The sequence below is a fragment of the Chrysemys picta genome, chromosome 12 (genome assembly GCF_011386835.1).
Source record: "Chrysemys picta bellii isolate R12L10 chromosome 12, ASM1138683v2, whole genome shotgun sequence".
Classification (NCBI taxonomy): Eukaryota; Metazoa; Chordata; order Testudines; family Emydidae; genus Chrysemys; species Chrysemys picta.
In genome coordinates this window covers 25,610,328-25,743,551 of record NC_088802.1, presented here as the reverse complement: position 1 = coordinate 25,743,551, position 133,224 = coordinate 25,610,328, and the positions used below count along the sequence as shown (strand labels likewise).

General features: G+C 51.5%; 7 protein-coding genes across 32 annotated transcripts; 3 read left to right on the top strand and 4 right to left on the bottom strand.

The window, feature by feature from the left end:
- Window positions 1-16,644: 16,644 nt before the first annotated feature.
- On the bottom strand, window positions 16,645-29,888 carry LOC103306863 (zinc finger protein 239-like). Of its 3 annotated transcripts, none has more exons than XM_065562554.1 (5): window positions 27,865-29,888; window positions 24,579-24,667; window positions 21,483-21,609; window positions 19,149-19,247; window positions 16,645-18,860 (listed from the first exon to the last, which is right to left on the bottom strand). In XM_065562554.1, exons 2-5 carry the CDS (start codon window positions 24,648-24,650, stop codon window positions 18,004-18,006), a joined length of 1,155 nt encoding a protein of 384 aa, XP_065418626.1. In that variant the 5' UTR covers window positions 24,651-24,667; window positions 27,865-29,888; the 3' UTR covers window positions 16,645-18,003. The 3 variants fall into 3 exon arrangements, with proteins under 3 accessions (XP_065418626.1, XP_065418624.1, XP_042702768.1); XM_065562552.1 differs by lacking the exon at window positions 27,865-29,888 and adding an exon at window positions 26,321-26,457; XM_042846834.2 differs by lacking the exon at window positions 27,865-29,888 and adding an exon at window positions 26,321-26,457 and having other exon boundaries at window positions 16,645-18,857.
- A 3,045-nt stretch (window positions 29,889-32,933) lies between these two features.
- LOC135972059 (zinc finger protein 239-like) lies at window positions 32,934-41,126 on the bottom strand. Of its 8 annotated transcripts, none has more exons than XM_042846815.1 (3): window positions 40,896-41,126; window positions 35,683-35,809; window positions 32,934-35,222 (listed from the first exon to the last, which is right to left on the bottom strand). In XM_042846815.1, exons 2-3 carry the CDS (start codon window positions 35,714-35,716, stop codon window positions 34,114-34,116), a joined length of 1,143 nt encoding a protein of 380 aa, XP_042702749.1. In that variant the 5' UTR covers window positions 35,717-35,809; window positions 40,896-41,126; the 3' UTR covers window positions 32,934-34,113. The 8 variants fall into 8 exon arrangements, with proteins under 8 accessions (XP_042702749.1, XP_042702751.1, XP_042702759.1 ...); XM_042846817.1 differs by having other exon boundaries at window positions 32,934-35,219; XM_042846825.1 differs by lacking the exon at window positions 35,683-35,809 and adding an exon at window positions 35,558-35,607.
- Window positions 41,127-41,142: 16 nt separating this feature from the next.
- On the top strand, window positions 41,143-63,017 carry LOC101951209 (zinc finger protein 664-like). 7 transcript variants are annotated; one of them, XM_042846829.2, is made up of 5 exons: window positions 41,143-41,543; window positions 41,743-41,831; window positions 43,966-44,122; window positions 44,735-44,848; window positions 61,616-63,017. In XM_042846829.2, exons 2-5 carry the CDS (start codon window positions 41,808-41,810, stop codon window positions 61,642-61,644), a joined length of 324 nt encoding a protein of 107 aa, XP_042702763.1. In that variant the 5' UTR covers window positions 41,143-41,543; window positions 41,743-41,807; the 3' UTR covers window positions 61,645-63,017. The 7 variants fall into 7 exon arrangements, with proteins under 7 accessions (XP_042702763.1, XP_065418566.1, XP_065418569.1 ...); XM_065562494.1 differs by lacking the exon at window positions 61,616-63,017 and adding an exon at window positions 45,141-47,987 and having other exon boundaries at window positions 41,143-41,277; window positions 43,996-44,122; XM_065562497.1 differs by having other exon boundaries at window positions 41,154-41,543; window positions 43,996-44,122.
- On the bottom strand, window positions 54,501-81,157 carry LOC101953686 (zinc finger protein 271-like). Its single transcript, XM_065562661.1, is given in 8 exon segments — window positions 54,501-58,360; window positions 77,103-77,484; window positions 77,572-78,158; window positions 78,160-78,350; window positions 78,712-78,825; window positions 79,142-79,247; window positions 80,236-80,324; window positions 81,011-81,157. Coding segments are annotated over 7 exon segments (1,947 nt in total). The 5' UTR covers window positions 80,260-80,324; window positions 81,011-81,157; the 3' UTR covers window positions 54,501-57,817.
- Window positions 81,158-81,178: 21 nt separating this feature from the next.
- LOC112060821 (zinc finger protein 551-like) lies at window positions 81,179-89,203 on the top strand. Of its 7 annotated transcripts, none has more exons than XM_024112812.3 (4): window positions 81,179-81,383; window positions 82,752-82,827; window positions 86,543-86,701; window positions 87,049-89,203. In XM_024112812.3, the coding sequence occupies exon 4, from the start codon at window positions 87,055-87,057 to the stop codon at window positions 88,288-88,290; it is 1,236 nt and encodes a 411-aa protein (XP_023968580.2). In that variant the 5' UTR covers window positions 81,179-81,383; window positions 82,752-82,827; window positions 86,543-86,701; window positions 87,049-87,054; the 3' UTR covers window positions 88,291-89,203. The 7 variants fall into 7 exon arrangements, with proteins under 7 accessions (XP_023968580.2, XP_065418605.1, XP_042702766.2 ...); XM_065562533.1 differs by having other exon boundaries at window positions 82,752-82,876; XM_042846832.2 differs by having other exon boundaries at window positions 86,543-86,664; window positions 87,049-89,202.
- Window positions 89,204-99,252: 10,049 nt separating this feature from the next.
- On the top strand, window positions 99,253-108,655 carry LOC101950752 (zinc finger protein CKR1-like). The gene is given in 5 exon segments (XM_065562390.1): window positions 99,253-99,500; window positions 102,619-102,741; window positions 105,737-105,844; window positions 106,688-107,742; window positions 107,744-108,655. Coding segments are annotated over 4 exon segments (1,686 nt in total). The 5' UTR covers window positions 99,253-99,500; window positions 102,619-102,653; the 3' UTR covers window positions 108,179-108,655.
- Window positions 108,656-116,947: 8,292 nt separating this feature from the next.
- On the bottom strand, window positions 116,948-128,819 carry LOC103306864 (zinc finger protein 883-like). Of its 5 annotated transcripts, none has more exons than XM_065562321.1 (5): window positions 128,510-128,819; window positions 125,832-125,987; window positions 123,922-124,043; window positions 122,588-122,683; window positions 116,948-121,706 (listed from the first exon to the last, which is right to left on the bottom strand). In XM_065562321.1, exons 3-5 carry the CDS (start codon window positions 124,007-124,009, stop codon window positions 119,788-119,790), a joined length of 2,103 nt encoding a protein of 700 aa, XP_065418393.1. In that variant the 5' UTR covers window positions 124,010-124,043; window positions 125,832-125,987; window positions 128,510-128,819; the 3' UTR covers window positions 116,948-119,787. The 5 variants fall into 5 exon arrangements, with proteins under 5 accessions (XP_065418393.1, XP_065418395.1, XP_065418394.1 ...); XM_065562323.1 differs by having other exon boundaries at window positions 125,832-125,907; XM_065562322.1 differs by lacking the exon at window positions 128,510-128,819 and adding an exon at window positions 128,033-128,503.
- Between the last annotated feature and the right edge of the window lie 4,405 nt (window positions 128,820-133,224).

The following is a 133,224-nucleotide window of genomic DNA, read 5'->3' as shown; positions in this document are numbered from 1 at the left end:
GCTTCTAATTTTTTGGTGCTTTCTGTGATACTAACTCCGTGGTGTCGCAACTGTCTCTATTGGGGAAAAGGGGATTTATCTCCTAGGCACTCTGCTATCCTGTTCTCTGTCCCAGATGCCAGCTCCATTGATCTATAAATTGAGCCATCAAACCCCAGGCTTGATTTCACCCCCTGCCGTGGACCTGCTTTGGAGGGGAATGAACAACTGCAGCCACCAAACAAAACATCCACTGTTTTGTTATTTTTTTTGTTCTACATTTGTACAATGCCTTGCACAATGGGGTTCTGGATCATGGCTAGGGCTCCTTGGTAATACAATAATAGAACAATAACATAAGGTTCCTAAAAAATCCCCTACCACAATTGGATCTGCTGCAGCCATTTCCATTCACCAACCCCTAGGAGGACGGAACAAGGTGAAGCAGGCTGTGGTAGTTATTTTGGCCATAGATTTTTCCTTCTGTCCTTTTGATTCCCTTATCAATTTTCTATCATTTCAAGAAGGGCAATTGGGGAGGGTTCAGGAGCTTTAGTGCATTTCACAGCCAAGTTCCTGAGTCTTGTTTCCATTCCACTCCCTCCCTCTTGCTGTCACACTAGAGACTCTGAATCCCTCTACAATGAGAAAAACTTGTAGTTTCAAAAGCCAGTTACAGTTGCTAGGCACCAATCATTTCCTGACCTCTCCCACTGTCATAACTATAAAGGGAAGGGTAACAGCTGTCCTGTGTACAGTACTATAAAATCCCTCCTGGCCAGAGACTCCAAAATCCTTTTCCCTGTAAAGGGTTAAGAAGCTCAGGTAACCTGGCTGGCATCTGACCTAAAGGACCAATAAGGGGACAAGATACTTTCAAATCTTGGGAGGGGGAAGGCTTTTGTTTGTGTTCTTTGTTTGGGAGTGTGTTCGTTCTCGGGACTGAGAGGGACCAAACATCAATCCAGGTTCTCCACATCTTTCTAAACAAGTCTCTCCTATTTCAAACTTGTAAGTAAATAGCCAGGCAAGGCGTGTTAGCTTTTCTTTGTTTTCTCAACTTGTAAATGTACCTTTTTCTAGAGTGTTTATCTTTGTTTGCTGTACTTTGAACCTGAGACTAGAGGGGAGTCCTCTGAGCTCTTTAAGTTTGATTACCCTGTAAGGTTAATTTCCATACTGATTTTACAGAGATGATTTTTACCTTTTTCTTTAATTAAAAACCTTTTTAAGAACCTGATTGATTTTTCCTTGTTTAAGATCTAAGGGGTTTGGATCTTGATTCACCAGGAGTTGGTGGGAGGAAGGAGGGGAATGGTTAATTTCTCCTTGTTTTAGATCCAAGGGGTTTGGATCTGTATTCACCAGGAGTTGGTGAAAGGAAGGAGGGGGAAAGGTTAATTTCTCCTTGTTTTAGATCCAAGGGGATTGGATCTGTGTTCACCAGGAGTTGGTGGGAGGAAGGAGGGGAATGGTTAATTTCCCCCTGTTTTAAGATCCAAGGGGTTTGGATCTGTATTCACCAGGGAATTGGTGAAGGTTTTTCAAGGCTTCCCAGGGAGGGAAAATTGAAATGGTGGCAGCAGAACCAGAGCTAAGCTGGTAGTTAAGCTTAGAAGTTTTCATGCAGGCCCCTACATTTGTACCCTAAAGTTCAAAGTGGGGATCCAGCCTTGACACCCACCATTTACACATTCCAGTCCTGAAGAGCAAGGACAGGGGAAGCTGAGGCCTTCTAGATCCTGAATTGTGCCCTTAATAAAAACTCCTCAGCAGAGTTTTCGATTTGTATTGATGTGAACAAACAGATCAAAGCAGATTACCTAGTAAATAAACAAAACCACAAACTGAGTTTAATATACTAGAGAAGTAGGATATGAATTACCAAATTCTCACACGGAGTGATAAACTGGCTGGCAGATTCTTAAGGCATAAGCTGCCATTGCTTTGCAGCTTGAGTTTCCCAGGTTTTCATACGCAGCCTAGAAATCCCTTTAGCCTGGGATCACTTCCCCCAGTTCAGTCTTTGTTTTCAGGTGTGTTGTGGTAGGGAGAGTGAGGTACAATCATGTCATTTCCCCCTTTTATAGCTTCTTCCCACTTGCTGGAAAGCTCTTTTGCTGTGACCTGGGTCAAACAGTTCCCATTGTGTAGTGCTATCTCTGAGAGGGTTCTAGTCTACACAGTTCCTGGGGTAATCCTTGTGCTTGTGTGCATTTCCTCAATAAGCCATTGACATTGTTTGGCCTTTTTACAGTTGTGCCTGAGAGGCTGCTTGTGGGTGTTTTCACCCTAACAACGTGTTTCAGTAACACATACATAGCCCAACTTCATAACTTCACATACAATGATAGTACATACAATCTAATGAGATATTATAGTCTAGCAAATCAAAACTTTTAGAATGATAGCTCACAAGGCATACTTTGTCCAAAACATATCCTAATTATATGACAGTGGTGAATATGGGGGTGTCGGTGTCACACACCCATCCTCTCCCTTGGATGAGGATGGATTAACATCACACTGTCTCTGAATTGCCTCTTCTCTGGGAGGAGTGTAGAGGGGATAGGCTTTCTCTCAATGGTCTGGGGACTCTTGGGATGATCCCCCTGAAATATAGGAGACCAGGAAAGGATCCTGGGTAGAAGTGATTTAGGTACTTCAGAGATACCCCTACTTCTAATACCCAAGGCACTAGAGTTCCTTACCCAGCGAGGTCACGTTTTGATAATTCTCCTGTATGACGTTTCTGTAGAGGGTCCACCAGAGCTCCCTGCCCCTGGTTGAAATACACAGCCACCTCCTCAAAGGTCACCGGCCCCTGAAACTGCCAGAGTCCCCCACTCAGAAACTGCTGTCCCAGTCAGAATCCCACCACCTGAGACACAGGAAGGGCTGCAAAATTTCTCTGCTTTCTCTAGGGAAGAATGGAAAAAATGTTCAAAGCTTTCATTAAAAACCTCCACTGTTTCTGTGGAAAAACTATGATGCCCAGAGCTGCTAACTCCAGTTATTCCATTATAGATCTCACAATATTTGTAACATTTCTCCATGCTCTCCCGATTCCTAGCAGAGAACTTGCACAGTCCCTTGTTTGACATGACTACCATGTCCCATTTCTTTCAGGGGGTCTGGAATCAAGATGCCCGTATTCAAGATGGCCACCATTTCCCTCCAGTTTTGGCATGTGGAAGTGAGGCTGCCTTTAATAAAGATGGCTACCAACTCCCATTGTTTTCCATGAACCGGAAGCCATCTTCTCAGGGAATATGGCTGCAGCTCCATGGTTAGGAGACTGGACAGGAAACTGAAGAGTAAAGGGAATGCAGGGAGCTAGAGACAGAGTGGGGGGCGGGTGAAGAGGAATGATTGGTGCACACATAAAGCAGACGGGGTGAAGGGAAAGTGGGGGCATGAGGCAGACTGTGGGCAGGTGCAATGTATTGTGGGGAGTGGGGTGAGGCAGATACAGGGTAAGTTGGGAGCTCGTGGGAGTCTGAGCGTGGTGCAGGGTGATTTGTGGAGGGCAGATTGACCCTGAAGGGTTTAGGAAGATGTGTCGGCTTGGCAGGGAAGATGTAATGGAAGGAAATTGGGGTGCAGGGAGGAGGTTTATGAGGCTTCAGGGGAAGGTGTGTAGGAAGGACAGTGAAGAGGTGCAGGAAGGAGTGTGAGGACTAAGGGTGGGCAGGGGCATGTAGGGATATAGCAGAGGTGAGAGGTAAGAGACTGAAGGGAAAGAGAGGTGAACATGGGGGTGGGGCAAGCATGCAGGAGACTAGCTGAGATGGAGAGAAGACAGGGTGCTGGTAAGCAAGCAGAGGGGAGAAGGGCAGTTCCCCCTTCCTGGGGGTTGTGAGTAGTGTGGACCTTCAGTTTTGCATGTGTGGTGTTGCAGGTGAAGATTCCCCCTGTAGTGACACAAACACACACACACACACACACACACACACTCTTCCCTCTCCCCCCTCAGGGGGAATGAAATCCACCCTACAAACTCTGACACTGGAAGGGAAATATAACTGCCCCCAAATTTCCTGTCAGAGGGAAGCGGGGCCTGATGCGCCACTCAAAGGGATTTCTCCCTGTGTCTGTGATGTGATATCTGTTGGACACTGCAGCTGACCCATTCCAAAATCCCAGGGAATGTTCTAGGGATCCACTGGCAGCATCCTGCTGATTGGGTGAAAATGAAAACCAGAAAAGCCTGATTCAGAGACTAAATCCAGCCCGCAGGGTGCCCACTGGGCGCTGCAGGCACAGGAATCCCTCCGGTGCTCCCTGCTGCTGTGTGCACATCACAGGCAGTGGCTGAGCTGGCTGCATGGCGAGATCAGACAGCCTGGACTGTACCAGACATAACACAGCCTTAGAGGACAGCTTTTGGGGGGTCCTGGAGGGGAAGAAGTCGGGTTTGGGGGGAAGCAGCAGGGACTATAGGGGTAGAAGGGTGGTGGAGGGGAGCCAGTGAGAGTGGGGGGAAGGAGTGACCCTGGGGGGGGGAAGAGTGAAAGTGGAGGGGAGTTGGGGAGAGTGTGGGGAAGGAGAGAGGAGGAGAAATGGGGATGTGGAGGGGACACCGGGGTGAGGAGTGTGGTGGGGGGAGCGGAGGGAATAGAACAGGGACTGTTTATACTCCTGAGTGCAGGTCTGGGGGTGTCTGTGACTCCCATGACCCCCAAATATGCCCCCCTGCTCCCCACTCCCCTCCCCCACTCCCTACACATCCCCTCCCCACCCACCACATTGCAGCATAATCTGCCATCACCTGCTGTTCTCTATAAGATCATATTTCACAGGCAGAAACTTCACAAGCTGCTCTCTCTCATGGGGTGCACAGCTCAGCCAGCATGAGCGAGGCACTGCACCGCCCTGCAGTGATTGGTTAACCCCCTGTGAGATGCAAGCCCAGCCCCTGCCTTTCCAGGAGGTTGATGGCTGGGGCGCACTCTGCACTGGCAATAGGCCTCTGATATCAGCACATCCAGGGCTTTGTTTCCTCACAGTGAGGAATTTCCACCACCCCCTGCTGGGCATGTCACAGAACTACTAACTGTGATATGTAACCTGTCACTCAAATCAGCTTCTGTACCAGATGACTGGCCGATAGCTAATGTGATGCCAATTTTTAAAAAGGCTCCAGAGGTGATCCTGGCAATTACCGGCCGGTAAACCTAACTTCAGTACCAGGCAAACTGGTTGAAACCTTAGTAAAGAACAGAATTATCGGACACATAGATGAACATGATTTGTTGGGGAAGCGTCTACGTGGTTTTTGTAAAGGGAAATCATGCCTCACCAATCTTCTAGAATTCTTTGAGAGGGTCAACAATTATGTGGACAAGGGTGATCCAGTGGATATAGTGAACTTGGACTTTCAGAAAGCCTATGACAAGGTCCCTCACTGAAGGCTCTTATGCAACACAAGCAGTCATGGGAGAAGAGGGAAGGTCCTCTCATGGATCAGTAACTGGTTAAAAACAGGAAACAGAGGGTAGGAACTGGGACTGTTCAGCTTGGAAAAGAGACAACTAAAGGGGGATATGATAGAGGTCTATGAAATCATGAATGGTGTGGAGAAAGTAAGGAAGTGTTATTTACTCCTTCACATAACACAAAAACCAGGCGTCACCCAATAGGTATCAAATTTAAAAGAAACAAAAGGAACTACTTCTTCACACAATGCATAGTCAACCTGTGGGACTCATTGCCAAGGGATGTTGTGAAGGCCAAAAAATAATCAGTTATGATCATGGAGGATAGGTCCATCAATGGCTATTAGTCAAGATGATCAGGGATGCAAAACCATGCTCTGGGTGTCCCTAGCCTCTGGCTGCCTGGAGTTTGGAGTAGATGACGGGATGAATCACTCAATGATTGCCTGGTCTGTTCATTCCCTCTGAAGCACCTGGCACTGGCAACTGTTGGAAGACAGGATACTGAGGTAGATGGACCATTAGTTTGACTAAGTATGGCCATTCTTATGTAATTCAAGGCCCACATTTAAAGAATCCAGCAGAGATTTCATGTTCTGTTCTCCTCCCCTGTTCCTTCCCTCCCCCCATTAATTTCTGACCAAACTTCCAGCAGCTGCTGGACAATCTACTACCTGAGCATGTTCCATTTCCCTGCCCTGTCCCCTGGGAGAATGGGATGATCTGGATCGAAACACGGACGTTATTCTACAGCCTGTCAGGGTGAGAAGGGTGATGGGGGAGGTTTCAGAAGGGGCTTTAGTTCATTTCACACCCCAATACCCCCACCCCAGGCTCTTTCCCTGCAGACAGAGGATTTAGACTCTGCCAGTCTGGGAAAACATTTGCTCTCTTTATTACTCACGTGAGCCAGCATCAGCCTTTGAATTTACACCCACAGTTATTTCCAGCCATTCCTTTCCCCTTCCTCTACTGAGTGTGCAAAGGGCATCGTGTGCACAGCTACAGCTCTGTGCCCGCTGCACTGCCCTGGCTGGGGGCACATTCAGAGGCTAATTCACAGGCATGTGTCACTGTTTTGCCCCTTTCAGTTCTGGGTTTGGGCAGTGCCCGTTTTCTGTGGGAAACCAACTAACCCATCACCCCAACACAGCCCTGCCCTTCTCTAGGGCTTTTGGGCTTGACCCCCATTCACACACACCCAGCCTCCCACCCCTGGGCAGAGGGTCTGGCTCAGGGCCAGACCCAGAGACCTGCCCGAGGTGAACAGACAGCGGGGACCCAGCTCCCTGTGCCCCTGGCTGGAGCTTTTCCCCAGAGATCTCCTAGCGCTGTGCAGAAGGGCCCAGTCTCCCCTCCCAGCCCCAGCGTGGTCCCCCCAGGTCTCTGCATCCCCTGCAGGCTCCAGCTTGGGAGCTGGGGCGGCAGAGCCCAGAGCTGCCCCAGGGGCCAGTCCCAGTTGGGCTGGGCACAGAGCGAGATTAATGCAGGTCTCCCCCCAGCATAGATCCCGCTTCAGCCACAGCTTGGTCCCGCTCCCAGCTCCCAGACAATGGAGGCGGCGGCAGCAGCGTCTGACCCAGGATGCTCCAACCCTGAGCAGAGTGAGAGGCAGCAATCGCAGCCTCCCGTCCCCGAGCAGCCCCCAGCGGCCCCTGATGGCCTTGGCTAATGAAACCCGCTGCCTGTGGGCTGGAAACGTGGCACATGTCTGGATCCAGCCTGACTCTTTCTCCCAGCCTGGGAACATGTCCCACAGAGCAGCGCCCCCTGCTGCGGGTCCCACCCCCTGGTACTTCCACTGCCAGGGACAGTTCACCCTCAGGGTTGGGGGAATAAACATCCCTGAGAGTCAGGCCTGTCCTGGATCATCAGGTCCCAGCTACATGGGAGTGATTTGCGGGTGGTGAGAAGCTGGTGGAGAAGCGAGGCCAGGGCAGGTTCAGAGGCAGGAGTATGATGATGCACAGAGCCCAGGTAGGGGACTGAGAAGGCTCTGAGTGCTAGAGGGTGGACCAATATGGGATGGGGTGGGTCTGAGAGCCCCGCAGGGCGATGAGGTGGCCCAGAGAACATGGGGCAGCTGAGAGATCCCTGGGGTTGTGGGGCTCAGAGATTATGTGACTGAGAGACAGAGAGTGAGAGGGGGTGAAAGAGGTGAGAATATAACAAGAGGAGGAAAGTAGATGAGAAGGGAGGGGATCAGGAGGTGAAAGTGACAGAGAGCTAGAAGGAAAGGAAGAAATAGTAACAAGTGAGGCACAAATGGGAGGTGAGGGGGGAAATGGTTATTTAGCTCAGCTATCCCTGCTGCTCCAGCCTTACCCTCTGTCCCCCAGCCCCTGCTGCAGGTGTCCCTGTCAATCTGGTTTCCTTTATAAGTTGTCTGGTGAGCCAGGGTTCCTCTACATTCGCTTCCCCCTCCTAGCACTGCTAGCTCGGTAGGAATCAGGAGCCTGAAGAGATTGTGAGGTGACCAGGGACCCATGGATCCAGAGAGATCCCCAGTCAAAAGGATCCCATGAGGTGAGACACAGCCCTGAGGAGCAGCAGGGGATGCTGCTCTGTGGGACACATTTCCAGGCAGATTCTGGCCGGATCCCTCCTGAGCTCAGTTTCCATCCCCAGAGGGCGAGCATAGTGAGGGGGTTTCATTAGCTGTTGCCATCAGAGGGCTCTTGTTCTTACTAAGGAGGGAAGGCTGTGCTGTCTTCTTCTTTCTCTGCTCAGGTATCAGTGTTGATCTCCCTGACTCAGAGGGTTACTCAGAGACAGGTGGTTGTAGATGTGCTGGGTGGGTGGCTGCCCTTCTACAATCCCAACAGAAGGGAAAATGTTCCTGGAGACTCTCTGGAGATGTCAGCTGGTTCCTGGGAGACGTGCGGTTTCCCTTGCAGGAGATTGAGGGATCTCCACACACATAGGAATTTTATGACTCTGGCACAGCACAGTTGTGCAAACTTTTACCCCTTTGCAACTCTGCTGAGACCAGAGCCCTTTCCAGACACACAGCCAGTGCTGGTGAGGGAGATTCAACATCTTTCTGTGTACCATCATGCAACCATGTTTAAAAATGTTCATAAACGAGCTGGAGAAAGGTGGCAAAGTTTACAGATGATACTAAACTGCTCAAGATAGTTAAGACCAAAGCAGACTGTGAAGAACTTCAAAAAGATCTCACAAAACTAAGTGATTGGGCAACAAAATGGCAAATGAAATTTAATGTGGATAAATGTAAAGTAATGCACATTGGAAAAAATAACCCCAACTATACATACAATATGATGGGGGCTAATTTAGCTATAACAAATCAGGAAAAAGATCTTGGAGTCATCATGGATAGTTCTCTGAAGATGTCCACGCAGTGTGTAGAGGCGGTCAAAAAAGCAAACAGGATGTTAGGAATCATTAAAAAGGGGATAGAGAATAAGACGGAGAATATATTATTGCCCTTATATAAATCCATGGTACGCCCACATTTTGAATACTGAGTACAGATGTGGTCTCCACATCTCAAAAAAAGCTATACTGGCATTAGAAAAGGTTCAGAGAAGGGCAACTAAAATGATTAGGGGTTTGGAACGGGTCCCATATGAGGAGAGATTAAAGAGAGTAGGACTTTTCAGCTTGGAAAGGAGACTAAGGGGGGATATGATAGAGGTATATAAAATCATGAGTGATGTGGAGAAAGTGAATAAGGAAAAGTTATTTACTTGTTCCCATAATATAAGAACTAGGGGCCACCAAATGAAATTAATCGGTAGCAGGTTTAAAACAAATAAAAGGAAGTTGTTCTTCACACAGCACACAGTCAACTTGTGGAACTCCTTGCCTGAGGAGGTTGTGAAGGCTAGGACTATAACAGGGTTTAAAAGAGAACGGGATAAATTCATGTAGGGATATTAAAGAAGGTACTAACAGTGATTCCCCCAAGTGACAGTGCCCCCCCATAATTTGTCCCCCACACTTTAAAATCCAACAGTTTCACCAAGTACAAAAATGTCTTGGGTCTTCTGTTAAAACTTGTAAGCTACTGTCTGTAGAAACCATTGATTGTATCTGTCCTGTGAAAGATACTTTATTACTATGTAAAACTTACAAACAAGTTAATTGACTTTGTTCTTGAAGTGAGCACTATGTTACCACCCCTGCTGTGAGCCTTAAGCCGTTAAGTGACTTTCACTTAATTGTAACAGCAACGGCTCCTAGGAACAGACCCCCACCCTCTCTGATTAAAGGGCCAGGAGTCTCAAATGAATTAGCACACACCCTGAACGTGGTGGAGACAGTAAATTAAAATATGGTTAAGATATGGAATGTATGTTGATGAATGCTTGATGTACATGAATGCTTAGGGAGGTGCCAGCCTAGAAAGGGAGTATCCATCAGCCAAAGAATGTGCCAAGTGGATTACCAGACAATCCCCGGAGGGTAAACTGGGATCCACCCCATCACCTGGAAGGATGAGAAACACAAACTTTGGACAGTGTGGAGTCACCAGGAATGTGCCATCTGCTGATTGAGTCAGCAACAGCAGGATGAAACAGCTTCCATAGACTAATATAGGAATTAATTCCTATAAGAATGGACTCTAAAGACTGAGGACTTTGAGTCTCTGGTTCTGCTGCCAACCTCCAGGAGCATCAGGTGCACCTGACACAGACTCGGCTCCATCCTCATGACCAAGATACCTGGCCAGTAACTTGGCATGAGCATCTTCTAGGCTGGTAACTATAACACCTATACAGAACTTGAATGAATGATTGTGTGAATGAATATATATATATATATATGTGTGTGTGTGTGTGTATAAGGAATAAGTAGTGATAGAAATAAGTGGTCAAACAACGTTGTTTACTTTTATCTTTTGCTTTATTATTATATTTATAATAAATGTGGCATCTTTGCCTTATCCCTCTTAATAAGATCCTGCTGGTTTTTATTCTATTGGTATAACATTCATGGAGGTTAAGTCCATTAATGGCTATTAGCCAAGATGGGTAAGGAATGGTGTCCCTAGCCCCTGTTTGTCAGAGGGTGGTGATGGACGGAAGAAGAGAGATCACTTGATCATTACCCTGTTAGGTTCACTCCCTCTGGGGCACCTGGCATTGGCCACTGTCGGTAGACAGGATACTGGGCTGGATGGACCTTTGGTCTGACCCAGTACGGCCATTCTTATGTTCTTGGGGGGGGGGGGAAACACAGATGTGATGGGATCCCCAGGTACAACCTGGAACTGGGGTACCACTGTGCCCCCTTAACTCTCTAGCCTGGGCTGTCTCTTACAATGCTCTGCCAGTGACAAGCAGCAAACCCCTCCAGGTGCTGTGATCACTCAGCCATCAGTGTGTGGAGACCCACACCCACCTACGTTGCATGAAGGCTCTCTCAGCCAGTCATGAATTATACAGAGAGAGGCACCAGAAAATCACTCCAACCCCCAACCTTGCACCCCATCTTACACTGCTCAAGACTCCCTTGGACTGTGCAAGCTCATTTATTAGTCCGCCACTCCAACCAATTGCAGTGGACATGCAACAGCCCTTATTAACCTGAGCTGAGATTCCCCAAGCACTTCAACCAAAAACACAGTTTTCAATAAAACAAAGCAGGATTATTAACTATATAATGGTAGGTTTTAAGTGATTATAAGTAGCAGCCCCAGAGATCAAAAGTTGGTTACGTAAGAAATGAAAAATAGAATTGCAGTCTAAATTCTACAGACTAAGCAAGATTTGAATCAAGCAGTTTCTCACCCCGCTGGATGTTCCAGGTAGTTTACAGTTCTTAATATACAGACTGAATTCCCTCTCAGCCTGGGACCAATCTCCCAGTTCAAAGTCTTTGTCTTCCACACAATCTTCCAGGTGCTAAGATGGGGGAGGAGAGAGGCCCAGCAGTGATGTCATCGTTCCTCACTTATACTTCCTCTACAGGTGCCAGAAGGATCCTTGCTATGATGTGGGGGTTAGGCAGCCCCCGTTGCATATGTGCTCCCTCTGAGAAGTCTTAGACAGTGGATTCTTCTTGCTGGGCCATAAACGTCTGCCTGGTCTGTGACAGTTGCTCCTTTGTTGCCACTGAAAGGCCAGCTGTGGGCGTTTCCAAATTACCACACATTTCAGGAACAAATCTATAGCAATACTTTATAACTTCACATACAGTGACAGTACATACAATTCAACAGGATATTAATCAGATACCTCACAAGGCTTGCATTGTACAAACATATAATCCAATCACAGTGGTGAATATGAGGGTTCCAGTGTGCTATTTTGAGGGTCAGAGGCCTTGGCTACACTTGAGAGTTACAGCGCTGTAAAGGCTCCCCCAGCGCTGTAACTCACTCCCCGTCCACACTGGCAAGGCATTTGCAGCGCTGTATCTCTGTGGTTGCAGCGCTGCATGTACTCCACCTCTCCGAGAGGAATAGCCAGTATTGCGCTGCCGCTGCAGCGCTGCGGCGCCAGTGTGGAGGCCCAATGCGCTGTGAATAGCCTCCAAAATTATTCGGCAGTATCCCACAATGCCTGTTCTAGCCACTCTGGTCATCAGTTCGAACTCTACTGCCCTGGCCTCAGGTAACCAACCATGTGACTCACCCTTTACATTCCCCGGGAATTTTAAAAATCCCCTTCCTGTTTGCTCAGCCCAGCAGGCGTGGAGTGCTATCAGTGACCATGCCTCCACGCGCCAAGCGAGCCCCAGCATGGAGCAATGGCAAGTTGCTGGACCTCATCAGTGTTTGGTGGGAGGAAGCTGTACAGTCCCAGCTGCGCTCCAGCCGTAGGAATTACGATACCTTCGGGAAGGTATCAAAGGACATGAATGAAAGGGGCCATGACCGGGACGCCCTGCAGTGCAGGATTAAAGTGAAGGAGCTGCAGAGTGCATACCGCAAAGCCCGCGACGCAAACGGCTACTCAGGTGCTCCCCCCGTGACCTGCCGATTCTACAAAGAGCTGGATGTGATACTTGGGGTTAACCCCACCTCCACTCCGAGCACCACCATGGACACTTCAGAGCTGGTGTGGGGGGGGGGGGAGGAGGAAGAGGAAAACGGGAGTGATGGTGGTGGGCCGGATGGAGACACCCTGGAATCCCTGGAGCCATGCAGCCAGGAGCTCTTCTTGAGCCAGGAGGAAGGTAGACAGTCGCAGCGGCCGGTACTTGGTGGAGGACAAACAGAAGAGCAGGTTCCTGGTAAGCGGGGTTTTTTTTTTTTCGGGAAGGAATTTTTTCGGTGCGGGCTCTTTGGGAGAGGAGGGTTAGGCATGCATGCCTAGATGTGAAATAGTGCATTGATGTGGTTTATCACATCGCGGTAATCGGACTCGGTAATCTCCTCGAATGTCTCATCCAGAACGTGTGCAATGAGCTTGTGCAGGTTTATCGGGAGAGCCACCGTGGTCCTTGTCCCAGCCAGGCTAACGTGTCCACGTCCCTGTATCGCGAGGGGTGGGGGGACCATTGCTGCACACAGGCAAGCTGCATATGGGCCAGGGCGGAAGCCGCATTGCAGTAGAAAACCCTCCCTTGCTTCCCAGGTCACCCTCAGCAGTGAGATATCATCCAGGACGAACTCCTGTGGAAAATGTCGGGATAGTGGTCAGTGTAGGTGCCCCCTGAAGCTGTTGACTCTCCCCAAGGCACAGAAACCCAGAGGACAGTGCAGCCCTGAAACAATCAGTCCCCCTTACTCACCATTTTGAGGCTCCTGTGGGATATGTGTGCTCTGTTTCGGACGGGAAAATTATGCTATTGTGTAGACCCTGTGTGTTTTCTACTCCTTAAGTGTGGGGGAATCATTACTCTGTCTGGTATAAACAATGCTGCCTCTGTTAAATGCTGCATTTTGCCTATACTGCTGCATCAACCTTGAGACCTCAGCCGTCCCTCTTATCGCCTGCTCAGAGACTGCAAAGACTCAGGAAGAGACCGCTAAAAAGCAAAGAAGACATGCTGCAAGAAGTGATGCGACAATCTATTAAAGAGAATGAGAAAGCACAGAACTGGAGGGAGAGAGAAAGTAGGATCCTCCAGGAAAACGCAGCGCACCTGCGGCAAAGCACCGCGCACCGGCAGCAAAGCACTGATAGGCTCATAAGCATCCTGGAGCGCCAAGCAGACGCTATCCAGGAGCTGGTAGACATGCAGAAAGAGGAGCAGTACCGCAAACGCCACCCCCCCCCCCGCAGCCCTTGTCCCAAAACTCTTTCCGTTGTGCCCCACTGTCACCTCCAACCCACTTTCCCCAACTTCCGTGTTCTTCACACCACCCGCTGCCTCCAACACCAGTATCTTCACCACCCAGCCCTGAAAACCATGACCCTTACCCTCTGCACTCAACCCCCAACACCATGCAGTATAGCTGTCCTGAAGTGCAGCACTCACTGCACAGCACACCAGACAGGACATACGCGAATCTGTGATTGTACTGTTCCCCACTCCACCCCCTTGTTTCTTTTCAATAAATGGATTCTTTGGCTTTGAAAACATTCTTTATTATTGCATAAAATAAAAGACTCCTTAGCCCAGGAAATAAACAGGCACTGCAAGTCTGCTTGTCTGCTTAGCAAACACTGATTCCTAAAGATTGGAACTACTGCACTTCACTCCCGTGCAGGGCACCAGATATCACTGGTGGTTTTCAGCCTTAAATTGCTCCCTCAAGACATCCCTAATCCTTGCAGCCCCGCGCTGGGCCCCTGTAATAGCCCTGCTCTCTGGCTGTGCAAATTCAGCCTCCAGGTGTTGAACCTCGGAGATCCATGCCTGAGTGAAGTTTCACCCTTCCCTTCACAAATATTATGGAGGGCACAGCACGCGGATATAACCGCGGGGATGCTGTTTTCGGTCAAGTCCAGCTTCCAATACAGAGATCGCCAGTGGCCCTTTAAACGGCCAAAGGCACACTCCACAGTCTTTCGGCACCGGCTGAGCCTGTAGTTGAACCATTCCTTGCTGCTGTCAAGGCTCCCTGTGCAGGGTTTCATGAGCCATGGCATTAATGGGTAAGCGGGATCTCCAAGGATCACAATGGGCATTTCAACTTCCCCTACCGTGATCTTCCGCTCTGGGGAAAAAGTCCCGGCCTGCATCTTCCTGAACAGCCAAGTGTTCCGAAAGATGCGTGCGTCATGCACCTTTCCGGGCCAGCCTGTGTTAATGCCAATGAAATGCCCACGGTGATCCACAAGCGCCTGGAGAACCATAGAGAAATATCCTTTCCGCTTAACGTACTCGGATGCTAGGTGGGGTGGTGCCAGAATAGGAATGTGCGTCCCATCTATCGCCCCTCCACAGTTAGAGAACCCCATTTTTTTTTATTTTTTTTTTTAATGGAGATATCCTATCTCCTAGAACTGGAAGGGACCTTGAAAGGTCATCAAGTCCAGCCCCCTGCCTTCACTAGCAGGACCTAGTATTGATTTTGCCCCAGATCCCTAAGTGGCCTCCTCAAGGATTGAACTCACAACCCTGGGTTTAGCAGGCCAATGCTCAAACCACTGAGCTATCCCTCCCCCAAAGAGGGCTCGTCCGGGATTTGAACCCGGGACCTCTCGCACCCAAAGCGAGAATCATACCATTTGTGCAAAGCCATCCACTATTTCCTGCACGTTACCCAGAGTCACGGTTTTTCTGAGTAGGATGCGATTAATGGCCTTGCAAACTTGCAGCAACACGATTCCAGCGGTCGACTTTCCCACTCCAAATTGGTTATCAACCAACCGGTAGCTGTCTGGAGTTGCCAGCTTCCAGATTGCAATAGCCACCCGCTTCTCCACTGGCAGGGCAGCTCTCAATCTCGTGTCCTTGCGCCGCAGGGTGGAGGCAAGCTCCTCACACAGTCCCATAAAAGTGGCTTTTCTCATCTGAAAGTTCTGCAGCCACTGCTCATCATCCCAGACTTGCATGACAATGTGATCCCACCACTCACTGCTTGTTTCCCGAGCCCAAAAGCGGTGTTCCACGGTGCTGAGCATGTCCGTGAATGCCACAAGCAATTTCGTGTCATATGCGTTATGCGGCTCGATAGCATCGTCAGACTCCTCACCCTCACTCTCACTGTCACTTTGGATCTTAAGGAATAGTTCGACAGCCAAACGCGACGTGCTGGCGAGACTCGTCAGCATACGCCTCAGCCGTTCGGACTCCATTTCCCGCAGACAGATCGCGCTGCACAGAAACCTTTGAAAGATGGTGCCAAAGATGGATGGAAACAAAGGGATTTCTGGGATGCGAAGCGATGCATCACGGGGCATTGGGACAGGACCCAGAATCCCCCGCACCCACGCCCCCTTCCCAGAACCCACGGCGCCAGAATGGGAAAAGGTGCTTTGTGGGATAGCTGCCCATAATGCACCGCTCCCAATAGCGCTGCAATTGCCGCAAATGTGGCCATGACAGTGTGCTGGGCAGCTGTCAGTGTGGACAGACTGCAGCGCTCTCCCTACTCAGCTGCATGAAGTCAGGTTTAACTCACAGCGCTGTACATCTGCAAGTGTAGCCAAGGCCAGAGTGTCACAACAGGAGATACCACTCATCCTCTTCCTTGGAAGCTCTGGGAAGGGGTAAATTTGTAGGCCTGGTTATCACAACAGTTACCACTGAAGGAGCGAGAGCATCAGAGAAACCATAAGGAAACTGGGAGCAGGAGCAGGCATCCAATAGGAAATGAAGGCCTGGGATGGAGTCTGACCAGGATGGCTGAGAGCCTGCAGCTCTTCTGCATTCATGGGGAAATGTAACAATTCTGCCTGGGAGTCACGGGACTCCTCACTGAGCTAGGCACGGAGACACTGGAGATGCTGCTGGGGAAAAGGAGATGGGCTGCTCCCTATCCAGGAGCATCTGGCTATCTAGCCTGGCAGAGACCAGATGCTTCAGTTCTGAGCGACCTCTGGGGCTCAGCCCAAGCCACAGATCCTGAACTCTACCTCTAAGGCTGTTTAACCCCTGCACTGATTAAACCTGCTGGACAGGGGAAGGGAAGAGACAGAGACTGAACCCAGAGGCACGAGAGCAAAGATGTGGAGGAGCCCAGATCCCCTTTTAAAACCAGATGGACAGAAACATCAGCAAAAGGGCTGGATATGGGGAATGAGCGATTCCTGCTGAGGGGCAGTGAATAAGGGAGGAACTGACCTGGTTTGAGGCAGTTTGCCCACCACCCCTCAAGAAGAAACTTGTGGGACGCCCACGGTGATGAGAGACTCATTCAAACATTTTATTATTTATTTGGAAAGCCAGAGACCAAGAGAAGCACAAATGTAAACAAGAAAAAGACTCTCCCAAAATTCCAGAAACACGAGACCCTCTCTCCTCCCTGACCATCGACAATAAGATATAAAATCCTCCCATGGCCATTACAGTCAACCACACATGTCATTTGGAACCAGAAGTATGCAATTAGTCAGCAGCAGAGACCAAAAACAAACAAACAAAAAAGCAAATACAGTACAGTACTGTGTTAAACGTAAACTAAGAAAAAAATAAACAGAAAGTTTAAAAAAAAGATTTAACAAGGTAAGGAAACCATTTCTGTGCTTATTTCATTTAAATTAAGATGGTTAAAAACAGCATATTTATTCTACATAGTATAGTTTCAAAGGTGAATTAAGTTAATGTTCAGTTGTAAACTTTTGAAAGAACAACCATACCATTTTGTTCAGGGTTACGAACAACCTGCATTCCCGATTTGTTCATAACTTGGAGGTTCTCCTGTATTTCAGGAATAATCCCAATGTGTAACAACATGAGCAGAGCCTGTCCCTGCAAACAGGGTCAAAGGAAACCAGATGAACTTTCCCTTTGGCTCACTAAAAGTTTCCTAGCAGGAAGATTCAGGGGAAGGGCCACTCGTATAAGGTCACAAATGTAAATATTAGTAGAGCTGGGAACGGAACCTGGGAGTCCTGATTCATAGTTGTCTCTCCTGTTCTAGCCCATTAGACCCTACTCCTCATGCAGAGTCCAGAAGAGAACCCAGGAGTCCTGATTCCTAGTCTCCCTCCTCTCACTATTACACCATACTGTCCACACAGCAACAGTGCAATACCCCAAAGATCCCACCCCACAGATAACACCCCCACACATTCCCCAATCTGCAGCCCACCTCTCTGTATCCAGAAATATTCCATACCCTGAGCACTGCTTTGAAATCCTGAGACTTCACATCAGCAGCTCTCACTGCCTTATAGCTACAGGCCCCATGGCTGCCTCCCTGAATAATGTCCCTTTATCCCCACCACGAGGGGCCTTCGGAGCTGCAGAGATGGTCAGACACAAACCGCGACTGGGTATTTTTACCTCTTCTCTACATTGGAAAGTGTGTGTGGAATCCACAGAAATGTCTCCCAACTAATCTCTTTGCCTGCTCCCTCCAGACTCTGAAATGACCCATCTCTCTAGTACCCAGCGTTTCCTCCTCTCTGGCCCCCCACCAACCTCCCACCACTGAAACCCCAACCATCAATCCGCCTTCTGACTCTACCCAGACCTTCCTCAAATGCAGCACATTTACACTTTGCTGCAGGAGGGCACAGACCCATTTACCCACAGGGAGAGCTCCCAACACCTTCTATCTTGTGTAGAGTTTCTGGTGAGACATTAACTCCAACTTTGTCTTGTAGCTTTTCTCACAGACAGAACAGCTATAGGGTGACTCTCCTGTGTGGGTTCTCTGATGTTTAGTGAGGACTGAGCTCTGAGTGAAGTTTTTCCCACACTGGGTGCATTTATAGGGTCTTTCTCCAGTGTGGATTCTCTGATGTCTACAGACAGAGGAGCTGTGCTTGAAGCTTTCCCCACACTCAGGGCATTTATAGGGTCTCTCTCCCGAATGGACTCTATGATGTACAATTAAATTTGAGCCACGAGAGAAGTTTTTCCCACACTCAGAGCATTTATAGGGTGTCTCTCCTGTATGAACTCTCAGATGTGCAGTGAGCTTTGAACTACGACTGAAGCTTTTCCCACACTCGGGGCATTTATAGGGTCTTTCTCCACTGTGGATTCTCTGATGTTTAGTAAGGTCTGATTTCACCTTGAACATTTTCCCACAGTTGAGGCATTTAAAGGGTTTCTCTTCCTTGTGGATTCTTTGATGTACAATCAGGTTTGATCTCCGATTGAAGTTTTTCCTGCAATCAGCACATTCATACGGTTTCTCTTTAGTGCAGATTCTTGGCTGGATTGTAGTTTCATTCAGGTTATTCAGATCTCCATCTCGGTGAGTGGATTTACACAATCTCTGCTCTTGGTGGTTCCCCTGCTGCCTCTCTGGTCTGGGCTGACTCTCACAGGCATGTCCCTGCTCCGGACTCTGGGAAACTTCCTCTTCACGTCTTCCCAGTAAGGTCCCCTGCAGTTCCACTTGCTCAGGACCTTCCTGCCCAGGTTTCTTCTCCTCATTCTCACCCACCAACACATCACCTGCTAAGATAGAGAGAGAATCCAGACATGAGTCCTTCCCTGTGCCAGGGAGAAAGGGAAGCTCAGGAAGGGGAACGGAAAAGGGGTGGAACAAACAGGAATAACTCTTGGGGAGATGAAAAGGACAGGAGCCATGAGTGACGTATGTCATGAGGACACAATACCTGCTGGGGACAATCCTGAACTCAGTGAGGTGAGGCAGAAAGCAAGAAGCTCAGGGCCCTTTGTGGGAATCCCAGCTGTTTATGCCAATCATGGATGGTTTGTGAATCCATTTAACCAATTCCTCACCTGTGCAAGTGTTTTTGAAGAGCTCCCTTTCCACATAGCCCCATGGTTCTTCCCCTTGTTCCAGCTGGGAGATCACCTCAGGTCTGGGAATGGGAAATGCTGCTCCAGAGAAAGAAAAGAGGTGAAACCAGGTGTGACGCTATATGAAATATGGGAGACATTTTAAGATATTGTTGATACCAAATTTATAAAATTGTAAGCAATCTGACCAGATATACCATGTAAAGTGTCTGTGAAAATGTTATAATTTGTTAAGTATGATAATTTTGTTTATATGTTTGTATCACCTTTGTATTATGAGTTATAGATGTGTAGGGTACATCTGTATTTCAAAACTTGTGCTGTGTTTCTGTGTGACACCCTCAGACAGATTGGCATCAGCACTGCCTAGCCTGTTCAATGGCCCATCAAGGGTCATCAGCTGTACAATGAACCCACTGAAAGAAGCCAGGGACTACACCTTATGAGCCAGCAAGTCATGTAGGGACATGCTTATGGAAGAGAACTCTAAGGCTTTTCCATGCCATGGGCTAGGCACTAGCGTAGCTAGCGGGGTGCAGGGGAAGCAGCCGCTTCCCCTGCCTTTCCAAAAGCGGCCGGAGGAGCGAGGGGGGGTGCAGGCTGGTGGCCCACAGCGCGGGCTGGCAGCCACGACTGGGCCAGAGGTCGGAGCGAGGGGGGATGCAGGCTGGCGGCCCGGCAGCTGCGGCTGGGCTGAGAGGAGCGATGGGGGGCCCAGGCTGGCGGCCCACAGCGCGGCCCAGCAGCCGCAGCCAGGCTGGAGGAGCGAGAGGGGACGGGGGTCCCAGGCTGGCGGCCCACAGCACGGCCCGGCAGCCGTGGCCAGGCCGGAGGAGCGAGGGGGGATGCAGGCTGGTGGCCCGCAGCCATGGGGGGGCGGCGGGGGCGGCTGGAGGGGGACGGCGCAGCATGGCGGCTGGAGGAGCAAGGGGGGGCCACGGGGGTGGCACGGCAGGGCCGGAGGAGCCATGGAGGGGGAGGGTCGGTGCGGCTGGAGGAGAAGCCAAGGGGGCATGGCCAGAGGAGGAGCTAAGGGGGGGGCGCCTTTTTTATCTTTGCTCCCCCTCCTCTTAAAAGCTAGCTACGCCACTGGTGCTAGGCAGCCTTTTTTTGGAACACAGGAAGTACAAGTCACATGGCAAAAATATATAAAGAGAAGCTGTATCATCTCCATTTTGTCTTCATTCCTGCTTCTTACCTCTGGAGTAACTTTTCTATAAACTGAAGCTCTGAACAAATGACTGAACGACCCATCCAAGCTGTGGATGTGCTCCAGAGGGACTTTCAAGCCAGTAATTCACCAATATTGCTAAGAACCTGATATTTGGACTTTGAAGTCTTATGTGTGTATCTGATTGCTTGACCATTTAACAACTCCCTTCTTGTTCTTTTCTTATCTTATAAACCTTTAGTGTTAGATACTAAAGGATTGGCTGGAAGCATGGTATTTTGGGTAAGATCCAAACTAATATTGATCTGGTAATGTGGCTGGCCCTTGGGGGTCAGAAGAACATTTTGTTTAAATAACTTCTCACTTTACTGGACCTAGGTGGTGAACAGAGAACTGGAATGCAATAAAGGGGGCTGTATGATTTCATTTTTTCAGCTTCTTGATAACTAATGTGGGGGATCAGAAGCACAGTTTGCGACTGGTTGGTGAGTCTAATTTCAGTGTTAACCACCAGTTTTGGAAGTATCTGCTCTCCTTTTTTCAGCCTGCCCTGCCCTTGGCATTTTCAGTGAGGGCTTCCCTAGACACCCTGGGTCACGCCAGGGTCTTACAGTTACTCAGAGACACAGATGTTTCCAGGTGTGCTGGGTGGGAGGGTGCCCTTGTATAAAGCCAACAGATGAGGAAATGTTCCTGGATATCCTTTGGAGAGATTGAATGGTTCCTAGGAGATGTGTACATTCAGGGATCTCCACTCTGAGGGATTTTAAGAATCTGGCATAGCTCTTACCCCTTTGTAACCCTGCTGAGACCAGAGCCCTTTCCAGGCACAGAGCCTGTCCTGGGAAGAGCGGGACACACAAAATCTCCAAATGTGAGAATGAGCCTATGTTTAAAAAGACGAGGAACACACCACCACCGTCTCTCTTGGATGGGGTGGATTAACATCTTCCCCCCGTCTCCAAATTGCCTCTTCTCTGGAAGAGGAATAGAGGTGACAGGCTGTCTCTCAAGAGTTTTGGGGACTACTGGGCTGATCCCCCTGAAATCCAGGGTGCTTTCCTGGTCCCCTAAATACAAGCTGATTTTGGTTCATCAGAGATCCCCCTGCTTCTAATGCCTGAGGGGACAGGATTTCTTACCCAGCAAGGTCACATTCTCATAATTCTCCTGCATCACATCCATGTAGAGGGTTCTCTGACATGAGTCCAGCAGAGCCCACTCCTCCTCCGTGAAATACACAGCCACCTCCTCGAAGGTCACTGGTCCCTGAAATAGCCAGAGTCCCCCACTCAGGACCTGTTCCCCCATCCACAATCCCCCAGCTCAGTCTCAGGCAATGTGATGGGGGTAAGGTTGCCAACTGTCATATCACAGAAGCCCAAACACCCTTGCCCTGCCCCTTCCCTAAGATCCCGCCCCTTTCGTGAGGCCCCGATCCGCTCATTCCATCCCCCCTCCCTCCGATGCTCACTGTCCTCCACCTTCACTCACTTTCACCGGGCTCAGGCAATGGATTGGGGTGTGGGAGGCGATGCAAGCTCTGGGCTGGAGCCGAGGGGTTCAGAATGTGGGAGGGGGCTCCGGGCTGAGCCTGGGGTAGGTGTGCAGGAGGGGGTCTGGGGTGCAAGCTCGGGGGGGGGAGGGGGAGTTGGGTGCTAGACCAGGCTCAGGGCTGGAGGGGACTGGAGTGTGTGTGGGGGTGTGGGGTGCAGGCTCTGAGAGGGGGCTCAGGGCTGGGGCAGGGGATTGGGATGTGGGAGGGTGCAGGGCCAGCCCTAGGTTTTTTGCTGTCCCAAGCTCAGGTGGGGCTGGGGCTCGCAGGCAGCACTGGAAGCAGAGGGAGCGATGTCACCTTCTCCCAGCGCCTGCAGGGGCTTTACCCCCTTCCCCGCCCGGCCACGCAGAGAAGCCCCAATATAAGGGGTGGCACAAGGCAGCGCAGCAGCCAGTGCGCAGATGGGGCGGCGCAGCCCCTGCTCCCCAGCAGGACTCGCCCTCTCCTCCCCAGGTAACGGCTGGGCCCTGGCAGCTCAGCATCCCAGGGCTGGGGCTTCCCCTTCCCATTGCGGCCGGGGCGCGGCACCCTTGCCCCGTCTAAGTGGTGCAGCTCCGAGAGCACAACTGCCCCGAATAAAAAGGATGGCCGGAATGCCGCCCCTGGAAATGTGCTGCCACGAGCACGTGCTTGCTTTGCTGGTGCCTAGAGCCGGTCCTGGGAGGGGGTGACAGATGCAGGCTCTATGAAGGAGTTTGGGTGCAGGACAGGGCTCCTGGCAAGGCAGAGGGGTGGGGTACAGGAGGGGGTGCAGGCATTAGGAGGGAGTTTGGGTGCAGGAGGAGGCTCAGGGCTGGGGCAGGAAGTGGGGATGTGTGGGAGGGGTGAGGGGTCTGGGCTCCAGCCGGAAGGCACTTACCTCAGGCGGCTCCCAGGTGGTGGCGCAGTGGGGATAAGGCAGGCACTCTGCCTGCCCTGGCTCTGTGCCACTCCTGGAAGTGGCCGGCAAGTCCCTGCAGCACCTGGGGGGGCCCAGTGGACTCTGTGCTCTGCCCCTGCCTGCAGGCACTGCCCCCACAGCTCCCACTGGCTGCAGTTCCCAGCCAATGGGAGCTGCAAAGTCGGCACTCGGGGTGCAGGCAATGCACGGAGACCCCTGCCCCCACTCCCCACCCGCCGCAGAGACAGGCTCCCTGCCTTCCCTGGCCACTTCCAGGAGCAGTGCAGAGCCAGGGAAGGCAGGGAGCCTGTCTTAGCCCCGCTGCGCTGCTGGACTTTTAGCCTAAAATCTCCCGGTTGGCTTCAGTAGCCTCCAGGAGACCGATTCTGAGAGACTCCTGGCGAAACCAGGAGGGTTTCCAACCCCAGATGGGGGTTGCTCCCTGCACGGACCCTGCAAGAGCTGAATTGGGCTAGTTGAGCCCAATCAGCTAATTCGGCTGCCAACAGGGGAGCGTTAAGCTAGAGGCAGCTAATTAGAGAGCGGCTCACTGTGCAGGGATAGGCGGGGCCTATATAAACCAGGAAGCTGGCTACAGACAGGGGTAGCAGGCAGGCAGGCTGCAGTCACTCCCTGGGAGGAGGGAGCTTGGCTTGGCAAACCCAGAGAAGGGACAGATCCAGAAAGGGTGGTAAAGCTCAGGGGGAAAGCAGCGAGGTATGGGGTAGACCAGACTTGGGCTGCTGATGAGAGAGCCCTTGAGCCAGGACCCAGAGTAGAGGTGGGGCCCGAGTCCCCCTACCAGCCACTGAAGAAGTGGTACTGGCAGGGCAGTGAACAGGGAGACTGCCTGAGCCCCGGATTGTCAAGAGGGACTTTGGTACACGTAGGGTGATCAGGCCTGAGTCATGAAGTGGGGACTGCAGTTCCAGCAGTGAGAGGGGCCCGCAGGATGATGGGAGAGACACTGACAGAGGAGAAGCTAATCCCCTGAGCTGCCAGGAGGAGATGCCACATGCCATGAGTCAACCCCATTACAGGTAGGGCTGGAAAATCTCCCTGCTTACTCTGGGGAAGAAGGGTAAAGAACCAGTGGGGGGAAGAAGTAACCCTGGGGGAGGATTGAGGAGGGGAAATGGGGATGTGGTGGGGACAGTGGGGATGGGGAGTGTTGGGGGGGGGGGGGGAGATGAGAGGGAGTAGAACAGGGACTGTTTCTAATGAGCCCCAGATTTCATCAGGTCAACCTCTGCAAATGGGGGGGGGATTTCTGGGGTCAGGTGGGAAGGGGAAGGGGAGGGGGCAGAGTAATGAGCAAATGGAGGGCAAAGGGTAAAGCAACTCAGTGCAGGCCTGGGGCATCTGCAACTCCCATGACCCCCATCTCTGTCTCCGCATCCCTCTTACCCTTCCTACACATCCCCACACCACAGTGCAGCCTACAGAGGAATCTCCCTGCTACCCCCCAGCTGCTACCTATACAGACCACAGTCCGGGGGCAGCAGCTTCCCATGCGGCTTACTCCTTGAGAGAGGCAGTTTGAGATTCAAGCCCATCCCCTGACTTTCCAGAGCGCTCGTGGCCGCTGTGCAAGGGCAATGGGCCTCTGATATCCGCACATCCAGGGTTTTGTGTCCTCACACAGGGGAATGTCCCCCCCACCCACGCTGGGAATGTCGCTGGATATCAGGCCCCTCATTCACAGAACCCAGCAGAGAGATTTTATTTCCTCTTCTCCTCCCCTTCTACTTTCCCTGTCCCCCCAGGAATTCACTCCAGATCAAACCCACCATCTCCTACCTGAGCTTGTTCCACTTCAGCCATTTCCCTGCCCTGTCCCCTGGGAGAATAGGACAATCTGGAGCGAGACATGGACGTTATTCTTCAGCCTGTCAGGGTGAGAAGGACAAGGGGGGGGAGGTTTTAGAAGGGGCTTTGGTTCATTTCACACCCCAATACCACCATCCCCATCCCCCCCAGCTCTTTCCCTGCAGACAGAGGATTTAAACTCTGCCAGGCTGGGAAAACACTTGGTCACTTTAGTACCCACTTGAACCAGCATCAGCCTTTGAATTTACACCCACAGTTCTGCACCCACAGTTATTTTCCAGCTATTCCTCTGCCCCCACTGAGTGTGCAAAACGAATCTGTGTGCACAGCTGCAGCTCTGTGCCCATGACACTGCCCTAGGGGAGGACGCATTTGGGGGCTAATTCCCAGGCACATGTCACTGTTTTACCCCTTTCATTGGGTTTGGGGCAGTGCCCCTTTTCTCTGGGAAACCAACTAACCCATCACCCCACTGCAGCCCTGCCCTTCTCTAGGGCTTTCCCTGGAGAGCTCTCAAAGGGCTTCACTTCCCAATCCCTGGGCAGTGGGTCCGGCTCAGGCCCAGCCCAGGGACAGACCCAGAGACCTGCCCAAGGGGGTCAGACAGCAGGGACCCAGCTCCCTGTGCCCCTGGCTGGAGCTTTTCCCCAGAGATCTCCCAGCGCTGTGCAGAGGGGCCCAGCCTCCCCTCCTGGCCCCAGCATGGTCCCCTGGGTCTCTGCATCCCCTGCAGGCTCCAGCTCAGTAGCTGGGGCAGGCAGAGCCCGGGGCTGCCCCAGGAGCCAGTCCCAGTTGGGCTGGGCACAGAGTGGGGTTAATGCAGGTCTCTTCCCAGCACAGACCCCGCTGCAGCCGCTGCTCGGTCCCACTCCCAGACAATGGAGGCGGCAGCAGCAGTCTCTTACCTGGGAAGCTCCGAATCCGAGCAGAGCGAGAGGCAGCAAGTGCAGCCTCCGTAGCCCCCTGGTGGCACCAGCTAATGAAACCCGCTGCCTGCGGGCTGGGAACGTGGCATGTGTCTGGATCCGGGGTGTCCTGACAAACCCTGCTACCAGACAGAATGTGCTGCGTGGCTTGTATGTTTGAATCACTAAAAACATTGTCCAGGGAAACATTTGCATTCTATTGATATGATTAAACGTGTGTTCTGGCAGTACCTTCTCCAAGGATTACTGGGTCATGGGTGGGGTGGGGGGGGGCAGATTTACATATTTAGAGATATTACTAACACCAGAGAGCTATGTCCCTTATATGCAAACGTTTGAGCTATAATTTTGAGGAAAAAATTAACTGTACAGTTGGTAAAGCAGCTTCTTAAAGCGATGGTTTATGAACTCATATGTGTATTGCGCACAGGGACTGAGCATCTGCTGAAGCCGCTGGCCTCGCTCTTGCCTCACTTGGAATTAAAATCTGCTGCCTGCTGTTCACAGAGGGGCAAAGGGAGCACATGGGGGATGGAAGGAATGGGCAGGGTCTGGAAACTGACCATGGGGGGCCAGGGCAGGGAGGGGGCCCACGGGCAAAATCAGGGATGTGGGCAGCGGGGCCATTTCAGGTGTGTGTGGGGGGAGACTTTAACCATTATTCCATTCCAGGGGCTACTTGAGGACTAATGACCCACAACAGTTTGCTAGAAAGTAGCATGTTTATTACACTGATAGCTAAGCTCAAAAAAAGGGTGGGGGGCACACTCACACTTGCATACTCACACTCCCAGGACAGGCACAGCACTGGAGATGTCAGGATCCGTCAAGGTAAGTGTCCCACAGCGCAGTGATGGATGGTGTGATGAAGGTAAGTCTTCCCGAGGCACGATGGAATGCAATGTGGTAAACCACTGGCCAGGTGGTCCGGGCAAAGGGCCTTCATGGGAGGTACAAGCTTGTGAGTGCACTCCTGAGCACATGGCCCTTTCCCCTTTTAAGGACCTGCTCCTCATGGCCTGCGACTAGAGATGACTTGGCTGCGTCTGGTTGGTCACACTCCACCTCGGGCAGTGTCCATGCAGCGTCCATGCATTGGGTGTGTGATCGCTGCCTAATTAGAGTCCCAGACACCTTATCTACCTGGGAGTTCTTCTGATCTTCCAGCTGTTCAACCAGCTCATTCATCCCACAAGCATTCCAGGAGGGAGGGGGAAAGCCACTCCACAGGTATTCAGAGAGGGAGAGGAGACAAAGGGGGGTGGGGGTGTAACAGACCTTTTGAGCATACAGGTTATACAGAGCATAGTCATACAGAGCATACAGATCACTGCTGCTCCTACAACAGTTTTAAGTGTAATTTAAACAATATTTGTGGTGGTGGCAGCTCAGGCTTGTTTCTTCACAGCAGGGAAAGATTACAAGTTCTCTGTTCTGCAGCACGGCTCTTGCACCCTGGCTGTGCTTTATTTTCTGCATTTATCTAAGTGTAGACAATGGAAAAAATCAGTTCTACAACTTAATTCATTTCACTTTCAATGTCCTAGTGAACCAATGTTTAGGTTTCAAACACTGCACAGGAATCTTGGTCTAAGAACTATTTTCACTCAGATATGTCGCCTTTTAAAAAAGGTTTTGGAACCTTTAGTAGTCTATGGTTTTATAACATATTTTTTTAAAAGCTAAGTTATTGGTGCTGGAATGAGGGATACTGGGGGTGCAGCACCCCCTGGCTTGAAGTGGTTTCCTTCACATACAGGGCCAGCACAGCGGCTGCATGATCTCTAGGTTATTCTTGGACATGACATTTTTGGAGATCTTTCTAATTCATCATGAAAGACATTTTCAGATTATGTTTTGTAACTTGGTCTTTCACCACTAACATAAATGAGCTGATGCTAAATTACAGGGGTTAAAATGAACATTTAAAAGTTTGTCAAGGGCGAAAGTAGCATTAGAAAGTATGTGCATTAATTAACAAAGGAAGGGAGGTGAAACTAATGATGGCTCAAAAGTAACTGAGGTACCAGACTTTTAAAAAAAAAAACTCTTAAAAAGTCACCTCACTACATAAATTAAATGATGGATGTTAGCAGCATGGATTTACAAATGTTGGCAGCCAAATCTTACTAATTGTTCAGATTGGCTTGGGTTTATGTGCCCTGAAGGGTTAATACAAATAGTGATGATAAATACAAAGGATTAAGTTGGAAGAATTTGAGAGAGTAAACAACATATCAATGAAATTCACGGGTGGTACTCAAGTTTGTGAGACTCTGCCACCCTCAGAAATATTAAAGAGTAACTAAACAGAAGCTAAGATTACTTACCAGTTGGAAGAGAAGGACATACAGCACAGCAGACACACAGCTATAAAATGGCTGCTTAGGGGCAGCAGTTGCTTGTATCTGCACAAAAGAACCAGTAGCTCCTCAAAAGGGGGAGGGGGGGAGAGATCCTAGAAAAATGCAACCCTGAGGAGATTTGGTAAGATCAAGGCATTCCCAGGGGAATCAGTATTTGTGTGTAACAGCCTATATAGCCCTACCTGGTAACCTGACCCAAAGCCCACTGTAGGCAAAGGAAAACCTCTCAGACAAGTAGGACTAACTGGCAGAATTAATGGCCACACTGGGGTACTGCCATTCCCCAGATTGGAGAATTGGAAAAAATGGGAAAGTTGTAAGTAATATTTGTGGCGTGACATGTCATATTTGTTTCTTGACAGCAGGGAAAGATCCCAGGTGGTCATTCTTCAGCACCACTCTTGCAGCCTGAAACTTGAGCTAGCTGTGGGGATAATTATTCCCCGAATGTGTGTGGGGCAGCAGCCCCCTCCTCCCCTGCCTGAGCAACCCTGTGTCTACTGGTGCCACAAGGGGCTTGCTCCTGCCTTTGTAACATGTGAAGGTGAGGGTCAGTCTATGCAGATCATGATGACATTTGCAGCAGGCATCTTCTGACCTAAGCACAGAGCTTCCTTCCCCTGACCGCTCCCAGTGAGCATGTTTGTTTCAATGAAAAGAATGAATTTGAAAAAAGTGCTGCAGAAGCCCCCAGCCTTGCTATTGGCTCTGCCAGATACACCTCTGCATTCCTATTGGCTGAGCAAAGACTAGCCAGCCCAGGGAGGGGTGTGGGAGAAGAGCGAGTGACTTTCAAGCAGTTTGCTCTGGTTCCTGGCTTGGGGGGGAGGAACAAGCCGCGTAGTTTTCACTGGGGAGGGGCGGGGGAAGAGGAGTAAGCCAGGCAAGCAAAGTGACTGCTGCTGTCTCCTTTGTGTTTTGCATTTGCTGCTGCAGTTCTTGCCAATCGGGAGATGGAACCAGTATCTCAGGAGCTCTGACTCCAGCTGCTCCTGATTTCTTGACAGCCAGGAGCCAAGCAGGAGTTTGCATTGGCTGGGCCTTTTGTTCTGCTTGATGAGTGTGACTGCTGCTCTCACTCAGGCTGGGGAGGGGGGGAGAAGAGCGAAGTGACGCTAGCAGCATGCGGCTGGGGGTGGGTAGCAGGGAGCCAGGGCTAAGCCCAGGGGTGAGGTGCTGCCAGATGGTGGCTGACGGCAAAGCCCTGGGGCACAGGGAGTGGCAGAGGGGGTAACAGCTGGGGAGCTGGAACAATTTGTACAGTGGGGGTGCTGAGAGCCATCGAACCAAGCTGCAAACCCTGTATATCACGGAAACCACTTCAGCATCTATGGGTAACAGTTACCCCAATGGGATGAGCCACCTGCCATGTTTGCAAAAATAGAGTGTAGGGCAGAGGGACTTCTTTATTCCCCCTTGCACAGGACAGTACGTCTCAGCACAGGCTTTCCAGGGCTGGGTTCTTAACGGCACAGGTATCCCAATGCCTAGACATGGCAGCGTCTCTATCGGATATAACGTGCTGAGATGCTGTACGAGACTTGATTCCGTGAACAATTTAACATACACCCCCAAAAAACTGTGTCACACATCTTGAGTATTTAAAAGAATCCCTTATCACTTTATATGGCTGCATAGAGCCTCCTGGCAGTTGACACATTTGTTTTATCTACTGCTGGCATTCCCTGAATTGTGCTCCCTTTCTTGTAATTTATTTTAAATATAGTTTTGCTCCTTCTAATTGTTTACCTTTTACAATGTCGTTACTCTTGGCACTTCATCATTTACCTTTGTCAACACTGTGCAGATGGATGTCATTGTGCTATTTAATTTCTATTTTAATAGCAAATCATTGAAAATATTCAGAAGTAAATAGTGGCTAGTAGTTTTAGCAATGACGTCTGTGTTTCTAGTATAGCATTTCCTAGGCTTTTACTGTGACTTTTAATTTGGAATTTTTAATTCTAAATTTTTATTTTTGTAGCGCAAGTTTATTCTGTTGGATCCTGTGACTTCCAGCCTGACTGATCTCTTGGCCTGGTGTCAAAACATCTTCACTTTCATTTGATCCACCAATGGGGATTGCTTTTCACAACTGTTGCTTTGCCTCTCAATCCAGCCCTTACTGCCTTTTTGCATGTCTCTGCTTGCAACCGTGTAGAACTTGGTTCCCAAATATTCACTAAGGGCAGTATGCAATTTGCTATTAAATCCTCATCAAAGGCAAAAATCTACTATAATTTTTACTGAACATAAAAACGGCCACACTGGGTCAGACCAAAGGTCCATCTAGTCCAGTATCCTGTCTTCTGACAGTGGCCAGTTCCAGGTGCTTCAGAGGAAATGAACAGAATAGGCAATCATCCAGTGATCCGTCCCCTGTCATCTACTCCCAGCTTCTAGCAAACAGAGACTAGAGCAGGGGTAGGCAACCTATGGCACGCGTGCCGAAGACGGCACACGAGCTGATTTTCAGTGGCACTCACACTGCCCGGGTCCTGGCCACCGGTCTGGGGGGCTCTGCATTTTAATTTAATTTTAAATGAAGCTTCTTAAACATTTTAAAAACTTTATTTACTTTACATACAACAATAGTTTAGTTATATATTATAGATTTATAGAAAGAGACCTTCTAAAAACATTAAAATGTATAACTGGCATGCAAAACCTTAAATTAAAAGTGAATAAATGAAGACTCGGTACACCGCTTTTGAAAGGTTGCCGACCCCTGGACTAGAGACATCCAGAGGATGGGGTTGCATCCCTGATCACCTTCGCTAGTAGCCATTGATGGACCTATCCTCCAGGAACATATCTAATTCTTTTTTGAACCCAGTTATAGTTTTACAACATAATGAACACACCTCTACAACCCAAAGACTGCTTGACAACCAGAAGAATTCAAAATTCATGAGTTATATGCCCTCAAGTCATGGAATTTAAAAAAGAAATAAATATTGGGTTTTTTTTAATATGTCTTTTTGTTCCTGACCCTTTGGGGTACAGGAGGCTCAGATCCACAAAAGTAGGAGTCTAATCCCCTGAATGAATGTTGGCCTAGCCTCATAGTTTTGCTGTTACCTCTCCCAAATAATTCATATACCTAAAGCCATATCTACACTACAAACTTCTGTTAACTGAAGTTACACCAGAATATAGTTGCTGCAGTTAATATGTCACTTGTGCACGTGCCTACTTGGCTCCTTGTGTGTGTTGGTGGGAAGCGCACTCACCAGGAGTCCTTGATTCCGAGTGCAGTGCACCATGGGTAGGTATCCCACTATGCAACTTGCCACCGTCCACCGCACTGTATTTTGGAAAATTTTGGCAACGCGCAGTGGGGCCCAAATGGGTCACACGGGGTGACAATTTTATACATATCCCATAATTTTTGCATCTTTTTTCCTATATCCCACAAACCAGCGGGGCCCTCCTCACTGTCTGCCATCTCTGACAGAAGCATGGAGCCTGCACAGCTCTGCACTATTGTTATGAGCGTTGCATGCTCAGGGTGCATGATCCTGCAGTATATGCAAAGCCACAGGAATAGACGTGAGGGAGATGAGGAGTCCATGCAGAACAGATTGCTGTGGGACAGAGCGACAACCAATTCAAGCTTGTTGGTGGCATTCACGGAACAGTCGCAGATGGTGGAGCTCCGGTTCTGGGCCCGAGAAACAAGCACCAACTGGGAAGATCATGATCCCACACCTGCACTAAAATGCGAGCAGTGGCTGTAGAACTTCTGGATGCACAAGGCCACATTCCTGGATTTATGTGCAAAACTCACCCCAGCCCTCCAGCGTAGGAACACCAAAATGAGAGCTGCACTGACAGTGGAGAAGTGAGGGTCAATCTCACTGCGGAAACTTTAAATGCCCAATTGTAACTGGTCAGTCAGAGTCTCTCAACTAAATACAGGGTGGAATAGATTTATGGTAAGTAGTTAACACATATTAGAAGAGACCATTCCATGTCAAGTGGCCTGTTAACACCTCCAGTCAAAGAGCAATTAGTGGGTTACACACTCTTGTCTCTTACAAGACTGGGAAAAGGGAGTTGGAGCGAGGACTTGGATCCTTTCGCTCTCCGATTCCACTGGGGTAGTGCAGAAGCCAGGAAAGTTCCCCTCAATAGTGGAACCGTTCCCCCACTTACACAATTGGTGTCATGAACAAGATCCTATCTGTAGGATTTGCCCCATTGGTTTACTGGTTGAGTTCTGGTAGCACTGTCCAGGTCTGGTTGAGAACCCTACAATGGCTGGAATTGAAGCACTACGGGCCCAGTTTGCAATGGAGCTGGGCTCTAGGACAGAGAACAGGACAGCAGAGTATGGGGGAAAGGGGGGTTGTCTCTTAGAGTCTTACAGTTATGCAGTTACCGCAGCAAGGAGGCAGAGCATCAGCGAAACCTCCAGGAAACTGGGAGTAGGAACCAGGAATCTGATGGGAAGCGAAGGCCTGCAATGGAGGACATCTGAGAGCCCTACAGCTGCTCTGTGCCCCTGGGAAATGTCACAATTCTGCCTGGGAGTCACTGGATTCCTCACAGAGCTGGGCACAGAGCAGGAAGAGGGGACAGACGCTGGAGATGCTGCCAGGGAGGAGATGGGCTGCTCCCCCTCTGGAAGCATCTATGTATCCAGCTTCTCAGGACCAGCCCTGCTCCAACTGTGTGTGACCACTGGAGCTCACGCCCAGCCAGGGCCCCCGGATTCTGCCTCTGAGGCTGTTTATCCTCTGCACCAATTAAACCCCTGGGAGAGAGGAAAAGAAGACATGGAGTCTGAGTCCAGAGACACTCAGAGCCGCAAGAGCAAAGACACAAGGCACCTGAATCAACCCCCCCCCCCTTCTAAAGCCACATGGGCAGAGACATCAGCGAAAGGGCTGGATACAGGGAGTGAGCGATTCCTGCTAAGCGGGAGCAAATAAGGGGAAAACTAACCCAGTCTGGGGCACTCTGCCCAGAGCTGGAGAACAGAGGAAATTCCAGGGATACGCCCGGAGATGAAGGAGAGATGCACAACAAACATTTAACCAGGAATTTATTTGGAAAATCAAAAACCAATTGAGGTAAAAACTTCACTGAGTTTTCATTGAGGTTAACCTGAAACCTGAATGCCCTGAAACACGAGACCCTCTCCCCTCCCCGACCATCCTGAAACAAGGAGAAACTCCCACCCAGGGCAGTTGTTTCAGAAATAATCTGAGTGTGTAACAGCCTGTGCCTGAGAACAAGGACAAGGGAACCTAGCTAAAACCCTTCCCTTCAGCTCTGTAACACAGTCCCCCTGACAGAGACCCGGCAAGGAACAGGAGAATGTCACATCATAAAACAACGCATTACAATAATGGTAATAATGCAACTTTCCTCCCATGGTGCCTCTTTCCTCCTGAGCCACTGAATACACAGTAAGTAGTGACAATCTCATAGCTCCATGGGGTGGTGAGTGACTGCTAGTATGTGCGTTGTAGGGATGAAACAATAGATGCACAGAGAGGAGGGGACGTGGCTGGTACAAGATCACACCAGGAGACACTAGTAGAGTTGGTTATTGAACCCAGGAGTCAGGGCTCCCAGTCCTCCCTGCTCTAACCCATTAGACCTCACTCCCCGCTCAGAGCCGGGGTCCTCTGTCCCAATGCCCCCTGCTCTCCCTATTATACAATACTGCCCTCGTAGGAACAGTGCAAAACCCCACCTCGCTGGGGAATCTCCACCATGAATTCCCAAATTTCCCCCACCCTGTCTGCAGAGGATTCCAATAAACGGTGAATTGCTCTGATATCCTGTCACTGCAGATTGGCAGCAATCTGCTTTATCACTATAGCCCCACAGGGCCCCTCGCTGCTTCCCTAAATAAATCCCCCTGCCCCAAAAGGGCTTAGGAGCTACAGAGACAACTCAGACGCAAAGTGCAATGCAGCATTTTTACTTTTTCTCTACATTGGAAAGTGTATGGGGAACCTGCAGAAATGTCTCCCCACTAATCCCATTGCCTGCTCTCCCCAGACCCTGAAATGACCCATCTCCCACCGTACCCAGTGTTCTCTCCTCCTCTGGCCTCCACCAACCACTCCCCACTGAAACCCAAACCATCTGCCTACCTTCTGCCCCTACCCAGACCATCTGCAAATGCAGCATATTTATACTTTGCTTTGGAAGGGCAGAGACCCGTTGCCTCACAGGGAGAGCTCCTGCCACATGCTATCCTGTGTGGAGTTTCTGGTGGGACATTAGAGAGACCTTCACCTTGTAGCTTTTCCCACAGACAGAACATTTATAGGGTGTCTCTCCCGTGTGGGTTCTCTGGTGTGAAATAAGATGCGATTTCCGAGTGAAACTTTTCCCACAGACAGAACATTGAAAGGGTGTTTCCCCGGTATGGATTCGCCGATGTCTAATAAGGCCTGAGCTGTCACAGAAGCTTTTCCCACATTCAAGGCAGTGATAGGGTCTCTCCCCGGTGTGGATTCTCTGATGTACAAGAAGAATGGAGCTCAGCTTGAAGCTTTTCCCACAGTCGGGGCATTTATAGGGTCTTTCTCCGGTATGGATAATTTGATGTCTATTAAGGTGTGAGCTATAACTGAAGCGTTTCCCACAGTCAGAGCAGCGATAGGGTTCTTCTCCCTTGTGGGCTCTCTGGTGTGAATCAAGGTGTTTAATAAGTTGTGAGCTCCACCTGAAATGTTTCCCACAGTTGGGGCACTTATGGGGTTTTTCTCCTGCGTGGATTGTCTGGTGTTTAACAAGGTTTGAGAAGTGAGTGAACCGTTTCCCGCAGTCAGGGCAGCTATAGGGTCTCTCTCCCGTGTGGACTCTCTGATGTACAGTAAGGTTTGATCTCTGATTGAAGCTTTCTCCACAGGCAGAGCAGACATAGGGTGTCTCTCCGGTGTGGATCCTCTGATGTTTAGTCAGGGCTGAGCCGTCACTGAAGCTTTTCCCACACTTGGGGCAGTTATAGGGTTTCTCTCCTGTGTGGACTCTCTGATGGACAAGAAGGTTTGAACTCCGATTGAAGCTTCTGTCACACTCAGCACACTGATACAGTTTATCTTTGGGGCAGATTCTCGGCTGCATCAAGTCTTTATTAAGGTCTTTCAAACTGCCCCCCTGGTGAGTGGATTTATCCTGACTGTTCCCTGGGTGGGTTCCCTGCTGCATCTCTGCCCTGTGCTGACTCTCATAGGCGTCTCCTTGCTCAGGACTGTGGGACATGTTCTCTGATAATGCTCTGTGCCGTTGCACTTGCTCAGGACCTTCCTGAGGCAGATTCCCCACTTTGTTCTCACTCTGCGTCCCATCACCTGCTGGGACAGAGAGAGAATCCAGACAGGAGTCACTCCCTGCACTGGGGGAATGAAAACCTCAGAAAGCAGAAAGGCAAATGGGGGAAAAATCAAAATAACTGCTGGGGAGATTGAAAAATCAGTAGGGGACTCCCCCCCAAACCCTGTTTCTCCCCGGGAAAGGAGGGGACCAATTCTGACTCCACATCCCATCTGAACACTGTGGGGGACGGGCAGGTGTCAGTCAGGGTGGGTGGGAAGCCATGTGTAACATCCGCCATGAGGATATGACACCTGCTGGGCATAATCCGGACCTGGGTGAGATGACACAGAATTGAACGAGAGCAGGGGTTTACCATGATTCTGATACAGAGTTGTTTTCCAGATGTGCTGGGTCCAGGGAAATCTAAGGGATCAGAGAAGAACCCTGAGCAGAAATGAACCCAGGACATCTAATACCCAAGAGGACAGGAATCCTTACCCAATACAGTCATGTTCTCATAGTTCTCCTGCATGATGTCCCTGTAGAGAGCTCTCTGATGGGGGTCTAGCACAGCCCACTTCTCCTCCGTGAAATACACAACCAGCTCCTCAAAGGTTACCGACCCCTGAAACAGCCAGAGTCCCCCACTCAGAACTTGCTGCTCCCGTCACAGTCCCACCAGTTCAGTCACAGGCAGGGCTGAAAAATCTCCCTTCCCAGAGACGAAAGTGAAGTTTCTCAAAGCTTTCATTAAAAACACACAGTTTCTGTGTGGAAAATGTGATGCCCAGAGATGCCAACTCTGGTAATTTTAGCATGATCTCATGATATTTAGTTCCCATTGTTTTCAATGAGACTGAAGCCCTGCTCCTCAAGGAATATGGCTGCGGCTCTGGGGTTAGGAGAGTGGATGGGAAACTATGGGGAGCTATAGAGAGGCTGAAAAGGCACAGGGGGATGGGTGGGAGCTGGAGAGAGGCTGATGAGGTGCTGGGGATCTGGGCATGCAGGGGCATGCGAGATACCAGCTGTGAGAGGTAGCAGACTGGACAGGGAAAGACAGGGGAATAAGAGGACAGGTGGGGAGAGGAGACTCTGGGGAGCCGTGGGGGGTGGGCTGGCTGGGGAAGAGAGGAAACAAAATAGTGATAAGGGAGGTGGGTGGAGCAGGACTGAAGGACACCTCTCCCGTCCCAGTGGTAGGGGAGAGTCACTGGGCGAGGCAGCATTTTTCCATGTGCACTGTTGCAGGTGGAGTTTTGTCACTGTGATGTGATATGTGTGCATGCACATGTGCGCGCGCACACACACACACACACTCACCTTACACATACATGCTGGGGCCAGGCAGCTCTCCCCCTCCCCCACCACGTCTCAAAAACCAGAAGGTAAATAACAAAACATTTATTTATTTTTTAAAAACTTGTGATTTGCCAATGAACTGGAGAGGCAAACAGGGACATTTTGAAGACAGTTTAGAGAGGAAGCGTGGGAGGCTTTCTTCCCACATACAGTTCTACATTCATTATTGTGATTGCCAGCAATGGCACAGTGGTTCGGGTGTGCCATGTTTTCTGTCCTGGTGGAAGCCAGGAGGGACTTCCTCTGGATGAAGTGCTAGTTGGTGGCTATGCTGGAAGAAAGATTAGTGGTTCAGCAGGACAAGTACAGACACTACAGAGCATCGAATCATCGACTTTAAGGTCAGAAGGGACCATTATGATCATCTAGTCTGACCTCCTGCATAACGCAGGCCACAGAATCTCACCCACCCACTCCTGTATCAAATCCCTGACCAATGTCTGAGCTATTGAAGTCCTCAAATTATGGTTTAAAGACTTCAAGGTGCAGAGAATCCTCCAGCAACCACTGCACTAAGGTCATGTGCAGATGACAGTCAGACGACATCTAAAGAAAATGCACATGGACATTGGCTTTCAGTTTCTCGAGGCCATCCAGAATTCTGTGGATAGTATTTCCTGCCATCCCATCCAGTCGTATGGAAGAGACACCAAGAGCAACAACTACAGCCAAGGAGGGTCAGCGGGAGAGGTTACTGACAAGTGTCTAAAAGGAAGAAGTATCCTTGCCTGTATCAGGGGGCTGAGCTCACCTGATTGCACCCTCTAGTGATGTGTGTGTTTTGTTAATTGACTGCATTAGTCTGAGGTGGCTGGGTTGGGTCAAGATTATATTTATCAACATTTGATTTTCAAAATAAAGGCAAGATGAAGCAGCAGCAACTGGGATCAGTGGGAATGGACCCCTGCCATGCCACAGGGCTATCAACTTTTGTAACCCTGACCTGGCCTCCTTTATTACCCTCTGTCACGGATCCACAAGACAGTGCAATGACCCCAACTTTGGGACAGTCTCTGGGAGGACCTCTTCAGTGACGCAGACCCCTGGGGTCTCACTCTTCCTCCAGGGCAAGCCATGTGGCTTCACCACCTCCTTAGGTTGGACCTCTGGCCCTTCAGCACCCCTGCTTCACACTGTGAGCTCCGTTCAGTGAGTGCAACTGAGGCCAACCCCTAAGGGAGACTTGTACAATCTTAGGGAGCAATGCACCGCCCCATTCCAGCATCTGCAGTAACACTCAGCCCGCATTGTAAAACAGAAGAGGTTGGAACACAGCATAGGAAGTCCTTGGTTAGAGAAAATAAAGTTACAGCATAGTGCACCCTGGTCACCACAGAGCCCCAAGTCCTGTCCCACTGACCTCTCTTTGTCCCAGTTCAGGTGTGCCCCAGGAAGGCCTCAGCAGCCAACCTTTAACCACCCCTAGGTAACCCTGCAGTACATAAGGGAAACTGAGGCACACATAGCCTTCATAATAACTACTACAGAAATTCCCACTTCATCAGACCCTCCCTGCCTCCTCTCTTGCCCCTTCTTTGGTGGCTGCTGTCCCCCTTTCATCCTGGTTATAATGAGGAATAAGGGGATAGCATTTAGAAAAGGAAAGTTTAGACTGGACAAGTCAGGAAACATGTTTTAAAGAGAAGGGGTCTCCTGGTAGAGAATGACCCAATGAGTTTTCTGTCTTTATCCTCTACGATATCCTGCCATAGCAGATAAGCACAGAAACTGGAGGTTTCTTTGAACATGGTCAGCTGTGACGAGTAACAATGTGTGGACTTTGCAAAGCAGCACCTCTTCTCCATTTCAGGGTCTCAACTAAGTGAAGTAACTGAAGCATCAGAGGAGTTCTTGGACAACCAGATTCAGGAATCATTGCTACCCCAGGTTCAACAAACAAAGGAATTGGTCCCCACAGAACTCGAGAGGCTTAGGCTGCGTGACACTGAGTGTTGCAACACCTAACTTTTAGGCGCCTGGCAAATCACAAGACTAACGCTGGGATCCATAAAGTCTGAGTTACATGGCTGAGCTCCCTGTGCAATAGGCACTTTAGAATGGAATCCACAAAAGCCAGCACCCTAGCTGGGCAGCTGCCTAAGCCAACCAGTGGGAGATGCCAAGGAGAGAGATGCGTCTCAAACCTCTCACAAAGCTTGGCATCTAAATCCGGGCTGCAGGGAGGCACTTACTTCTGCTAGTGATCCACAAACCGAGGGAAGAAAGTTATTCCTCTGCCTAAATTGCGTGCGGGACCTGATCTAGTAGACATGCTCAGAGGCTGCCTAGATCTACATAAAACAGGTGGGGGGCAGGCCCTCCCCTAGAACCTTTAGCCCGGTGATTCTGACATTCACCCAGGGTGTGGAAGATTCTGGTTCAGTTCCCCACTCTGCCTGATGAGAAGGGATTTTGCTACGTCTCAGGCGAGTACTTTAACCCCACTGGGCTACAGAGTCGTTCTAACTTTATTTCTAGCCCAATTAATATTTAATTAAAATGGAACAACTTCAACAGGCGAGACAGAGCATGACCCACAATAGAACATTGCATAGTTCGGTGGTTAAAAGCACTCACCTGGAGATTGCAGATCCCTGTTCAAATCCCTCAGCAGCCAGAGGAGGGACTTGAATGGGTGGTCTCCCACCTCTTGTGTTATAAGGGAGGTCTGCCTTCTCCCTTGCACGCTCAAGGCTGTTTTGTGTAGATCTAGGTGGCCTCTAAGCACACCTACCAGATCTGGCCCCCCCAGGAGATTTCAGCACTCTGCCACCTACCGTCCCTCGGGTTGTGAATTGCACTGAGGCTTAGGCAGGACAGAGGTGTCTGGGTACCTAGGGTGATGCACATGCCCAGAGGCAGAAACATAGGCACCAAGGGAGCTCTTCCTGCAAAAACGAAGGTGCTGAATGAGGTTAGCTGCCTACAGGATTAGGCGGCAGCTGAATGGGAGTTCTGCGGCTCACAGTGGTGCCTAAAAACAAGACTTAGGCAACTCAGTCGGGAGGTTAGGTGGACCTACTGCTTTTAATGTAAATTTTCAAAAGGTGTTGGAACAATGGAGAAGTTCCATAGGACTGGAAGAAAGCTAATGTGCTTCAAAGGGGTAAATGGGATGACTTGTGTAAGTATAGGACCATCAGCCTGACATCGATCCCAAGCAAAACAACAAAACAGCTGATATGAGACTTAAAGAATTAAAGGAGAGTAATACAGTTAATGTCAATCAACATAGGTATATGGTAAATGGATCTTGTTAAACTAGATTTTTTTTTTAATGAGATTACAAGTTAGGTTGATAAAGGTAATAGCACTGATGTAATAGATTTTTTGTAAGGCATTTGACTCGATACTGCAAGACATTTTAATTAAAGAAACTAGATTGATACAAATCAACATGGCACACACTTAAATGGATTAAAAACTAGCTAACTGACAGATCACAAAATGTAATTGTAAAGAGGGAATCCTCATTAAGTGGGTGTCTCTCTAGAGGGGTCCCACAGGGATAGCTCTGTGTGCGTGTCGTGCAGGGGGGTGCTAGGTGGGCCCATGGGGGGTGGGGCTAGGGTGCAGGGGGCCAGGCTGGCCGGGGGCTTAGCGGGGGGCCTGGCACCGGCAGCAGGGGTCGGGCCTGCACTCACTGGTGGAAAGCGGCAGCAGCGATCCCAGCCCACTTCGACGGCTCCTAGCATCGCTCGGGGGAGGGGGCGGAAGCTGGAAAGAGGCGGGGCAGAGGCAGGAAGAGGCAGGGTGGGGATTTGGGGGAAGGGGTGGAGTTGGGGCAGGGCCTGGGGCGGAGGTTGTCCCGGGCCCCGCACCCCCCCCAAGGGACGGCCCTGCTTATGTCACTCAAGGGGGTGGCTTATTCACACCCCTGAGCAATTTAACTTATACCGACATAAGTGGTAGTGTAGCTATAGCCATAGCTAATGAAGAACACCCTGTAGCTCGAAAGTTTGTCTCTCTCACCAACAGCAGCTGGTCCAATAAAAGCTATTACTTCACCCACCTTGTCTCCCTACTTCCCTAACTAGGCAGAGCTGGTTAAATCTGCCAACCTTCGCCTTCCTGACAACTTCACTTTCTTGGAGCGACAAAGGGCAACCACCCCTAGGGCCCCTTGGGTCCCTTCATGGTCCCCCTGCAGCCCCATTACCTCTTCCTCCTGCTCTAGCCCCTGGGGCAAATCCTGACAGGACCTGAGGGCAGAGGCTTCGTTTCGGTTAAGGCAGCTCAGATGCCTGCTGCAGGCACATTCACAAGGCAGCAGGTTCCCAGGGCCTGTGAGATCAGAGAGTCACTTTCCTGCCCGGCCCCAGCGCTTTCCCCCGGGTCTCTCCCCTCACCTGCAGGCTCCGGCTCAGGGGCTGGTGTCGGCAGAGCCCGGGGCTGGTGCCAGCCCCCGCAGAAAGTGCCCGCGGCTGGGCACAGAGGGGGTTAGTGCAGGTCTCTCCCCGCACGGAGCCGCGTTACTATAATTCTCATTTACGCTTTGCAGCGCCGAAGCCGTTCGAAGCCCTGAACTCTCCCCCTTCCACCCCGGATACAGCCGCGCTCGGCTGATCCAGCCCCTTCCTGTGCCCCGGCTGCCGTCCGGGCTGCAGCCCTCGCTAGGGCCGGGCCACGTTCCCCGCCCGCGGGCAGCGGGTGTCATTAGCCGGGGCCACCAGGGGGCTCCGGAGGCTGCGCTCGCTGCCTCTTGCTCTGCTCGGGGTCGGAGCTTCCCGGGTCAGACGCTGCTGCCGCCGCCTCCATTGTCTGGGACGTGGGAGCGGGACCGAGCAGTGGGCGGCTGCAGCGGGGTCTCTCCCCGCCCCAGCCCCGGAGCCGGAGCCTGCAGGGGATGCAGAGACCCGAGGCACCGCGCTGGGGCCGGGAGGGGAAACAGCGCTGGGAGATCTCGGGGGTCCTGGAGAAAAGCTCCAGCCAGGGGCACAGGGAGCTGGGTCCCCGCTGTCTGTCACCCTCGGGAGAGGAGTGGCTGGAAAATAACGGCGGGTGCAGAACTGTGGGTGTAAATTCAAAGGCTGAATCTGGCTCAAGCGAGTAATAAAGTGACCAAGTGTTTTCCCAGCCTGGCAGAGTCTAAATCCTCTGTCTGCAGGGAAAGAGGGGGGGAGGGGGGAGATCGAGGTGTGAAATGAACCAAAGCCACATCTGAGACCTCCCCAATTGCCAATCTCGCCCTGACAGGCTGCAGAATAACGTCCCTGTTTTGATCCAGATCGTCCCATCCTCCCAGGGGACAGGGCAGGGAAATGGCTGAAGTGGAACAAGCTCAGGTAGGAGATGGTGGGTTTGGTCTGGAGTGAATTCGCGGCGGGACAGGGAAAGCAGAAGGGGAGGAGAAGAGGAAATGAAATCTCTCTGCTGGGTTCTGTGAATGTGGGGCCAGAAATTCAGTGACATTCCCAGCAGGGGCTGGGGGATATTCCCCCGTGTGAGGTCACAAAACCCTGGATGTGCCAATATCAGAGGCCCACTGCCCTTGCACAGCAGCCATGAGCTCTCTGAAAAGTCAGGGGATGGGCTTGAATAAGAACATAAGAACGGCCACTTGCCCCATCTCCTATATTCAGCACTTTTTCCCTTCACAGTCTCATACCTCTCACAGCTGCTATATCCCCACATGCCCCTGCACACCCAAAGTCCCCTCACACTCCTTCCTGCACCTCTTCCCTCTCCTTCCTACACCACACCTTCCCCTGAAGCCTCCTAAAGCTCCCCCTGCACCCCAATTCCCCTCCGCTCCATCTTCCCTGCCAAGCCCACACATCTTCCTGAACCCTCTTAATGTCAATCTGCCCCCCCCCCCAAATCACCCTGCACCCCGCTCGGCCTCCCTCTAGCTCCCAACACTTACCGTGTATCCACCTCACCCCACTCCCCACATTACATAGCACCCTCCCACTGTCTACCCCACACCCACACTTTACCCTTCACCCACTTCGTCTCTCATGCCTTCCCCACTCATTCCCTTCACCACCACCCCTCTGCCACTGACTCCTCACATTCCCTTTTCTATTCAGTTTCCTATCCAAACTCCCAAGCACAGAGCAGCAGCCGTATTCCCTGCAGAGAGCATGGGTCCTGTTTCAAAGAAAACCATGGGAGGTGGTGGCCCTCTTTATTAGGGGAAGCCTCACTTCTACATGCCAAAAGTGTAGGGAAATGGTGACCAGTTTGATTTCAGACCCCCTGAAAGTGATGGGAGATGGCAGCCATGTCGAACAGGGGACAGTGCAAGTACTGTCAACCTGTGGAACTCCTTGCCAGAGGATATTGTGGAGGCCAAGAGTATGACAGGGTTCAAAAAAGAACTAGATAAATTCATGAAGGATAGGTCCATCAATGACTGTTAGCCAGGATAGGCAGGAATGGTGTCCCTAGCCTCTGTTTGCCAGAAGTTGGGAATGGGCGACAGGGAATGAATCACTTTACGATTATCTGTTCTGTTCATTCCTTCTGAAGCACCTGGCATTGGCCACTGTTGAAGACAGGATACTGGGCTAGATGAACCTTTGGTCTGACGCAGCATAATTGTTCTTATGTTCTGTGCTAGGAATTGTGAGATCTTGGGATAATTTTATAACTCTCAACTAAATATTGTGAGACCTGTGATGAAATCACTGGAGTCAACAGCTCTGGGCATCATAGTTTCACCATGGAAACAGTGTAGGATTTTAATGAGGAATTTGAGAAATTTTACCCTTCTTCCCCAGAGAAAACAGGGAGATTTACCAGCCCTACCCATCACATGGTTGACCACTGCACATGGCACCTCCTGCCAGGTGCTGCCCTCCTCTAGCAGTGTCTCTCCCATCATCCTGTGGACCCTCTCACTCTTGGAACCGCAGTCTCCTCTTCATGACTCAGCCCTTGGGACAGGTCACCATACATGTTCCCCCCTTCCATCCGGGCTATCAAAGTCCCTCTTGACAATCCGGGGCTCAGGCAGTCTCCCTGCTCACTGCCCCACCAGTGCCACTTCATCAGTGCCTGGTAGGGGGACTCGCCCCCTTCTGGGTCCTGGCTTAAGGGCCCTCTCATCCGCAGCCACTCTCTCGCCAACCCCATACCTCGCTATTTTTCCCCTGAGCCTTGCCACCCTCTCTGGTTCTCCCCTTTCACTCGGTTTGCCAAGCCAAGCTCCCTCCTCCCAGGGAGTGACTGCAGCCTGCCTTTCTGCTGCCCCTGTCTGTAGCCAGCTTCCTGGCTTATATAGGCCCCGCCTGCACTTGCATAGGCAAGCCTCTCTCTAATTAGCTGCCTCTAGCCTAAAGCTCCCCTGTTTGCAGTCTAATTAGCTGATTGGGCCCAACTAACCCAAATTCAGCTCTTGCAGGGCCAGTGTGGGGAGCACCCCCCATCACACTGCCTGTGACTGAGCTGGGGGCATTGTGTCTGGGGGAACAGGTCCTGAGTGGGGGACTCTGGCTGTTTCAGGGGCCAGTGACCTTCGAGGAGGTGGCTGTGTATTTCACAGAGGAGGAGTGGACTCTGCTGGACCTATGTCAGAGAAACCTCTACATGGATGTGATGCAGGAGAATTATGAGAACGTGACCTCGCTGGGTAAGGAGTCCTGTCCCCTTGGGTATTAGAACCAGGGGGATCTCTGATGAAACAAAATTGGCTTCTACTCAGAGTTCTTTCCTAGTCACCAAGATTTCAGGGGGATCAGCCCCATAGTCCCCAGAACTTTTGAGAGACAGTCTGTCACCTCCATACCCCTTCCAGAGAAGAGGCAATTCGGAGACAGAGTGGAGATATTAATCCATCCCCATCAAAGGGAGAGGGTGGGTGATGTGTTCCTCTTGTCTTTTTAAACATGGGCTCATTCTCACATACTGGGATTTTGTGTGTCCTGCTCTTCCCAGGACTGGCTCTGTGCCTGGAAAGGGCTCTGGTCTCAGCAGGGTTACAAAGGGGTAAGAGGGTGGATGAAATCTTGTTCTATGCCAGATTCTTAAAATCCCCCAGTGTGAAGATCCTTGAATCGCCTGCAGAGGAAACGGCACATCTCCCCGGAACCAGCCAATCTGCTTGAATGGTCTCCAGGAACATTTCCCCATCTGTTGGTTTATTCAAGGGCACCCTCCCACCCAGCACAGCACATCTGGAAACATCTGTGTCTCTGAGTAACTGTAAGACCCTGGTTTCACCTCTTTTCTTTCTCTGGTGCAGGATTTCCCATTCCCCAACTTGAGGTGATCTCCCAGCTGGAACAAGGGGAAGAACTGTGGGTCACAGAGCTATGGGGCTATGTGGAAAGGGAGATCCCGAGAAACCTCAGCCCAGGTGAGGAATTAGTTATATGGATTCACAATCCATTCATTATTGGCACAAACAGCTGGGATTCCCGCAAAGGGCCTACAAGTTTCTTGTTTTCTGCTTCACTTCACCTGGGTCAGGATTGTCCCCTGCACGTACTGTCCCCTCACGGCAGACATCACTCATGGCTCCTGTCTTTCCTATCTCCCCAAGAGATATTTCTGTTTGTTCCACCCCTTAGCCATTCCCCTTCCTGAGCTTCCCTTTCTCCTCGACACAGGGAAGGACTCATGTCTGGATTCTCTCTCTGTCCTAGCAGGTGATGGGTTGGTGGGTGAGAATGAGGAGAAGAATCCTGAACAGGAAGATCCTGAGCAAGTAGAACCACAGGGGACTGTACTGGGAAGATCTGAAGGCGATGTTTCCCAGAGTCTGGAGCAGGGGAATACCTGTGAGGGTCAGCGCAGACTAGAGAGGCTGCAGGGAGACCACCAAGGGGAGAGACAGAGTAAATCCACTCTCCGAGATGGAAGTTTGAATAACGTGAATGAAACTATGATCCGCCCGAGGATCTGCACTGAAGAGAAACCGTATGAAGATGCTGGATGCAGGAAAAATTTCAGTGGGAGTCCAAACCTGTTTGTACAGCGAAGAATCCATAATGGAGAGAAAATCTATAAATGCCTCGAGTGTGGGAAAAGCTTCAGTCGTAGCTCAAACCTCATTGCACATCAGAGAGTCCATACAGGAGAGAGACCCTATAAATGCCCAGAATGTGGGAAAAGCTTCAGCCGCGGCTCAAACCTCATTGCGCATCAGAGCATCCATACGGGAGAGAGACCCTATAAATGCCCTGACTGTGGGAAAAGCTTCAGCCGCAGCTCAAACCTCATTGTACATCAGAGTGTCCATACGGGAGAGAGACCCTATAAATGCCGCGAGTGTGGGAAAAGCTTCAGTTGTAGCTCACATCTCATTGTACATCAGAGAGTCCATACGGGAGAGAGACCCTATAAATGCCTCGAATGTGGGACAAGCTTCAGTTGTAGCTCACATCTCATTGCACATGAGAGAGTCCATACCGGGGAGAGACCCTATAAATGCCTTGAATGTGGGAAAAGCTTCAGTTGTAGCTCACACCTCATTGCACATCTGAATGTCCATACAGGACAGAGACCCTATAGATGCCTCAACTGTGGGAAAAGCTTCAGTGGTAGCTCAAACCTCATTGCACATCAGAGAGTCCATACTGGAGAGAGACCCTATAAATGCCCCGAGTGTGGGAAAAGCTTCAGTCGTAGCTCACATCTCATTACACATCAGAAAGTGCACATGGGAGAGAGACTCTATAGTTGCCTTGACTGTTGGTAAAGCTTCAGTTATAGCTCAGTCCCTATTAAACATCAGAGAACTGACACTCTAGGGAGACCCTATAAGTGTTCTGTCTGTAGGAAAAGCTACAAGGCAAAGGTTGCTCTAATATCCCACAGGATAGAAAGTGGTGGGCGCTCTCCCTGGGGGCAAATGGTTCTGTGTCCTCTTGCAGCAAAGTGTAAATGTGGAGGGTCTGGATAGGAGTAGAAGGCAAGTGGATGATTTGGAGTTCAGTGGAGGATGGTTGGTGTTGGCCAGGGAGGAAGGAACTCTCGGTACTGAGGAGCTGGTCGTTTTATAGTCGGGGGGAGCAGGTGATGGGATGAATTGGGTGATGATTCTGTGGGTTCCACACACACTTTAGAGTACAGAGAAGAGTTACAGTTTGTGTCAGGCTCATCTCTGCCTCTCGGGACGGAGGTAGGGGGATGTTATTCAGGGAAGCAGTGAAGGGGGCCTGTGGGTCTGTAGTTATAAGGCAGTGAGAGCTGCTGGTCTGAAGTGACAGGATTTCAGAGCAGTGCTCAGTGTACTGGCTAGCTCTGCAGACAGTGAGGTGGGCTGGAGCCAGATGAGGAGGTGAGACCTTTGGGATATTGCACTGTTGCTGTGTGGGCAGTATGGTGTAAGGAGGGGATTAGGAATCAGGATTCCTGGCTTCTGTTCTCCACTCCGGGTGGGGCATAGGATCTAAGTACTCCTTGGGGAATTCTGCACCAAAAAATTAAAAATTATATGCCAAAAAAATTAAAATTCTGTGGGCAATATTTTAAAATTCTGCAAATTTTATTGGTCCAAATAACACTACATAATCACGCCAGTTTCAATTATTTTAGTAATTTATTTCAAAATACCTGTCAGCAAGTATTGCTACAGACATACACAAAAATTCCCCCAGGAGTAGAGAGTTAAAGAAACCGCTATGATAACCCAGTTCCTGTTTCTCTGCCCCCTCCATCCCCCAGAACCCAGTCAGGGGGCCAGAAACCCACAACCCCTTCCCTCCAGAGCCCAGATGTGCCCCCCCAGCCAATACACCTGACCCCCCTACCTCTCAAGAGCCCAGCTGCAGGGTCCCCCCGGCCCATATACCCACATCCCTTCCCCCCCCAGAGCCCAGGGATAAGCCTGATGCTGGGTCCCAGGCTTGTGTGGAGTTTCCTGCACTCCACCGCCTGGTTCCCTCAGGGCGTGCTAGGAATTGCAGCTGCCAAGAACCCTCCTCCCCCCACCCAGCAGTGTTGTCTATGTGCGAGGTCTGCTCTACTGGGTCCAGCAGCCCCTAGTGGTGGCCAGCAGCTCTGCAGCCCGTTTCTGTGAGGGAAAGGAAATTCTGCGTGCACATTAATTTCTGCAAAATTCTGCATTGCGCAATGGCACAGAATTCCCCCAGGAGTAAGTCTAATGGGTTAGAGTAGGAAGGACAACTATGAATCTGCAGTCCTGCATTCCATTCCCAGCTCTGCTAATGGTTACATTTGTGACCTACCAGCAGCCCTTCTCCTTTCCTGGCTTTCCCTGGTGGGACACTGTTTTAGTGAGCCAAAGGGAAAGTTTTAGCAGGATTCCTTTGTCCCTGTCTGCAGGCAGAGGCTCTGTTCACGTTGTCACACGCTGGGGTTATTCCTGAAGGAACTGCCCTAGGAGGATTTTTCTCCATTTTCTGGATGGTCTCGTGTTTCCGGAAATGTGGGTTTCGGGAAAGTCTTTTTCTTGTTGACATTTTTACTTGTGTTGGTTTCTGCTTTTCCAAAGAAATGCTAATAAAATGTTTGCTGCAATTCTCCCATCACCCTGGGTGTCCCACAAGTTTCCTGTGGTCTTGAGCTCTAGGGATGGTGGGCCAGGTGTCCCAAACTGGGTCAGTTCCTCCCTTATTCACTGCCCCTCAGCAGGAATTGCTCATTCCCCCAGATCCAGCCCTTTTGCTCATGTCTCTGTGCATCCGGTTTTAAAAGGGGATCTGGGCTCCTCCACGTCTTTGTTCTTGTGGCTCTGAGTGACTCTGGGTTCAGTATCTGTCTCTTCCCTTCCCCTGTCTGGCAGGTTTAATCAGTGCAGGGGATAAACCACCTCAGAGTTCAGGAGCCCTGGCTGGGCGTGAGCCCCAGAGGTTGCTCAGGAGGACTGGAGCAGCTGGTCACTGGGAGGCTGAATACATGAACATTTCCAGATGGAGAGCAGCCCATCTCCTCTCTGGCAGCATCTCCAGTGTCTCTTCCCTCTTTCTGCTCCATGCCTAGCTCAGTGTGGGATCCAGTGACTCCCAGGCAGAATTGTGACATTTCCCCATGAACACAGAACAGCTGCAGGCTCTCAGATGTCCTCCATCCCAGGCCATTGCTTCCTATCAAATGCCTGCTCCCGGGTTCCTGGTGGTTTCTCTGATGCTCTTGCTCCCTCTGTGGTAACTGTTGTGACAACTGGACCTACAAATTTACTATTGTTGTCAGGGGCACCATTTCAGATTGGCGGCGAGGGGAGGGAGGGAGAGGAACTTTAACCATGATTCCAGGAGCTACCTAAGCACCTGAAAACGCTATTTCTTTTGGCAGATGATATTTGCATTTAGAAATTACCTGACAGGAGCACTGTATCTGATTCCTATATAAAGAAAAAATATATATGTATACAAACACCAGTTAAAGCCATAAAGCCATATTTTAATTTTATATGTAAGTTTAGAACAATCAGGAGATAATGCAGTAAAATATTCCCAGTCCCAAGCCTTGAGGTATCATAAGAACAGCCATAAGAACTGGGTGAGACCAAAGGTCCATCTAGCTCAGTATCCTGTCTTCTGCCAGTGGCCAGTGCCAGGTACTTCAGAGAGAATAACAGCACAGGTAATCTTCAAGTGATCCATCCTCTGTTGTCCACTCCCAGCTTCTGGCAAACAGGCTGGGGACACCAACCCTGCCCATCCTGGCTAATAGCCATTGATGGACCTATCCTCAATCTAGGTCTTTTTTGAACCCTATTATAGTTTTTGGCCTTCACAATATCTCCTGGCAACTAATCCCACAAGCTGACTGTGCTTTGTGTGAAGAAATAGTTCCTTTTGTTTGTTTTAAACCTGCTGCCTATTGATTTCATTTGATGATTGCTAGTTCTTGTGTTATGAAAAGGAATAAATAAGATTTCCTTATTTACTTTCTCCACACCAGTGAACATTTTATAGATCTCTCTCATATCCCTCTTGACTCATCTTTTTCCAAGTTGAACAGTTCCAGTCTTTTTAATCTCTTCTCATACAGAAGCCATTCCATGCCCCTAATCAATTTTGTTGCCCTTTGCTGAACCTTTTCCAATTCCAATATATCTTTTTTGAGATGGGGCGACCAGATCTGCACACAGTATTCAAGATGTGGGCGTATCATGGATTTATATAGAGGCATTATGATATTCTCTGCCTTGTTATCTATCCCTTTCCTAATGGTTCCTAACAATCTGTTACCTTTTTTGACTGCTGCTATACACTGAGCAGATGTTTTCAGGGGACTATCCATAATGACTCCAAGATCTCTTTCCTGAGTAATAACAGCTAATTTGGACCCCATCATTTTGTTTGTATAGGTGGGATTATGTTTTCCAATGTGTGTTACTTTTCATTTACTTTCCTCTATCAGTTTTGGAACCTTAATACAAGAACTAATAACTTTTATGGGTAAATAGAATTCATGCAGAATATTTACTCAATATCATTGTCCTTACAAGATCACACCAATCACCCTCAAACACCCACATACTTTTTAATTTTAATTATATTACCATTTGGAGAATTATACTCAAGCAAATATATGCAGTCTTAATTTGTATCTCATTTCTCATCAAAAAGTTATGAACTCTAAAGTAGTTGAGTTTCCCCTCAAACATGATTCTAAAACATGGAATAACTAACAAACTAGAGAAGAAATTCATTTTGGCACTAGCTTAAAAAAAAAGGAAAAGTCAAAAAGCTTTTAAAGTGATAATTGGAAAGAAAAATATTACAATAAATTGGCCAACATGAGTTTCCTATCAGCTGTAATACATCTGAAGGTGTATTTCAGTAGATAAAATATGATCACCTTTTTCTAGTGGCAATGTGTTTACTTTTCCAATTATGTTACTCAATAATTAGAAATAAAGTCTTAACATTGTAATCTATTTATACAATGCATTTGATATTTCTACAGCACAAATGAAAACACACTCCAGTTCAAGGGACTAAAGGTGTAAGGACTCAAAACATAAAAATGAATTTAAAAATTGATCTTGCATGTAATGAGCTAAAAGCCTGTTTTAACCTCTGGAAAATGTTTGGTTTTATAAAGTAATATAGAAATCCTGAGTATCTACAGTGACCCAACTGGAGGATTCTTAACTGTGTCTAATGAAAATATAATATGACACTACATGTCTTAGATGTTATTAATGAAAAAAAAATGTCCCGGGGTATAAAGACTAATTCAAGAAAGAAAATAGTTTATTTGCTGAGTGAGAAGCAGAGGTATGGCCAATAACTTCCTCTGATTTCCATGAGGAGCAACTGAAATATCTAAGGGAAGCACTGACTGTTACACTGGAAATAAAACTGAGCAGTTTTGTGGGGGAGACTTACGGAGAAGGAAGCCCCCCTCCCCTTAATGGTGCTCCTGTGGTTTATGCAGAGAGTCACTTTCCTGCCCGGCCCCAGCCCTTTCTCCCGGGTCTCTCCCCTCACCGGCAGGCTCCGGCTCAGGGGCCGGTGTCGGCAGAGCCCGGGGCTGCCCCAGGGGCTGGTTCCAGCCCCCGGAGAAAGGTTCCACCTGGGCTGGGCACAGAGGGAGCATTAATGAAGGTCTGTCCCTGAAACAGCTCCCCTGGGGGGAGCTGCAGCTCCTTAGCTGGGGGGAGCCCAGATCCCAATGGAGGACACAGCAGTGTCTGACCCAAGAAACTCAACCCCCAGTATCCTGAGCACTAGCAGCCTCCTCTGCCTTAGCAATAATTAACAAAGAGCCCTAGTAACTAGGGTGACCAGATAGCAACTGTGAAAAAACAGGACGGGGGGGAGGGGGGTAGTAGGTGCCTATATAAGAAAAAGTCCCAAAAAACGAGACTGACCTTTTAAAAACAGGACATCTGGTCACCCTACTAGTGACAGCAATGAATGAGTTGGTATGGCAACACCCATTTTTTCATGTTCTCTGTGTATATATATCTTCCTACTGTATTTTCCACTTCATGCATCCGAAGAAGTGGGCTGTAGCCAACGAAAGCTTATGTTCAAATAAATTTGTTAGTCTCTAAGGTGCCACAAGTACTCCTGTTCTTTTTGCTGATACAGACTAACAGGGCTACCACTCTGAAACCTGAATCTCAACTGTGTTAAGAGCTGCACACCAGCATCTCTATGGCCACTAGAGGGTGCTGGCTAGTGCCAGTGAATGGGCTCCCCTTGCCCTGATCGGCATAGCATCGGCTCAGCTTTAGTGCTGCTGCTGCTTTTGTGATGTATGAACCCACTCCCAGGCTGAGCCGGAGCCTGCAGGTGAGGGGAGAGACCCGGGGGAAAGGGCTGAGGCTAGGGTGACCAGACAGCAAATGTGAAAAATCGGGACAGAGGGTGGGGGGTAATCGGAGCCTATATAAGAACAAGACCCCAAAATCAGGACTGTCCCTATAAAGTCGGGACATCTGGTCACCCTAGCTGAGGCTGGGCTGGAAAGTGACTCTGCACCACCGGCCCCTCGTCTCCAGGGGTGTTGGAACAATTTGTAGAGTGGGGGTGCTGAAAGCCATTGAACCAAACTGTAAACCTTGTATATAATGGAAACCACTTCAAGCCAGGGGTGCGGCAGCACCCCCAGCTCCAGCACCTATGTTCCTTGCCCCATCTCTGCTCCTGGATGCGAGTCCCAGAGCTGCTGCCCTCACTGACACCCCCAGGTAGGGTGACCAGATCACCCAGGTCAAATATCGGGACACGGGGGGTGTAGCGGGGGACGTGGTGGGGGCAAGACAAACCCCCCCCCTTCCTCCACAAGCGCTGGAGGGAGGCTCTGGTGAGTGAGAGTCCGGCCTGGCCCCGAGTGCAGGCAGGACTCAGTTGGGCAGTAGAGAGAGTAGGGGGGCGGTCCGCAGGGCCAGGCGGCAGCTGTTCTCCCCCCCCCCGAGCAGCGGCACTCTGGAGCAGCTGCGGGGGGAGGAAGCAGCCGATGGCCAAGCTCGGCGGCTGAGGCTCAGGTCCTGCAGGGGAACAAATGGGGCTGGGCTGTCGATGCCTCCGCACCGGGGCTGCCGCGGGATAGCACCACCTGGGCAGCAGCCCAGACGCGACTGGCCAGGGGCTGGGCACAGAGTGCGCGCTGCTGGGTCCCCGCAACAGGCCCGGACTTGGGGGATTCGGGCCCGGGCGCCAGAGCCGCAGCCGCCGAGCTTGGCCATTGGCTGCTTCCTCTGCCCGCGGCAGTGGGAGCTGCAGCAGCAGCTGCTCCTGAGTGCCGCTGCCCACAGGGGGAGAACAGCCGCCGCCTGACCCCACGGGCCGCCCCCCTCCTCTCCCTACCGCCCGACTGAGTCCTGCCTGCAAGGGACCAGGCCGGACTCTCACTCACCCCGGCTCCGTGCTTCCCCTGCGTCTCCGGGGCCTCCCTCCAGCGCTTGTGGAGGAAGGAGGAATGGCGAGCCTGGGGAAGAGGCGGGGATTCGGGGAGGGAGCCAATGGGGGAGGGAAGGGGAGGAGTTGGGGCGGGAGGGGCGGGCACAAGCACTTCCAGGCTCCGGAGCATTTGCTTGTTTGTCCAGTGACCCGACCTAACATTGGTCGGGACGCGGGACAAACAAGGAAATAGCGGGACAGTCCTGATAAAATCGGGACGTCTGGTCACCTACCCCCAGCTCTGCTCCCCTGAGCAACTGCAAGAGCTGATCCAGCTCCGGGAGAAGAGAGCATAGGTGCCGACTCTGTGGGTGCTCTGGGGCTGGAGCACCCACAGAAAAATATGGTGGGTGTTCAGCACCCACCGGCAGCTCCCTGCCCCAGCTTACCTCCACCTCCTCCGTGATCGCGCCGCGCGTCCTGCTTCTCCCCCCCTCCCTCCCAGCGCTTGCGCCTCGAAACAGCTGATTCGTGAGGCAGGGAGGGAGGGGGGAGGAGGGGGAACGCGGTGCACTGGGGAAGAGGTGGGGCTGGGGCAGGGATTTGGGGAAGGGATCCAATAGGGGCAGGGAGGGGGCGGAGTTAGGGCAGGGACTTTGGGGATGGGGTTGGAAGGGGGTAGGGCTGGGGGCAGGGAAAGGGTGGAGTCGGGGCGGAGGGGCGTGGGCACCCACCGGTGCCAGAGAAAGTTGGCGCCTATGGAAGAGAGGACCCAGTCTCCCAGCCCAAGAGGAGAAAGACAGGGAGTTAGGGAAATAACAGGGAGAGGAGAAGAGTGGATGACACAGAGAGGGAAGAGTGGGGTATTTATTCTTAATTTAAGAATCTTGCTCTGGGGATTGCAGAGGTCTTCCAGGCCAAAGGACCGGGTGAGGCAAGGTCATGCATTAATGACAGTGCAGAATGTGTTCCTGTCCCTAGACTGCATTAATGCACATGCACCAGGGGGCAGAAGTACCACTGCCCTCGATGCTGCCCCATCCCAGCTTGCCTGAGCAACCTTAATAACATTCTTTAGTCTTTTTTGTTTTGTTTTTTGTAGGTAATACTGATATAAATTCTCTGATATTGCTGCTCTTTACAATGATCTAATCTGGAGATAGCCTCTCCTGTCTTTAGTGCTTTTCTCCAAGAAACAAATGTTACTGCAATAGCCATCAGATATTTTCCCTTATCTCAGTAATTGAATTTTTATATAAAAATCCCTGCCCCCCCCCCCGATTTCAGTCCTTTTCTGTTTATTAATATTTTCACAAAACATTTGCACATTTTTCTATCTAAATATCCAGTGTTGATGTAAAATCTCAAATGTTGTCCTTGTAATTGACAAACATTAATGTAACACTGTGCTTTGTCATAAACCCTCCATCTTCAGCCCAACAACCTGGAGAGACAATCAGGATCAGTGCTTTCCACTGAGTCCCCATGTTCCCTGCCTCAGAGCTCTTTCCCCACAGCCAGCTTGACGCACTAAGGCATATCTGGGGCCTACAAAGCTAGCCATCGAGGCAGCAGGCAGCCCAACATTTGTATTTACGGGGCAGCTTCTCCTGTTCTGGGGGTCTGCAGTGGATGGGTTCCAGGGCTGGGGAAATAAAGCACCAAAGAGAGTTCCCAGGAACCCACCAACTCTACTAAGGGCCATTTTTGCTCATTATCCAACACAGACGACTCCGGGAGTTTGAGAAACTAAATTCTACTTTATTAATTAAAACCAGGAAATAAAAGCAAAACTCCCCCCACTGCCTAGGAACCAGCAACAGGCCTGCTTTTTAAAGCTGGTAGAAAAGTGCAGACACTCCCTGAGAGATGCTGAGATCCAGTCATAAAAACCAACGCTCTGAGTGCAGGAAATGCAGAGAGCTCAGGGTAAGGGGAGCCAGCGAACAGGGTGCATTTTACAGCAGCATCCCTGCTGAGGCTTCTATTCCTGTGGGGATGTCTCTGGTGTGTGTGGGGAGCAGGGGGAGAGTGGGGCAGAGAGAGTCAGACTTAGATCTACAAAGGTATTTAGGCTCCTAACCTGCAGATTTAGATCCCTAAATCCCATTTTTCAGCGCCACTGCAATCTACAAAACCCTCACTCTACTGCCGCCCAACTCCATAGGTGCCTAAACTCACTCGACATCTAACTTTTTGCTGTAACAGTTCCCTAGGCACCTGTTTCTGCCTCTGGGCATGTGCACTGCTGCCGCTGCTCTGTGTGTGTCCAGGCACCTCAGCCCCAGAGCGATCCATGAGCTTGGGGGAGACAGGCGTTTGCCTGCAGGGAGCAATCAAGAAGACGCTGTCCCTTTAGCCCAGTGGTTAGAGCACTCACCTAGGAGACAGAGGTTCAAGTCCCCCTTCTAGCTAGTGAGGAGAAGGGATCTGCTACTGCTCAGGTGAGAGCTCTAACCACCAGGCTATGGGATATTCTGATGGGGGGGTGGGGGGTGTCCTCTCCTACTGAAGTTGTTCCACTTTAATTCAATAATGTAATATTAATGAGGCCAAAGAAAACGTGAGAATTGCTCTGCAGTCCAGTGGTGGCAGATCACTGATCAAATCCCTTCTCATCAGGCAGAAAAAGGACTGGAACAGGGGGCCTCCCACAACCCAGGTCAGTACCCTAATCATGGGGCTAAATTTTTTTAAAGAAGGGCCTCCTCCCCCTCCTCCTTGGATGTTCTGGAGCCTTTGCGCATGGAGAAACCACAGGGGCACAGTGGGCTGTCCCCAGTAACCACTGTTAACCAAATATATCCAAACAGGAAAGGCCTGGTTACATACACACAACTGCTCCTCCAAGTGGTTTCTGACTGCTTCTAAGCACAGAACACTGTGAGCACCACTAGAGGGCTCACAAACCATTTAAAGAGATCCCCTACACTATATTCTCCTCCTTCCTTAACAGAAAAGGATATTATAGAAAAGTTACAAATGTATTCTCACTCCTGCTGTTACTCAATATACAACATGCTACAAAATCAGTCTGAGGTGATTTATGATTTCCTCGTCTAGACAACGTTTCACAGGCATCACAACAGCCTCTGGAACAGTGCCTGTGTTTCTGGGGGAGCAACACCTTCCTGCTGTGTAATGTTAGGGTCACTTGTAGTAGAAACTGGGCCGTGAGACTCACTGGTGCTATCACGAGTCAGTGGCTGTGGCTGTATCGTAGGCGGTCTGTTTTCAACAGGCATCACTGGGGTAGGACATCTTGGGGAACATGTGCTAAAAACCTGGTGCTGATATCTTCTCCATGACATGTTTGGTGCCACTTCTACCCAATAAGACAGTGCTCTGGGCAGTGACATCATCACTCCAGGCTTCTATTAATTATCTCTGTAGTCTCTTACTAAGACACTTTCTCACACATGAAAACTGCGTAATTCAGGATGACTTTTTGCACTCAGTTGATCAGACAGTATCTTATAAATGTCCCTCAGCCTTTAACAAGTCCAGTCCGGACATTAAATGATGTCTCATAAGCAATATCACTCACGTCTGATTTGTTGCAGTACTTACTGCATTTCTCTAGGCCAAGGGAAAATTCACAGTCTTGTGTTATAAGTTACCTTTATCCAGAGGCATAGCCCAAATCACTTGCTTGAATGTCTGGATAAACCATTCCAGTAATCCCTGTGTGGTAAGATGGTGAAGAACTGGTGTGATATGTTTGATACTATTTATCTGACATACAATTTAAACTCTTTGGATATGAAATAGCGGTATTGAACTGCTACCATATGAGGAGAAATTAATAAGACTGGGACTTTTCAGCTTGGAAAAGAGACGACTAAGGAGGGTTCTGATAGAGGTCTATAAAATCATGGCTGGGGTGGAGAAAGTAAATAAGGAAGTGTTATTTACTCCTTCTCATAACCCAAGAACTAGGGGTCACCAAATGAAATGAATAGGCAGCAGGTTTAAAACAAACAAAAGGAAGTATTTTTTCATACAACGCACAGTCAGCCTCTGGAACTCATTGCCAGAGGATGTTGTGTATGCCAAGACTATAACAGGGTTCAAAGAAGAACTAGATAACTTCATGGAGGATAGGTCCATCAATGGCTATTAGCCAGGATGGGCAGGGATGGTGTCCCTAGCTTCTGTTTGCCAGAAACTGGGAATGGGCAACAGGGGATGAATCACTTGATGACAGCATGTTCTGTTCATTCCCCCTGAAGCACCTGGCATTGGCCACTGTGGGAAGACAGGATATTGGGCTAGACGAACCATTGGTCTGACCCAGTATGGCTGTTCTTAAGTGCAGTCACTGTCTATTTCACTCTATTCCTGGATTAGGATCCCATCCTTTCAACAACTGTTGTGTCTTTTGCTCTTTACGTAACATACATAATGTGAAGAAATTACACAAGCACAGTGGAGACCAAATAGCTGTGTTTTGTACATATATTCAACGTGCAAGACCTAGGTACATACCTATACCACTGCTCTGGCCTCAGAGAAGACAGTGAGGGCCAGCAAAGGCCCTCACATACAATTTAAAGGGACACTACCCAATCCCTTTACACTATACTTGGTTTGCACAGGAAGAACAGAGCTGGAGGAGAACCTAAGACCAAGGCAGGAGGAAGAACTCTCAACCCCAGCAGGGAACATTTTTGTGTGGTGGCTCCCATCTGGTGTCTTCAAGACCCTTTTGGGGGTGGTATTTGGTTACATGATGGAGATAGGGCCTAATCCACAGTTTACACAGGGGTGTCTGGGTGTATGCCCACCAGTGTGCAGGGATGGGGCCGAGAATGCAGAGATGCTCTACTAAATCCCCGGCAGATGGCGAAGCTCTGAGTTTTCACAGGGGTGGCATTGAGTCCAGAGTATATAGGCAGTATCCAGAATTGTAGAGGCTGGCAGAGGGGCTGCAGAGCTAGGCAGAATCCCCACGGGCCAGAGGATTTTGATTGGTCTTGCCTGGTTAAACACGAGATCAACACACATAACACCCAAGATGGCAACTGACGAATGTAAGTTATCTCCTTTGGTCAGCCCTAATAGACTCTAGTGTGGAGTCTCTGATGCGTTACGAGATTTGAGCTGGTGCTAAAACATTTTTCACATTCGCCGCATCTATACGGTTTTTCTCCCGTGTGGATTCTCTGATGTTTAATGAGATTTGACCTTTGGCTGAAGCTCTTGCCGCAACTGGGGCATTTATAAGGTTTTTCTCCTGTATGGATTCTCTGATGCCTAATCAGAGCTGAGCTTTGTGTGTAGCTTCTCCCACAGTCCAGGCATTTATAAGGCCTCTCTCCTGTGTGTAGTCTCTGGTGTCGGATAAGGTCTGAGTTTACACTGAAGCTTTTCCCGCACTCAGGGCATGTATAGGATCGCTCGCCCGTGTGCAGTCTCTGGTGCCTAATGAGGGCGGTGCTCACAGTGAAGCTTTTTGCGCATTCGGGGCACTTGTAGGGTTTTTCTGCCATGTGTGTTCTCCGATGCTTAACCAGGGCTGAGCTCTGGATGTAGCTTTTCCCGCACTCGGGACACTGATAGGGTCGCTCTCCTGTGTGGATCCTCTGGTGTATAGTGAGCTGTGAGCTCACGATGAAGTTTTTCCCGCAGTCGGAGCACGTATAAGGTTTCTCCCCCGTGTGGAGTCTCCGGTGCGTGATGAGGTTGGAGCTCACGTTGAAGCTTTCCCCGCAGTCAAAGCATTTGTAGGGCCTCTCCCCGGTGTGGATCCGCCAATGGGTGATAAGGTTGGAGCTCCGTTTGAAGCTCTTCCCGCACTCCGTACACGTGTGTCTTCTCTCCCCCTCGGGGTTTCTCGGCTGGGCTGGGGTTTCCTTGAGGGCCTTGCAACCTCCCACACCATTGTTGGATTTGCCACCTTTCTCTGATGGATGATTTCCCTGCTGCCTCTTTAGCCTGTGCTGAATCCCACAGCCTTCTCCCCACTCGGGGTCCTGGGAGACATGCCCTTCAGCTCTTCCTGATAATGTCCCAGGGGGTTCCACTTGTTCAGGACAATCCTGCTGAGGATTTCTCCCCTGGTTCTCACTCACCGTCCCATCACGTGCCGGGATAGAGAATCCAGACATGAGTCCTTCCCTGCACTGGGGAAAAAGGAAAGCTCAGAAAGGGAATAGAAAATCGGGGGGGGTCGAGGAAATGAAATACAGTAACCGCTGGGGTGGTTGAGAAAAAAAGGGACCCGATTTAGACACTAAGAAGAGAGGTCAGTGGGGAGCTATTGCCAGATGTCAGTCGGCATTGGTGGAAACCATGAGTGACATCCGCCATGAGGGTATGACACATGCTGGGCATAAGAGATGGTGGGGCAGAACTGGGAGAACTCACGAGGTTTTTGAGCGAATCTCAGCTGATGGTTCCCTACATCCATTTCACTGGTTCCCCACCTGCACAGGTACCTCTCGACATCTCCCTCTCTGCAGAGCCCTGGAGATCTGGGACCCACAGTTCTTCCCCTCTTTTGAACCAGACGATCACGTCAGATTTGGGAAGGAGAAATCCTGCCCAGGGAGTGAAATCAGGCAAGATCAGGATGCATTATATATTCATAGAATATCAGTCACAAAGAACATTCCCTTATTTTAACCAGCCCCCATGCTGTGATAGGGATGTGTGAAATGTGAATATAGGGAAACGTGGTCACTGATCCCCACCCCGATGGAAGAGGCAGATGTCTGTGTGGGGAGATATTGCACCTCAGTAGGAGTTTCTGGAGGACATGCTAACTCAGACCCAGCTCTGATATAAAGTCCCTGCCTGTTTCTAAACCTGCAGAGGCCGGGGCTGACCCCACAGATGGAGCTAGTCCCAGAAAGGGAGGGGAATTGGGGTTCTGTGTGAGAGAGTGAATATAGACAGGAGAAGACGAAGCTTCTGCCCCCGTGTAAATTATGGGGGATGGATATGAAGTAGGATCTCCCTTAGGTTTCTGACTCCCCTGGCCCATGGGAAAAGGTATAGAGCTGAAAGTCTCTCTCTCTCACCAGACTGGGGACTACGGGGCCCAATCCCCTACAGCCTAAGAGACCAGGAAAGGACCTGAGCAGAAGCCAAATTGGGCATATCACAGACCCTACAGCTTCTAACAATCAATACTCCTGGGGGAATTCTGCACCAAAAAAATAAAAATTCTGCACACAATATTTGAAAATTTTGCAAAATTCTGCATATTTTATTTGTCAAAATAACACAGTATAATCATGCCAGTTACAATTATTTTGGTAATTTATTTCAAAATATCTGTCAGCAAGTATGTCTGTAACAATACAGATTTAAAAAAAAAGATTCTGGTAATTTTTTTTTTTATTTTTATTTTTTTTACCAATAGATTCCTTACGAGACATATTAATACAGAACTTAGTGTAATTCATTTACATTGCAATACAGAATTGTATTTTCTGCACCTGTCAGAAGCAGTGCAAAGGCTTAGGGGAGTCAGGGGTAACGGAAGAGCTGAGGGAGAGGGAAGGAGCCTAGGAGTGAACCTGGAGGGTGTTGGGTGTGGGTATGTGGTTTTTCTTTGCAGGGAGGAAGAGGGGAGGGAGAAATGTTACGGTGTTGGGAAGCCTCCTCCATGCATACCCTGGCTGACCCCACGCCTCTCCCATTCAGCCAGGCACATCTGCTCCTGTCCCTGCACCTCTCATCCCTATGGGTCTCTGCAGCTCCTCTTCCCCCATCCCTCAACACTGTCACCCCATTAGCTCCTGAGCCCATGCTCCAGTCTATCCCATTCTGAACCCCAGTCTGTGATCCCCCAGCAGCCCTGTGTGCCCCTCTCTGTCCTGACCTGGCTCCGCAAGCAGGGTGCTGTGATAAACTCCACTCCTGGAAAAATTCTGCAGCATGGGGCACAGAATTTTGTATTTTCCCGCATAAAATACATTTTGCCCAAGAAGTGCTGCAGTTTCATCTTTTGCCCACCAGGGGCCGCTGTGGTGCTGCTGTTCTGGTGCCACAATGGCCTCTGGTGGGTAAAAGGAGGAACTGCAGCACTTCTTAGGCAAAACATTTCTTATGCGGGAAAATACAAAATTATACGAGACAGATGAATTCTGCACATCCGCAGAATGCGCAGAATTCCCCCGGGGGTAAATCAAAAGGACAGAAATCCCCTACCCAGCGAGGTCACCATCTCGTAATTCTCCTGCATGACGTCCCTGTAGAGGGCACTCTGACTGGGGTCCAGCAGAGCCCACTGCCCCTCGGTGAAATACACAGCCACCTCCCCTAGGGTCACTGGCACCTGAAACAGCCACAGTCACCCACTCAGTACCTGCTGCCCCAGCCACAATCCCACTATTCACAGGGGAGGAGGCCAATAAAATGGAAGCTATGGGAGAGCCAAAGCAGCCAGGAGGCTTCAGGGGGTGAGGAGAAAGAGAGAGCTTCTTGTCCTTCCCAGAAGACAAAGGAGGGGAGCGCCATCACATTTAATCACACATCTACTAGCTGATACAGGAGATGGAGGCACCAAGCAGGGGACAGGGACGGAGCCCAGGTGTGAATCCCAATACGTTCCCCATTGCTAGCTGCTGGATGTGAGGGGATAGGGCAGCTCCCCTGGGCCTCACTGCTGGGTGGCCCCTTCATATTTCATAGTAGCCTCTGGCTACTGGGCTCAAGCTTCCACACGGAGAGGCTGGCAAGTTTCCCCATTTCTCTTCAGGGGGTTGTTTACTGTTCCATAAATTGGGGGAATTCTGCCCTCTTCCAACAGGCCTGTTCCTGTAAACCAGGACCCAGATTTAACAAGTCCCAGCAGGTTTCTCACACCCTGTCCCCCTCTCTTTCTCCTCTTGTGTCTCCTTCAGGACAGGTCCCTGAGAAATCCCCTACCTGAATCGGCTTCACTGCAGCCATTCCTCTACCTGGCCCCTCAGGAGAATGGGACAATCTGGAGCGAAACGTGGATGTTATTCTGCAGCCTGTCAGGGCAAGAGGAATGACTGGGGTGATTGCAGAAGGAGTTTTAGTTCATTTCACACCCCAATTCTCAACAGGCTCTTTCCTTGCAGAGAGACTCTGCCTGGCTGGGAAATCATTTGGTCACTTTGTAACAGCCCAGACCCAGACTCTCCCAAAGACATTTTTAAACCCTCCACATAGCAAAGGGAAATTTCACTGCCCCAAAAAACTTTGTTAACACAGAGGTAAGGTGACTGACCCACCTCGTGTCCTTCCAGACCATTGAATCAACTCTGTGTAAACCTCTGAAAACCAGGAATTAAAGAGTTCCAGTACACACTAGCCCTGGCAGTGTTTTCGTACTGGGGATGTTTACCCATCCCTGTGGAACTCTATGGGAACCCCATGGCTTATCACTAGGGCCCTACCAAATTCACGGCCATGAAAAACACATCATGGATCATGATATCTGGTGAAAATCCCGTGAAATCTGGTCTTTTGTGCGCTTTTACCCAGATTTCACGGGGGGGGGAGGGGGGGGGAGACCAGTGTTTCTCAAATTGGGGATCCCCAAAAGGGAATTTCAGGGGGGTCCACTAGGTTATTTTTTGCAGGGGTCATGGTATTGTCACCCTTATTTCTGCACTGCCTTCAGAACTGGGCAGCTGGAGAGCAGTGGCTATTGGTCGGGCAGCAGCAGTGCAATACTGCAACCCTCCCCTACAATAACTTTGTGACCTCCCCACAACTCCTTTTTGGGTCAGGACCCCTACAATTACAACACTGTGAAATTTCAGATTTATATAGCTGATATCATGAAATTTACTATTTTAAAAATCCTATAACCGTGAAATTGACCAAAATGGACCTTGAATTTGGTAGGGCCCTACGTATCACTGGAAGAGTGTGTGTGTGTGTGTGTGTGTGTGTGTGTGTGTGTGTGTGTGTGTGTGTGTGTGTGTGTGTGTGTGTGTGTGTGTGTGTGTCAGTGTCATCAGGAATAAACCCATACACACACACTCTCTCACCGCTCCCTGTTATTGCCCTAACTGCACAGAGATGGCTACATCTGCCACATTTCAAGTTCTCTCTCCCACACATCTTCTTTTCCCTGCATCTCGGTCTTATTTTTCACCCCCTCCCTGACAACGCCTCTGACCAAACGGGATACCCCACTAAGGCTTATTCATGGTCCCCCTGAAGCGTCTCTCTTCTGCAGTTTGGCTCTTGGTGCAGACAACCCCAAAATCGTGAGCCAGACCCCCAAAAGCATGACATTTGCTAAAAATAAAAATTAAAAAAATTGCAGATTCGGTTTGTGTGCATTTAGGCTATTGTGGTTTTACTTAAGTCATCAAGCTTTTCTGTGCAACCTTGAAGGCTAGAAGCTGAGTTTTAATGACAGCTGAGAGTCTCACCCTAACGCCTGGACTAGAAGGGCAGTGTCTGCCCTGAGATCTCCCAGACACAGTTTAGAAAGGCAGCAGATCAGTCTCCAAAAAGTGGGAGAAACACTGGACCAGACCAGTGGCTCTCAGCCTTTCCAGATGACTGTCCCCCTTTCAGGAGGCTGCTTTGTCTTGCATACCCCCAAATTTAACCTCACTTAAAAACGACTTGCTTACAAAATCAGACATAAAAATACAGAAGTGTCACCACACACTGGTACTGAAAAATTGCTTCCTTTCTCATTTTGTCTGTATGAAATTTTAGCTTGTACTGACTTCACTAGGCTTTTTATGTAGCATGTTGTAAAACTAGGCAAATAGCTAGGTGAGTTGATCTACCCCCTGGAAGACCTCTGCACACCCCCTGGAATACATCTATCCCTGGTTGAGAACCATTGGTCTGGACTAGAGGACCTGGGGCTTTAAGAAAAGCATAAAATAACAGGAGACTCGGACTGCCAGATCTGAGACTGTGCAAAGTTACTTTCCTGCCCGGCCCCAGCCCTTTCCCCCGGGTCTCTCCCCTCACCTACAGGCTCTGGCTCCGGCGCTGGTGTCGGCAGAGCCCAGGGCTGGTTCCAAGCACCGGAGAAAGTTCCCACCAGGGCTGGGCACAGAGGGGGTTTAATGCAAGTCTCCCCCCGCACAGACCCCACGCAGCAGCTGCTCAGCCCGGGCTCCCAGGTCACAACAGAGGCAGCAGCATCTTCCATCAGGCTTTAGCACTAACCCACATCAGGATCCGCCTGGGCTCTGATTCCTCTTCCTTTCCCCCCAGCAGCGCCTGCCTCCCTCCTTTCCCCTCCCAGCATCACCTGCTGGAGCCCAGCTGGTTTAGTCCCTTCCTGTGCCCTTCAATACCCAGTCGGGTAGCAACACTCCCAGGGACTGTCTCAGGCTGGAAGAAGCCTTGTTCCCACAGAGCCGGGAATAGAACCAGGTGTCCGGACTCCCTGCCCATCCCCCCCGGCCTGAGATCGTCTCAGCCTGGAGGGGTTTGGGTTTGGTTTTCACTACAGCTGGATCCACCCACACCTTGGAGAGGCCCCAGGCACCAGCCAATCCCCGGCAAGGAGACACCCCACCCCACCCTCCTATGTCCCATTGCAAAACCTTCCCCTGAGCCCTGGCAGCTCAAACCCGGCGGCTGTCCCTTGGCCCGGGCAGGGAGCGCGGCAGGCCGGGCGCCGCTCGCCGACCCTCAGCGCTGGGAGGAAGCGGAGCAGAGCCAGTGCTGCCCCCGGTGCCAGGAGCCCATAGCCCGGAGCCTGCTGCAGCCCTGGGGGCAGCTGGGGAGCACGGTGGGGATCCCCAGCGGATCTCCAAGGGGTTTGTGCGGAGCTGGAGGATGCTCCGGTGCTGGGGGGCGTGTTCAGAAGTGGGGGGTTAGAGGTGCGAGGAGGGTGCTTATCACTGGGGTGTGTGGGGAGCTGGAGGGTTAGGGGGTGTCACGGGGAGGTTGGGAGCTGGTTGTTGGGGGGCGCTGTTTGTAACTGGGGTGTGTGGGGCATGCCTGGGGGGGAAGTTGGAGCTGGGGTGTGGAGATGGCGTGGGGGGATGTTTGGAGCTGGGATGTTTCAAGTTAGGGGGTGTTGGTGCCTAAGGGCGCCACCTCTCAGGTACAAAAACCGGGACATCTGGGATGATGCAGAGCCCACACAGCTGGCCAGCGGGCGGTGTGGAGTCAGCACCTTCAGATTTCCTGGGACTGCAGCTTCAAAAAGAAAAAAGGATCATCCGGGGAAAATCTAGGCATGTGGCAAGCCTGGTGTTTGAGGGGACTGTGGCTTTATGAGGTTGTGTGTGTAGGAAGGATATTTGGAGCTGGGATTTGGGCCGGGCACTGATTCTAACTTGGGGGGGTTGAGGTATGATAGTGGGGGGAGCAGGCAGCTGGTATGTGGGAGTTGATTTATGGGGCAGTGGTTGGAGCTGGAGTGGTGGTTGGTGCCTGTGTTTAGAACCAGTCTGCAGGGAGATGTTCGGAGTGGGGTGTGTTGGGTGGGAAGGGGTTTGGAATTAAGGCTGGGGGGGGGGTGATTGGAGCTGGTGGTTTGGGGCTGCATTGCCTCCCCCCTGCACACACACACACTTGAGCTGCTACTGTTTTTCTCTGTGGAGAATCTGCTGGCCCATGGCCTTGCCCCTCTGACATTTATTTCTGCTGAACCCACAAGACTGAGGGCCTCCTCCTGCCCTGGGATCTGTATGAGCGAGTGCTGAGGATGCTGTACCAGCATCTGCAGGGCAGGACTGGGGCCTGAAATTTGGCAGCTGGGAGGCCATGTAGATCAATCTCTGATAATTTTCATATGACTTTACATTGTGCCTCTTCATATAACCTTGTGGTGGGTCTACCCACGTGTGACCTCTGTTTTCATGGGACTTTGTATCAAAGCCTCATTTAGAAACTTTGCATTGCCCTAAGGATAGAATAAGATAGAAGAAAAATTTCTGTTTGCTAGTAGTAGAACAAGAGCTCTCCCTCCCCCACTCTTAATCAATTTCCCTGTTGAATGAATGAGGTGTGGATGAGCAAGGCATGCAAGGCAGCACCTCCAGACATCCTCAACTGTTGGAGAGGGGCTGGGAGCCAGACCCAAGGACAATAAAATGTGTCAAGTGGGCTCATTAAAGACAAGCAGACATACCGACGGCCTGGGGGGGGGGGGGGGTTTAAAAGCAAGCACCTTCTTTTGGAAACACCCTCTTTGCAGCATTGGGACAACACTCAAAAGAAAGCAGCACAAAGGACCAATGGACACAGACACAGAGTTTGAATCTGGTATAGATTTGCATAAGAGGAAAGCTGCTGTAAAAGTGAGGTGTCTTGCAGAGGACCCCGGGTCTCGTCTTGTCAACATGGGAGCATTGATCCGGATCGGCAGAAGCCCGGCTCCACTCCCTCCCCCATCTAACTCACCTGGCCAGTGAAGTTAAGGGGAGCAACTAATTGGTAACAACAAGACGGAGTGTGTTTGTGTGTGTGTGTGTGAGTGTAAGTGTAATATATTATATGCATATGATACAGGGTTAAGAAATACATGTATTACTAATAAATATGGTGTTTTGCCTTATTCCCCCTGAAAAGATCCTGTGCAGTACTTTAAGTACAACAGCCATTGGCATCAGTTTGTAAAAAAGCACCTTCTTCCCCCTCTCCCCCCGCTTCCAGGAGATGTCACAAGCGTGTCTGGCCTGTCTGAGGAAAGAAAGAGAAGAAGACAAAGTTTATAGGGAGAGGAAAAGCAAAGAGCCACTAGTAGATACCCACAGACTCCCACTCAAGTTTACCTGGGATCAGTTTGCCCTGAGTGACATGGCAAATGCAGGGCCCATCCTGCAAGCCTCAGCCAAGAAACCCTCCTCATTGGAGCCTAGGGAGGAGGGCAGGGTTGGGCACATGTTTGGTAACATGATGATCTCCGGGTGCGAGAGGCCGCTATGCAGGAGAGGGTCTGTCTGTGTATTGGCTTGGGGAGACCCAGCCCAAGGGCTGGTCTGATGTTACAGTGACTGGGGTTTCTCTAGAGCAGTGGTTCTCAACCAGGGGTACATGTACCCTGGGGGTACTCAGAGGTCTTCCAGGGGGTACATCAACTTATCTAGATATTTGCCTAGTTTTACAGCAAGCTACATAAAAAGCACTAGCGAAGTCAGTACAAACTCAAATTTCATACAGACAGTGACTTGTTTATCCTGCCCTATATACTATACACTGAAATATAAGTGCAATATTTATATTCCAATCAATTTATATTATAATTATATGACAAAAATGAGAGGTCAGCAATTGTGGCTGTGACACTTTTGTATGTTTAAGTCTGATTTTTGTAAGCAAGTCATTTTTAAATGAGGTGAAACTTGGGGGTACACAAGACAAATCAGACTCCTGAAAGGGATACAGTAGTCTCCCCAGCAGGGCTCCCCACCCCAGCTCACCTCTGTTATGCCCCCTCCCAGAGCATGCCGCCCCCGCCGGCAATGGCCGCTGCGCTGGGAGAGGGAGTCTGAGCCACACGTGTCAGTGTGCCGCTGGCAGCCCAGCCCAGGAACGCTGTTTTAAAAAAAAAAAAAAAAAATTGAGGGCACCGCTTTTTGGCGCCCCCAAATCTTGGCGCCCTAGGCAACCGCATAGTTTGCCTTAATGGTAGCACTGGCCCTGTGCACACGGGAGAGAAAACTTTCGCCTGTTCTGAGTGCGGGAAGAGCTTTAGTTACAGCTCGTCCCTCGTGACGCACCAGCGAGTCCACATGGGCGAGAGACCCTATCCCTGCCTGGGCTGCGGGAAGAGCTTCCAGCAGAGATCCAACCTGGTTGTGCATCAGATATTTCACTGTGTGAATAGACCTTACAACTGAACAAACGCCCGTCCCTTCCAGAGCATTTGCAGTTCTTAGGAATGCTAGGGGGCATTCAGTCACCAGCTGCCTGTCTCTGGGGTCAGGAGACAGCAGAACCTACTCCAGCCTGATCGGTACCGTTCTCTGGCTCGGCAGGCGGAGGAGGAGAGACCCCGGTCGGCTCCACCTTCCTGCTGCAGCCCCAGCTTCTAAGTCCTTTGCTTCATGGCAGGGGAGGAAAGAGATCCTCCCATCTGCCTTCTGTGCCTGGGATGGACGCCTCTCCCTTCCCTATCCCTGGAGAAGGATACTCGGGCCATGCCTCACTCCCGAGACCTGTGCCTAGCTTCCCCCAGCACCTGGGGTGGGATCCCCACTCACCTGAATTTGTTACCTGGGGGATGGACACCCCATAGACCTTGTAATCCCCTCAAAGCCCCCACGGGACTGGGTGCTGGGCCTTGCTGTTTGGGATCCATTCCCCAAATGGTTATTTGTCTCACGGCCATTTGTTTTCGCTCATTTTCTCCTCTCTCGTCTGTGAGACTTCCCCGATGGCTGAAATATGAAAATTTATCAATAATAAAACAAAAGCATGCTGAGTCTCAGGCCCCTGGTTACAGGAGACTCAGCAGTTTCTTCTGGCACAGAAATCCTTGGGCCGAGAGGCAGTGGCAGGGTGAGGAAGGTTAGAGCCTGAGGCCTGCCATGATGTGATGAGAAGGGAGGGTGTGGGGGAGTGTGGAGGGCTGGGAGAGCTGTAGGGGGTCGCACTGAAAAGTTGGGAGAGCTGAGAACGGCTAACTCGCTGCACCAGCAATGGAGATGCAGGAAACAGCATTGGGGGGGATGCTGTTCCTCAACAGGAAAGGGCTGCGAATGACAGCCCTGGAGGAGAAGTGGGTGCTGATCCTTGACTCCAGAGAAGAGTGTCAGCAGAGCTAAAACAGACCCTGGGGCTACTCTCCCCCCAAGCCATACAAATCAGCTGGAAGTGAAGCCAGGTCCCCCGACCCATCACCAAGGCCACAGGGAGACAAAGTCCCGGAGAGCTCACCCTATCTACTGCAGTGTCCTGTGTGGGGACAGACATCCCCTGAGATACGAGGGGAAATGTGCACTCTGCTGGGACCAGAGGGGGATTAAAGTCTCTTGGGGCCCTGAGCCAGAGCAAGTGAGGGGCCCTGGTGCCAGATCTGTAGTCCCACCCCCGTTCCACCTCTTCCTTACAACACCCCCCCCCCCACTTGCTCGCTCCTTTCTACCCACCCATCCCCTGCTGCAGCCCCAAGACCAGAGAAGCTCTGTGCCCTCACCTCAGCCCCAGTCCCGCAGCAGGGAGCGAGAGCTCCTCCAGGGCCACGGGAGGGGGAGGGGGGATTTTTCTGGGGGCCCCTGTTGGCCTCTGTGGTAAACTGCCACTGGCTAGGAGAACCATAGAAATCACAGAAAGCTGCCGTCCATGCCAAGTGGGATCCTCCCTCCCCACATAGAAAGGTGAGGAATTGGGCAAGGGTCAATGTGGTCAGGGGGCACTGGAGCTGTCTGGGTGGGGTGGTGGTGTCTACTCCCAGTGTCCTTACACTGCAGAGAGCTCCAAGGAGCTGAAGGCAGGCTGGGTTTTCCTTGGTGGGGCGAGTGTCTGAAACCAGGATGGAGCCATGGAGGAAGGGGAAAAGACAATACTGCCTGGGGGACTCATCTGGCCCCAATGATTTCTGCAGCATGGGGCTTGGGTCACTTGCAGGTTTAAACTAGTGTAAATGGTGGATTCTCTGTTACTTGAAGTCTTTAAACCATGATTTGAGGACGTCAATACCTCAGCCAGAGGTTAGGGATCTATTACAGGAGTGAGTGAGGCTCTGTGGCCTGCAATCCACAGGAGGTCAGACTAGATGATCATGATGAGCCCTTCTGGCCTTAAAGTCTATGAGTGTGCAGGGCTGCAGGCTGTCTGGGGAGGGTTGGCACTGGGAGGGGACAGTCTCGGCCATGGGTGTCACTGTCAGGGACAGAGATTCCCTCTGGCCTGGGCTGGGACTGGGCAGATTATCAGGGGAGCTGCGTTTTTACCCCCAGCACTGAGACCAGGACAGAAATAAGGGCGTAGCATCCTGGAGAAGGTGTCAGTGAAAATGAAGAGATGGGACCTGTCAGTCACATTGAAAAATGAGACCTCGCCCGCCTCGTAGTCCAGGAAAATCCCCACCTGGCTGTGCCTGACACTCACGGGACAGGGGGTCAAGTGGGAGGGACAGGCATTGTATTCTCCATTCCTCAGCCTCACGGCCCAGTATCCATTCCCAGCTGTGAGTGTGAACGGCCCCTTCCTACTCACAGATTCCCTACAAACCCTCGGGTCCCAGCCTGTCTTGTCTCCCACCTCCTCCACCCAGTAATATCTGCCTATGAATCCATCAGTGCCCAGGACACACACAAAGTTCAAACCTCTCAGGCTTTGCGGGCAGATCCTGTCGTGTGTCTGTGCACCCAGTCAGACAAGCCAGGGGCTCTGGCAGGCTTAGATGTGCAGGTCCTAAGCTGCACATGGATGGAGCTTGTTAACTCATCAGTTGAGGTAGGAGTTGGGCTCTGGACTCAATGTATGGCCCACGCTCCGCCACCCCAAATGTGACTGCATCAGGGATGGGGCATAATTTGACTCTGGAACTCCTCCCATAAAGTCTTCTGTGCATCTGTCCCAACCCCCAGCCAGGGACACCGGACCGGGGGGAGCTAGGGGCTCATGGCCCCCTCACTTTTTAACAGCTATAAGGGAGAGCGGGGGTGGGGGTAACGGACGGAGAGGAGCAAGCAGGGGACAGAGTCTCAGAGGGATGAGCCGATGCGGGAGCAGGGTCTCGGCAGAGGAAGCAGTGGTGCGAGGCCAGGAGCTTGCGGGGAATAGGCAGTGTAAGGGTGGGGCCTCAGGGGAATGGGCAGTGTGAGGGCAGGATCTCAGCAGGAGGGGCCGCATGGGGGGGGCGAGGCCTTGAGGGTGGGGCAGTGGGGTCACAGTTCAGGTGTTGATGGCCCCCCCAATTTTAAGGACCTTCTGCTGCTCCTGCCTCCAGCCCCTCCACACCCACCCTGGCGGCCAGAGTTGGTTCAATGGGGAGAGGGGGGACAGACAGCAACAGCATCAGATGAAGCTGGCAGGGTTCCATCCTCTGCGGCTCACAAGGGAGGCCCCTCCCCAGAGCCTTCTACCCCAACCCCTTCACTCCCGACCCCTCTTCGGTAGTGGACAGGACAGTGTGGCCGATATCATGAGCGGGTGATTCCTGAGTCCAACACAGGCTGCAGGGGGATCCAATCCCCTCCCAAGAGTTCCCATAGGAGCTGAGAGAGGCCTGAAGCTGCCCAGAGATGGGGAATTTTGTGTTTATTCTGCAGACCCTGTCTCCTGCCCCAGGGACTATACAGGGCAGGGAGGAAAAGCCCACTCTGTCCTGTGGGTTATGATGCTTTGCCTCTATTTCCATCTATGACTGATCTAAAATTAGGGACTAAACAGCTACTAATGGGGGCGCAGTTTACTTTCCCTTTAATCCCAGTGACCAACCTCTGTCCCCGGCCCTGACACTCTCTCCCCCAGTGGATGCGACTCTGGATCCAGACACGGCTCAGCCCAACCTCAGATCAGAAAAGTGAGCGATGGGAGACACACGACAGGATCTGCCCGACAATCCTGAGAGATTTGACACATGCCCTGAAGTTCTGGGGGCTGAGGGATTCGTGGGTGGGCGGGAGGCGTCATGGGGAGGTGGAGGTGGGAGATGACACTGAATGAGAACTGGGACGTGGTAGGGAATCTATGAGGAGGAAGTGGAGGGATGAACTGCCCTATGAGAATGGAGACTGGTAAGGCTGATAAGTGGATATGAATACGAAGCTTTTCCCCTCTTCCCGTGAGCATCAGGCCCAGCCGGGTGGGAATTTTTCTGGACTCTGAGGCAGGTGAGGTCTCATTTTACAAAGTAATTGGCAGGTCCCATCTCCTTGCTTTTGTCTCCCCTTGGCACTCTGCCCACTCACAGCTCAGGCTGAGGGATTCTTTGCCATAGGAAACTGGGGGTCTCCCTGGCCATTCTTATTTTGGTGCTTAGTTAGGGTTCAGCTTGAATCCCCTACACCTGAAAGCTCTGAACTCAGGGCCGGTGCAAGGAAGTTTTGCGACCTAGGCGAAACTTCCACCTTGCGCCCCCCGCCCTGAGGCGCTCCCCCCCCCGTGGCAGCTCCCCCCGCCGTGGCAGCTCCCCCGCCCGGGAGCCGTGCAGCAGATCCCAACCCCAGCTCACCTCTGCTCCGCCTCCTCCCCGAGCACGCCGCCCCCACTCTAATTCTCCTCCCCTCCCAGGCTTGCGGCGCCAAACAGCTGATTGGCGCCAAACAGCTGATTGGCGGCGCAAGCCTGGGAGGCGGGAGAAGTGGAACGGCAACCGCGCAGCAGCCCAGCCCAGGAATGCTATAAAAAAAATTGGGGGCACTGCTTTTTGGCGCCCCCAAATCTTGGCGCCCTAGGCAACCGCCTAGTTTGCCTAAATGGTAGCACCAGCCCTGTCTGAACTACACTCCTGAGCCCCCTGAAGTGGCCCCCACACAATCTCCCAGTGGCCTTAGTCCTGGTTAAACAGACCCTTTCCCTCTGCGGGGACAGCTGTGCTGCTGCTCTCACACAAAGCGGGCAGGGCCCAAGGTGCACAGGACATTGTAGCAGGACATATGGACCACAGATGCTCTATGTGTACTTGGTCTGTAACCCAGCAGAGCTGAGACAACTGGAGAGGGCTGTGTCTCCTTTCAAAAGGACCTCATGCCTTGGTCTCTGCCCCATGCAGATATCACACTATCAAACCCCCAATTCAGACAGCACCCAGTGAACTCTCTGATCCCCACCATCAGTCTCATATTCCCAGCCACCCACACACAACACATATCCCTTCCCCGCCCCACACCCCTATTATCTGCAAGAAGATGATGCTCACCTCCAATTTATCTGGCGAATCTCTACTCAAATATTGTTTGCTCTCTGGTTTAAGGATGAGCACTTACTCTCTGAAGCATCAACCTGCAATGCTCAAGTTGCAATAGAGGGGTTCAGATAAGTCACATGGCCTTATTTCTATGCCTGATTGGGCAAGTAAAGACCCATTTCTGGCATGAATAATCACATGGGAGAATTTAAAACCTGGTTTCCCCAAATAGTCGTAGTTGATTAAGGGTCAACATAGGGAAAGAGACCGGAACAGCCATTGCTGAATGATTTTGGAAGTAGATTAAGCTAAACCACAAAAAGTCACTCTTGATATGGTATAAGAGCATCCGCACAAGGAATTATTGTGGAATAGCTCTTGTGCTTTACATTCATACCCTAGCTTATTTTGGAATAACTTCCCTGCGTAGATAAGCCCTTAGAAAGTTGCTTCTAAGTTTTCCGTTACAGGTGATCAATCTGCTTGAGGGGAAAAGTGACAGTGAACACGTTTCAAAAGTCACGGCTTGTTCACTGAAGTGATTCTGCAGTATTACGCCAGGGATGAGATCCTCAACTGCAGGGCATTAGCCTTTTGGGGAATAATGCAACACGGGTGCTAATTGCCTAGCAGAGAGGGCACTGGCCTGCGACTCGGGTTCAATTAATGGAATCACAGAACCATAGGGTGAGAAGGGACCGCAAGGGTCATCTAATCTCATCCCCTGCCAAGATGCAGGGTTTGCTGTGTGTAAATTATCCAAGAGAGGTGGCTCTCCAGCCTCCTTTTGAAAACCTCCAGTGAAGAAGCTTCCACAACCTCCCCAGGCATCTGTTCAATTGCCCTATTGTTCTTACAGTGAGGAAGTTTTTCCTGAGATTTAATCTACATTTTCTATGCTGTAGTTTGATCCCACTGCCTCTTGTCCTGCCGTCTGTGGCAAGAGAGAACAACTTTTCTCCATCTTTTTTATGGCAGCCTTTCAAGTATTTGAAGACAGCTATCATGTCCCCCCTTCATCTCCTCTTTTCCAAACTAAACCTACCCAGTTCCTTCAGCCTTTGCTCAGATGGCTGCATTCCATCCCTTTGATCATCTTTGTCGCTCGCCTCTAGATCCTTTCCAGTTTCTCCACATCTTTTCTATACATTGGTGACCAAAATTTGGCACAGCACTCCAGCTGAGGCCTAACCAGCTTGGAATAGAGTGGCACTATCACCTCCCGTGACTTGCATGCTGTGCCTCTCTTAATGCAACCAAAAGTTGCATTTGCTTTTTTTTTTTTTTGAACAGCTTCGCATTGCTGACTCATGTTGAGGCTGTGATCCAACATAACTCCCAGGTCATTCTCAGCAGTGCTGCTGCCAAGCCAGTTAGCCCCATTCTGTAGTTGTGCATAGGGTTTTTCTTCAGTAAGTGCAGCACTTTACATTTGCCTTTTTTGAATTTCATTTTGTTGTCTATAGCCCAGTTCTCTCATTTATCAAGATGCCTCTGAACTTTAGCTCTATTCTCCAAAATGTGTCATCTGCAAATCTGATCAGGATGCTCTCCAGTCCTACATCCAGGTCATTAATGCAGATGTTAAACAACACTGTACACAGAACAGGTCCCTGTGGAACCCCATCCGAGACCTTCCTCCAATCTGACATCATTCAATTAATAATTACCCTTTGTCTGCGGTTGTTTAACCAATTACATATCCACTTAATGGTAGTTCTGCCAAGCCTGCATTTCTCCAGCTTACTTATCAAAATGTGATGCGGGACTGTGTCAGAAGCCTTGCTGAAGTCCAGGTAAGTTATGTCCACCACATTCCCCCATCCACCAAACCAGTTACTCTGTCAAAGAAGAAAATTAAGCTGGTTTAGCATGATTTGTTCTTAGTAAATCCATGCTGGCTTCTTGTGATTGTCCTTAGATGTGCGGGTTACCCCTTCATCCTCCAGGAATTCGCAAACAATGTTATACATTGCTCTGTTACAGGGGTGGCCAAACTTACTGACCCTCCAAGCCGCATATGGCAATCTTCAGTTCAAGAACCAGGGCGTGACTGCCGAGGCTCAGGGCTTCAGCCTTGCGGGTGGTGTGTGTGTGTGGGGGGGGTGTCTCAGGCCTCAGTGCCATGGGAGATGCCAACCAGGGCTCGGGGCTGAAGCCTTGCTCCTGCTGAAGTTCCAAGCCCCAGCAGGCATGCCTTGTGGGACTGAAGCCCTGAGACCTCCTGTCCCGCTGGGCAGAAGCCTGAAGTGACGCATGTGGAGGGAGGCACATGGGGTCACATACCCCCCCCCCCCCAATTTTTGCCAGGGTTTGCTGGCCCTGCTCGGTTACATGGTGCTTTAGGGCCCCCTCCCTGCATAACAGCTGCTGGAGCTGGCAAGCTGGGAGCTGCGGCCCTGGGGAGAGACAGCGGCAAACAGCTGGGAGCTGCAGGGAGAGCCGCTGCTTTTGCTGCGGCCTCTCCTCGGGGAGCTAAAGCAGCGACCCCTCCCTGCAGCTCCCAGCTGTTTGCTGCTGCCTCTCCATGCGGAGCGAGGGAACACCTGGGAGCTGCGGGGAGAGACTGCTGAGGGTAAGAGGAGGTGTGTGCTTGGGGGGCATGACTCAAGCTGTTGGGGGGGCAAACCTTTAAATTGTGCCCCCCCACCCCTGTTTTCAGCAGCCACCAATCATCTCTGGCAGAAGCCCCTAGCCCCGCCACCAGGCAGAAGCCCAAGCTCCTCCCCCCCCAGACTGATAGGTGGAGAATGGGGTGGGGGGGGGGCTCCGTGAGCCGCACCTGAACTGTAAAAGAGCCGCATGTGGCTAACGAACTGCAGTTTGGCCACCCTTGGTCTAGTAGCTTCTCAGGTATCAAAGTCAGACTGATTGGTCTATAGTTCCCAGGCTCCTCCTTCCCAAATCCCAAGCTTGGCCGGGGACCCCAGACAAGTCACTTCCCCATCTCTAACAGGGGGACAATGACATTCACCTCCGTCAGCTTTGAGATCTCTGGATGAATGGCCCTATAGCAGAACTAGGTATTATCATCATCAGCTAGTGCTGCCGCAACCACTCCAGCAGAGCTGTACCACTGTTCGCCAGCAGAGGGTCTAGCCCTGTGTTTCTTCTCCTGCAACTTCCTAATTCTCCACATAACCCATCTCTCCTGCATGCAGGGCTGTCACTAGCAGGGTGTGGGGCCCAGGACATAGAAACTCTGCACTTATCTGCTGGGGGGTGCTTCCCCCATCTCTGCCCAGGCCCCGCCCACTCCACCTCTTCCCCCAGGGCCCCGCCCCACCCTGCTTCTTCCCACCCCTGCTCTGCCCCACCTCTTCCCACCCCCCGCCCCTTCCCGCCCCGTCCCCACCCAGTTCCACCCCCTCCCCCAAGCGCGCTGCACTCCTCTCCCCTCCCCACCAGTGCCAGATGCTGCAAAACAGCTGATCAGCAGCAGGCGCTGAGAGGGAGGAGCTGATTGGAGGGGCCCGCCGATGGGCAGGAGGTGCTGGGAGGAGGGGGAGGTTGGTAGGGGGGACTCCTCCTTCCCTCCCCCCCCCCTCGCTGCTCAACTCCCTGTTTGCCTCCTCATCCCTCTCGCCCGCCTGCCTCACCTCCCCGCTGGGCACCCACCTCCTCATGAAGCGCAGGGCCCCCCAAAGCACGGGGCCTGGGGCTGTCGCCCCGATTGGCCATACCCTAGGGACAGCTCTGCCCCCATGCTGGTGGCTGGAAGTTGAAGCTAGATAAATTCAGACGGGAAATAAGCACACATTTTAACAGTGCGGGTAATTGACCGTCGGAACAACTTACCGAGGGTGATAGTGGAGTCTCCATCACTGAAAATCTTTAAATCAAGATTGAATGTTTTTTCTAAAAGTCAGGCTCTGGTTCAAACGGGAACTGTTCCAGGGAAGTCCTATGGCCTGTGTTACAAAGGAGGTCAGACTAGATGATCACAATGGTCCCTTCTTGCCTTGGAATCTAGGAATAATCTTCACCCACTGAGCACGTCCTCCCTAATTCCCCAGCACTCGAGAGGAGGGCTCTGTAATTCCCCCCCAATCCCCGCCCCAGCGTGCAGGGCTATGTAATTCCCCCCCGCACACAGGGCTCCAGACAAGCTCCACCAGCTTCTCAAGAAAGTAGAAGGAAGTTTCAGGGAGGGAACTTTTTTATTCACATCGGACAGGAAGTGACCCGGACACGGCACGGAACCGGGAAACTAAACAAAGGTGTCTGGAGAGAAGGGAGGTCTCTGCTCCCCCAACCTCAGGGCGCGGAGCGGGCAGGTGCCGTGGGGAAACAGAGTTGTCATCCACTCCAGGGTGATGGAAGCACTGGTGGAAGTGGGGAAGGGGGTTCTTACCCATCCTCTCCTGGAGGAGAAGGGTGTGTGTGTGTGTGTCTCTCTCTCTCTCTCTCCAGACTCCCTGTCAGATCAGCAGGAGGTGCGAGGTCTCCAGACAACTGGATCTGCAGCAGCGGCAGCAAAAGGCTGTCTCACAAAGCCAATGGGTCAGCTGCTGCCATGTCCTGGCCCCAGACAGGCTGGCGGAGGATCACTCCCGCTGGCTGGCCCTAGCTGCGGGACCAAGGGCACCGTGGCCCCCGTGATGCAGCCTGCGGTGGGTGATGACATTGGAGCTCTGGCTGAAGCGTTTCCCGCAGTCGGGGCAGACGTAGGGTTTCTCTCCGGTGTGGGTCCTGCGGTGCTTGGTGAGGGAGGAGTTGACATTGAAGCCTTTCCCACAGTCCAGGCAGACGTAGGGCCGCTCCCCAGTGTGCACCCTCTGGTGAGTGGTGAGGTGGGCTCGCTGGCTGTACTGCCGCCCGCACTCACCACACCGGAAGGGCTTCTCTCCCGTGTGGATGCGCCGGTGCCGCACCAAGTTGGAGACCACGGCGAAGCTCTTCCCGCAGTCGCCGCAGATGAAGGGGGTCTCCCCGGTGTGACTGCGCTGGTGGGTGAGGAGGTAGGAGCTGGTGGTGAAGCCCTTCCCACAGTCGGAGCACTTGTAGCGCTTTTCCGCGCCGGGAGGCGCTCTGGTGCCGGGCCAGGTGGGGGCCGGTCACTGAAGCCCTTCCCGCAGTCAGCGCAGCTGTAGGGGCCGCTCCCCGGTGTGGGTGCGCTGGTGGGCGATCAGCTTGGAGCTGATGGTGAAGCCTTTCCCACAGTCAGGGCACTTGTAGGGCCGCTCGCCCGTGTGCAGCCGCTGGTGGGTCAACAGGTTGGAGCTGCCGCTGAAGCATTTCCCGCAGTCGCTGCAGGCGTAGGGCCGCTCCCCGGTGTGGATGCGCCGGTGCTTGATGAGGTCTGAGCTGACGTTGAAGCACTTCCCGCACTCCAGGCAAACGTAGGGACGCTCGCCGGTGTGCAGCCGCCGGTGGGTGACCAGGTGGGAGCGCTGACTGCAGCGCCGCCCGCAGTCGGGGCACTTGTAGGGCTTTTCGCCCGTGTGGCTCCGCTGGTGACGCACCAGGTTGGAGACCACGTTGAAGCGCTTCCCGCAGTCCCCGCAGGCGTAGGGTTTCTCTCCGGTATGGATCCGCCGGTGGGTGACCAAGGCTGAGCTGTGCCCGAAGCCTTTCCCGCAGTCTGGGCATTTGTAGGGCTTCTCGCCGGCATGCCCACGCTGGTGCCGCAGGAGGTTGGAGAAGGCACCGAAGGTTTTGCCACAGTCAGCGCATGGGTGGGGTCTCTTTCCCCCCGTGGGTCCTCTGATGCGCCAGGAGGTTGGACCGCTGACGGAAGCTCTTCCCGCAGTCTTTGCACGTGTTCAGTCTCTCCCTGGGGCGTGGGCCCTTGCGCAACAGGGAGTCTTTGCGGGTCCTGAATATTTCCCCGAGGCGAGTGGGATGATCTGGACAGGAGTCAATTCCCTGCACTGGAGAGAAAGGAAACCTCAGAGTGGGGAACAGCAAAGGGGAGAAAATAAACCAAAATAACTGCTGGGGAGACTGAAAAATCAGGAGTCAAGCCCTTCCCCCGAGGAGAGAGGAGCAAGTCTACCTCTGCATCCCCTGAACACTCAGCAGGGAGGGAGGTTCTGCAAGGTGTCTGTCAAGACGGGTGGGAAGCCATGAGCAACATCTGCCATGAGGATATGACCCCTGATGGGGACAATCCTGATCGGGGCAGAGCAAGGGATGAGGCAGAACTGGGGGTGCTCATGGGGCCTTTGTGGGAATCCCAGCTGTCTTCTTCACTCACCGATGGCATCTGTGTCAGTTTCATGGATTCCTCACCTGGGCAGTCTCCTCTCGGGTTCTCTCTTTCCCCAGAGCCTTGGAGATCCGAGACCCACGGCTCTTCCTCTTGTTGCCGCCAGGAGACAGCATTGGGTTTGGGAATCGGAGATCCTGTTCACGAGACAGCAGAGAGGGCAAAGACCCTGGTTGGTTAAACCGTCCTGGGAATTTACGGCAAGAATGTTCTGGGATTTGGATGGAGGGGGAACATTCATGGACCCCTTGGGGAAATCTCCCTCTGCCCCTTTGAAAGCCCAGGAGATGGAGACAGGATTTAGGATCGTTCCATTTCCAAATCTCTCGTCCCATGGGAGGAAACGTGGTGGTTCTGGCCTCATCACAGAAATTTAGAAGACCTACGCCGATCCCAGAGCTGCAGGGACTACACAGTTTCTAACAAACAATGGGAAAACACACGCTCCCTTACCCTGTGAGGTCCTGTTCGCATAGTTCTCCTGCATGGCGTCCCTGTAGAGGGCCCTCTGACTGGGGTCAGTGAAATACAAAGCCACTTCCTTGAAGGTCACCGGTCCCTGAAACAACAGGCATTTGCCACTCAGCACTTTCTACCTCAGCCACAATCCCACCAGCTCAGCCACAGGGGACCCAGACTGGTGTGTCCGCTCCATTCCCCAATACATTATGTCCTGACAGTTCCCATAACCCCCCAGGTTAGATCTGCATCCAAACTGGTCCCTCAGTCCAGGCTGCTCCATGCACACCTGCTCTGTCATCACACCCAGATTTGCCTCTTCCTTGCTGCTCCAGACATAAGAATGGCCATCCTGGGTCAGACCAATGATCCGTCTAGCCCAGTCTCCTGTCTTCCAGCCGGTGCCAATGTCTCAGAGGGAATGAACAGAACAAGGCAACTATCGAGTGATTCATCCCCTGTCGTCCAGTCGCAGCTCCTGGCAATTGTTTTGCAATGTAAGGAAAGTCAGATCAGAGAGCTGTGGCTGTGGAAAATGCGTCTGATGTTGCAAGATCAAATCCAGGCTTGTCTTGACCTGAAGGCCCGTCCGACTCCGTACACGCATGGCCCTCATCCCATCCGCATTACAGGGAACAGCAGCGCAGAGAGACTAAGTGGGAATCAGGGGTGTGGCCTAGTGGTTAGAGCAGAACGGGGCAACACGGCTTCAAAGTTACATCACATCCCCGTCCTTCAGTTTCCTCATCAGTACAATGTGGATAACAAAACCAGCCTAGCTACCGGGTAGGTGAAAGCCTGGGGTGGAAGGAGCAGCAATTAACGTATTATTATTAGCCAGAGAGAGGCCAACTCAGAAACAGCTCCCTTGCTACGCACGCTCGCAATCACAAGAAGTCACCCAAAGATGCTGCTTTGAATGTGGCAGATCTGTCCCGAGTTTGTCACAGGGTCGGGTCTCATTCCACCCAGAGGGGAGATTCCTGCTTCCCAGTAACAGGCACCTGTCCCAACCCTACCCTGTGTATTTCCTGCCTGACTCTCTCTACAGGACAAACCCACAGCAGCTCCCTGAGAAATCCTCCTACCTGAGCAGGCTCTGCTCCAGCCATTTCCCTGCACTGGCCCGCAGGAGAAGGGGATGATCAGGAGTGAACCGTGGACCTTGTTCTGCAGCCTGTCAGGGGGAAAGGGGAGGTTTCAGATGGGACTTGAGTCCATTTCACACCGGATCCCCCCCTAACTCCATCCCTGCAGAAAAACCTCCCAGATTCTGCTGCCCCTGCCAGTCTCTCCCCCTGTCTCCATCCCATCCTCTCTCCCCTCCCCTCGGGCTCGGAGACTCGGTCCCTGGCCCGGCCCGGGGCGTTCGCTCTCCCGGAGCTGGCTCGGCTCCTGCAGGAGCTCAGGGGGGCAGAGCCTGGGGGTGTCAGGGAGGGCAGCAGCTCTGGGACTCGCAGACCCCGCCCCCCCCGGGAGCAGAGCTGTGGCGAGGAGGGGGCGTTGGTGCAGAGTCACTTTCCTGGCCGGCCCCAGCCCTTTCCCCCGGGTCTCTCCCCTCATCTGCAGGCTGCAGCTCAGGGGCTGGTGTCGGCAGAGCCCGGGGCTGCCCCAGGGGCTGGTTCCAGCCCCCGGAGAAAGTCCCCCGGCTGGGCACAGGGCGGGGTTAGTCCAGGTCTCTCCCCGCACAGACCCCGCGGCGGAGCAGCGGCAGCTCAGCCCAGGATCACAAGCAGCAAGTCCCATCCAGGAGCCGCACAGCCGCTCCTCCCTCCCCCGAGCATCCACACGAGCCCCAACTGCTCTCAGCTGCTCCAGCCCCTTCCTGTTCCCCTCAATACCAAGCCGAGCTGCAACACTCACTGGATGGAGCCGCCCTGATCCAGGCTGGGGGGCGAACTAATACAGATGCTGAGTGAGGCCCACCCAGCTCAGCGAGCCTCCAGCCTGGGGGAGGCGGCTATCAGTGACCCCCCCCCCCCCCGGCTCTGCCAGGTCCAGCAACCCCCGAGCAGAGACAGCTCAGCCCGGTTCCTCCCCGTAGCTGCAGCCCCAGCTCCTGAGTCCTCTTGCCTACCTCGTGATGAGGGAAGGCGTGACCGAGAACTTCCCCTCTGCTGTATCACATGCCCAGTGACGGGCTGTTAAGGGTTAATGGGATTTTATGACCCCAGTGTTGTCACAGGAAAAATCACGAGCTAAACCACAGGAAAATCACAAGATGGGCTTAAAAGGGGTGAGGTTTTAAAAGGTCGAAGTTACTTTTGTTTGCTTTCTACTTTTTGGAACCTTTAAAGAGTTCTGTTTTCCAGGTTTATTTGGCATGGGTGGTGTTGTTTTTGGTGTGGTTTAGGAGGCTTTTATGTTTGTTTGTTTGTTTGTTTGTTTTTAAAAGAAACATACCCCCTTTTCTAAGTGAAAGCAGAGATTTTCCCATGATCACAGGAGTCCAGGAGCTGGGACTTATCACAAGACTGGTAATTAAAATCCAGAGAGTTGGCATTTCTGTTATTTAATATATATTTATTTATGAGTTCTGTTGCAGAAGCATCCACACATTTCAACCAGGACTAGAGCTGTGTGTACACTCTCTCTCTCTCTCTCTCTCTCTCTCTCATCCCTGGACTCTGAAGGGATAAAATCACCCTGAAGAAAGCAAAGGATTTTTAGTAGGATTATTTAACCGCTTTCCTTTTAAAAAACAAAAAAACTTTTTATTAAGGCAAAGTTACAATAAAAGATTAACATACTACATTACTTATCCCATCAGTATTAGAACCTGGCTAAACCAGAATCTTTCCTTTGTTTTTAACAACTATTTTACAATGTTGCCAGCTCTCACAATTGCATCATGAGGCTTGCAATCTTTGGTGCATTTCTGAAAGTCCCAGCTCCTGGATTCATGTTATTCCACAAAAGTCTCAGCTTTCAGTTATAAAAATATAGGAATGTAGGACTGGAGGGGCCCTTCTGGGCCAGTGAGTAACCCAGTCCCCTGTTCTCACAGGCAATCCCATCATATAATCCCATTCATGAATTGATCAAGCTCTATTTTAGTATTCATTAGGTTGTTTGCCCCCACTACGACTACTGAGAGGCTGTTCCAGAACTTCACTTCCAATTTCCAACCTAGATTTATTCATGGCCGGTTAGTTGCCCTGTTGGTTTAAAAGGAAAGCTTGCAAATTTGACCTGATTGCTTCATAAAAGTTCAAAATGTAGAAGGCAAATAAAAAAGCCATCTATCTATCTATCTCATGATCTGCAAGGTAATATCATGATCTTGGGAAGGACCTGACTCATGGTTTTTGAAGATTTGGGGTTTGTTGTGCTGTATTCAAATCCAGTGAAAACTGAACATTTGGGAGAAAACATGTCTTTGTTAGTGGTCTGACACACTGCTTCTTCAGTGAATATGTGACAGCTCACAGTTCGCATGTCTCAGGCCTCCAACTTCCAGCAAAGTTCGGGTGCGTCTGATTCAGACGTCCTGATATTGCTCAGTTCAGAAAAAGCAGGGGAGGTGGATTTTTAAAATGGAGGTTTCCTTTATACATCATTAAAAAAAAAAGCACAAACTCAATGTTAAAACATCCCTTTGCAGGTGACTTTGAAGAGTGAGGATCAGCGCGCGAGCAGCGACTGAGAAACGCAGGACGGGTAGCGAAGACTCTCCATGTGTGAGGGTAGAAAGGAGAATGAGACACCAAAAAGCATCGCTGCCCTCTGGTGTGAACCCCATCCCCCAGCCACCCAGTGTGGGTCCCTCATAGGTCCTTGGGGTTAGTCCCATGCCCCAGCAGCACCCTGGCATGATCCCCCCTCATGTCCCCCTGGTATGATCGCCCATAGGACCTTGCCTCAGGCCTCTCACCCAAGGGGGCCTCTCTCCCTGTTTCTGACCCATCCCTCAGGCACCTGCCCCCAGCCTGGTATCTGTTGCCCCAGGGGACCACCCTCACCAAGCGAGCAGGTAGTGGACAAGTTTGGGTGGAGGCGACAGTGCTGCCCCTCAGACCAGTTTGTTTGGGGCTCAGCAACCCCTCCGGAGGGGGATCACACCCCAGCAGCATCCCAGGGGCCCAGCCCGGCACTCTAAGCAGCACCAGTCTCCTGGCACCAGGAGAAGCTCAACTGGGATCCACTCCCCATCCTGGGTAGCCCAACCCAGGGCTCAGCTCCATCCCTCACCCCCGGGTACAACCAGAGGGAAGCAAGAGAGTGATGGAGTCACATAGGTTGGGGAATGTCTCCTCCCCTCCTTCAGGATGGGGGGGGGGGAAAGAAAGTGACCCACCCCTGAAGCAGAGGAAGCTGGTGGGGCTAAAATGGGGCTTTGGTGTCCCCCCATTGAATTCACTGGAGTAGGGTGTAAAGGGGCCACCTTTTCCCCAAGACCCTGCCTCCCACTCATTCCTCTCTGTCCCCTCTCCCTCGTCGCTCACCCTTGCAGGGTGCGGGGCAGGCCAAAAGTTGGGAGGGTGGGCGGGGGGGAGGCCATAAGAACATAAGAACGGCCATACTGGGTCAGACCAAAGGTCCATCTAGCCCCGTATCCTGTCTGCCAACAGTGGCCAATGCCAGGTGCCCCAGAGGGAACGAACAGAACAGGTAATCATCAAGTGATCCATCCCCTGTTGCCCATTCCCAGCTTCTGGCAAACAGAGGCTAGGGACAGCATCCCTGTTTATCCTGGCTAATAGGCATTAATGGACCTGTCCTCCATAAACTTATCTAGTTCTTTTTTGAACCCTGTTATAGTCTTGGCCTTCACAATATCCTCTGGCAAAGAGTTCCACAGGTTGACTGTGTGTTGTGTGAAGAAATACTTCCTTTTATTAGTTTTAAACCTGCTGCATTTGGTGACCCCTAGTTCTTGTGTTATGAGGAGTAAATACAACTTCCTTATTTACTTTCTCCACACCAGTCATGATTTTATAGACCTCTATCATATCCCCCCCCTTAGTTGTCTCTTTCCAACCTGAAAAGTCTCAGTCTTATTCCTCTCTCCTCATATGGAAGCCATTCCATACCCCTAATAATTTCTGTCGCCCTTTTCTTAACTTTTTACAATTCCAATATATCTTTTTTGAGATGTGGCGACCACATCTGCACGCAGTGTTCAAGATGTGGGTGTACCATGGATTTATAGAGAGGCAATATGATATTTTCTGTCTTATTATCTATCCCTTGCTTAATGATTCTCAACATCAGGCTGTGTTAAGGAAGAGAATGCAAACATCCTACTGCCATGATATAGGATAGGTGAACCTTCCCTGAGTATGGTGTGTGTGCTGAGTGCAAAAACAGAGAGAGTGCAGACAAAGACAGGAGATGGTTGGGGATCTGAGGAGAGATTTCTATATGGGGAGATGCTGAAAAGACCAGGGCAGTTTATCGCAGAGAGGAAACAAGTGAGGGGCCAGTGAGGGATGAGCAGAGTTAGGGGGCTGGGGCTCTGCTGTTCAGAATCAGCCTGGCTCAGCGTTCAAGGAGAAAAGGAGCCAGGTCTGGTGTAGGTGCTGGAACTGGGGGTGCTCACTTGAAGTGGTTTCCATGTAGAGTGACCAGACAACAGGTGTGAAAAATCGGGATGGGGGTGGGGGGGGGTATTAGGAGCCTATATAAGAAAAAGCCCCAAATATCAGGACTATCCCTATAAAATCAGGACAGCTGGTCACCCTATTTCCATGATAAACAGGGTTTACAGTTTGGTTCAATGGCTTTCAGCACCCCCACTGTACAAATTGTTCCAGCATCCTTCTGGTCCCTGCTCTACCACAGCCAGGCACAGGTTTTGCAGCAAGAGGGCTCTAGTGATGCTGAGGGAGGGGAGGCTGGTCTCTGTTAACTGTCTGGCTTGAGCTTCCTGGGTCAGAGGCTGTGGTGGCTGCATCTGAGCCCGGGCTGAGCCGCAGCTGCTCCCCAGCGGGGTGTGTGCGGGGAGAGACCTGCATTAACCCCTCTCTGCGCCCAGCTGGGGGACTTTCTGCGGTGGCTGGAACCAGCCCCTAGGGCAGCCCCGGGCTCTGCCAACACCAGCCCCTGAGCCGGAGCCTGCAGGTGAGGGGAGAGACCCGGGGGAAAGGGCTGGGGCCGGGCAGGAAAGTGACTCTGCACCAATGGCCCCTCCTCGCGCCAGCTCCACTCCCAGTGGTCTGCGAGTCCCAGAGCTGCTGCCTCCCAGTCCGTGCACTAGCTAAGAGTGCAGCTGTGGTCTGGGTGAACCGAAATGTAACATGCAGAGAGCAGTGAGTCTCCATGGGGCTAGGGGAGGGTGTGAGCAAGGAATGAGAACTGTAACCATCAGTGTCCAGCAAAACCTATGGGAGACTGGAGCAGCAGTGCTGGCTTGATGCGCTGCCTGGGACTGACTCCTGGCACAGCCAGCACTTCTTGGAGCATAGCTAAGGTCCTGCAATCAACACATCCAGGGTTGGCAGGATGGCTCTCTGCTTCAGGCACTGGACTGGGACACCTGGGTTCTGTCCCTGGCTCTGCCACTGACTCTCCGTGTGACCTTGGGGAAGTTGCTTAGTCTTGCTCCATGCCTCAGTTTCCCCCTCCGTAAAATGAGGACGTTAGTACTTCATCTCATCGCTTGGATTTAAATAGTAAACTCTTTAGAGCCCAGGCTGTCTTGTCCTATGTGTCTGCACTGTGTAGCCATGGGGTGCAGATTTCCGTGGGGGTTTCTAGCTGCTACCGCAATGCGCTCGATAACTGTGCCCCTCTCTCCCCAGAGCGTCCTGCATCTTTGGACATGGCTCTGGTTTCTACAGCTGTGTCTACACAGCCCATAGCACTGAGCCTTCCAGACTGGCTCGACAGATTCGGGCTAGCAGGCCTCACAAAAATAGCTGTATAGCCAGTGCTTTGAAGTTGTCTAGGATTGGGGGTGAAGGTGGGCTTCAGAGCCTGAGCTCCAGCCCAAGCCACAACTCCAATGCACTGTCTACACGGCCATTTCTAGAGCAGGGCTCACACTTGCCCAAGTCTCTCAACCCAGGCTGGGAGACTTCCTGGCGCAGGCTGTGTAGACATACTCTACAGCCACAGAATGTGGATTTACACCAGAAATGTGTCTGACCCACCAAACCCCCGTTGTGTGGCCATCTCTCCTTAAATAGCACTTCCCTACTTTGCAGGGGTGTTGTTAAGATTGTGCGGGGCTCACATATTACAATAATGGGGCTATCTGAGTTGTCTAACAGATTGATATAGCGGAGATCTTCTACAAAACACCCTCCCCCCCTCGGCAAATGTTTTCTTTTCCATGAACACGTCTCGCTGTGTTCCGATTTCATGCCCACAATGGGGCCAGAAGTCAAAACATGGGTTTTTAAATAAAATATCCTGCAAATCTACAACAAACCCTGATCTCTCCTGTTTTAGTTCCAATAACTAGGGTTTTCTGATGGCTAAACCCGACGTGATCTCCCAGCTGGGACGAGGGAGAGAGGTCCCAGCTCTCCAGAGATCCAAGGAAAAGCAGATCCCGAGAGATGCCCGCGCAGGTGAGGAATCACTTAAAGCGACAGAGACGTGCCATCGGTGAGTGAAGGAAACAGCTGGGTTTCCCAAAAAAGCCCGTTTGAGCCCCCCCAGTTCTGTCCCATCTCACCCAGGCCAGTTTTGTCCCTGACAAGTGTTGTATCCTCATGGCAGCCATGGCTCATGGCTTCCTGGCTGACACCCAGCTATAGCTCCCCCAGGGATGTGGAGGCAAAACTGGTCTTTTCCTCTTGCTATGCTGGGGAAGGGTTTGGGAGGACTCAGCTCCTGATTTTTTCATCTCCCTGGCAGCTATCTTGGTTTGTTCCACACTTCTAAGGTTTCCTTCCCTCTCCCCCCACCCCACATAGGGAATGACTCCTGTCTGGTTTTTCTCTCTATCCCAGCAAGTGATGGGACGGTGGATGAGAACCAGGAGGAGAATTCTCAGCAGGAAGGTCCTGAGCAAGTGGAACCACATGGGACATCATCAAGATCTGATGGGGACGTTTCCCAGAGTCCTGAGCATGGAGATGCCTGTGACATCCAGCACAGGCCAGAGAGGCTCAGAGAATGGTCAATCAACCCTGCGTGGAGGAAGTCCGAAGGGACTTGGAGACGCAACAAAGACCCCTCCGGCACTGAACGCCTGCTGCCCCGACTGCAGGAAAAGCTTCCACCGTAGCTCAAACATCGTCCAACATCAGAGGACCCACATGGGTGAGCGACCCTACTGCTGTGCCGAGTGCGGAAAGAGCTTCAGCTACAGCTCCTCCCTCGTCAAACACCAGAGGACCCACACGGGCGAGCGACCCTACAAGTGTCCCAAGTGCGGGAAGGGCTTCAGCCATAGCTCCAACCTAACAGAGCACCAGAAAACCCACAGCATTGCCACACCGTACACGTGCCCCGACTGTGGGAAAGGCTTCAAGGTGAGGTCCAACTTCCTCCACCACCAGTGGGTGCAAACCGGGGAGTGGCCCTACCGGTGCACCAAGTGCGGGAAAGCCTTCGCCCAGAGCTCCGACCTCATGAAACACCAGTGGAGCCACACGGGTGAGAGACCCTATCAATGCCCTGACTGCGAGAAGCGCTTCACCCGCAACACGTACCTGGTCCAGCATCGCTGGGCTCACACCGGCAAGCGCCCCTACCTCTGCCCTGACTGCGGGAAGGGCTTTGTAGTCAGCTCACGCCTCCTTGCCCAATGGAGGGTGCACACGGGAGAGACGCCCTACTGCTGTGCCCAGTGTGGGAAAGGGTTCAAGGTGCGGGCCAATCTCCTGCACCACCAGGGGATCGACACTGGGAACAAGTCTTTCAAATGCCCGGAGTGCAAGAAAAGCTTCAGTCGCCAGCGACTGCACACTGGGGAAAGGCCCTTCAAATGCACCGAGTGGGGGAAGGGCTTCAGCCGCAGATTGGACCTGGTGACGCACCACAGGATCTACACAGGCGAGAAGCCCTACACATGCCCCGAGTGCGGAAAGGGCTTCACGCAGAGGTCCCACCTGGGGGTCCACCAGAGAACCCACACCGGGGAGAGGCCCTGCCAGTGCGCAGACTGCGGGAGGAGCTTCAGTCAGAAATCGGCCCTGGCTAAACATCAGAGAGTGCACCTGGCAGAGAGGCACGATCCACAGCCCTGACTGCGGGGGTGGGTGGATAATCGATGTGTTCAGAGTGGGGGCAGTTCTAAAAGAAAAATATTTTTAAAAACTTGGTCCGGGCAAAACCAAATCTAAATTTTTTTGAGACTTGCAAATAAAACTCATTGTGGACATGTTCCACAGCAGGGATTTGAAGCTGGGTCTTTCATGTCTTGGGTAAGTGCCCCACCCACTCATTGCCTTGCTTGGTGTCTCTTTTTGGCCCCAGGAGTGATCTAGGGAGCCCCACCGTGGAATATCCCACAGCTCACTGACTAGGGCTTGCTTCCAAGAAGTAGGAGACCCCTGTTCCGATACTTGCTCTGGCAAAGGGGGGAAACTGAACCTTGATTTCCCACAGCCAAAATGAGTGTCTGAACCAGTGGGCCAAACATGGTGGGGGAGGGTCAGCAGCAGTTCCTTCGTTTTGTGAATAGCTGAAACTATTCATGTCACATTTGTAAATAGTTTCAGGCATTTTTCATTGAATAAACTATTTGTCCCTCCAGAAATTTGCCCAGCTCTATGCAGGACACATTAGCCTCTGCAGAGCCAATTATTAACATTGCAATAGCACCCATATTGACATAGATGCTCCATTGTGCTAGGCACAGAGAGAGACAGCCCCTGGCCTAAAGAGCTCATGATCTAAATAAAACAGATACAGAGAGGACAGCCTATAAATCCTCATTGCACAGCTAAGACAAAGGGGATGTGCCTTGACCAAGGACATGTAGGAGACCAGTGGCAGGTCTGGGAATAGTACCCAGGTGCTCTGAGTTCCAGCTTAGTGCCCAATCCACTAGGCCAGTACTTCTTAACTAACGTGCTGTGATTACAGCTGTGTGATGAATAGTTTTTTTTAGTTTGCAAGCACAGTAGAACCTCAGAGTTATGAACACCAGAGTTAGGAACTGACCGGTGATCCACACACCTCATTTGGAACCGTAAGTACGCAATCAAGCAGCAGCAGAGACCAAAAAAAAAAAAAAAAGCAAATACAGTACAGTAAGGCCGGTATGTCTGGCTATGGTTGAGTTAGATTCCCAAGTATGTGACAGCTGGATGGAATGACAGGTTTTCCCCAGAGGCCTCCTTCAGTCTCCTGATCTCTGACAACTCTCACCTGCTGCCTGACTCATCCGGTCTCCCACACATGCCCTCTCTTAAACCTGATGAGGGGTCCTGTCGATCCATGGCCCAGGACAGTCACTGTCATTCCTTCCAGCTGTCACATACTTGAGAGTCAAACTTGACCATAGCTGGACATACCGGCTTCACCCGGAACACCTGAAAATGAAGATCTCTTTCTGTACTGCCTCTTCATACACCTGTATTGGACCTGGTGTTTGCTCCAGCTGAATACAGCTTTGCAGTCTGGGGGGAGTGCAGCTTCACGACACAGAGTTGAATTGGGCCTCTCGTATTTTTAGTGTACTCCTGCATATGACAGAGAGGAGTCCCCTGATGAGTCACATAGGCCCCCACTTCCTCAAAGGCCAGCGTCACCCTGTGTCCGGGTTGCCAACCTGAAAAGGTTGAGAAACACAGGCCTAGATCATGCTGCCACCCTAGATTGTACTCTGGGTCCCATTATAAGGCTTGTTTGAATTCCAGAGCATTAAAATAAACTACCCTGATTAGAAATGTCGACTTTTAGTTGAATGTTTCTAACTCAAGAATGGTTTGTTGCCTCCACTTCCGACTTGCCACGTGGTTGGCTTTCCCTGAAAACCTGCATTCCAGGCTATTTGTGAGAAACTGGGCTGCAATTAAGCAAGTCGATGAGTACTTTTTGGGAGGTGTAGTCCAGAGGAAGGATGGGCTAGCACCATGATCCTGAGACTGGGGCTTACAAGCCACAAGTGGCTCTTTAATGTGTTTCCGGCAACTCTTTGCAGCACATGATATTAAAACACAGGGTGATTTAATTATTAACCAATCTAAGTTATTAACCAATCAGGATGCTTTTACAGTAGAACTTCAGAGCTCCAAACACCTCGGGGACAGAGGTTGGTTGTAACTCTGAACAAAATGTTATGGTTGTTCTTTCAAAAGTTTACATTGAACATTGACTTGGCAGCTTTGAAACTTCACTATGCAGAAGAAAAATGCTGCTTTCCCTTTATTTTTTTAGTAGATTACATTTAACATAGTACTGTACTGTATTTGCTTTTTTTTTTTTTGTCTTTTCTCCACTGCTGCCTGATTGCGTACCTCTGGTTCCAAGTGAGGTGTACGGTTGACTGGTCAGTCTGTAACTCTAGTGTTCGTAACTCTGAGGTTCTACTGTACTATGTTATGAACCAATTAAGTTATTAAACTTGCACTAAGTTATTAACCAGTCAGGATGCTTTTCCTATGATCACGTGTTTCCTTGCTCATGAAGAGCGGTTGTAGGGCTCAATAAGCATGGTTTAAATAACGTTAAGATTTCTGTCACTACAACTGTAGTTGATAAAATAATATGCTCGATCAATCATTTTACTGTGAGAATTATATATATATAATTCCCCCCATCATACTATTTAAATCTGAATATATAGTACTATAGTAAATGAAACAATGAATTCACGCTGCTGTGGCTCTTTTGAGTAATGCTGATCACTAATTTGGCTCCTGACCCTCTGAGGTCTGATTATCACTGAGCTAGTGGTTAGGGCACTGGACTGGGTCCCAAGATATCTGTGCTCATGTTTCGACTCTGTCATATTCTTCTTGTGTGACTTTAGGCAGGGAGTTCTCAAAGTCCCCTAAGGGAGACAGCAAGCTGAATTGCACTGCGAACTGAAGCCTGTTGATTTCAATAGTTATTAGGCACCTAAGTACAACAGAACCTCAGAGTTCCGAACACCTCAGGAACGGAGGTTGTTCGTAACTCTGAACAAAACATTGTGGTGGTTCTTTCAAAAGTTTACAACTGAATATTGACTTAATACAGCTTTGAAACTTTACTATGCAGAAGGAAAATGCAGCTTTTAACCATCTTAATTGAAACGAAACAAGTACAGAAACAGTTTCCTTATCTTGTCAAATCTTTTTGTTTAAACTTTCCCTTCATTTTTGTAGTAGTTTAAGTTTAACACGGGACTGTACTGTATTTGCTTTTTTGTTGGTTTTTATCTCTACTGCTGCTTGATTGTGTACTTCTGGTTCCAAATGGGGTGTGTGGCTGACTGGTCAGTCTGGAACTCTGGTGTTTGTAGCTCTGAGGGTCTCCTGTACCTTTGAAGAGCTGGAACTCAGTTCCCAGCTCCCTTAATCTTCTTTGAATATCTGGCATTTAGTTTCTATGGGTCTCAGTTCCCATCTGTAAAACAGGGATGGTTCTGGTTCTTTTGTCTACTTAGATTGTAAGCTGTGTGGGGCAGGGAATGTCTCTTGGTCTTTACAGCGCCTGGTGCAATGGGGCCTTGGTCTCAGGTGGCGCTACTGAAATGTAAGTATAGTTTGGCCTGGATTCACAGATCCGTCCCCTGTAAGTACAGAAGTGAAATCCTCCTGCTTTTACAAACTCAGCTACTACTGTGGCGGGGCCTATAGGAACAGATTCATGTGTTTAGGTCTCACTAACTATGAGAATTAGCTTTGATCGATCTATTTATTTTTTAAATAAACGGAATAAGCAGCGCATGCGGTGGGAGCGAGAGATTTCAGAATGGCTCCTCTTTATTGAGTTCAAAGTGACTTCCTGTTCCTTTCGCCCCTTTGCTGCAAGCGCAAAGAAATTGCATTGCACTGCGCAGGAATTTCCACACTCGGTCAGACTCCTGGTCTATCGCTTTCCGTCTGCATCCATGTCCAATACCAGATACTTCACAGGAAGGGGGACATGATTCAAAGCCTTAAGCCTTGTATACACACCCGGTAGTTGTACTGCTTTAACTATACTGGTGTAGTTAAACCAGAACAACCTCCCTAGCCTGGAGGCAGTAATACCGAAATACATGTGCCTATGCTGTTATAGCTTATTCTATACGAGAAGGGGATTTTACCAGTACAGTAAAACCTCAGAGTTACGAACACCTCAGGAATGCAGGTTGTTCGTACCCTGTTTCCCCGAAAATAAGACAGTGTCTTATATTAATTTTTGCTCCCAAAGATGCACTAGGTCTTATTTTCAGGGGATGTCTTATTTTTCAGAAATGAAAAATGCCTTATTATCGGTGGATGCCTTATTATCGGGGAGGTCTTATTATCGGGGGGATGCCTTATATTACAACGAGAGGCAAAACTGTAAGTAGGCCTTATTTTCGGAGGATGTCTTATTTTCGGGGAAACGGTAGCTCTGAAATGTTCATAACTCTGAACAAAACGTTATGATTCTTTCAAAAGTTTACAATTGAACACTGACTTAATACAGCTTTGCAACTTTGCTATGCAGAAGAAAAATGCTGCTTTCCCTTTTTATTTTAGTAGTTTACGTTTAACACAGTACTGTCCTGTATTTGCTTTTTTTGGTCTCTGCTGCTGCCTGATTGCGTACTTCTGGTTCCAAAGGAGGTGTGTGGTTGGCTGGTCAGTTCATAACTCTGGTGTTCATAACTCTGAGGTTCTCCAGTATAAGTATTTCTGTAAAAAAAAAAAAAAAATCACTTCCCTAACTGAAATGTTCTACCAATACTAAATCAGAGTATAGCCCATACCTAAATAGATCACTTTATCCAGGCAGCCTGACAGCTGATTCTTTAATCTAGTGGTCCCCAAACGGTGAGGTATGGCACAGAGGAACGTTCGGGGGGGGAGGGGGGCGACAGGGTCCAGACCAGCCCCCATGGGGGGCAGGGAGGGAACACCACTTAGCCCCGCTCTGCCTCCAGCCCCAACCCCAGCCATAGTTCCAGTATTGGCCAGCAGCTTCCAGTCCTGTTCCTGACCACGGCCCCAGCCACAGCTCCAGCCCTGGCCCTGACTGCAGCTCTACTCCTGGCCACGGCTCCTGATCACGGCTCTGGCCTGGCGGTAGCTCAGCTCCTGGCCCTGGCTCTTGACTGCGACTCTGAGGGGGGCGCTGACCAGGTAAGGTGGGGGCATGACTGAAAAAGTTTGGGGACCACTGCTTTAATCCATACACAGTACTTAGACCTCATGGTGATAAACTCTGCCAGTCCCTAATACAGCCAAATACTTAAACACATGAGTAGTTCCATTAACGTTGATTGAGATTTCTCACATGCTTAAACTTCAGTATTTGTCCTAGGTACTTTTCAGGTTGTTTCATATAGCAGACAATCTTAAAGGCAGGTGGAGAACTAAAATATTGAATAGGTTGCTTTGATTCGGACACAATTTTTCATTACTAGCTTTGGCAAAGAAACTTGATAGTGGTTAGGCTGCTGGAGTGCTAAGAACACTGCTGATCACGCTGACCAACATTGTACCATTGTTTGCATGTACTCCCGGGTCTGTCTTTCTGTATCCATCTGTTGTCTCTTGTCTTAAACTGAGATTGTATACTCTTGTCTCCTGTTCCATGTTTGTACAGCGCCTAGCACAAAGGGCTCCTGATCCTTGACAGGGGCTCCTAGTCACTACAGTAATACAAATAAATAATAGTAATTAGAAAAGTAAAAAGTGAAGAATACAGTCTGTGATGGCCCAGTGCCATTTATTCATTGTTTTCAGTGACTGGAGCAAAGAAAGATACTGCGGTGTAGGTAGTTCTTTCATCAGTGGGTGATTTCTGTGTCCACTGCACACATAGGGCAGATTCTGCTACACGTATTCATATTGAATAGTAGTTGGGAAACATAAGAATTGCCAGACTGGGCCTGTGCCAAGGTCCATCTAGCCCAGTATCCTGTCTCTGACAACGTTCCAGAAGATGTCAGAGCTTTGCTGTAGCAGATGTGGGATAATCTGCCCCCAGACAGATCTCATCCTGGCGATTAATGCGAGACTCCTTCTGCCCCACAACATAAGATGTTTACAAGCAGGAATCAGGCTCACAGATTTTTAATTTTAAAATAAGTGGGATTGAGACATCGCCAGACTATGAAATTAAAGGAGCGCTGAGCAATCTAATAATGGCTTAGAAACATCCAACTTGCATATTTTCCCAGTGGCTTTGAAATTGTTGTGGAATTAATCTGCCAGGGAAAATGCACTATCCACAGCCAATCTATCATCCTTAGGGATAGGCCAAACTCTGAATCATTTGCTGTGAATAGTATTTCACTCCCTGATTAATTAATGCCATTGATTTTGAAAAAAAAAATTGAGATTGTTTACTCTAGAAAGTTGATGACTATAAGGGGACATAATTGTCCTAACACGTAGGTACCATATTCATAGACCAGGATCCCCTTGTACTAGTTGCTGTACAAGCACATTGTTAAATGCTGATCTTGAATCCAGGACCACAGGATTTTCGGGAAACAGCCCTGGGATGCTTCACCAGTGCTACTCAGACCTCAGTGGTTTTATATATATATATATATATTTCTCAAAGCAAATAAATTAATAACTTGCTGCAAGTTGCTAACTTAATTGGTTAATAACATAGTAAAAGCATCCAGATTGGTTAATAACTTAGATTGGTTAAAAATTAAATCACACAGTGTTTTAATACTGTGTGATGCAAGGAGCCGGGGGAGATATATTACGGTTTCCCATTGGAGTGCCTGGGATTGGGAACTCACTGACTTGGTTGGGCCAGCTGCCAGGGTTCTATGATCCACTTCCTGACTGGCCACATAGTCTTGGCCCTGATTGCCTGGTGACTCTATATAAATTTCCTGTTTTGCTACTAGCCTTGTCTGTGCAACAGGCCATTGCCTTGCTAGTGCTGGCCTCACCTGACCCTGCCTTGCCCTTTCTGTGCCTTCCCCTTGGATTGGATCTCACCATGATCAGGATTCTTGCATGAACTCTGTTCAGGATTCCCTTTTGCCCCGCCTTACTGCCGGACATTGCCCACAGAACAAAAAGACAGTCTCTGCCCTAAGGGTTTTAGAAATTTAGTATGAAACAAGAGACAACAGAGGTGTATGGACACAGGCGCTGGCTTCCAATTGTCCTGGGAGATGCTCAACCCCCGCTCAGCCCCACACCCTGCCCCCACTCCATTCCTTCCCCCAATGCCCCATGCTCACCCCACCTCTTCCTGTCCCAGCTCTGCCCCCAGTCTGCCCCCACTCCACCCCTTCCCCCAATGCCCCACCCCACGTCTTCCTGCCCCTGCTCTGATCCCGCCCCGCCCCTTCCCGCACCCGTCCCTGAGCGCACCCCCTCCCAGCTCCTCCCCCTCCCTCCCAACTCCTCCTGCACGCCTCGGAACAGCTGATCCATGGGGGGCAGGAGGCACTGGGAGGGAAGGGGAGGAGTTGATCGGCCAGGCCGCTGGTGGGCAGGAGACACTGGGAGGGAAGGGGGATCTTGGCTGCTAAGCACCCATTAATTTTTTTCTGTGGGCGCTCCAGCCCTGGAGCACTCATGGAGTCAGCGCCTATGGGTATGGACAAGCATGGGAATACAAGGAAACAACGAGACAATATTGGACAGCGTGATAGACAATGGTCTCTGCACATCAACAAAAACCAAAACACTGTTGGTTTGTTTGTTTTTTGACATCCCAGCAAAGTAGAGTTTTGAGAAGTTTTGAGAAGTGGAAAATGAGGTAGTGCTGCAGGAATTTCTGTTCTTCCTGTCTTGTAGCAAAAGAAGAAGGCCGGGATCACTTGACGATTACCTGTTCTGTTCATTCCCTCTGAAGCACCTGCTTTCAGAGAACAGGATACTGGGCTAGCTAGAAGTAGAGCCATTCTAATGAAAAAGGGACATGCAATGAAATGAAAAGGTGGGAAATTTCAAAACCAATAAAAGGAAATACTTTTTTGTGCCACCTGGAATTAGCCTGCAGAACTCATTGCTACAGGAAGTCGTTGAAGACAAGAACACAGCAGGATTTATTTGGCGAACAAGAATATCCAGAACTGTTATAATGAACAACAACACATTCTGTCAGGGATAGTAAACCTCATGCTCCATGGCTTAAGCCAATCTCTAAAGTGCTACCCCTGGTGTAAATGACAACACAAGGGGAAAAGCCTCTGATGTGAGTGAGGGAGTGGAGAATTCTGATTTGGGTTCCAAGTGTAAAAAGAGGACAACAAGGTCAAGACAGAGGAGATTTAGCCACACAAGAGGCTGGCGCCGTTTATCCTGAAAAGATAACAACTGCCTGAATCTTTACATTTATTTCAGTGGGACAGCAGTTGGAGTAAACGAGCATAATCCAGCCATGGCTTTTCAGATGTTTTGTCTCACAAAAGGGTTGGGAAGGAGAGTCTAAACATATTAAATAAACTGTTAAAAGCCTAATTTAGTTAGGAAGGAAAGAACGGCTCAGTGGTTTGGGTTGCCCACCTTAAATTTAAGTCATATAGGTTCAATTCTCTTTATGTCTACACTACAGACGTTACAATGGTGCTGTGCCGCTATAAGGTCTCCCGTGTCGAGTTCTCCTGTGGGCATAATTAAACCACCCTTAACGAGCAGAGATAGCTCTATCAGTGGGAGCGCAGCTCCTGACTACGATGCATTGTCCACACCAACGCTTTTTGTTGCTAACATTTTTGTCGTTCAGGGTTGTTGTTTTTTTCCACACACGGAGCAACAAAAATTTTAGCCACAAAAATGCCAATGTAAACATAGCCTAGGCAAATGGATGGAGCTCGGCTGTTCTCAGTGGTGGCAGATGACAGAACAAGGAGCAATGGTCTCAAGTTGCAGTGGGGGAGGTCCAGGTTGAATATTAGGAAACACTATTTCACTAGGAGGGTGGTGAAGCACTGGAATGCATTACCTAGGGAGGTGGTGGAGTCTCCTTCCTTGGAGGTTTTTAAGGTCAGGCTTGACAAAGCCCTGGCTGGGATGATTTAGTTTGGAATTGGTCCTGCTTTGAGCAGGAGGTTGGACTAGATGACCTCTTGAGGTCCCTTCCAACCCTGATATTCTATGATTCTATGATTCTATGATTCAAATACAATTTAGATGGGGCTACTATAAGGTGGGTGCATAACTGGCTGGATAACCGTATGCAGAGAGTAGTTATTAATGGTTCCCAATCCTGCTGGAAAGGTATAACAAGTGGGGTTCTGCAGGGGTCTGTTTTGGGACCGGCTCTGTTCAATATCTTCATCAACGACTTAGATATTGGCATAGAAAGTACGCTTATTAAGTTTGCAGATGATACCAAACTGGGAGGGATTGCAACTGTTTTGGCGGACAGGGTGATAATTCAAAATGATCTGGACAAATTGGAGAAATGGTCTGAGGTAAACAGGATGAAGTTTAACAAAGAGAAATACAAAGTGCTCCACTTAGGAAAGAACAATCAGTTTCACACATACAGAATGGGAAGAGACTGTCTAGGAAGGAGTACGGCAGAAAGGGATCTAGGGGTTATAGTAGACCACAAGCTAAATATGAGTCAACCGTGTGATGCTGTTGCAAAAAAAGCAAACATGATTCTGGGATGCATTAACAGGTGTGTTGTGAGCAAGACATGAGAAGTCATTCTTCCACTCTACTCTGTGCTGCTTAGGTCTCAACTGGAGTATTGTGTCCAGTTCTGGGCACCGCATTTCAAGAAAGATGTGGAGAAATTGGAGAGGGTCCAGAGAAGAGCAACACGAATGATTAAAGGTCTTGAGAACATGACCTATGAAGGAATGCTGAAAGAATTGGGTTTGTTTAGTTTGGAAGACTGAGAGGGAACGTGATAGCAGTTTTCAGGTTTCTAAAAGGGTGTCATAAGGAGGAGGGAGAAAACTTGTTCACCTTAGCCTCTAAGGATAGAACAAGAAGCAATGGGCTTAAACTGCAGCAAGGGAGGTTTAGGTTGGACATTAGGAAAAAATTCCTAACTCTCAGGGTGGTTAAACACTGGAATAAATTGCCTAGGGAGGTTGTGGAATCTTCATCTCTGGAGATATTTAAGAATAGGTTAGATAAATGTCTATCAGGGATGGTCTAGACAGTATTTGGTCCTGCCATGAGGGCAGGGGACTGGACTCGATGACCTCTCGAGGTCCCTTCCAATCCTATAATCTATGAATCTAAGTTCCAAAGCTTGTCTCTCACCAACAGAAGTTAGCCCAATAACAGATATTACCTCACCCCACCTTGTCTTGCTCATCATTGGAACTGGAAAAGGTTCAGAAAAGGGCAACAAATATTATTAGGGGTATGGAACAGCTTCCATATGAGGAGAGATTAATAAGACTGGGACTTTTCAGCTTGGAAAAAAGGCAACTCAGGGGGGATATGATTGAGGTCTATAAAATCATGACTAGTGTGGAGAAAGTAAATAAGGAAGTGTTATTTACTCCTTATCCTAACACAAGAACTAGGGGTCACCAAATGAAATTACTAGGCAGCAGGTTTAAAACAAACAAAAGGAAGTATTTCTTCACACAACACACAGTCAACCTGTGGAACTCATTGCCGGAGGATGTTGTGAAGGCCAAGACTATAACAGGGTTCAAAAAAGAACTAGATAAGTTCATGGAGGATAGGTCCATCAATGGCTATTAGCCAGGATGATCAGGTGTCCCTAGCCTCTGTTTGCCAGAAGCTGGGAATGGGCAACAGGGAATGGATCACTTGATGATTGCCTGTGCTGTTCATTCCCTCTAGGGCACCTGGCATTGGCCGCTGTCAGAAGACAGGATACTGGCTAGATGGGCCATTGGTCTGACCCAGTATGGCCCTTCTTATGTTTTTATCATAGGTCACTTAGACTGTTTGTGCCTCAGTTTCCCGTGGAGCTACCCTGCGTCCCAGCAGTGCTGGGAGGAGGATGCCGAGGCTAGATGAAAGCTTGTGTGACACTGGGATACCATGGTGCTGTGGGCTGCAGCTAGAGACACATCTGGAACGAGCACAAAGTTCTGCCAGGGAGCGGAGGGGCCGGGGAAAGCGGAGTCTGTCTCGGCTGCCTCTAGAGGGCTCTGGCTGCGCTGTGTTTCCTCCGGCCCGGATACCGGGGTTTGGTTTCCGGAGCGAGACGGGGTGACTGGTAGTGGCGGCGGGCGCCAGCTCTATTGTGACCCGAGATCGCAGACTGAGCCGCTGCTGCGGTGGGTCGGAAACCTGCGTTAACCCCGCTCTGTGCCCAGCCGGGGGGACTTTCTCCGGGTGCTGGAACCAGCCCCTGGGGCAGCCCCGGGCTCTGCCGACACCAGCTCCTGAGCCGGAGCCTGCAGGTGAGGGGAGAGACCCGGGGGAAAGGGCTGGGGCCGGGCAGGAAAGTGACTCCGCACCAACGCCCCAGCTCTGCTCCCGGGCGGGGTCTGCGAGTCCCAGAGCTGCAGCCCTCCCTGACCCCCCCCCCCCCCTCCCAGGCTCTGCCCCCCTGAGCGCCTGCAGGAGCCGAGCCAGCTGCGGAAGAGAGAACGCCCCGGGCCGGGCCAGGGACCGAGTCTCCCAGCCCGAGGGAGGGACACAGGGGGAGAGACTGGCAGGAGCAATCAGTGGGGTGGGAGGTTATTATGGGCTCCCAAGGGGCCCAGTTTTGTGTCCACTCTCTGAGTGACGAGTCTTGCCAGTGACGCATGGTTAGAGGATTCCCCTTTGGGGGGTTCCCCCAGGCCTGGAAACAGGGCGTGATGGGGGTTCCCCACAGCTCCCCAAAGGGCGTGGGGATGAACCCAGAGCACCTCTGGGGACCAGGGTATTGCAGGGAGTCAGAGGCCACCGGGGAGGGGGATTCTGGAGGACCGTGTCTGGGAGGAGAGTTGGTGGGGACAGCCCGTAGCACTGCAGGTAACATGGGGTGAGCCCTTGGTAACGGGCAGCAGGTTGTTGTGGGTGTAGGGGGATCCTGAGGCAGACTGGGGTGAGGGTTGTAGGGAAGCTGGGGTAGCCCCCCTCATTTTACCCCTCTTCCCACCAGCCTCCCCAATTCTGTCCTGTCCCATTTCAGTCCCTACCCCTCCTTCTGTCCCCATGGGCAGGCTATAGACCCTTCTATTCAGCCCCCTGCTTGTTATCACCCGCCCGCAGGCTGCTGCTGGGGTTCAGAGGGAGCAGAGAGCCCTCCCGGCTGCCTAAGCCAGCACCATACACTCCCCGTTTCTGCCAGGGAGCAGGTATCCTTGCTGGGAGCAGGGCAGGACCGAACTGCCAGTCATGAAAGTGTCACATTGGGAATCCCTGGGAGCCAAACCTGCCCAGACCCATTTACTGCAGCGTCCCTGGGCAGATTCCCTTTCCCATGAACAAGGTGAGAAGCAGAGAGAGGAAAAGTCAGTTCTGCCTGGTCCCCGCGCTGTTCTGGCTGTGCCCAAGGGGAATCCCCCAAAACAGGCAGCTTCTTGGGTTCCGCACGTGAGTCCGAGACTCTGTTCCTGGCAAGGTTTAAAAATGTTTGGATGGCTTTAGTCCTGGTGGGAGGGGCCGGGTCTGCTAAAGTGACACGGGGCTTGTCTACACTAGAAGCGCTGCAGCGGTGCAGCTGCATAGGGCATCTGGTGAAGATGCTCTATGCTGACGAGAGCGAGCTGTCCCTTCAGCATAATAAAACCATCTCTGCAAGAGGCGGTAGCTAAGCCGGCGGGCAAAGCTCTGCCACCCACATAGCGCTGTCCACACTGGCACGTACGTCTGTGTAATTTACATCGTTCAAGGGGTGTGGCTTATTCACCCCCCGAGCGACATAATTACACCGACCTAACCTGTCGTTGTAGACAAGCCCTCAGTGTTTTCCCAGCAAGGCAGAGCCATAGGTGCTGGAACAATTTTTATAGTGGGGGTGCTGAAAGCCAGTAAAGAAAACTGTAAACCCTGTAAATGGTGGAAATGACTTCAAACCAAGCACCCCCAGCACCCATGGCAGAGCCTAGTGTCTGTCTGCAAGGAAAAAGCCTAGGGGGTGAAGTGGACTAAAGCACCTTCTAGAACTTCCCCAGTCACCGGCTGCAGCATAACAAGCCCTTTTCTCTCCAGATTGTCCCAACCCGCCTGGGGCATGGAGCAAGTTCTGTTCAGCTCAGTGAGGGTATTTTTAGTGAGCTGCTGGAGGAGGAAAGGGACACTAAATGCAGCAGGGGAAGGAAGGGAGGGACATGACAAGTCTGCTGTGACTTGTGTGACTCCGGGTCTGAGTTTTGGGAACAGGCCTGTTGGGGAGGGTGTAGAATTCACCTGTCAATGGAACAAACCCTGGAATACCTGAAACTCAGCCCTTTCCTCTGTATGGCAGGGAGCTGTCAGGGTCCGTCCACACTTAAACACTACAGTGACACCGCTGCAGCTCCACTGCTGTAGGGCTTCCATGTAGACGCTCACTACATGATGGGAGGGGTTCTCCTGTCACTGTAGCTAATCCACATCCATTGACTGAGCGCTGTCTAGGTTAGCTTAGCTTGGCTTCACTACATCTCTCAAGGGTGTGGATTTTTCACACCCCTGACCAACATAGTTAGACCGATGTAAGTTTTCAGTGTAGACCAGCCCTGTGGGTCCCAAACACGGGACTGATCAGTCGCTACAGAGTTGGGGTTGCCAAAGAGAGGAAAGTGCAGGGTGAGGCGGCATGTTGTTGGCTGATTTGTGTGGGAGGTGGGTCTGCAATGAGCAGGGACAAAGAGCCACCGTCTAGGCCCGAGTGGCAGACTCATCCCCTGGTATACCTGCATGAAGCCAGGCCTGTTCTCTGAAGGGTGGTGTTACTGTCTCCAAACACCCCCTCATGGCACGGCCCTGCAGGCACCCCACCTTCTGATTCCCCTTCTCAGGCTCCACTGCACGTTCTTCTGTGTCCAATATTACCCCTACCCTTTATTATCCCACACGGTACAAAATTGCCCCTAACACAGTCCATTCCCCCTGCCCCCCGGTACACACTGCTCCTTCGACACAGTTGAACGACACACTTCATACCCTGCTCAGGCATCTCTCACCTGCCCCTCCTGCCTCTTTCAGTCTCTTCTCAGCTGTCTCTTGCCTGCCCTTTTCCTGAGTCTTTTTCCCCAGCAAACCTTTCTAATTCTCTGCAGCTTCCCCCCTGCACCTCAGCAAGGATCTTCCTTGGGAGCCCTTCACTGGGAGCCGACCTCCTGCTCCCAGATCTCCATGGATTAGCCCCAGTGGGACACACCTGTGCTGCTAGGGTGACCAGGTAGCAAGAATGAAAAACTGGGACCCGTTTTTTCAGGGAGTGGGGTATATATAAGACAAAGCCCCTGCTATCAGGAGGTCTGGCCACCCGAGGTATAGGGGTGCTGGACCCACTTCTTTTCCAAGGAGCCAGCTACTCAGTGACAGATGCAACGTATGGGAGATGGGCAGCAGGTACTGAGCAGGGGGCGTTTGTCGTTACAGCCGCTGGTGACGTTAGAGGAGGCGACTGTTTCACCATGGAGCCCTGGGTGATGCTGGATCCGCGGCAGAGAGCCCTGTACCGGGACGTCATGCAGGAAAGCTATGAGACCCTGATGTCCCTGGGTGAGGAACTCTTTTCATCTCTCCCTTCTCTTCTCTCCAACTTAAATCCACTCCTTCCTGCCCCCCCCCCCCCCTTTCCCCACTCCATGAAGACGGGACCGGGAGGAGAAGAAAGGCAGGGAGCTGCAGCCTAGGAAAGCCAGATGTGAGGAAGCAGGTATCATGCCGGTGCGGCTAGAAAGCCCTGCAGGAATCCTTGACACTGATTGAGTATTAAATGTTTCATGAATCCTAAGCAAGTTGCCACAGAGCACTGTGCTTTGCTGATAGCAAAGGGCAGACTGAGGAGCTGTCGTAGGATTAAGGAGCGGCAGGAAGTAGCCAGGGGCTGGATAAGTGGAAAGGACGCAGGGCTCGAGGTGGTCCACAGTTCTCAAACCAGATGGTTTTTCTTAGGAAGAGTCAGCTTCCACCCTCCCCCCCACAAAAAAAAGATTTCCCCCCCAAAGAATTGTCAAAGTTTTGAGGGGGGGAAGAAGCCACTTTTTTTGGATACTTGTTTTCCCGAAATTTGTATCAAAGCCATTATCAACAGTGTTTTTTTGTTTCCCAAGAAATGGAATTTCGGGGGGAAATTGAATTAAAAAAAAAAGTGGGACACTGAGATGAAAACAACTTCGCAATTTTTTGCCTGAATATTGATTTATTTGTTCATTTTTCAACCCGCTCTCTCCGTGGGAGCTGGAGACTGTGGCAGGAAGGGTCTGATGCCAGGGCAAGGGGATACCGGGGAGAGGCAGAGGGGACTGGAAGACGACCGAAACCATGGAGCGAGGAGGGGGCTGAGGACAGAGGCCACAAGTCCAGAGGTGGAGCTGGCAGAGCCGCAAGTGCGGTGGGAGGAGGACGCGGAGGGAAGGCCTGGGGGAAATGGGATCAGGGCTGTGGCAGTGGAGAGTGCAATGAGGATGTGTTTGGGGGGATAGGTCAGGCCAGGAGCTGGTTGCTAGCTCGGCTAGTGGAGAGGGGGAAGTTGGGCTGGATGGAAGCAGAGCACAAAAGCCCAGAACCTCAAAGGTATTTAGGAGCTGGGCCGGAGAGGGATGGAGGGAGAGGAGAGATGGAGAAATCATCTAGAGTGGAGGAGAACAGAGGCCTGCCTGAAAGGGGAGGCGCCAGAGGAAAGAGATTGTGGCGGGGGGTAAGAAGGGCTGGCAGGCAGGAGGCGATGGGGTTTGAAAGGAGGAAACCGAAGAAACTGAGGAGGCAAACTGAAGATCTGAGGTGAAGTAGGGATACTGTCAGTTTCCCAGTTCAGCCTAACCAGGAGGAACTGGCTGGATGGCATCTGTCAGGGCCCCAAACTGCCCAGGCTAATGCATGAGAATTCAGGCACCTTGGACGGTCCCAGACATACTAACCTTGATTGTAGGTGCTTGGACCCCCCCCTTCCCAGCACAGACAGCTCTGGGTTGGCTCTCCCAGCGTTTACAGGAGAGCATCATTAGCTCTTTTTTTTTTTTTTACAGAGGTGGCCTGGGGTAAAATGAGTGGAAGAACCAGGAATTAAACCTGGGTCTCCTTACTGACCACATTGCCGCTCCTCGGCTGCTGTGAACGGTCCGTAATACAGCCCTGCGAACAACAGCAAACTGAAATCTGTGTCATTTATAGATTTAGTGCAAAATCTGCTTTTTTTATTGATAGTCTACACGCTCTAGGCCGGGGGAAGGAAGGTGTCCGCAGAGTCAGAGGATAAAAGGGGAGGATGGCTCGGCCTAGCGCAGAGCGGGATGACACAGTCAAGGCCTTTGGTCTACACCAGAGAATGAAGCCATTCGAGCTGAATAGCTGTAATCCCAAGGGGCTCAGCGCTGGCCTGGCTTACTGAACCACTGCAGGTTTGTCCTGCATTCACCTCCCAAACGGCAGTGCCCTCTGGGTAGCCTCTCCGACAGCTGGAGAGTCCACTGACGCTGCTGTGAGTTTTGTTACGGCAGCTACGAGTGACCCCAACCAAAACTGGGGTTCTGTTGTACTTCGCCCCACCCTCAAATCTAGCCGGTGGGGATGCCGGCTCTGAAGAGCTTGTACTTCAAACAGATAAAGGGAGGGAGGGAAAACAGAGGCAGTGACTCGCCCAAGGTCACCCAGGAATAGAATCTGGGCATCCCGACTGCCAGCCCAGCGCAGTGTCCACAGGACTGGCTGTGGTTCAGCCGCAGGACTTGTCGGGCAGTTCTGGCTAGCTTACCTTCACCGCGGACTAACACCGTGGCGGGGTGTGGATCAGCGTTCACGTCGCCCTCCCCGTCAGTACTCGGCCCGGGGAAGCTAATGATCCAACCAACGGGCCCAATTCAGTGATGAACTCTGGTCACATGCCCCTTGAGGCATGTCGCACATACGCTAAGAAGACTAATGCAGGTCAGACTTCAGCCCTGGAAAGTCCTTACTCGCATAGCCCGGGTCATAACTGCGTGCAGCACATTTGCAAGCGGACCCAGGGCGTGCTACAAGCGTGCGGGGAGATTGAAACAGCTCTTAGCACGGTTAATTTCTCTGGTGCAGTCAAGGCCGCAGAGTGGACAGAACAGCAACATCTATGGTCATCTTCTAGGGCTGGGCAGGCTATAAAGCCCAGAGGATGGGCCAGAGGACAGGAGGTTTGGAGGAGATGGACAGAGAGGAACGACAGTAAGCGAGTGTAAAAGAAGAAGGCACAGACTTGAAGGCTGTGAGCTTGGAGTCAGTAGAGATAAGGGGAGAAAGAGACCAGAGGAGTTAGGGAAGTTGTGAGCGGCAGGGGCAGGAGGATGAACTGGGGGACAGGGAAATGAGATGAGGCCTGGATCAGAAAGAGCAAGGAGAACACATCACAGAGACCAGGCCAGGAGAGAGGGATTCAGCTGTTGAACAGCTGAGCCAGCAAAGAGCTGAGGAAGAAAAGAGACCCCCAGGACAAGGGGGCAGCCAGAGAGGCAGAATCAGAGAGCAAGGAGCTGGAGTAGAGACACCTAATGAACCCTGATATCACCTGTTTTTCCCCCACGAGCACTATTTCCGATTTCTAAACCCGACCTGATCTCCTGGATGGAACGAGGGGAGGAGCCGTCCGCCCGGGATTTCCAGGGACGGGAGAGCCCCCGAGGAGCCCACACAGGTGAGCAACCGGGTGAATCAGACTCCCCCGGCCCATCCACCTCGGTGAATGGGGCACAAATGACACAGCCGCTGGAATTCCCGTGAGCTCCCGGCTTCTGCCTCCTCCCACCCGGGTCAGGTTTGTAGCCCGCAGCAGGCGTTGTGGCTATAGCTGGTTGGAATTTGCTAATTAAAACTTTTTCTTTTTTTTAAGAGGGAGGACCGAAAAAAGGAGTGTTTTCACCAAAACAAACATTTTTGCAGGAAATCTTCATTTTGGTCAGAATTTCCACTTTTTCAACCCAAAACTAGAAAATCAAAATAATCTGCTTTTCTTAAAAAATAAAATAAAATAAAATAAAATAAAAGGTTTTGCAATAAAATTATTGGTTGGTTGGTTGATTTATGAAAACTGAACATTTTTAGAGACAGCTCAAAGTTTTAAACTGCAGATGGTTTTTCGAAAACTGAAAATTGAGAGAAAGGGATTTCAGACTAGATGTCCCTTTTTAGCCTTAAATTCTGTGACTTTTCTGACTTCAGGTTCTTACAGTGACATTTTTGGTGTAGGAAATTAAATAAAATTAAAAACCACCTAAAAAAATTCCCACGAATCATAATTGTCGCTTTTCAACTAACTCCAGATGTGTATTTGTGGCAGACGTCAGTCGTGGTTCCCCGACCGTCCTGGCTTGTACCTGGCAGCAGCTCCCTTCCCCGGAGTCTTCAGATGGGATGTGAAAGCAGAATAAACCCCTTCCTCTCTCTTCTTTGGGGAAATCCGGGTTCCTTTCCCCTCCCCCCCACGCCCCTGTGCAGGGAGTGACTCATGCCTGGACTCTCTCTCCCTTTATCCCAGCAGCTGATGGTTTGGTGAGCGACAACGAGGAGGAGGATGCTGATGAGGAGGAGGAGGAGGAAGGCTCAGAGGAGCTGGAACCACGCACTTCTCAGAACCCTGAGTGGGAAAAGAGCCCTGCCGACTCCGATGAACAAAAGAAAGCCCAGCCAGGGAAGAAGCATGACAAAGCCACGCAGCGCGGCCCAGGCCTGAGGAAGCCGAAGGGCACGGTGGCCCAGACTCGCTGTGGCGACTGCAGGAAGAGTTTAGAGTGTGGGACGGCTGGGGGCCGGCAGCGGAAGGGCAAGCCGGCCGAGGAGCGCGCCAAACCCTTCCGCTGCCAGGACTGCGGCAAGAGCTTCATCTGGGCCTCGCACCTGGAGCGGCACCGGCGCATCCACACTGGCGAGCGCCCCTTCCGCTGCCCCGAGTGTGGGGAAAGCTACAGCCAGAGCTCCCACCTGCTGCAGCACCGCCGCACCCACACCAGCGACCGGCCCCACAAGTGCGGTGACTGTGGGAAGCGCTTCGCCCGGCCTGACGAGCTGGCCGCCCACCAGCAGGGCCACGCGGCGGACAAACCCCACAAGTGTAGCCACTGCGGCAAGGGCTTCATCTGGGCCTCCCACCTAGAGCGGCACCGGCGCATCCACACCGGTGAAAAGCCCTTCAAATGCCCCGAGTGCGGGGAATCTTTCAGCCAGAGCTCCCATCTGGCAAAGCACCGGCGCAGCCACACCGGGGAGCGCCCTTACCGCTGCCCACACTGTGGGAAAAGTTTCTGTCAGAGCTCGGACCTAGCCCGCCACAAGCGGACCCACCTGGGAAAGAAACCCCTGCGCTGCGGCGACTGCGGGAAGTGCTTCCGAGCTGGCCCGGCCCTGGCCCGGCACCAGCGCTCCCACCGGCGGGAGAGGGCCCACCGCTGCGGTGACTGTGGCAAAGGATTCGTCTGGGCCTCTCACCTGGAGCGGCACCGGCGGGTCCACACGGGCGAGCGCCCCTTCCCCTGCACCAGCTGCGGGGAGCGCTTCGCCCAGAAGGCCCACCTGCTCCAGCACCGCAAGACCCACTCCCCCCGACCGGCCTTACAAGTGTGGGGACTGCGGCAAGCGCTTCGGGGACAACGCTGCCTTCCTGGCCCACCAGCAGGGCCACGCGGCGGAGAAGAGCTACAAGTGCGGCGACTGCGGGAAAGGCTTCGCCTGGGTCTCCCACCTGGAGCGGCACCGGCGCATCCACACCGGAGAAAAGCCTTTCAAATGCCCCGAGTGCGGGGAATCCTTCAGCCAGAGCTCGCATCTCACCAAGCACCAGCGCAGCCACCTGGGCAAGCGGCCCTACAAGTGTAGCGAGTGCGGGAAGGCCTTCAGCCTCACTCTTGACCTCATCATCCACCAGCGGACCCACATGGGTGGCAAACCCTATAAGTGTTCCCGGTGCAGGAAAGGATTCACCCGCCGGGCCAACCTTATCAAACACCAGCGGAGCCATGGGGAGGAGGAGCCCTGAGGGGATGCATGGACTGGGCTGCAGGGTGGAGGGAGCCAAAGGGGGATAGGATAAACATGACAGTTGGAGGCTAACAAGAGGGTGTGTGGAGGGGAATGGTATAAATGTGAGGCTCAGAGGCTAACCGGATAGAGGGACGGTATAGATGTGTTACTTAGTGGCTAATGGGGTGGGGGAACAGTATAAAAGTGACACATGGAGGCTAACAGTGGGGGAACAATATAAACGTGACACTCAGATGCAGTATAAATGACCGTTGGCGCAGCTGCCCTGGGATTCCTTGTTCTCACAGTAGGGTTGCCAGTTTTGGTGGGATGTATTCCTGGAGGTTTCATTGCATGACGTAATCTTTAATTAAAGATTAATCTTTAATTCCTGGGATTCCAGGACAATTCTGGAGGGGTGACAAACCTAGTCCCTCGAAAGGCATTTCCAGATGTCTCAGAGCGTGTCAACTGGCCTGGCCCGCCCCAGTCACCGAGGGAGACAAAAAAACCTGGCAGGCGAGCTAGTCATCGCCCCCTGCTCCCCATTTGCTACGGGGTCCTGTGTAGGGATAATGGAGATTTAAACTAGAGTTACCATACGTCCAGATTTCCCTGGACATGTCCGGCTTTTTGGTGCTCAAATCCCTGTCCGGGGGGAATTTCCAAAAAGCCGGACATGTCCAGGGAAATAGGGAGGCATAAGCCTGGGTCCACTGGCCCCAGCACGATCCGCCGGGTCCGCAGCGCAGCCCAGCCGCCCAGGCTACATTGTAGCGAGCTTGGGTGGGGGGCTCAGGCTTCCCTCGCGGGCGGGGACCCCCCGGCCACTGGCAGACCGTTCCTGTGTCCCCGTTGCCCTGCGCGGCTCGGAACCCGGCACTGTGGGAGCTGTTTCCGGGGACAACAGGCTGGGGAACGTGCTCGGAGGCGGCGTGTCCCGGAGCTGCAGGGACCCGCGCCGCCCTGGTCGCCACTGAGCATCTGAAGCCCCCGCCAGGCAGAGGCTGCCGGGTGAGCGGGGGAGCAGGGCCGGTGGGGTGGTGCAGAGGCTGCAGGGCGAGGAGGAGCAGGGCAAGCAGGGGCAGGGGGTGCAGGGCGGGGGGGCACAGAGGCTGCAAGGGTCGGGGGGGTGCAGGGGCTGCAGGGCGAATGGGGAGCAGGGGTCTCAGAGGCTGCAGGGGCAGGGGGTGCAGGGGCTGCAGGGCAAGTGAGGAGCAGGGGTCTCAGAGGCTGCAGGGTGCAGGGGGGCGCAGAGGCTGCAGGGCGAGTGGGGAGCAGGGGTCTCAGGGGCTGCAGGGGGTGGGGGGGCGCAGGAGGGGGCAGGGAGGCAGGGGCACAGAGGCTGCAGGGGCGGGGGGTGCAAGGGCTGCAGGGCGAGTGGGGAGCAGGGGTCACAGAGGCTGCAGGGGCGGGGGGGTGCAGGGGCTGCAGGGAGCAGGGGTGTCAGAGGCTGCAGGGGCAGGGGGGGTGCAGAGGCTGCAGGGCGAGTGGGGAGCAGGGAAGCACTTAGCAACCCCCAACCAAGATCAGAGCGGGAGGGAGGAGGGGGAATGCAGGGTGCTCAGAGGAGGCGGCAGAGTTGGGGCAGGGACTTTGGGGAAGGGGCGGAGTTGGGCAGGGCCAGGGCCCGGACCTCCATGGAGTGTCCTCTTTTTTCAGTGCTGAAATATGATAACCCTATTTAAACAGAGATTCTGCTGCACTCACCCCTCTCCCTGCAACATGCCCAGGATGGCCCAGACCCTCAAAAGTATTTATTCCTTTGATATCAGTGGATTTTAGGAGCCTAAATGTCATTAAGGTTCTGGGCCAATATCGGAAAGGTGAGAAAAGCCTCCACCGGGATCAGACCTGCACATACTGCTGTGACTTGCCCTTGCCTGTGAGAACAGCTGCCAACAGATAAGGGGTTCGTGCGGGGCAGGCAGCGGCCACAGCAAGGCCATTGCTTTACTCCAGCAGATCTGAGCTTCCCGAGGACAGAGTCAGTTCCTTTTGTCACCAGATCCCAGCGTGGCTCCCCAGAGGCCTATCCTCTCCCAACCCCTGTAGGAATGTCTGGCTGACGCTTCTGAGAGCTGGGATCTGTTTGCGGCCATGTTCTTGGATATTTTTTTTTGGAGTGCATCGTGCCGAGTTTAGTTCTCCACCACTGAGTCATAGATGATGGTTTATTTGTGACTTTTCTTGCTTTCTGTTGGAGGCAAATAAAATAGAATGTAGTTTTACCAGCCTTACAGACTCCAGGATATTTGGCATGATTAGAAGTATGCCTTTAAATACAGCAAGATACTCGTTGGAGTAGAGTCTATTTAATTTGAACAGGAGTGTTGTAGATCTATAGGTACCATTAACTCAGAGCTGGTTCAGACAAACCCAGGACTTCTGTGGAATATTTATTTGGATCCCCCCGCGAGGGAGAGAGACTGCACTCTCTCTTCAGTTAGTTATCAACCAGGAGCCCATTAACAGGCCAAGCCTTTCATAAGTGATGAGCTATTTGAACTCCTCCAAGTACTTAAACCTCACACCTTCTGCTCTAAGTGCAGGGCATGTTTCTTTAACCTCCCATCTGGAACATAAAGATACACTGACATGCATATTGGTTTTAGAAACCCTTACCAAAACAAGACACTACTGTACACGTTCTCCTCTACGGAGTGTAGGAGAGACCAAAGTCACTTAGTGCCCTGCTGGAAGGCACTCAGATACTCAGGAGATGAGTGCAATAGAAGAACCTATATAGAAAAGAACAACTTTGGGTGTCCAACTTGAGACTCTGTAAAGGTGTTTAATTTTCGAAGGGCAGGAGCTTGGCCCTTTCAGGTGGCTCATTCTGGACACCCAAACTCCTAGGCATTTCTGGAAAACCGTGGCCCATTTTTCAATCCCTCCCCTCCCCTTGCCTGCAAACTCCCAAAATGAAAATACCTGCAGTCTCAATTTTATGGCAAACGGGAAAAAAATTACAGAAAATTTCAGAGGCCAAAGTTTGGCAAAGTTTCACTGGTTTAATGAAGGTCTTTGTCTACACACGGTTTTTATAGCAGTTCAGTTATCATGATTGGGGTGTGATTTTTCTAATGAACTAAGTGCACTGGTTTATTGATATAAAAGTGCCTTATTCTGGTGTAACTTAGGTAACAAGGCAGTTTACTTCAATCTAACTGTGGAAGTGTCTACACTTAAATTTCGGTCCTATGGATGTAACTGCCCCACTGCAATGACTCCATCTCCATGAGCAGCATAGAACCAAGGTTGATGTGGTTAGGTCAATGCCGTCTCAGTGTAGACACTGCGTTGCTTAAATTGATTGTTACTGGCTTTCAGGACCCATCCCATATTGACAGTACAATAGATACAAGGGCTCCTAGTGAGGACACGCACCAATACAAGGAGCAAAGTGTAGACATGGACAAGTGATGCAATTACTGCGGCAGCTGTATGCCGACGTCAGTTAGTCAACTTAATTTTGTAGCATAGACATGGTCTTATTCCCCTTCCTCCAGGTATAGCTATTCCAGTATAAGTACTTTCATACTGAGGTCAGGTCTATACTACAATGTTTTGGCAGCATAGCTATGTTGGTCAAGGTGTGAAAGAAAACAACCCAGGGTAGATGCATCTACGCTGACAGAAGAGGGCTCCTGTTGACATGTCTAATGTCAGTGGGGGAGGTGGTGTTACTATGCCAAAAGAAAAACTGCTTCTGTTATCATATGCTGTGTCTACACAAGAGGATCTGCTGGTATATCTGTACTGGCAAAGCATTTGTAGCGTAGAGAAGGCCTGATATAACTTTGTCCACACTGGTATAGATAAGATGGTACAACTTTTGTATGTAAACAAGGGCTAAAGTTGAAATTTTAAAGTGATTCAGTTCAACCAATGAAGCTTTATTTATAGACACTCTGAATTTGGTTTAAACCTCTTTTACAATGGTTTATCTTGCACTAGCAAATTTTCAGGTGTAAGCTATGCTGATATAACCAGTTTTAAACCAAAGTAAGGTGGTTTACACCAATTCAGCAAATTTAGGTGTGGACGCAAGCATAACGAAGTTGATACAAGTTGACTTAATGTTGTAGTGTAGACCAGGTTTTAAACTGGCTTTTAAACCAAATTAAGTTAAACCAGTGCAACTTCTGCGTGTAGACATGATCTAAGAAATTAAGCATCTTTTAAGGATTAAAAAGTCATGACACTGACTTCTTCTTTGAAAGTGCTTGGAAATCTACTGTGAAGAAATACAAGGTAAGTGCAAAACATTACTGACTGCACCTTTCCGTTGGGGTTCTGAAGGCGCAGAGGGTCAGATAGGTGCATGGTGACCCAGAGCAGTAGAGGGCATTTCCTGGCTGTAGAACTAAAAGGGCTCGTGTCTGACTTTTCTGAGGTTCTTTAGCGTGTTCAGAGGGGAGGCAGCTGTGCCGCGTGTCCATGCGTCACTATCCTAGGTGGCCTTCACTACATAGAGCTTGTGTTGTGTGTTTATAGTAAAATCCCCAACTCTCCAGATTGCCACCCCCCATGTATTCAAAAACCATGAGTTGGGTCCCCCAAAAGTCACAAGTGACTTAAAAAAAAAAAAACACCTTAAAAATAAATTCTGGGTTCTCTGTATTTGCTTTCTGAACCTTTAGGGGTTAATACGTTCAAGCTTTTCTCTGCAACACAGGGAACTGGATGATGACCTCTCTCTTTATAAAATGATTGCTGAGAGTTTCACATGACTCCAGGAGCTGGGGGCTTTTAGACAATGACCAAATATCACAAGACCCGTGATAAAGATGTTGGCAACCTGGAATTTACTCCCCTGCCCCATTGCTGCAATTAGGGCCAGATTAAAAGCTCCAGAGTCCTAGCCGTGTCACCTGTGCCCCTCCCCACACTACAGCCCCACCTTACTTGGGATGCTAGCAGCGGAAGCTACCACAGCAAGAGCCAGCTGATGGAAAAGCCTCTGCCTCTCCTCTTTCAGCAGCCTGTGTCTGCTGCTCCCTGCCTTCATGCAGGTGGAGATCTCACGTGGGCTTGACTCAAAGGATTCTCTCTGTAGGGTCCCTGCTGAGCCACAATGGAGGGCAGCAGCACCCAGGGGCCCAACCCAGAGCCCCCCATTTGGCATTAGCAGTATGGGGCTCCCCCGAGCAGTCAAGTTTCAGAGTTAAAATTGGGATGGATAAGGCCCCCCACCTCCATCTCAGAGCAATTGGCTCAGGCTCTCTGCAAACTCAGGCAGACATTACCAGAGGGGTTACACTCTGGTCACATTTTAAAGCTTAACCACCACAAAGTCTAGGAACCTTATTATTATTAAAGGAAAACTAAGTATGGGAGTCAGGGCCAGTAGTGCCAAAGGGCAAAATTTTCAGAAAGTACCTATGGGATTCAGGAGTGACATAGTTACATAAGAGCCTAAGTGACACAGTCAATGAATCACTTTTGCTGGTAGGACATAGCCATCTAAGTCACTTAGCTTCACAGAGCCACAGGGTATGATCTATGCGCTGGCCTGTAACCAGTCCCAGAGAAGTGACCCTTTTAGCGTGCCAGGCCCCTAGCCTCACAGGGTATGTCGACACTGCAAAGAAAAACCTGCAGCGGCGAGTCTCAGGGCCTGGGTCAATGGACTGAAATAACCATGTAGGTGTTCCCACCCAGGCTCCAAGACCCTCCCAAAGTCGGACTGCAACCAAAGCCTGAACTGCAACCCAAGCCTGAACATCTACAGTGCTTTTTTTAGCCCCACAACCTGAGTCAATGGCCCTGGGCTCTGAGACTCGGCACTGCAGGTCCGTCTTGGGAAGGTAGATGTACCCCAAGACGGCCTTCAGGCACCAGCGCTCCCTGTCTCTGTCCATGGCTCCCTGCAGCCAATCCAACCCAGCCAGACTCCTGCAGGAGGTTTGGATCGGGCCCCTTCAGGGCTATCAGGGAGTATTTCCAGAGACACCAGGCTGCCTTTGCAAAACAAGGTCACCATTGATTAGGCCCTGGGTGTACAGAGTCAGAGAGCCCCTATGCTAGCCCAGAGAGAGGCAGAGTTCAGCCCGGCCAGGGCTCTCTTCAGCCATGCTGCCATCAAAGGCATCTTGTCTGGCTCTTGCTCCCTCTCTGTCCCTTTGTCCTTGGATCCCAGCCACCTGCCCGCTTTGTTCTCCATCCAGTTGGGGCCTTTGCTCCACTTTCCTGCCAAAGGGTGTGTGTGTGTGTGGGGGGGAGGGATCTCTTTCCTCTGGGGTGCTGGTTGCGAACATCCTGGCCAGTGGGGTTCCCAGATCTTCCAATGAAGGAGCCACCTTTGAGGCTTCAGGCCAGCAGTGAGGAGAGCAACTCCTGAATACCTTTAAAAATCAGGACCTACGTCACTTTTGAAAATGGCACGTTTGAAAATGTCACCCATCTGCCACCACTGAATAGGCCATGGAGTTCTTAGCCAAGGCAGCTAATCACCTTCCAAACAACCCCATCAAGCTAATGTTCTCCAGGGCTTGTGTCTTATTGTGGTAGAGAACTCCAGTCACTTTGAGCACAGAGGCCCACCAGCTAGCCAGAGCAAGCCATCTTGTCTCATCCCATGTGGCTGGCTTTGGCGGTCTCCCACCTGAAGCTAGTTTATCCTTTCTTTCTCTTTAGCTAAGAAGCGATCCATGGGGAAGGTGATTTTCTCCACTAAAGAGCCGGGGTTTGTGTTCCTTCAACAAAACATTTTTTTCTGCAAAGTTGAAGCATTTCTGCAGCATCCTTCCCTGGCCAGGTTGTGGCATTCACTCTGCTTGTCTACTTTCTGCTGCCTTTGCACCCCAAAATCCACACACACACACACCCCAAAACACATTTGGTTCCTGTCTCATCTCCCTTTTGGCTCCTGTCTCCCTTTCCCAATAGTCCCCCCCCCCCCCCACAAATCATTTGGTTCACATCCCTCCTCCCCATATAACTTGGCTCCTGTTCTGTCTCCCCCAGCCCCATACACCCCTGAAATAATTTGGCTTTATTGCCTCCCATACTCACACCCCTTTGTTGTTGTTATAGATTGTAAGCCCCTCAGGGCAGGGACCATATTTTTGTTTTGTGTTTGTACAGCACCTGGCATGACAGTGTCCTGCTCCATGGATGGGGCTCCGAGGTGCTACCGTGTATCATGGTACCCCCGAGAGACCACAACTGAAATCAGCCCCCCTGTGATTCAGGGGCAGGTGTTGGACCTGCAAAACATTCCCAGGTGAAGAACTGGGGGAGAGGGGGCAAGTTTTTTTGGCTTTCCTAATTAGCTGCCCTAAGGGAACCCTCCCCTTGCTGTACTAAGTGCCAATCTACCCCTGCTGGCACATAAGGCCCTCCCTTCCCAGGGGAACAGCCCTCTTCCCCTAGCAAAAGGGCCTGGCTCTCCTGCCACCTCCCCCCTCCTGCCTGCCGCACAACCAGAGCACAAACAGGGGGCTGGGAGGAGGTCAGGTCACTCCATCTGGCAGAGGTTGTGGGGGCATCACCCCCACATCCCTGCCATAGCAACCCATTGGCTCCAGTTCCCCTCTTCAAACATCCTACCAGAAATCCAGCACCCCCCCCTCACAAAAATATATATATATTTGGCATCCCCACGCAAAAACATCTCCCCACTACCACACCCCCTCCCTTACCTGGAAAGAAGATGGCATTCAGAGTGCCTGCAGCTGTGTAACAACAGGAGGGACCAGCTCTTGTCCATCAGCATCCCCAGGGGTGTGAGAGTCTCCACAGAGGTGGATAGAAGAGGGCTCTGGCCTCCCAGCTGCAGGATGTGCTGTGTTTCCAGTCAAAATGGAATTAGGATGAAATCTAGACACTGCATAAACATGGGACTAAACCCGGCTGATTCCTTTGCCGCTGAAATTTCTCTTGCTCATGTGGTTCCTTGTACCCACTTTTGCACGGACCAATGGCAGCTGTGCACAGCAAAGTGGGCATGTGGAAAAAGGGGTTGATGAGCAAAATTAGCGGCACTTTTGAAAATCCAGCCAGTTGTGTCCAGAGAGAAGCAATAAATAGACCCAGTCCCACCATGCACAAAGCGGCACAGACACATACATGCACCCTAAAAGCACCAGCCACGCTCCCTGTAGTCACACATCATACGCACAGCAAGGTTGCCAACTTTCCCCATTTTAAGTCTCAAGCCATGTGCCCAGCTCCTGGAATGCAGCGACTGTAGGAAAATCTTTTAAAAAAATTCTAGGTATGTTACTAGCCCCTGTGGTTGCAGAAAAAAGCTTGAGAACATGACCCGAGTGTATAACCCAAGGGCTCAGAGACCAGAAGGGGAAGAAAAACACCATTTTTAAAAATTCCAGGATTTTTAAGACAATCTCTTGATTTTTGAGGCTTGTTTTGAATGCTTCTAGATGGTGGCATGGCTAATCCACTACTGGTGACTCTGGAGAGCTGGGATCTATTCTTGGCTTTTCCCCAGGCCTGCTAGGTGACCTCGGGCAGCTTGCTCTGCCGTACCTCAGTTTCACCACGTGTACAAGAGGGATAATGATATTGTCATGGAGTCACAAGGTCTGGTCTACATTCCCCCCCCCCCCCCAAAAAAAAACCATCACCAGACTCTGGGGAGTGACACCTTTCAGTGTGCAGGACCCACAGTTCCACGGGCCTCTGAGACGGAGTCTTTGGCGGTTCTGATCCCTGTCTCTCTACCCAGCAAATCCAGCGGAGCCCGATTCCTGCGGGAGGCTTGTATGGCAGCCCTTCAGGCACCAGGCTCTCAGAGTCCTGCAGAGACACAAGGAGCTTTTTTTAAACAAGGGAGCCATTTATTAGTCACTTGACACACCGGATCTGAAAGGCCTCGGGGCAGCAGAGAGAGGCAGAAATTATGCTAGTCCATCCTGGCCAAGCAAATGCCAAGAGCCAAGTTGCGATGGACTCCCTCCCTGTCTCCCCCTCCCCTTCATCTGCCCAGCTCACACTTCCTGTGTCCCTCCAAAAGGGCAGCTCTTAGTCCAGTTCACATGTCCTGCCTGCTGGGATTTCCTGTTAGGCATTGATTGTTCAGTCCTTGGGTGGGTCTCACTTTGTCTTGCTGGATCCTCTGTTGATCTGGGTCAGTTTCAATCAGTTCCTCAATGACCCAGTCATTTCTCCTAGACAGCGAGGGGCTGCACACCCATCTCGTGCACTGTTCCAGGAGCAGCGTTAACCCTTTTGCACTCATGGGGTAGCAATGCAGCGTACCAAGGGAAACTGAGGCATGCCTAGGAGTCATTGAAATATTACAGAAAATTCCCACTGATGACTGCCTTTGTATAATGCTTTGAGGTCTGCGGATGAGAAGCGCTAAGTAAAAGCTGGATATTATTGTTTGGGCTCTCACCACAGATGGATGCAGCAAAGACAAATACACTTCCTTCTGTCTCTCAACACCCCTCCTCCACCACACACACCCTCCCTCTCTCTCCCTCCTGTTCTTTAAGATGAACGACTCCAGACACATTGAGTTTTGCTAAACTACATTCTACTTTATTACCCTCTAATCCAAAGCAAGGAAGTCAAAAGTTAAACCCTCGTCCCACCTCTGTGCCCATGGCCCAACTCCACCCCCATGCCATTCCCAACCCATCTCTGTCCCAGGACCTACCTCCCTCAACAATAAGCCAACCTTTCAGGCCCTTCCCTGAGACAAACAGCTCGAGCCAGTGACAAAAGCCAATGATCCGGCTGGGAGAACCCAGGTCCAAGGAGTCACCTGCTGTGGTAACTAGGAGACGTAGCGTTAGCCCCTTGTCTGCCAGCAGCTGTGCTCCCAGGAAGGAGGCGGATTCCGGCAGCTGAGCTGTCAGGGTTCCCGACTCCCTGTGGCCTCCTCACTGATGGACTCAGCCTGGCCTGTTTACTTCCCTCCTCTTGGGGTGTCATTCGTAGCTCTTTAGGATTCAGGGCCGCTTCCCCTGATACTCACAGGACATTTCCTGTCTGTCCCAGTGCAGCGCGTTTACAGTTCTCAGCTGGCTGGCTCTGAAGAGCAAACGCTGCCATTTCCCAGCATTGTTATCTTTGACCTTCACTCCCTGACTGTCTGACATCACTGCAGAGCTCAGGCAGTAACTTCCTTCCCCAGTTCGGTCCGTCTCCGTCTCTAGCTGTGAGCATCGCTACTTAACCAACTGGCCCCAAGAGGCCAGAGAGGATTTTTCCATTGACACCCACCCAGGGAAGCACAGTCAGACCCAGCGTTAGTGCAACCAAAGATAAAGGTAGAAAATATACTAGCTCAGCCTTTCTAACCATCCTTTGTCTAGCATGGGATGTGTCACGCAGAATCTAATGGGAGCAGTTAGAATGAGATGCCCAGAGGCTCCAGAGGGGAAGGAAAGTATAAACATGACACCCTAAAGCTAACAGAATGGAGGGGGAACTATATAAATGCGACTCCTCCCAGGCTAACAGAAAGTGGGGGGAACCATATAAATGTGACACCCCAAAGCTAATGCTATTGACATCAGATTCCCTGGGCCCACAAAGGCTGTTCTAGGCCTCCTGCAAAGGGGAGGGCCCATGGAAACCAGCTGCTGCTCTGCACGGTGCTGGGTGAATCCCCCTGGAGCAGGGAGCAAGGCAGAGTTCTGAGCCTTGCTTTTGGCATCCTGAAAGAAGGTCAGGTCCCATGGAGCGGGGCTTGTGCATCTGTGGCTCTAAGGCCAAATTTCATACCTTCGTCAGGCACTGGGTCACTGCCCCCCCCTTTAAATAGCTATAACAAGACAGATTCCCAGCCACAGAGGCCCTTCGCTGTGCTTATTTCTCCAGGTGTCTCCAGCAGCAGGGAGTTCCACTCGTGAACCATGCGCCGCTCCAAAGTCATTCTGCTCCAGAGACAGATCCCCCTCCCCCGCCACTCTCTCTCTGGTTGTGTCTCCCCCAGCCTCTGCCCCACATCCCCCACGCCTGTCTGCTCTGAGGTCTCCCCCATTTCCTTCTGAGCCGGTGACAGCACAGAGGCAAACGGAGCGGAGCAGGTGGAAAAAGTCACATCAGGGGGGCGGCACCACCGTAATCCCATCTCTACTCCCAGCCCATGATGCTAGATACCCCTCCGCCCTCGGCACACCCATACACTGCAAGCTCCATCTGCTTCCCATCCAACTCCCTGAACACTAAACACTCAGCTCCCCCCCCCCCCCACCTCGCTCTGCTTCCCACCCACCCCCCCGCTGCCCCCTCTGGTTCCTACACCCCCAGTCCCCAACTCTCATCCCCCCTGCTTGATGTCCCCCCCCCACCTCCCTCTCATCTAGTCCCTATCCCAGACCCAGCCCTCCACCCTTCTAGCTCTCATTTCCGCCTGGGTATGGGGTGGGTGGGGGGAACCCCCTGGCTCTAGGGCATTCAGGGTGGGGTGGGGCAAAGGGGGTCTCAGCTACCAGGAGGCTCAAGGCCCATTTTCCTGCATCAGCAGTGAATAATGTTGCCAGTGCGAGGGGGGAAATTGCCCCCCCCACCCTCAAAGAATCCCCTGGCTGGGGGGAGAACATGCCAGTCCCCCACCCAGCCCCCTCCAGGGCAGGGGGTGTTTCTGGCTCACTCCAAAGACAGGGGTTCCCCCTTCCCCCCCACACACCCTGCTTAGCCATGTTAGGAGCTGGGAGGAGGTTGCTGGGCCCAGCTCTCTGGAGGGGCAGCAACACTGGCCTCCCTTTCCCCTGGTCTCCATGCGCCGGGAGCTGAGAGAGACTTGGTTGCCCAGGCCCGGGGGGCGGCAGTCGGGGAGGAGGAGGGGACAGGGCATTGGAAGTGGGTGGCAGGATCCTCAGCCCAGGCCTCAGGCGGTGGCGTGGTTGTCCCGGTCCTCCTCTCAGCCTCCCACCAGGTGGGCGGCAGCAGGGAGAGTGGGCTGTTGGTGCCGGCGGCGTGGAGTCTCTGGTGGGCTGCCAGGGCCGCGCTGAGGCTGAAGGCTTTGCCGCAGTCGGGACAGACGTGCCGTTTCTCTGCGCCAGCCTGGGCATGGGCCCGCTGGTGCCGGTTGCGGTGGGAGCTGCGGCCGAAGCGCTTGCCACAATGGGCGCAAGGGAAGGGCTTTTCTCCGGTGTGGGTGAGCCGGTGCCGGTCGTAGTGTGAGCTCCAGGCGAAGCCTTTGCCACAAACGCCGCACTGGTAAGGCTTCTCACCCCGGTGCAGCCGGCGGTGCCGCTCCAGGGCTGCGGCAGCGGTGAAACCTTTGCCACAGTCGGGGCACTGGTGAGGCCTCCCTTCCCGGGTGGCGTGGGTGCGCCGGTGAGCCAGCAGGGTGGAGCTGACGGCAAAGCTTTTGCCGCAGTCGCCACAGCGGTAGGGCCGCTCGCCGGTGTGGATGCGCCGGTGCCGCTCCAGGTGGGAGCTGACGGCGAAGGCCCGCCCGCACTCCCCGCACCGGTAGGGCTTTTCTCCCGTGTGGATGCGCCGGTGACGCTCCAGGTGTGAGATCCAGCCAAAGCTCTTCCCGCAGGCCCCGCACGGGTACGGCTTGCCAGCAGCGCCGGTGTCATGGGCTGGCACCGGGTCCTCAGCAGGCTTTTCCCGGGCATGGGTGCGCCGGTGTTTGGCCAGGGCCGATCCCCAGCGGAAGCGGCGCCCGCAGTCCGGGCAGGCGTAGGGGCGCTCGCCCGTGTGCACGCGCTGGTGTTTGAGCAGGTTCGAGCTCTGGCTAAAGCATTTGCCGCACTGTTGGCAGCGGTGGGGCCGCTCAGGGCCACTCTCCTCAACCTGGTCGGGCCCCTCTACCACCCCGCCGCCATCCTGGGTCTGCGTCCCCTTGTGCTTGAAGCGCTGCGGGTCCGTCTGGTGGTTGAGGCGCTTACCGCAGTCGGCACATCTCTGAGGCGGGGGCGGGGCTTCCTCCTCGGCCTCCTCCTCCTCCACGGCCGCTGCGTGGGTGCGCATATGGCGGTCCAGGTGGGAGCTCCAGGCGAAGGCCCGGCCGCACTCCCCGCACTGAAAGGGCTTCTCTCCGGTGTGGATGCGCTGGTGCCGCTCCAGGTGGGAGCTCCAGGCGAAGGCCTTGCCGCAGACGCCGCACTCGTATGGCTTGCCGCCCAGGTGGCTCTTTTGGTGCCGGGCCAGGGCGTTGGGGTCGGTGAAGCTCTTGCCGCACTGCGGGCAGCGGTTGGGCTTCTCGCCACCTGGCGCGTGGGTGCGCTGGTGGGTCAGCAGGGAGGAGCTGACGCTGAAGCGGCGCCCGCAGTCGGGGCAAGCGTAGGGGCGCTCCCCGGTGTGCACCCGCCGGTGGATGGTCAGGTCTGAACGCTGGATGAAGGTCTTGCCACAGTCGGGGCATTTGTGGGGCCTCTCGCCTGTGTGGATCTTCTGGTGCTTGGCCAGCGCCGACTTGTGGCTGAAGGTCTTGCCACACTCGGGGCAAGTGTTGGGGCTCTCCCCGCTGTTAGCCGGCGGCTTCTCCCCCGCCTCGGGGCTTTGGGGAGCCTTCCCAGCGCCGTCGGCTTTTTCCGAGGCCGGCTCCTCCGGGCTCGCTTGCTGGGGTTTCTCTTCTTCTTTCCCACTGGCAGTGCCATCTGCTGCTAGGGGAGAGAGACCCAGACACAAGTCATTCCCTGCACGGCGAGGGGAACAAACCACAACTGCCGAGGAGTGTTAGTGATGATAATGCAGCATTCAGGCCTCTGTATTTGCCTGAGATAGAATTTTGGGTCTTGTTGGCCCATTTGGCTTTTGATATTTTTATATTCTTACCAATATGGGTGATCAAAGAACACTGTGTGTTACATCTGCCCACAAGCAGATGGACGGGGGGGAGTGATAAGAAATAGCGCTAAAGTGTTGCTGGGTAGAGTGGGAGTGTAATATACGAGTCTACACTTGAAAACTGCCTCAAATCCTATCTCAAGGCAAGGTCAGGCAACCAGTCAGAGGGGTGAAGGGATGGGGGGCGGGGCGGGAAGCGTATAAGAAACACTAACAGGCCAAAGACATGCCTGTCCCTGACCGAAGCATAACCTTACTCCCTACCCCTCCCATGGGGTACAAAAGAGGTGGTACTGAAGCCCCAAGACCCTCCAAAAGGGCACATGACCATAAATTGTAAGGGGTGGGACCCAGGGTGTGCCCTACAGGTATAATTATGCCTGCTATGGAGGGGGAACGGGGACACTGGATAAAAAGGCTCTGCTGGCGTGCAGAGCTATGGATATGCTTGCCTGATTAACGCCAATAAACATCGCATTGCCTGCACTTCAGGCTTCTGGTCTTCTGCTTTCTGTCTGCCCTTGGGAGGGAGATCGAATGGCCAGCAGCCACATCTCCCCCCCAAAACCCTACCCCAAAAGGAGGGGACCGATTCTGCCTCTGCATCCCATCTGGACGCTCCCAGGACTCAGTCAGGGTTGGTGGGAAGCCATGCGTGACGTTGCAGGGATCCTCTCCTTCCTGGAGAGGGACTCACCTGCCTGGCCACCTCTGGGCATGTGGAGATCCAGGGCTGTCGGCTCATCCCCTCGGTCCAGCCGGGAGAGCAGGTCAGGCTTGGAAAGTGGAAATTCTGCTCGGGGACAAGGCGGGCAACAAAACAAGCAAGATCAGAGCGGGTTGGGCTCCCTTGGCCATAGTGGCCCCTTCCCAGAAGCCCATGGGGCTCATGCTCTCTGCCATGACCAGGTCCTTAGTCCTTCTCCCCTCTGTGAGGGGCCTCGGCTCCTATCCACCTTCAACCTCTCTCCTCACCGCTCAAGACACTGAACGACATCACAGCCCATCAGAGAGGAGTCACATTTATACTAGTTTGTCCCCACCCTGTTACTCCTGCCCCTGTTAAATAGGCTGCTTTTCCCTTTCCCCACCCCAGAGGATCCCCTCTCGCTCAGCCCTGATATCTCACCCATCAATTCTCACCCCAAAGCTCCTCAAGGGAGATTTCTGTGCCCAGCCCCCACATGCTCACCCTCCCACCCAGATTCAGCCTCTCTCCGCTGCCTTTCCTAGTAACTCGGAGAGGCCTGGTCCCCCAACTCCTGGACATGTCCTCCTCACTCCCTCTGCTGCCTCCTCTGCAGGGACCCATCTCCTCCTCTCCCAGACCCTTCTGGCACGTGCCCTGTCCTGTTTTGCTGGCTTCTGTAGCCTTGCCTTTGGTAGATCCTTTTCCTCTGCCTTTGTCTCCCTCTGCTATCACTAGGGCCCTACCAAATTCAGGTCCATTCTGGTCAATTTCATGGCCATAGGAATTGAAAACTGGTAAATTTCACATTTGCAGATGTTTAAATCTGAAATTTCACCCTGTTGTAACCGTGAGGGTCCCGACTCAAAAGGGGATTGTGGAGGAGTCGCAAACCTGGTGTGTGTGTGTGTGTTTGGGGGGTGGGGTCCACGGGATTGCCACCCTCACTTCCGTGCTGCCTTCAGAGAGGGACTCTGAGGACAGCAACCAGGAAGCTTCCTGGAAGTGGGTCTGAGCTCTCCCCCTCCCCTCCCGAGCAGCTGTGCGGGGGTAGGACAAGTCCTGTCCCTCCCCAGGGCAGCCGGCGCTAGGGGCCCCCTGGCTGGGGCGCTCCTAGCAGCAAGGGGATATCAGATTTCATGGGGAAGGGCTTATTTCCCAGTGTGTGACATGTTTTTCACAGCCGTGAAATTGGTAGCGTCCTAGCTACCACCATCCCTTGGGACCCACTGTCCCGTTCCGATGGCTTCATTCACCCCCCAGGAGGTAGATTCCCCAGCAAGGAAGACCCCTGAATGGGGCCACTCGTGGCTCCTTATGGAGAAGAGGAAGCGATTACTTACCAAGGGCCATCAGGGTTTCGTAGCTCTCCTGCATGACATCCCGGTACAGGGCCCTCTGCCGGGGGTCCAGCAGCACATACTGCTCCATGGTGAGACGCGGCTCCTGCCTCGCCCACTGGCCTCTGCAACAACAAAACTTCCCCCACTCAGCACCTGCTGCCCCAGCCGTAAGCCCGCTGACGCAGGCGCCGCAGGGCCAGGCTGCCCTCTGCCTCCTGGGCTGACTGTCATTCCCATATCCCCGCTTTTTAGAATCCCCTTGTTCCCTCCCCTATGCAGACCTGCTGTGCTTCTGCTACGCCCCTACCTCTTATTCCTGGGAGCACTCCGGGCTGCAGCATCAAATGCCTGGTTATTAATGAACTCTGTTGGCATTACCCTGACTACAGCAGCTGGTGGTCCTGCATGAATCAGAACTTTCTTGGAGGTTGGCCTAAGGCAGCGGAATAAAGTCTCTCAGGAAGTGAGGACCCTCACAAACCTCCCCACCTTCTGCCGCCAGCACAAAGCCCAGTTCTTGGACTTGGCTTCTCCGACAAACATATAGCACTGGGGGAGGGGCATGAATATATATGTTTAAAATTGTGATTGCAAAGCAGGGCTTTGCAGCGGAGCTCGGAGCTGGAGCGCGGAGCAGCTCCGGAGCAGTAGATATGCAGGTTTTTGCCTGGAGCTGGAGCGGAGCCAGAGCACAGCTCCAAAGCCCTGTTGCAAAGTTATCAAATGCTACGATAACGAAGGCCATGTAAGCGCCCGACATTGACATGTAACAGAGCACAGCTGTGCAGAGTATGGAGGTTCCATGTCACGGAGGGTTTTGTGATTTCTAAACAGACCTACTTTCAGAGTCGGCACAAACACCAGACATTTCAAAATTGTTGGCAAAGGAAAATTCAAAAAAAAAAAAAAATAGTTTTGGGGCGTTTGAAAGGTTTTGTTTTGACTCGTTTCATTACTATTTTGTGTTATATGATGGCACGTCTCACACACACATTTAAAAAATTCAGAATGAGTCATTTCAAAACACACAACAATCAAGACGTTTTGTTCCCTTTTTTCCCCCTGAAACAAATCAATCTGATGACAGAACTGCATATTCCGATGGCATAAGGTTTCCATCCAGGTGTCTCCAACCATCTCTAGAACTAAGGGGTGACGTTTTCAGAAACAGCAAGGAGACCCAATTCCCAGTCATTTCAATGGGGCAGGAGCTGATAGCAGGAGGCGTGGAGCAGGGGCAATGGGGAGTGTGGAGTCTCAGAAGGATGTGTTGGGGGGGGGGGTTTCCCCTTCCTCCCCCATATCCAGGGGCTACTCTGTGCAGTTGACACAGGTGCTGGAGGGAAGCAGCTGTGCTTGCAAGACAGACCAGCTGATCTGGAAAAGTCTATGCTAACCAGCTTCAACTTCTCCATCCAGTGGCTGCATCCTTCTGACAGCCCCCACCATGGTCCCATCTTTGCTGTGTTCCAAGCCAGGAACAGACTCAGCCAAAGATGAGAATGGAGGGAGGGGAAGAGATCAGATCCCTTTCATCTACTGAGGACATCGGACCCCTCACCCTCTCTTGGCTAGAAGCAGAAAGGTAAGATACCCACTCCTGGGTGGGGCTCAAACCTGCAACCTCTAGATCCAACAGCATGAGCTGCAATTGCCGGACCTAAGAGACCGAGATGGTGGGCCCCACCATCAGGAGCCAGCTCTAAGCTCTATGTGTTTCTGTCACTAGAGGGGAGACGCATGTGTTACAGGTGTGTGGCGGGGGGGGGGGGGGGGAGGGTAGCTGAAAGGGAAGGGTAACTACAGTATTGCCAACCCCAAAACATTCAGGCCTCAACCAAAAAATAACGAGATTTAAAAATCATGATAAATCCGGGGGGAGGGGGGGGAGAGAGAAGGGTGTTTTCTACCTGTTTTTTGAGCCTATAGGGGTCACATTTTCAAGCGTCTCTGCAGTTTAGGAGGCTGGAAACTCATTGTTGTATTCTTGCGATTTTATCCCATGGCATTTGGTGCAGGAAATTTGGAGAAAAGGGCTTGGTTTAAATTTTTTCATAACTTCAGTCCTGAAACAGTGTAAGATTTTCAAGCAATATACAAAACACGGTCCTCTTTCACTGCTGCATGGCAGTCAAGCCTCCAGTTTGCCTATCCCCAATGAAATGGCCCTAATCCGTTGGCTAAATTTCAGCTCCACATGGACATCAAATTACAATAACCTCTCTTGAGCCCAATAATTAAGGGTACAAGGGTTCCCACAGCCTTGTGAAAGAGCCACGCACAGAGAAAGGTCAGTAGCAGAATTTGAACACAGAACCTTCTGGCACCAAAGCACATATTTAAGCCTCTTGAACTAAAGGAGGAACTTCAGCAGCTGGTGCCAGTAATAGCCTCTTACAGCAGCCTCTGTCCTCCGAGAGGGTGACACACACTTTCTAAGGATCAAGAATAAAATCCCCACCTTCACTGCATGAATCTCCAGGTGAAATCCTACACAGGACGTCTGACTAGTGACCAAAGAGGTCCCTTCTGGCCATACAATCTAGGTCTTTAAGTGTGTTACAATTACCCCTGGAGGTGGATCATTTACATCTATGCAGGGTGGGTGCAAAAGTCAAACCAGATCAGAATGTTGGAGCTTTTGCATTTGCTTTGCATGGATGCGACCAGGCTGCAACAAAGTGCGAGGCAGATGGAGAATTACACCCCTTGATTTCAGGGTGGGGTCAGGTGGGGAAAAGAGGCAAAAGCCTGGGGGGAAGCAGAAAGGAAGAGTTAAAATACTGATCTGTCCCAAGCAGGGACTCTGGAAAAGGCATTATGAGGGGTTCTGTGTTGATGGTGTATCCCCTGTGATTTCCACGTGCCAGTCCCACCTACCCTGGGCCACATGCAGAGGGTAAATCCGAGCAGTGCCTGTCCAGTGTCTGTGCTTGCTCAGCTGGTGTATTTGTTCTGGTTTCAGCCCGTGTTTCAAAGCTAAACTATTTTCTACTTTTTAAATCTTTTCCCTTGGGCAGCGGACACAAATCTTCTTAGTCAACCACAAAAGCACGTCCTGTGGAGTTGGGAACCCATGCCTCGAGTCGCTGAAAATTGCCTCCATTTATTTTCACCCACTTCCACCAATTTACAACCCAGCAGTGGGTTCAAATCATTCTCTCCATTGTGCATTGCAGGGCATTCATTGACACGGACTTGCCCAGCTGGGTTAGTTAATGGTTACGAGTTAATCATTGACTCAAAACTCTTGCAGTTAGTTATCAGTAAAGGAGGCCACTCCATTTCCAAATCATCAATATATTAAACCTCCTAGTGTGGACCTGCTATTAAGTTTTTGCCTCTTCATTAACTAGCCATGTATACCTACTGTTTCCTGTCTCTTAGCCAATTTCCAACCCAGAACAGAACTTTACCTCTCATCCCATCATCATTTAGTTTCCTTCATAACCTTTTTGTGAGGGGCTTTGTCAAAGTTTTTGACAGTCCAAATTAAACCTGTCTACTGCTTCTCCATTGTCCACTATTTGCAGTAGTTCTCCACCTGGGGTACCTGTATCCCCGGGGGTACACAGAGGGCTTCCAGGGGGTACAGCAGCTCCTTTAGATATTTGCCTAGTTTTACAAGAGGTTACACAAAAACACCAGCGAAGTCAGTACAAACTAAAATGTCATACAGACAATGATTTGTTAATACTTCTCTATATACTACACACTGAAATGTCAGTACAATATTTATATTCCAATTGATTTGTTTTATAATGATATGGTAACAATGAGAAAGAAAGCAACTGTTCAGTAATAGCATGCTGTGAGCCTCATGTATTTTTAGGTCTGATTATTTTAAGCAAGTCGTTTTTAAGAGAGGTGAAACTTGGGGGTACACAAGACAAATCAGACTCCTGAAAGGGGGACAGTAGTCTGGAAAGGCTGAGAGCCAGTGTTAGTGAACGCTGATAGCTTAGCAACATGATGTTGCTTAGCAGAAGCTATGCTGGTTAGTCTCTATCACATAATACTGACCTATCAGCCTATGAAGTTGAGGGTTTAGAACGGTCTTTAAATATTGCTGGAAAGAGATTTTCCAGATACGGAAATCAGGCTCACTCACCTGCAATTCCCAGGGCCAGCGCTCTTTACAAATGTATTCTCTACCCTTCAATCCTGTGCTCTAGCGGCTGATTTTCATGTCTGATTGCGTTTTCTTTTGTTGCTGGCAACATATTTCTCCTTCTCTAGCAAAGATACTTTTGCAAGCGCTGGCTAATTAAATCCCACTTCTCAGTGCAGGATCATACAGGCGCTTTTTAAAATCCAATTTACATTCCCACCCACAGCCAACCGCAGCCCCATGCCGCCTTCAGCAAGTTAAATCACACACACACACACACACACACACAGAGGAGACTGCTAACTTCTGGATCCACTCATGCAAAGAGGAAAGAGCCCGGGCTTGCCAGTGACAGCAGCAGCTCGGGGACTCGCAGACCCCCGAGGAGCAGAGATTATGGGGAGGGTAAGAAGGAGCCATTTTTACGGTCCGGCCATAGCCAAGACCGAATTCTCTCTCTCTCTTTCTCTCAATCACCTGCAGGTTCCGGCTCAGGAGCTGGCGGGGGCAGAGCCCGGGGCAGGTCCCACCACCGGAGAAAGTCCCACTGTGGGCTGGGCGCAGAGGGCGCTTTGCTGAAGGTCTTTCCCTGGCGCAGCAGCTGCTCGCTCCTGGCTCTTGGGTCACTATGGACGCAGCTGCTGGCACTCAGCGTCTGACCCAGGAAGCTCAGCCCCCTGATATCCTGAGCAAAGGAGAAGAAGAAAATACAGAGGAAGGGAGCAGAGGCATAAGCCAGAGCAGCCTCCCGTCCCCTCGCAATAACCAGAGCCCTCTGGTGGCACCAGCTCCTGGATCCGCATCGCTGCGCTCCCCCCGGGGCAGAACATGGCCCAAACGGGGCGGATCTGGCCAGCTGGATTCTGCCCCCGGCCCAGCCGCCTGCGGGGAGTGTGTGTCGGGAATCCGGTCCCGCCAGGGGCGTGCTCTGCAGCCGGGCTCCCCATGCCCGTGTGCCCGCAGCGCCCCGCGGGGAGGTGGCTGGTCCCCGCCGGCCTCGGGAGCCAGGCGCAGGCCGGATGTAAAGCAGCACCGCTCGGCTGAGTTTGTGGAAGCTATGGCTGTTTACACCTGATGTGGATCTGGGCCCCAGGGAGTGATGCTAATTTACACCCGCTGGGGATCTGGCCCTCAGCACTTACATGGGAATCTCCAGCCAGACATCTCAAAGTGCTTCACAAAGAAAAGCTAATCTCATTATTATCTGTGTTTGATGGGTGGGAAACTGAGGCACAGAAGGGCTGTGGCTTGCTCCGGATCATGCACCAGGTCAGTGCCAGAGCCCGGAGCAGAACCCAGGAGTCCTGCGCAGGAAGGACCCTCCCAAAACGTGTTCAGGTTCCCACACCACATAGCCCAGCAGGAAGCTAGAGTGGAAGCTGCAGCCCAGGGGTGATCATGCATCCTGTTATTCTGACAGGTTTCAGAGTAGCAGCCGTGTTAGTCTGTATCTGCAAAATGAACAGGAGTACTTGTGGCACCTTAGAGACTAACAAATTTATGCATATGCATCCGAAGAAGTGGGCAGTAGCCCACGAAAGCTTATGCTCTAATAAATTTGTTAGTCTTTAAGTTGCCACAAGTACTCCTGTTCTTCATCCTGTTATTGTTCGTACAGCACCTAGCGCAGGGGTGGCCAACCTGAGCCTGAGAAGGAGCCAGAATTTACCAATGTACATTGCCAAAAAGCCACAGTAATATGTCAGCAGCTCCCCATCAACTCCTCCCCACCGCTCCCAGTGCCTCCCACCCCCGATCAGCACCTCCCCCTCCCTCCTGATCCGCTGTTTCATAGCAAGCAGGAGGCTGGAGGTCCGGGGAGGAGCAAGGGCACAGCAGGCTCAGGGGAAGGGGCAGGAAGGGGTAGAGTGGGGGCAGGGCCTGTGGCAGAACCAGGTGTTGAGCAGTGAGCACCCCCCGGCACATTGGAAAGTTGGCACCTATAGCTCCAGTCCCGGAGTTGGTGCCTATACAAGGAGCCACATATTAACTTATGAAGAGCCGCATGTGGCTCCGGAGCCACAGGTTGGCCACCCCTGACCTAGCTCAAAGGGACCCTGGCCCAGGGACTAGGGCTCATCGGGGGCAGCACAGTGCACAGAATGGAACATCAGACACTCCTTCCCCTCTGAAGCTTCTGAGACACACACAGCAGGGTTTGCTGGGAGGAGGCCAGGGAAAGACCCAACAGGAGTCTAAGCTGGTCTACAGCGATCAGAGGTGACAGAGACTTGGGGGGGGGGGGGGGAGAGACGGACAACGTTCATTCTGCACCCAAACACACACTTTGGAGAGCATAGGCCCTTGGTGGCTGGTGAGCACAGGGAGCTGGGGACACTATCATTAGCCCCCCTTTTACAGATGGAGAAACTGAGGCCCAGAGAGCAGAAGTGACCTGGCTAAAGTCCCCCAGCAGGCCAGTGGCAGAAGAACCCAGGTGTCCTGCTCTACGCAGTAGTCACACTTGCCCATGGGGGAATAGCTGCTATGAGCGGAGCCAGAAAGGGGGGGCACTCATGGGGAGCAGCATCTGGGCACAGGTAGGGGGAGGGCTCTTGTTGGGAGTCACCCCTCTGCTCCTTTTGGCCTCCCCAAGCTTTTGGTGGCTTTCCCACCCCACATACACTATTACAGTCATTCCGGCACCACTGGAGGAGATGTGAAGGCAAATAAAGAAACCACTAGAAGAAAAATACACAGGTGGTCAAGAGGAGGTGGTGGGAGGGGGCATGGGTGACTGGAGCTTGCCTCAGTTTCTCCATCTGTAAAAAGGGGTCAGTGACAGCTGACCTCCTCCGTAAAGCGCTTTGAGATCTACTGATGAGAAGTCCTAGATAGGAAGTGGGTGTGCTCCTGTACAAGCGCGAGGTAGTATTATTGCATGGCCTTGGTGAGCCCCCCACCTGGCATACTACTCAGGTATAGCAATCCTGTCACAGAGTGGCCCCTCTCTATGACACTGGAGTGATCCCCACCCTCACCTGGGATCCTGCATGCACATTTATTACACGCAGGAACGGGGCACAGACACAAGAGAAAGACCAAGTGCAGGGTTTATACAATTTCCCCAGAGCTGGCTCGGCTCCTGCAGGTGCTCAGGGGAGCAGAGCCTGGGGGAGGGGTCAGGGAGGGCAGCAGCTCTGGGACTCGCAGACCCCCGGGAACAGAGCTGGGGTGAGGAGGGGCTGTTTGTGCAGAGTCGCTTTCCTGCCTGGCCCCAGCCCTTCCCCCTGGGTCTCTCCCTTCAGGAGCTGGTGTCGGCAGAGCCTGGGGCTGCCCCAGGGTTGCTTCCAGCCACTGGAGAAAGTCCACCCCATAGGCTGAGCACAGGGGGGGGCTTTAATCAGGGCCGGCTCCAGGGTTTTTGCTGCCCCAAGCACCCCCCCCCCCCAAAAAAGCCGCGATTGCCATCTGCAGCGGCAATTCGGTGGGAGGTCCTTCACTCTGAGCAGGAGTAAGGGACCCTCCGCCGAATTGCCGCCGAATAGCTGGACGTGCCGCCCCTCTCTGGAGTGGCCGCTCCAAGCACCTGCTTGCCAAGCTGGTGCCTGGAGCCGGCCCTGGCTTTAATGAAGGTCTCTCCCCAGGAGAGCAAGAAAACAACAGGGCCCAATGGGCAGATGTGGGATGCTCAGCATGAATGAGGGAAAAGCTTATTCACTTCCTCTAGGCTCACAATCACATCCCCGGTGATGCTGCAGGAAACTAGCTGGCTGCTAAGCTTGAGCTCAGAGCTGGGGGAGCTGCACTACACTGCCTGAGGATTGCCTGAGCCTGACTGTCTGATGACCCCAGTTTTGAAGAAGGATTACAGTTTCCAAGGGGGAGAGCGAGCTCCCAAGGAGGAAAAAAGAACTACATTTCCCATCCACCCCTGGGAGTGCAGGCCAGTTTTCCACTCTCAGCTAGCCCAGGCTATTTCTCCTGCTGCTTTGGACAGGGGATAGACATCCAGTCAATGTGCAGAGGCAGTCAAAAAAGTTTACAGAATGTTGGGAATCATCACAAAAGGGATAGATAATAAGACAGAAAATATCATATGGCCTCTATACATGGTACGTCCACATCTTGAATACTGCGTGCAGATGTGATCACCCCATAGAATCATAGAATATCAGGGTTGGAAGGGACCTCAGGAGGTCATCTAGTCCAACCCCCTGCTCAAAGCAGGACCAATCCCCAACTAAATCATCCCAGCCAGGGCTTTGTCAAGCCTGACATTAAAAACATCTAAGGAAGGAGATTCCACCACCTCCCTAGGTAACCCATTCCAGTGCTTCACCACCCTCCTAGTGAAATTTTTTTTCCTAATATCCAACCTAAACCTCCCCCACTAAACATTTATTTTCAAAAGTTACTCAGTGCACCGGATCGACTCAACCAAGAGGGCAGGAGGGAGAGGGGAAACTGAGGTGTATGCTCCAGCTGCATTTGTGAGATGCTGGCGAAACAGAGCTGCTTTTGTCCACCCAGCTAATCTAGCCTGCGTGCTCTAGCTGCTTTGCATTGCTCCAGAGTGAAGTAAAGCAGCCAGAGCGTCATGGGAGATTGTTTTGGGGGCAAGGATGACCTTTTTGTTCTGTGTTTGTACAGCCCCTAGCACGGGGTCTGGGGGGAAGAGACTGCATCTCCTAGGCCCCACCACAACAATAAGAACATAAGAACGGCCGTACTGGGTCAGACCAAAGGGCCATCCTGCCCAGTATCCTGTCTACCAACAGTGGCCAATGCCAGGTGCCCCAGAGGGAGTGAACCTAACAGGTAATGATCAAGTGATCTCTCTCCCGCCAGTCATCTCCACCCTCTGACAAACAGGAGCTAGGGACACCATTCCTTACCCATCCTGGCTAATAGCCATTAATGGACTTAACCACCATGAATTTACCCAGTTCTCTATTAAACGCTGTTATAGTGCTAGCCTTCACAACCTCCTCAGGTAAGGAGTTCCACAAGTTGACTGTGCGCTGTGTGAAGAACTTCCTTTTATTTGTTTTAAACCTGCTGCCTATTAATTTCATTTGGTGACCCCTAGTTCTTGTATTATGGGAATAAGTAAATAACTTTTCCTTATCTACTTTCTCCACATCACTCATGATTTTATATATCTCTATCATATCCCCCCTTAGTCTCCTCTTTTCCAAGCTGAAAAGTCCTAGCCTCTTTAATCTCTCCTCATATGGGACCTGTTCCAA

Bases quoted from the DNA above. Each gene is read 5' to 3' on its own strand.
- LOC103306863 (XM_065562554.1), bottom strand. From the start codon at position 24,650: ATGTCTCGCTCCAGATTGTCCTATTCTCCCAGGGGACAGGGCAGGGAA. The intron at 21,610-24,578 runs GTAGGAGATGGT...TGGCTATTTCAG, and splicing joins CTGAAGTGGAACAAGCTCAG to GGACCAGTGACCTTCGAGGA. The intron at 19,248-21,482 runs GTAAGAAATCCT...TCTCTGGAGCAG, and splicing joins TGAGAATGTGACCTTGCTGG to CATTTCCCATTCCCAGACCT.
- LOC101951209 (XM_024112808.3), top strand. From the start codon at position 41,808: ATGGCTGAAGTGGAACAAGCTCAG. The intron at 44,123-44,734 runs GTAAGGAGTCCT...TCTCTGGTGCAG, and splicing joins TGAGAACGTGACCTCGCTGG to GATTTCCCATTCCCCAACTT. The intron at 44,849-45,137 runs GTGAGGAATTAG...TCTCTGTCCTAG, and splicing joins CCCGAGAAACCTCAGCCCAG to CAGGTGATGGGTTGGTGGGT.
- LOC135972059 (XM_042846815.1), bottom strand. From the start codon at position 35,716: ATGCAGGAGAACTATGAGAACATGACTGTATTGG. The intron at 35,223-35,682 runs GTAAGGATTCCT...TCTCTGTCCCAG, and splicing joins TGAGAACATGACTGTATTGG to CAGGTGATGGGACGCAGAGT.
- LOC103306864 (XM_065562321.1), bottom strand. From the start codon at position 124,009: ATGGAGCAGTATGTGCTGCTGGACCCCCGGCAGAGGGCCCTGTACCGG. The intron at 122,684-123,921 runs GTAAGTAATCGC...GTCCCCGAGCAG, and splicing joins CGAAACCCTGATGGCCCTTG to AATTTCCACTTTCCAAGCCT. The intron at 121,707-122,587 runs GTGAGTCCCTCT...TCTCTCCCCTAG, and splicing joins GCCCAGAGGTGGCCAGGCAG to CAGCAGATGGCACTGCCAGT.